Genomic DNA, 144,179 nt, shown 5'->3' on the forward strand with positions numbered 1-144,179 from the left:
GATCATCAGCGGGACTAGTTAGGAATACATCCCAGATTTAAGGTAAGGCTTTTTATGTAAAATTTGGCTTTACCCTAGTTGTAGGAAATATTATATACGAAGAAATACTGAAGTTTAGTTTTGGGAGATGTGATTTTCTAAGCGTTGAACGGGGAACCCTGCGGGTGCAGGATTGGTTATTTTAGGAGGCTTTTCAAGAATTAGGTAAGGGGAAATATTTTATAATAGATTTTATTAATTATTAAAATGACTAATTTTGGGTAAAAATCCTACATATACAGGTTTAATTTTTCTGAACCAAACTGATATTGAAAATACTGTTTTAATAATATGAGTATTAAATTGGGAAAATTTGTGTGGTTGAAACCATTTTGATCATTAAATGATTGTTGACCTTAGTGGAATAAGAAAATTTTTGAGATTGTGAATGACATTTGACTGAAATTCTTGTCTGGTTGAATACACTGATTGGATTGTGAACATTGTTTGGTTGATAATACTGGATGGTTGAGTATACTATCGTATTTGCATGGACATGGTTGATTAGTCAGGTTTGTGATTGATCTGTGGTGTGATTCATGTAAATGATGATATAATGTTGGCAGTGGTATGAGGAGGTTGTTATATCATACCTAGTATAACCGTCATATAACATTGGCAGTGGTATGAGGAGGTCGTTATATGGACGTTTATACTGGGAGGTAAACATTGGCAGTGGTATGAGGAGGTTGTTTACCTATTTATCATGAACGGGGTGTTTTTTTTTGTAATCTGTGTGGTTTGAGCAGTCCTGTGTGGACATTTATACTGTGCTTGATTAGACTTGTGTGGACCAGTTTTGTGTGGACGTTGATGTTGTAGTTGGGCAGTTCTGTGAGGGACTTTGATACTGTGTGATTTGATTAATCCTATGTGGACCACTCTTGTGTGGACATTGATGCTACGTGATTTGATCCTGTGTGGATTGATTATGATATGGGCATATGCGTGAAATTTTGTGAAGCGATTGTGTTAACTGTGTACGAATGTTAATTAATTAAGTTTTTAGGGTAAAGTAGATTACTCCACCTGAGGGCTTGCTAAGAAAGGTGAGTACGCTGGTAATTAATTGTGGGTACCATAGTAGAGGGAAGCCACTTGTATGGGCGGGTGATCTTCCCTATTCTTGGTGACTTTACCTGAATACACAACCCGAGGGCTTACTGAGAAAGGTGAGTGCCCTAGTATTAGTACTGGAGCAGAAGGAACCCACTTGAATGGGTGGGTGGATTTCCTTATTCTCGAAAACTAACATTAAAATACTGATTGGTTATGGGTAAGTGATTGGATGATAAGGATGTTGATCCTGTGCGATTATGGGCATGTTATATGGTTTCTTGTGAACTGTGTGTACACTTTAGATGGATATTTTAATTGTATTATAAACACTTCAGCCACACACTATTATAAACTATTTTCTTCCTTACTGAGAGATTTCTCACCCCAACATATGTTAAATCTTTTCAAGTTATCTAGGTGATCGAGCTTAGATAGCTCCAGGGTGGGGTAGTTTTGTGAGTGGAATTGGAACGGACCTATTTAGTTTTATGTTTCTTTATATTTTATCCATGTTTGTAACCTAAAGTACATGACCATATGTTATGATTCTGTTGATGTTTAAATTTAGAACTCTGGTATATTTTGTTCGAGGTTATTTTATTATTATTTTTCGCTGCGTTATTGGTATCAAGGACGTGTGTTGATCCCTTAACACTTCAGGCCCCACATGGCAGGTCTAGGGCATTACAGATCAGCAATTTCATGCACAGCGGAAAACATAAGCATCCATATGGGAATCTAAAAGACATACCAGAGTTTTCTAATTGTAACCTCAAGTACATACATCTATACTTAAAACATAACAATTCTTACAATCCTGAAAAATGTTTTGAACTAAGTCTGTTACATATACAAAGACTTACATAAGCTAAAATAAAATCAACCCTCCAAGTCCCTCTAGAACCTAGGACCAACGTCTTGTAGGACCTGAAACAACAGTTGTATAATTGGGGTGAGACACATCTCAGTAAGGTGGAAGATATTACATCAATATGTAATCACATGCATTTATTTCAATTGAAAACAGATACATATAAGGCATATTCTCAATACTGTGATATAGGAGACATATATACATAATTCCTATGATAGATAGTTTAGCATCGTAACAAGCGAGAGTCCCAAAGGTTAGAGTAGGGTACAGGCCCATACACAGTACGATCTCTCCGCCCGATATTCAAACCTATGACTTTGCCCATTTTAGTTTTCAAATCATAAATATGCATATTTAGAACACCGTCTAGCTTAGATACAATACTAACAACTGCCAACACATTACCCCTTGACCTATGGGTTATGCAATTTACTATAGTCCGACTAGTACCACCTGGTCCATTAATCCACCAATGGCCACTCCACTATCCAGCCAACTATCTCGATACCCACACTGAAAATCATATGTGTGGTTGCTTTGTATCCAATATATATAAAGCAACGGAACCATGCTTAACGTTGAGCTTTTTAAGGCTCTCTTATAAGGATAAGCTTTTTATGGCTCTCATATAACGGTTAGCTTTTTAAGGCTCTGATATAATGGTGAGCTTTTTGGGGCTCTAACAGTAACAAGTTGTGGTTTCCAAATATCATATATACAATTTACTATAAAATGAATTAACTTGTTTCACATTCACAAATCACCTGTACTGTTCTAGTATTTTCACAAACTCATGCAATCGTTCTGTGGCATAAACTAGCACGCAACCTCTCGGTTTAACCCTTTTTACGTTTATAGCTCAGTATATAACCGAAACCTGTTTTCCACATTTTTCACATAGCAAAATGGAACTCCAGTTCCCATAGTTCATATACGTATTTAAACAGATTCACATATTCCATTTCATATCATATGTCAGACTCGTTTACTCAAAAATCTGTTACATAGTACATAACTCAATAAATATCAATTATGTTAGCTTTACCGTGATCCCAAGAGGGGGGGTGAATTGGTATTTTTAAAATTTATCTCCTAGGTATTCCTCCTAACAGTAGTATGTTCACAAGCCTATGGTCAATCTAGTGCAAATAATGTAAATATACCAGAAATTAAATAAAGCAGTTTAAACAATCACACAAGCACCAGAAAGCAGTAAAGAAAGGATGACACGTAGATATGTTATCGAGGTTCGGCCAACTACCTATGTCCCCGCCTTGGCTAACCAGCACAAGGATTATCACAATAACTTGCTCACTTAAACAGGTGGAGTGGCACCTATACAAACCAGGTCAAATTACCACAGGGCTGACCTCAACCTTTACACCAATCCTTACCGGGCTGGATTACTGCCCCCTCAGACCACGCCTGGAATCTCTCAAATATACAATCAAACTGTACAATATATGGGTGCTTTCACGTAAAGTAGATTTGTACCACAAATACGCACAAACACAAACACCACAGATGATTTAAAATGTAAGCTCTATGTGGTCTAAATATTTCAACTCTTAACTATGTTTTCTATTAGTGTAGTAAGTACATGAGAGTGTCAAACAAGCAATCTATGTATCTCAAGGTATTTCAATCAAATGTGTTTGAACAGAATATCAGATAAGCCTCAAGAATATCAATCAATAGAATATCTCAATCATGGAAGTATGTATATGCTTGGATTGCAAAATAGATAGGATCTTTGTTTTCAGCAAAAATATTTGAGTGAATAAATATTGCAACAAAGATGTTTCACCTCAAACACAAATATCTCCTCAAATGGTTTTCAAAATAAAGAGCAGTAGATATTTGTAAATGGTTTTGAAAATATTTTGCAACCAAAAGCAAAAATGAGCTTCTTAAGATATTGCAACAAATATGCAATCTCAGAAGATCTAGTAAAGTCTTCTTAGGATGAACTTATCGGCTAAGTCCCCTAAGAATCCTTTTGGTTCAGTTCTCAATAAACATAGATCAATCTTACAACCAAGAAAGAGCAAACCTTCCTATCTAAACACTCAAGAATACTTACAAATGATTTTACGAGTATTGAATGTAAGTTAGAGTGTATTTGGAAGATTATAAGCAAATGGGAATCAAAAGAGAGTATTTTTGCTTGAGAGAGATTTTCTTAATCTTCTTTCTAATCGATACTTAATCCACCAAATGAAAGATTATATATAGACATACTGAAAATTTTGACCGTTGGGGACCTATTAGGGATTGTTAGAAAAGATTAATGACATTTAAATCAATTTAACCTTGTTTAAAAACATTTAACTCGCGGCAAAATTGGTGACAACCCGAGACGTCCGATCGATCAAAAATGTTTCAGTCAACCAAGTTTCAAATGGTCCGGTCGACCAGGGGGATATTGAATTGAGGTCTTGGTCAACCAGGAGAGGGCGATTTCCCAATTTTTCGAGTTTCAGTCGACCAGGGCATTTTGAACTGCCTAATTCGGTCGACCAGACCACTGGGAATTCTCCCGAGAACCCTCCGGTCGACCAGGTAGTTGTACTACAAATGTTCTAGGTCGACCAGATGGTCAACTATTGACCCAGGAGGGTTTCGGTCGACTAGGGCCTTTTGAACTACCTCTGCTGGTCGACCGAGTGGTCAAACTTTGACCCAAGGGAGTTTCAGTCGACCAGGGCCTTTTGAACTACCTCTGTTGGTCAACCGAGTGGTCAAACTTTAACCCAAGGGAGTTTCGGTCGACCAGGCCAAAATGAACTGGTTTGGCTAGTTAACCGAAAGTGCATCGTGTGTGCATTTCGGTCCCGTATTGAAGCAAACAAACCCTATTTAAGTGCCTAAAAAATATACGTGAAAGTGTGAATGTCCTAGGGGCACTTGGGGTCCAATTTGAAGACACTGAAAAAGTCCGGTTTCGGTCGACCGAGAGGAAAACCCTAAGGTCTTTCTATGGTTATATTTGGTTTGTATCTGGTTTGAGCTTACAAAATAAATCATGCATGTGATGTGTGTGCTTATTACAAACCGAATACCCTAATTACTATTACAGACAAATTTCACTAAAATTATTACAATTAAGAGCATAAGTTTGTCTTCAAGCTTTGAGCTTTCACATTCCATTGATGATATACTAATATGAACCTGCACATGAACTAGATATTTATTAAATACAAAAGTATTTGTCATTATCAAAACTAGGGCGTGACCTATAAGGTCAACAAATTAAATGGAAAATAAAGGGTTCAAACATCTCCTACGTTAAGATTAAGGCAATTAAAGAAGTTTTGAAAAGTTTGGAGATCATACACCACAACCCTTATTTTTACCAAAACCATAAAATCGTAAAACCAGTATTTTTACCTGGTAAAATTTTGCAAATAAGTAGTCATTACGTACATATAAAACTAAGCTAACTTTTTAGCGGTTTAGTTTTCTAAAAATATTGATGTAAACAAATCCCCTTACCAAATTTCGAATTTCAAAACACGAACGGATCGGTCCAAAACAAAGACCCAGGATCCCCGAAACCTAAAAACCGATGAACGATACTTTACTATAATCTCGACTACTACATAACTATCGAAATAGAAATGAAATCAGATCCTTACCTCGATTTTAGGGGAAATCCCTAAAATCTTCAAAACGACGATCTGATCCACTATAATTGTAAAGTTTCCTCCCCTAATCCATGCAGAAAATTTCGATCGTAGAAATAGACGACAAATGGCGAAGGATCATAGAGAGAGAGAGAGAGAGAGAGATTTTGGGTTTTCTTAACCCTTAAACAACTAGAAATGATATTTATAGAGCCTTTCACCAAGTCAAATTCGTCGATGAGGCGGCGCCTTCATTAATGAACCTGCCACTCAGTTCGTGGATGAAGCTCTACCTTCATCAACGAACCATATCCGGATATTTTATTTGGATCGTTCGGTATTTCTTCATCGATGACGCTCTGAATTTTGGCGACAAAGAACTAAAGGGACTTCATCGACGAATATACTGCCTTTGTCAATGAACCCTGCTATAATTCCCTTTTTACCCTTTTCTTATTTATTTTACAGGTTTGGGTCTCTACAATCTCCCCTTCTTATAATAATTTCGTGCTCCAAATTTAATAACCGTTTCAAAGCATAACCCATCTTTTAACTCCGTTCTACTGAAGAGTCGGTAGCCACCCACATAGTGGCTTTGGCTCAAGTTTATTACATACCCTCACATATGGCGGAGGAATATCGTGGTTATAATATGATGTTTCGAAAGATTACATACACATACAAAACTCCCTCAAAAACCATACTTGTGACAACCCAAATAATAATGGGATTTAAATAATAAAGAGGAAGGGAAATGGAAATAGTAACAGAAGGAGGAGGTCGACTTCGTCGACGAGGAGATACCAAGAGAGGTTTTAAGCAGTCTGAATTTCGTCGACGAGGAGTGGGTTTCGTCGAAGAAATTATTAAAGGACTCATCGATGAAGTGAAGTGTCTCGTTGATGAATCCAGTCCTATAAATATCAAAAACCCGAATTAAACTTCAAAAATTTGGAAAAATTTCACTCTCTCTCTCTCTCTCTCTCCCTACGATTTCTCTCTCTTCTCTCTTCGATTTTGGGCTGGATTTCTGCCAGTTCGACGATCTGAAGCCACCACAACGCTTCTGGGGAAGTTCTCTCCAAATTTGACGGAGCAGATTGTCGATAAAAACAAGTTGGAAATCATCCCTGAGTTGAGGTAAGGCTTTTTAAGTTAAATTTGGTCTTACGGTAGTTATAGGAAATGATATACACGTGGAAATACTAAAGTTTAGTACTGGGAGTTTTCATTTTCAGGGTATTGAGTAGGAAATCCTACGGGTGTGAGACTAGAATTTATAGGGCTTTTCTCAATAACCAGGTAAGGGAATAAACTAAGCAGTTATTTTCCACGCAAATTACTATTATTTATGAGAAAATTGATTGTCTGAAAAATATGTACGATATTTGAATATTATAGAGTAAATGCATGTTTGGGAAAATACTGCTGTTGTACGAGAATTATGGTTTTTGAATGAAATGTATGATTTACCCAACTTTGTGTGGCTTGAATGTTATTTTTCATGATATGATATGGAAGATTTTACGAGCAAAGCATGTTTTCAGGTAATATGAAAAGATACGTCATGTTATGATGATTTTGAAAAATACATGATAATTGATTTATTTTCATAATGCATATACCTGAAATGATTCCGGCGCGAGGCCGTATATATATGAAATGATTCCGGCGTGAGGCCGTGTATATGTGTATGAAATGATTTCGGCGCGAGGCCGTATTTATGAATTATGAAATATGCTATATTATCATGTATTATATGTTATCAGAATCCGGATGTTAGTTTAGTTCAATTTCAGGAGCTCGGTACCGTAGCTTATAGATCATATATCTATTATCAGATTGGTGCTAACCACCCCACGAGGGGGTGGGAGATGGATAGTCGATGTGGCTTTCAGTAGAGTGTGGACGTCCACCTAGTAGTCCAGACCAGGGTGTGGCGGGCCCATCATACTTACAGACATTTTTTACTCGGCAGTGGTCAGCCAGCCATTGTCGGGTCCTGCCTTCGGGCTGCACAACCCGTCATGGGGGGTAATACATGACATCAGCTAACTATTCATCCTGGGTATGTTTTCAGTATTATTGGTTATAACAAATGTTTTATGTATGATAAGATTTATTAGCAAGTATGAAAGTATATGATTATTCAGTACGACATGATGAATGTTTACAGAGATATGAAATGTACTATATATATATATATATATATATATAATTGCATTAAATGTTCATATTGCCACACAATTGTATTTAGTTTGTTTGCCCTTATTGAGAAGTGTCTTACCCCCGAATGTAATTAATTTTTTTCAAGAGACCTTGAGAGACCAGTGGGTCGCGGCCACCGTTGAATTTATTAAGTTACCCCACTAGGAGGGTAAGATTTTGATCTAGGTTTAGGAGATTTTTGTTGTATGATCCTAGGGTTATTTTGATGTTTTGGAGGTTGTATATAAATACAATATTTTGATGATGTAGTAAACTCTGGTATTATGTTTTATGGTTGGATGATTGAAATTTTATACTTACTGCTGCTTAGGTTTCCGTAGTGATTGACAGGTGTCCCCGTTACCCACGGGTTCGGGTTGAGATTATTATTATTTATGTTTCATTTATGTTAAATTAAGTAGGACGTTACAATACTATTTAATCAAAACCACCTATACCACCATACCTACTTACGTATCATAAAATAACTGCGGATACTTTTGGCGTATTTCTGACTCTAGTTCCCATGAAGCTTCCTCCACTGCATGGTTACGCCATAATACCTTCACTAGCTGTATTTCCTTAGTCCGTAACTACTGAACTTTCCAATCTAATACCTGTACCGGAACCTCTTCATATGCTAATGCATCACTGATTTCTAGAGGCTCGTAACTAAGCACGTGCGAAGGATCTGGCATGTACTTCCTCAGCACTGACACATAGAACACATCATGGACTTTGGATAGTGCTGGGGGTAAAGTCACTTGATAAGCAACTGAACCTTTCCTTTCTAGGATCTTGAAAGGCTCGATATGCCAAGGACTTAGCTTCCCCTTATTTCTGAACCTCATCACCCCTTTCATCGGAGCGATCCTCAAAAACACCATATCTCCTACCACAAATTCCAGCTCTCGTTGATGAGTATTAGCATAACTCTTCTGCCGACTCTAAGCTTCCTTGATTCTCTCCCTGATCAATTCGACCTTTACAGAGGCCTGTTGAATCAGTTTCGAGCCTAGTATCTACCACTCGCCTACCTGATCCTAGTACAACGGAGATCAACACCGACGACCATACAATGCCTCGTAAGGTGCCATCTCTATGTTGGCCTGGTAACTGTTGTTATACAAGAACTCGACAAGCAGTAGATACCATATCCAGCTGTCACCAAAATCCAATACACAAGCCCACAATTACAATACCAGAATTCAGTATTTTCTTAAAACATAAATATACACATCTCTCCAATATTCTCTACTAGATCATCTGAGATATACACAAAAATACATCTCCCAGCATTCACTTATCCTACGGACAGGGCAGTACAAAATCTCTTCTATCTCCGAGCCTGATCTGCTTGTCTAACTAAATCACCTGAAATATTTAAATTACTAGGATGAGACAACTCTCCGTAAGACGAAATATCCTATTACCAATGTATGCCAACTGAGTTCACATGAACAATATACTTTTAATCAACTGAAGCTGAGATAGCATGCAAAATAAAATATAGTATAACTCACACCTATGTGGCTTAAAATACAATTATTTCTAAACTTTCTATTTAATCATACTTTTAGCATCTATAGGTATATCTGCTATTTTCTATAAATCTATATATATACATAATTTTGAAAACTTCCCTAGATGGTTGTATGTCATGATTTAACCTCTCATTACAGGGTTATGTGGCTTGCAGGCAGGACTTAACACTGGTTGGCCTACCAGGATAAGTCAACTGAAACCTCTATAGTCAGATCAACCGCCTCAACCTGGACTACTGGGAAGTGTGCAAGCTCTCCCAAGGCACGATCTACTACTCATAAAATTCACACACTATCTGAGATATGTGGTTGCACTCAGTACTGAATTAGCTACGGTATCGTACTCTGTAATCTGATATGTCCCATCAGGGTCTGATAATTTATAATACTATTTAATATATCTTACTATTTTACCATGATTTTGTTTCAAAAGTAATAACCATAACATTATAAAAGCTTAGCTGAATAAACTGTACTATGTTATGGTTTTGTAATTTGTATATCATGGTATTCTGTAAATGCTGTAAAATATCATTTAGTGTGTATATTGTAAATCATAATTCTGTAATTTCTGTATATATACTGTAAATCATGATACTTTAAATGTAACGCCCCGAACCCTTAAACCCAGGTCGGGTGCATTATACCTAATAAAATCCTGATAATCCATAATATACATACGCAATGGAAAACATAAACATAATCTCCATACAACATATACCATAATATCGTAATATACCAGAGTTTTCTATTTTTTATCTATGAATCCATAAAAACTATCCATCACCTACATTTCCATATATACATATCCCCTAAAACATTTCAGTATTTTCACAATCATTCATCCCTTAACATCTATAAAACATAAAGACATAAATATTTACATCCAAACTATCATTAACATATACCCTGTTTCTTAATATTCCTCAAAAATGCTAAAATACCCTCGAGCTACTAAGCCTGACCTCGAGGATGTCCTGAAAAAGAAACATTCATATTCAGGTGAGACACATCTTAGTAAAGGAAGAAACATACATATTAAAACAGCGTGTGGCCAACATGAGGTAAATAAACATCATTTTAATTACATTTTCAAATCATCACATAACATTGGAATCATTTTCTAAACCTACACAATCACACGCAAATATTTAACCCACGAGATTACCCAAGGATATGGGTGATTACCCACCCATACAAGTAGCACCCCTCTGCTCTGATACTTAGGTAACCCTAAGGTCACAACTAAAGCATACCACTGCACTCACCTTACTCAGTAAGCCCTCAAGTGTTAACTTGATCTCGTACTCACGCATTCAACAATAGTTTACCGGCAAAGGCCTTAAGGATAGGGAATTCTACCTGCCCATACAAGTAGGTTCCCTCTGCCTTAGTACGTTATGCAGCTACTGCCACATCTGAAACTACTAGTGCACTCGTCTTTCTCAGCAAGCCCTCAAGCGAAGAGTTCGCCTCACCCAATCGTAACATGTTCTACATACATTAATACTTCTAATATTATAATACATCATTCCTTTCTGTCATTATACATTCATACAAATTCATTCATGTTCATAGGTTAACTTTGCATTTCGTTTCACTTTAAGTGACTTTTTCCCATTTACATAATTCACATTTATCATTTCATTTCACTGCCATTTCATTGTCATTTCCTTGCATAACATTTTCATTTCATTCCTTCATACTACGGCTGGTTTTTAGCCATCATTTGTTAGTTTCCACATAGAGATGCGCTGAAATCTGCTACAGTTAGTCCACATAGAAATGCCCTAGAATCTGCTAACATGGCTGTCTTTCAGCTGTCTTACATTTACATGGTTGCATTTAACATACACAAGCAACATTGTCCATATCATATTTTATTCATAAAGCTTTACTTACATAACCTGCATCTCATATATTTAACATATATTCGTACAAAATTTCATGCCACACAGTTTTAGCCATAAAATTCATATACATTCCTTACAAAATAAGCCAACCCATAATTAATATTTATATGCTAAAAATACGTTTCATTTCTTACTTAATTCCTCAGAAAATACTTTTCACTTTCATTCGTTTACTTTCACATATACATAACTATATAAACAATCATAGGCTCAGAAAACATAAATTTCATGGTTGGCATTTTAAACCCACATATAAACATATATACAAAAAAAAACACATAATTTATTTTAATTCATGAAAAATCTGATTTAATATATAAATTCCCCCCTTACCTGACTTTCAAACTACGCATGTAGGATTCCTGAACTGATACCCACAGCATCACCTAGACCCTAAATCCAAAAATCCTAACTTATTTAAAATAAATTTCAATTAACTTAAATCTTAAGAAAAATACTTATTTACTATTTCCTAAGCTCCAAATAACAATATTCCTCAAGAAAATCCCAAAATAAATCACTTGCCCTAATTTTGGGATGTTTCCCAAACCTCACAACCCAACGATTAGCTCCTACAGCCTTGAAGAGAATGATCCCACAAACCTCGTGGCGGTTCCGGATCATCAAACCGGATCAAATCCGGCCCGAAATCGAAGAGAGAAGGCTGGGAGTTCATTTTCTAGAGAGAGAAGGAGAATTTTTCCAAGTTTCACGCTGAAAAATGAAAGAATTTCAATTTACAGGCAGGGCTTCGTCAACGAGACACGTGGGTTCGTAGACGAGGCGCTATAGAGACTTCGTCGACGAGAAGATACTTTCATCGACAAAATTCAAAGTTCCAAAATTCTCTCTTGGGATTCCTTCGTCGACAAGGAACAAACTTCATCGACGAGATTAGAAGGACACTCGTCGAACGAATACAGGACATTCGTCAACGAGGCCTACTTTCCTTCTTAAATTCTTCCTTTATCCACTTATTATCCTTTAATCCATTTTATTCATTATATTTTCTAATTATTTTAAATTCTGGTTCATTACATTGAAAGTTATGTAAATTCTATATTGAATTGATACTTACTCATGCCACACAATTAAATAAATAAAACCTATGTACTGAAATCTGTAAAACTGTGAAATCTTTATGCTCTGATTTGTTCAAAAATCACACTATGAAACTCATAATCAAATACTATATTTTACTGGTAAAATTTCTAATTTAACTTGCATAGCATATCTCCCTTACCTGATTCCTATGAAAACTCTAAATCCTACTAAAACTCTAAATCTACGCCTCTGCATCGTTCGAAGCACAAATCCTTGAAATTACATTTTTCGCAAATCAATTCACTCAATCACCAGAATATTATCAATTAATATTCCTTAGGCCCCAAGTACTCCAATCTAACCATTAAAACTAATATTTAACACCCTTACCTCAATTTTGGGATGGTACCCCAAAATCCCAAACTGAAATTTTGCTCTGCCTAGGTTGCAGAGAATTTTCCCAATAACCTCATAGTGGTTCCTGATCGTCAATCAGTACTTTAACAAAGTGGGAATCGAAGGAAATTGGTGGGAGGGCTGTAGGATTTTTAGGGAGAGAGTAAGAGAGTGTTTTGTTTTAATTTTTCAAATGAACTCTCAGGTTTCCCTTTCTAAAAACATTCTACCGAGAAAACCGTAGCTAGTTTTCTATTTAACCGGTCCAAAATTACCAATCACTATTTACCTGTTATTGTCCCACGGTGAATACCCAAAATCGTCTCCAATTTTCTTCCTCTCCAGAAAACCGTCACCGATTTTCTCCTTCCCCAGCCAAAAGTCCTTTTTTTTCCAATTTCTTTTATTATGATATTTTCTGGGTCTCTACATTCTCCCCTCCTTATAAAATTTTATCCTCAAAATTTGCTATTTGTGCTCTACACCATCCTTTGAAGAAAAATTATTACTTATTTTATTATTTACCCTCACTTATGGTAGAGGAATACCGTGGTTACATGTACGATTCTGGGAGATTTCAAGTATACACATACAAAGAAAATTCTCCAAAAACCAAAAATATTACTTATTCTATAATCTAAAGTATAACTTATATATACATTATCCTACTCTGCACATATTTCAAACCTCACCTATATTAGTTCTGAGGCAGGTTTATGTAATAAAAACCCTTCATTTCGAGGTCTTATTAGACATTCCTAAATTGTGTTGGGGTTATTCCACATCGGTTATGGAAGGGGATGGTTGTCAGTTATTAAGTATGGGGGAATGCCTCACCCCATAAGCTAGCTTTTGGGGTTGAGAAGGCCCAAGACCACCCATCACTGGTATCAGAGCCCATGGTTGAACATTCTCCCCGGGATGCCGGATATGTGGGGCTGTTGATTTGGTACCCGTGAGGGGGAGATTGTTTGTGTTATCCCACATCGATTGTGGAAGGGGCTAGTGTTCATTTATTAAGTGTGAGGGAAAGTCTCACCCCATAAGCTAGCTTTTGGAGTTGAGAAGGCCCAAGATCACCCATCAAATTGTACTATAGTTTTCATTTTCCTTCTAAATTTTTATTTTATTTATTTATTTATTTTAAAGGATTTAATTAAAGATCATTAGATTCAATTTAGGGATAATTCATGATTAATTAGGTACCATTCGTAGAACAGGTCCGTAGGGGGTGCATTACCTTTCCCTCGCATAACTAAACTCTCGATCCCAATTCTGATTAATGAAGATTGAGATTACTGGTTCATTGGCCTAAGATTAGTCTAGAAGACCAATGAACAAGTATGAATTAGGTGATATAATTGTACCTAGGAAAATAAGAGGTTAGTGGCAACTCCGTCAAATTATCAATATTATTATTTCTCGCCATTTCGGACTCTTCTTAGGGATATTGTGACAATGACATTAAAAAAAGTTCCATCTAAGATGTCAAATGAAAACATTTCTTGATAAGGCTTAATAATAGGTGGACAAAAATTCTCACATCATCAAGATCAAATTGAAGATTCAATGTAAAAGAAAGATGAAGTTTCATCCATTCTTTTTTTGTAGAAGATCACATCATTTATCCACTTCCAAATTGTCCAACAAAAAATGGGCAAGGCGATCATAATATTGTTTTTCTCCCAAAGATTCTATTGAAGTGAATCAAGATTTTAAATAAATATCATTATGAATTGTGTGGTTGCTTTTCGATCTTTACTTCTTGTTCCTAAAATACCTAATCAATACAACAATGGGGCTTAGGATGGACACTTGTGTCCTCTCAAGTTTTATTGGGATGATGTTGACTCTGAGTCTGATCCTGTTTTGATCATGACAAAACCAATGTTTCTCACCTCTGCACTAAGCTTTTTGAACAGGTTCATCCTTAGCATGCACTGATGGTAGGAACTCAAGGAGGCCATTCGAACTGCAAAGATCACGCTTCATATATGAAGAAGCGAAAAAATGAAGATCTATTTTCTATTGTATTTGCATTCATTTTTTGGTCTGTAATAATTTGTATGGTTTGTAATAACTGCATCACATGCATAATAGGATTATGCTCAAGACCGTAGAATGACCTTAGGGTCGATCAACACCAGATTTTTGGGACTAAGTAGCACAAACACTTAGAATAACCCCTCTAAGCTCACATATCATTAGGGGTAAATTTAAATTAAAGTATGGACCTTAGGCTTAAAATCATAAGGGCTTTGGGCGACCAAACCAGACAAGTCAAATTGCCTCAGTCGACCGAATCGTTGAATGGTCAAAAAGTTGACTTGACTTCGGGCTATCGAACTCAAAATAACTTAAGTGTCCACAGCTGACCGAACACATGCCCCTACTTTTTTCAACAACTCGGGCGCCCGAACCTTATGTTCAAAATACCCCCGAGCGACCGAATGTCCAAGTTTGGCAGACCGAACTTGAGACCAGACAACCAAACCTCAGACATAATGGAAAATCGCCTTGGTCAACAAACCAAACTCACATCCAGGCATCCGAAGTTCAAACTTTACTTTTTCCTGTTATGTCTGTTCGAGCGACCAAACCTATAACTCGATCGACTAAAACTCTTAAATTGGCCAAATTTTTACCACAATTAATTAGGGTAAATCAGGGTTAATTTCTTAAACACTTTTAAAATAATTTTAATAATTCCTTGAGTGTCCCCAACGGTTATAATTTTGGCCTTCTATATATATATATGGGTTCATTTGCACAATTAACAGGTGATTAGCAAAATCATTAAGAGAAAATTTCTCTGAAATTTTGAAAGCTTATTTTTCCTATGCAAAGCCAAATACTCACCCTTTTGATATTCCTTTGCTAAACCAAGTTTCGAGAGAGTGCATTTGATTTAATCTATATTGTTTGCACTTGCTTAAACTCTCGTTATTCTTGTTGATTTATCATTTTTTGTTTGAGAGTTTTAGCTAAGGTTTTTCCCCCGATTTAACTAATAAATCTTTGTGTGGGAAAACCTTAGTAGCTAGTGAGTCTTTGCATCATTGTTGCAAGACTCATCAAGCTTGTGGTTCTTGATTTGCAAAATCTTGTTCACAAGATTATTTATTTTTCAAATATCTCTTGAGCTATTATTTTGAGAAAATCATTTCTGAGATATATTGAATACACTTATTTGAAATCTTTGAAACTTGCTTTGATTGATTTACATTAATACTTTGTTTCGAAGATTGCTTGGAAATACACTTTAGGCCTTGATTGCACATTAACATCAGATAAGTGTTTAGCACACGTTATTGGCACTAAGCATATTTACTATCATCTGTGCATGCATAATTATTTGGACTTAATTGTGGTACATCTCTGCTTGTGTAGAAGCACTTTATTTGTACATAAAAACCATATTGATTATTGTATTCCAGGGGTGGACCTGAAGAGGGAGACTTTCCCTAATAAAAGTCTCGGATTGGATTTGACCCGATTAGGAAAGTTAGGTGCACCATTCTGGTAAGGTGTTGTAAACGGTGCCGCTCCACCCGTGAAGTAAGCCTTAGTGGAATCCTTGTGCTTGTGAGCCAAGGCGAGGACGTAGGCAGTATTGGCTAAACCCCGATATCATATTCAGTATCACTTTTACATTTCCTGCATTATATTTTGCTTTGTGCTTGATTTAATTTCCCTGCTGAATATATTGCATATCTGATTGACCCGGTATTGTATCTGATTGAGAAATACTGAAATTGTGGTACATGTACTGAAAATTGTTTAATATATCATATATGTAATTTCATACATACTTAGACTACCCCTAGGTTTTGTAATACTGGTGCTAGACTAGTTGACCTAGGAGGAAATTTTTTAATCTCCAATTCACCCCCTCCCCCCTCTTGGGATTGCACCAAAGTCAACAGATGAGATGAATTTTGTGCTCTTGAAAAGACCTTCAAATGGATACAGAGGGATCAAATACCAAAAAAGCTAGTAAACAACACAAAATGAGAAATTGAAAGTCATCTAATTCAAATTGAGATCATCTTTACATAGTTAGGAATCATTCATCAAACAAGTGTGTAAAGGGTGCTACTACCAATCTGTCATATAATCGCATTTCCAAACTAAACTCTGATGACGTAAATTGTGACCTTGGTTCCTTGTAGCTATTTAGCCCAAAAACCAATCAAATTGTAGTAATTAGGTAATCCAAATACACTAAAGACAATAACAAGTTAGAGCAACTCTTTTGAACCAATAAAAGAAAAATAAGTCTCATCATAGCCAAGTTGAGGCGGTTGGGTGGCTCACACATTGAAAGAGCTATCTTTGTGGTACTAATGACTAGGGGGCAGGGGGCCCATTATAAATAAAAAAACAAGGCTGATAGTAGTACACTATGTAGGACAGAATAAGGGCCCTTCTCACCTTCTACAAGTTGTCTAGCAGAAAAGGCTTTCAAAATGGGGTAAAAGCACTTGGGACCATCGATCTCTCCTTAATGCACGCTCTTAAACTTTTTTCCTTTATATAGCATCCACTGTGTGAGGTAATAGTGGTCGTTAGCCTATAACAAGCTCATAAGGACTTGTTGGTTATCAAGCTCTTTTGGACATTGAAACAAAACTATTTGTTTTTTATAAACCATTACCTATATAACATATGTTGTGCACACTATTTGATTAGGTAAATTTTGTCAAGAGCATCTTTCTACATAACTTTGGACCCCCTTTTTTTTATTTTTTTTTTTAGTTTCTCTTGGAGACATCTTAGGTACTAAGTCTCATTCCTCCACTTAGTTTCTTAACCTAATTTCTAAACACAAGTTGGCCTATTCATTCCCACCTTTATCTTGAGGTGTGATATATATACTTTTTATCAATCCCTTGATATCAACTCTCATTTTTACTTGCTAATTATGTTTAGGCATTTCAATATGCGTATATACTTGTGGACCGTTTGGATCAAGAATTTTGGGGGAGAAAGGAAAGGAAAGGAATGGAAAACCAAAACGAAACTCTTTTTCCATTATATTTTTTTCTTTATATCAAATACTATTAAAAATGAAAGTTTGTTCTAACATGATTAAAAATTAAGGAAAATTAACGTGAGTGGTGTATAAAACTAAATTTGTATTCATTGATTTGATTTTTTTTTTTTCTTTTTCAATTTTCCTGATAACCAAACTTGAGAAACTGGATTCCTTTATGTTTTCCTTTCCTTTCCCTCATATTTTGCAAGTCCCAGACGAAGCCCTAATGTACATAAGAGTACTAATGCGGCTACTATATTTCCTACATCTCTCTCTTTCTCTTTCCCTTCTATTATAACAATAAGAATGACTATATTGGCGTAAGACATGTAAGATATACAATCCATAAATTACAGGATATTATATAATACGTATTTCCATTGAAATGTTACGAAACAAACATTGTTTGATCTGCTACCCCAAAACATACCTCTTTAATTTCGAATTCTTTAAATAGTGAATTCCAAATTTCACCTAAGCTCCTAATCGTTCCTTTCAATTATGTCTCAAGGTGGCCATAGGTTTAGACATATCCCTTTCGAAACCTTGAATGGGTTTGGATTCTCTTGGTTGGATTATCTCATCAAATTCCAAATTATGCAACGGGACGTGAGGCAGCTGCTTTCCTTGACCCAATCTCACAAAACTATTCCCCTCTCCCTCTGCGTCGTCTACATTATGTTTATTATTCAACTCAGGTATGTTTCTTCAACACAGAGATGGGCTCTCCCTTTGGATTTTCTATATATAAATTAAGCATATGATGTCAAATGGAAATGGCATGAGGAAGGACAAAATGCAGCTGTAAGCTAGGAGGGATTTTAGCCCTAGCTAGTAGGGACCATTTGAAAGCTAACCTTCAATAATATTATTTCTCAAGTATTCCATTTTTTGGATTGTATTCTTGATTTGCCTAACAAACATCCATATATCTTCTTAAGGGTTGCTGTCATATACAAGATGCAGGGCAAGGTGAGGACTAATATAATTGGAGGTTTGGCTTCAAAGTAATGATCCAAGCAAACAAAATCAAAATATAAAATCAACCGACTAAATTGACTCAGAGGAATAGTCAATGCAATTGTTGTGTTCTAAAAAAAATATTGCCATATCACAAATCATAATCATTCTATAAGTTATTGCTTAATAAGCAACTTTGATTTGTCATTACATAAGTGTTTTTATGCGTGAAGTGATGACGATAATGATAAGTATGGGAAGTTTGCCAACTTGTCATGGTTAGAAATTTTAAAAATTTAGAAATTTGAAAATCAAACTCAACCTACAACCTCTAAAGTTTACACTCTGTTATTTTACAACTCAAAAAAAAATGTGAAGAAAATTGACAAAGTTGGAAAAAAGAATTAGGATTTTTTTTTTATTTTTTCCCTTTTTGAATATGAGATAGATAATACCTATGAATCCAACTCAAGACTATAGGGGGTAAATGCATTTCTAAACAAGAGTGGCCTACCACTGCATGCCAATCCCTCAAATTGAAAAATCTAAAAACACGTATCAGGGTTTAGACAAGTATCAACTTAAAATATAATTAGACATCTCGGATTGTAATTTTGGAAAGCAGTGCTTGACCTAAGAAAAAGAAAACGACAAATATAGCAACTTAACCATTTGTTTGGGTGGTGACTCGTGAATAGGGATTAACCAAGTTAAGCATTTCTTATTGAGTAAATTATAACCAATGATGAAGCTAAATTAATTAACTGCACTCCATGAGCTTTAGAATAACAAATGAGTTTTAGGGTAGCGGCCAGAACCGCGCCTGTGGTCCTATGGTACTTGACAAGGAAACATGACTGCCCTTATGAAATAAAAAATAACTAAAAAATGGAGAGAGAGAGAGAGAGAGAGAGAGAGAGAGAGAGAGAGAGAGAGCATATGAAATCTCTCAAGTAGAATAGTCCAAACCATATATCAGCAGCTAGCCCATGGCATCAGAGTGGCATCAATTCAATGCTCCAATACCACAACACAATCATGGAGGAACCATGATTCTTGTGTGCACAGACACATGGAAAGACTTTTTCAAATGGGAATATAACCAAACACGGCAGAAGATGCTTCCCTTCCCAATCTGAGGCTTTCATGGGTCTCACAGAATAAAACTATTTATGCATATTTTTTTCCTTTGGGATTCAATGGGCTTGGAAATGAACACTGCCATGTGATATACGTTTCCAAGCACTTTTGTTCAATCAATCAACATGACCAGCATAATTAATACTACTCTGTCTTCGTGTGGCTTTTAATTAAACTAATGACCACGATGATTTGAATCAAAGCATGTGAGAGTGGAAATCCCACAAGTGATCTGTCCATGTAATTAACTTTGCTTCTTCTTCTTTTTTCTTTTTTTTGGTTTTGGATCAATGTGTCAGCTTAGAGTGATTTGTGGATGTGGGTGGGTAATATTGTCAAGGAGGATACCAATAATTCAAGGAGAAAGACCTGTTAAACGGCCCTTCTTGTCTCACAAATGGACACTTGAGAATTAGGTCACTTGATTATCCGAGGAAAAAGCTCCACCTTGCAGGGGCAATTTTATCTTAGGCAAACACCTTTTTTACTTCAAAAATTTGGAATTTTCTTTTTTGTTTACCCCCTCGAATTGTCAATACCAACGTCCATCGCAATATTTTCAACTAGTGTTGTTCTTTTCATATGTAAGTCTAGTGTTTCTTTTTTTTTAGGTGGGTGGGTTAATAACTCATTGAATAATGAATCAAAAATCACATCAAAACACTAATGATTAAGATCAAGAGGTTAGGAGCAGTGGGTATGATAATGGGTTTGATAAAAATACAAAGGACCCTTGAAAAGGTGAAGTTGAGATGAGTGCAGCCATAGAAATTGAAAGTATTGACAGCCTTGTTTCAAGGGGAAAATGGCCTAGAATAATAGATATCCCACTATGAAGGTGCCCTGGGTTGAGAAGTGTATAGGAGAATAAAGCAAGAAAAGCACTACCCATTAAGAAACCCACAAAGCTTTTAATGGTTTAAAAGAAACTTTGAAGGAAAAAAAAATCGAAAAGATGGAATTTCTTTGTCATAATGGTATGTGCCTTTATAACCCATTTAGGATTCTTTTGGTGGAGGAGCCAACAATCCATCTGAACTAATATTACTTTGATTCAAAGATAAATAATGAATAAGATGTACATGAAAAAATAATAAATAAAACCATTAACAGAAAATAATGAATGAAATGGTCCATTTGGTTCTCCATTTCAAAGAAAGCTTTTCTTATGTTGTTTCTGCTAGCTACTGGAATAAAGCATATTTTCACTGCATGTGGAGGAACATGCCAAGGATTCAATGAAATGATATCATTTTGGCATCTATCAGTTACATGTGCTTTTAAATCTGCAGAACCCAAAGCAAATGATTCCATTTCCATGGATTATCCAATTTATGACGCCAAGGAAGACCAATATGTTCGAAGGAGAAAGGCAAAGCTTTTGAGAAAGACCCAAGACATGATCTCATTTGACATCCACATATTCCCAATTGGGATTTCTGGAATGGTTCAGAAGATCAAATCAACAATAAACAAAACAATATATATACTATGGAGTGATTAAAAAATTTTTTAAATTATTTTTATTGACTCAATATCATAGCAATAGGGAGGCCATTATTCTGTTTTGCTTTTATTTAGAATCCCCTGTGAGCTACCTTAAAGTCAAGCTTAGAAAAGTCAAGAAGAAAGGCTTCTTGGGTATAGGCCATTTTCATTGACCAAGTGAAACCAGTGTAGATCTTCTGATAATCATAATGTAAACTCTAAACAAGCACTCAGAAAATTTGTAAGCATCAATAATGGAGAAACTTTGAACAAACTCCTCATATCAATGCTGCCGTTTCCAAGCCGCAATATATGGCCTGCTCCATGGTTTGGTTTGATGTGCAATGGGTGAAATAGCTTTGTGTGTAAAATTGTAAATGCTAAGGACCCACAACTGGTTAGGTTAACAGCTCTCTCCACAAAACCTCCGCCTATTCAGGAAGGAGACCTAAAATATCTTGAGTTCCACAACAAACCAAAATATATAATAATAATAATAATAATAATAATAATAATAATAATAACTGAGGAACTACAGATTTTGTTCCCTGCTAAATCACACAATTCCCTCTCATGATGAACGCATTACAGCAGATGGGATGGGATCATAAACCATAAGACAGTCTACTTAATAAATTAGGAATCAAATTAGAAGCAATGACTATACACAGATCAGTCATAATTTAAAAAATGAAGTTAAATTGAAGCTACTGCATCTGTACGTGCTGCTACAGCTGGACCTTAAACTATCTGATCCTGTAAACAAACTAATCTAGCGTCTCAAAGCTACACACACTTGAGTTCTCAACTCAAATTACAGATCTTCTACCTGCTCAAGGGAATTGAAATGCTTATCAATGCTGTTGAGAGTTTCTTGATCAATTTCGGTAGTTTTAAACAATTTAGATGGAGAATAATGTAATTCTTGCTTGGGTACCATATTGTTTTTTTCAGTCTGCTCCTCGGATATCCCAGTATCGTCAGTTTCCATTTGATCTCCTTTTGTATTCTGATTAAAGAGCTCAAATTTTATCTTTAAGCAAGATTTTAGATCCTCCTCACTTCGAGCCTTGTTCAACTTATCAATAAGGTCATTTAAAACTGAAGTGGTGTCGGCCTTCCAAGTTTTTGCCTTTTTTGGCGTTGCACTATCTTCGTTTTGGTCATTCACATCATTCTTACCAATATTCAACTCACACTTCTGAAGCTTCATTAATCCCTTGTCAACAATATCTTGTACCTTTCTTCTGAAGGAATCAGTTCTAACTAGGCTGGATCTTAGTTTCAACTTCATTCCATTGTCTTCCACAGAAGTGGATTTAGGGTTCAAGATAGAGCACCCATTCCCAGCAGGGCCTTCATATTTCACAGAGAATACTTCCTCCAGTAAACTAATATTCTGCATGTATCGGTCAAAAGCTTCATTTTCTGCTTCAATGTTTCTATCCTTGTATTCCTTCAACTTGGAAAACCTCCACTCATTTATAGCTGCAGCATCCTGAAATTAGCTTCCTGGATCAGACCAATGTATTCGTGCATCACAAGATGATAATTAGGGGCAAAAATGTATCAGCTCAAGGAACACACCTTTCTGGTAAGTGGTTTTCTCGAACGAAATGGGATTAGAACATTATTGAACTGGGAAAAATTGTTGGAAAGCTGCCGTAGCGAAGCAACTCGATTTGAAGTCCTGAAACAGAGCCCAATAAATAAAAACAACCAATGCTCAAAACAAGATGCTCAAAAGTTAAAAGCTTGTTCTGAAGCCTTGAAAATACTTGGTCAAGTGCTACAGACACAACCAAGTCAAGCAGGACATGATACCTAGAAATTGTCAAGAAATGAGAAACAGCAGCATTAAACAGATCATAACATCACATACAGGGATGCAATGAAAGAAGAAATTAAAATTGTGAAAAGTGATTTTGGGTAGAAAAATAAGAATGTGCAACAGGAAGTTTACCTAACAAGAAATAAATTCAATAGATTCTCAAAACTAGCTTCCATCCTAAAAAGCTGAGTAATCAAATTAGAAAAAATTTTAAACACACTTATTTCTGGTCATAATTGAAGAAAGACCCCAATTGGCCAAAACTAAGATGTTTTCTTATCAGAAAAGAAGAAATCCTTAAACAAATGAAAATAAAAATATAAAGGAAACAGTACAAAAAAAAGTAAAAAACAATCTCAATAGAGATTTGAAAAACAAGCCCCTGTGATAAAAGCTAAAAGAAAAGGGGAAAAAAATAAATCATTCCCAAAGCAATGGAATACTCGAAGAATGTACATTAAAAATGAGAGCATCCTTTCCAATGAAATGCCCAAAAGAAAACAGCAAAATATAGGTCCATGCAATTTTTTGGAATTCATTCCCCTTCCAAAAATTCTTTAGGAAGAATGCAAAAAGCCTCAAACGAGTCCAGACAAACTCAACCCTCTCCAAAAAGGGCTGATCATCTGTTTCACAATTTCCAAACATCCAAACAGTGCAAGAAAAAGTGATAATGAATCTCTATACTATCAAAACAGATAATACACATCTGGAGATAAAAACTAGTAGGCTTTCAGCCTCCTACAGCAGATTATTGGTGTAAAATTGGGTTAATTGCAAGAATGGTCACTGAACTTACAACTTAAAATCAATTTGGTCACCAAACTTCTATTTTTAGCGATTAAATCATCTAAGTTTTGGAATTGATCTAATTCCATCCAAAACTCAATGGTCATTAAGGAAATAGGATGGAAAGCTGCGTTGGCATCCCAGTCAACAGCCAAATTAAGTCCAGTCAGCACCCAGTCACAGCCCTGTCAAAAATTCAAATTAAATAAAATTGAATTAAAATGCACCTTCTCCAAACAATTGATCTTAATCAGATGGCCCACATCAAACTCATTATAAAAATTATCCCTTCGAAAAAGAAAACCTTAGAGATAACAAACAACAAACCAAACCTTAAGTCCCACTAGGCGGGTCAGCCACATGAATCATGTTCCCACCAATTTAAATGACCATGGGCAATTTCCTCCAATAAATTCAGGGTAATTAAATCCTTACTCAGTATCTCATTCCAAGTTAGTTTAGGTCTACCCTAACCCCTTCTACTGCCCCTCACAATAACTAGCTCACTCCTATGCCTAATTTACCGTGAATATTTTCATTTCTTAGTCTATCTTTTGATGTTATACTACTCATCCACCTTAGCATTCTCATCTCGACAACTTATACTTTTCTAATATGTTGTTTTTTGTTGGCCCACAATCTAACAGCTTAAGCTTTTAGGTAAAGAGGTAACTTAACATGGTATCAGAGCCAAGTTACCATGAGGTCCTAGGTTCTAGTCACGTTGCCTACGTCTATTATGCAAGTTTAACTCTATGCATTACATCTTTAATTTCTCTTTAGCTTGCATAATAGATCCAAGGTATCAAAATTTATTAGTGTTATTGATTTCTTGACCATCAAGTTTAACCTATTCTCCACTAATCCACCTATTATGACTGAAATTACATTTCATATATTCTATCTTATCTTTACTTATCCTAAAACCTTTAAATTCTAAAGTTTACCTCCGTAATTCGAACTTAAAAGTTTTACTCCACCCCTAGTTTTTTCAATCAAGACAATATCATCTACAAACGCATACACCATGAAACCTCATTTTAGATACTCCTAGCAAGTTCATCCATCACTAGAGCAAAAAGATGAGGACTCAAAGTAGATCATTGAGATAATTAAGAAGAAATTAAACCAAACCAAACCAAACAAAGCACATTTAAATCAAAATGAAAGAACAAATGAAACATGTGTGCATACCATGAAGAAGTTGTAGCCTCATTAGACAGGAACAAAGTCCTCCACATCTTGATGAAATCCTCCAACATGTACAACCTCTCCCAAAATAAAAATCCACCCCGACTATTGCCATCTAGTAATTGTGAACTTGCACTAGTTGTACGCCATTTGGTCCATTACCACCACCAATAGGTGTTCGTCGAGAGAACCCCCAAAAAGCAAAACTCTCTCTCTCTCTCTCAAAATAAAAATCCACCCCCACTGTTGCCAACTAGTAACTGTGAACTTGCACTAGTTGTACGCCATTTGGTCCATCGCCACCACCAATAGGTGTTGGTCGAGAGAACCCCCCCAAAGCAAAACATAGAGAGCTTTCATTAGGTTTTTGGCAAAATGAGGAGGGGTACTCGTATGTTCTTCTCAAACCCTAGTAATGTTGTGGAAAAGCTCAAGGATTTCCCTATGGATTAGAATCCCATGAAATCTTTAAAGTTTTTGGATTCAAATAATAGGGCTTCATCTTCATTGCAACAAAATCCTTGCAAAGTTTGTGGAAAAGGATTTCCCTCTTCAAGATCTCTCTTTGGGCACGTAAGAAGTCATTCAGTGATGAGAGAAAGAGAAGAAAAAGAGAACATGTGCAAACTATGTGCTAAATACTGTCAATGAATGAGAGCCCTATTTGGTCAGATGAGATGTCACAAAGACAGATCTAGAGCCTCCAATGGATCATGGATTGGTTCATAACAAAAGCTTGATCTTGATTGTTCATCTCCCTAGTTCCACCCCCACCTAGAAACTCTCTTGGAACAGATCTAGCACTGCCGCCTTGCCGGTGCCGGTGCCGTCACCATTTGCATATTCACAACAACAATTATTACGATCTTGTCCACCATCACAGCACTTCTAAAGGCCTCCTTCTTCAAGAAAATTTCCATGAAGGTTTAGGATTGACAATCAAACAATAACAATTGACAAGAAAAAAATATATATATATATATAATGACAAGAATTATTAAGAGGAAACCTAGATGGGGTAAATCAAAAATAGATTTTGATTAAGCTCTTACAGAGATGGGTTCAGGAGTGAGCATTGGGGGTTTCGAAAAAGAGAAGAAGATGGGTTTGGAGAAGAGAGAGGCATATGCAGATGGAGAGGAGGTTGGCACCAATGAATAAAGAGACAACTGTTGGGCTACCAATGGGGTTCTTGGTGTAATCCATGTGGGCATTGTTGTTTTAGTTTGTTTAATTAGGAAAATTGGAAGCAATAGGTGTTGTGCACAAAACAGGGGATTGGTGTTCCAAGGGACGATAAATCTTGGGGCTACTAACTGGATGCTAACCGAATTTAGTGAGTTGCTGATTGGGATACTAAGGCAGCTTTTTGCTCAATTTTCTTAATGATCATTGGGTTTTGGGTGGAATCAGATCAAATTCATAACTTGAATGACTTAATTGCAAAAAATTAAAGTTCGGTGACCAAATTGATTTTTAGTTATAAGTTCAGTGATCATTCTTGCAATTAACCCATGTTAACTTATCAAGGATTGTTAACCAAATAATTTTCTTTACTTTTGGTAGTACTTCAACATTCCAAATAGGCAAGACACCTCCCCTAAAGTTTGGCACAAATACAATGACCACCCCTAAAGTTTCAAAAATTCTAAGGTCCTCTCCTAAGGTTTAAAGAATTCCAATGACCTCCTTTGAGGCTTGCCAAAAAGACACAAACCTTCCCTTGTATTTTGCAAAAAAGACAATTTTTTTTAAGGGGAGGTCTATGTCATTTTGCCAAACCTCAAGGGAGATCTATGCAATTTTTGAAACCTCAAGGGAAGAATAGGCATTTTTAAAACCTCAGGGCAGGTCTCTGTCTTTTTGCTAAACCTCAATGTAGGTGAGTATCTTTTGCCCTTCCAAATATGATAAGCTTAATTGCAAGAATGTTCATCCCCAACCCATCTCCAATAAGAACTCAATCAAAAACCATTTCCGGTTTCCCCCCACCTCTTTTCTCTAAATTCTTCTTATCAATATAATTTTTTTATTTTTCTTATCATTATGTATTTTTTATTTTTCTTGCCAATTATTCTTGTTTGATTGTCAATCCCAAACCATTGTGGAAATTATTCCGAGGGACAAGCTCATGATAGTGTACAAGACCGTAACAATCGCCATCATGAACAGCGCATAAGCAAATGCGTCAGTGGCGACGGCGGTGGTAAGGCAGCAATGTTGGATATGTTCCTAAAGAGTTTGTGGGTAGGGCTCGGGGGGGCAGACTAGGGAAAACAATCAAAATTAGAGAAAGGAGTTGCAGCCATCATGCACCTCACCCTCCTTGATCATTTCCTTTTGAAGACAACCTGCAATCTAGCCATTAAAATGGGTATCAACATCAAGCTTCTGGTCTATACTAGCCCAGGATCCATTAAAGGCCCTAGATCTTTCTTTCTAACATCTCATATGACCAAATAGGGTTCTTATTGACTGAAACTCTTTACCACATTCTTTGCACATGTTTTCATTTTCTCCCATTTTTCACATCACTAAATGAATTTTCATGCACCCACGCATAGATCTCACAAAGGGAATCCCTTCTTCACAATCTTTACAAGGACTTTGTTGCAATGAAGATGAAACCCAATTATTTGAATCAAAAAACTTGAAAGATTTCCTGCGATTCTAATCCAAGGTGAAATCCTTAAGCTTTTCCGCAACATCAATAAAGCTTGAGAAGGACATACGAGTACCCCTGCTCATTTTGCACACCTGACTCCATTCTTGATTGTCTTCCATCTTGACTGAATATTGATCAATTAATTAAGCCAATGAAACAGTAATCAAGCAGAAACCCAAATCAAATAAAGGGCCAAACACAATCTCAATTCTCTAAGAATGCCAAAAGTACCTAAAAACCAAGGAATCAATGAAAACCCATAATAGAAAAGGAAGGGTTTGTGGCTTAAATCCAATACACAAGATTTCTTTGAAGCAAAATGGTGAGCACTACTGCTATATTAACTTGATGATCAAGGAAAAACCTAAATGAAATGGGTCTTCTTCACAGTTTTGAGTTGTAATAAGAGGAAAAGAAACAAGATCTCTCTGGTTCTCGCCAAAACGCGACTGAAAGATCTCCCTATTTTGGCTTTTGAGGGTTCTCTTGTACAGCACCTATTTGTGGTAGTGATGGACCAAATGGCATACAACTGGTACAAGTTCCAACAATTGCACTATTACTAGCTATAGAAAAAGAGTATGGATTTCGAGTGGAGAAGTTGTCGATGTCGAAGGATTTCATCGAGATGTGACGGAGGACTCTGTTCCTATCCAATGCTCTACTAGGAGGCTACAGCTTCTTTGAAATACACATGCATGTTTCATTTGTTTATTCCATTTCATTTAATTGTGTTTTGGTTTGTTTTAATTTCTTCTTGAATATCTCTATGGTTTTCTTTTTCAATGGGGTAATTTGTATGATGGGTATGATGTGGACCATCTAATTAAGATCAATGGTTTGGACGAGGTGGATTTTAATTCAATTTTACTTTTCTGGATTTTTGACAATGTTGTTGACTGCTAACTGGACTTAGTAGGCTATTGACTGGGACACCAACATAGCCTTCAATTCAATCTCCTAGCAGCCTTTGAGTTTTGGATGGAATTGGATCAATTCTAGAACCTAGATGACTTAATTGCAAAAAATTAAAGTCTGGTGACAACATTGATTTAAAGTTATAAGTTCATTTAATATTCTTGTAATTAATCCCAAATATTATCTATGAAAAAGTCATGGAGGAAATCAAATGATCAAAGTAAAAAATGGGTTAAATGCATCCATGGTCAATAAACAATTAACTAAAATCAACGAGGTCATTGAACTTTTTTTTACTATCAAAACGTCACAATTTCCCTCTCTATGTCCAAGACTAACAAGCCTCTGTTAGAAATGCTTACATAGATGCCCTTTTTATGTATGTTGCAGTTGGGTTCACACAATTATTTATGTCACTTAGGTTCCCTCCCAAAACAAAATTCAATTGCAAACATGTGACTCCTACATGGACATTTTAAAAATACATGATCAACTAGCCACTATGTCACAGGCCAAATATTTCACACCTTGTAAAAGGTTGTGTGTCACTAGCAAAAGCACTCTTGTTTAACTAATTAGCCAAAGAATACCGCGGGTTTACCACAGAAACACATCCACAGCAATTGAATGTAAACTAAGCAAAAGCAATAAGGAATTCATAAAAACAAATGGCAAGTGAGTGGTAAACATTGAAAAAACAAGGAAAATCATTAACAATACACCCGTAAGCAACGTGTGTTTAGCAAGGGTGCAAGCAGGCTAGACACAGTTAACAAATGCTAGTTAGTTTTACAAGACTGATAAACACTCACCCTTCCTTAGAGAGTTTTATATGCTATTTTACCTTTGGCACTAGGAAACATTAAATTGTCCAAGGAATCATACTCTCCTTTTACACTAAGTCTTACACCTATCCAAAGCATAAAACTTATACTAGTATTTACATGATGCACACAAGATTAGCAATCACAAGCAAGCATAATGCACTAAAGAAGCTTGGCTCGTGACATTCTCCCCTGCTTATGTGTCAACGTTCTAGGTACTCTTCAACTTGGTTGACAAATTGTTGCATGTCTTCCACTGAAATTCAACTGATTTCTTTCTCCAATGCCTTTCCACTTGGCTAAAAACTTGAGTGGCTTCTTCCCTGATGATGTGAACTCTCTGTCTATAAGGATGACTTTAACTTCTCTTCTGTCAAGTTGCGTTGTCTTCAATGGTGCTATAATTAACTAAAATCTGCTTGGATCTTCAACATCCGTGTTGAATGGCTTAAGAAAGCTGACGTGAAACGCAGGATGCACTTTCATCCAAGCCGAAGGATCAGCCTTGTAAGAGTCCTTACCGAATTTAGGCTTGATGGGGACTAGTCCTTCATATTTGCAAAGTAGTCTCCTATCTTGATCGCGTCGTGACTTGATTTGTTCAAGATGAAGCTTAACAAGTACCAAGTCACCCACGTTGGAGTGCAATGGTCTTCTCCCCTAATCTGCCCACATCTTCATCTGCTTAGAAGCTTTCTCTAAGAAGGCTCAAGCAATCTCTGCATTCTGTCTCAATTCTTTGGTAAAGATGAATGATTTTGGACTCCTTCCTTTGTACAACTCATCTTCTAAGTGAAGTAACAACAATTGTTGGCTTGTAACAAGCTCAAAAGGACTCTTATTGGTTGTTGAGCTCTTTTGGGCATTGAAACATAACTGAGCCACATCGAGTAACTGCAACCAATTCTTTTGATTGGAGGTGACGAAATGGCATAAGTACTCCACTAGTATTCATCTATCCGACTATCTGCAGGTGGTAACTTGAAGAGATGTCAAGTAGTGAACCAAGGTTTCTGAAAATTTCTATCCAGTAGTTGCCCGTGAATCTTGTGTCTTGGTCACTAACAAGGTCTTAGGGAACACCCAAATAATTCACAATGTGTTTGAAAACCAATTGTGTTGTCCTCTGCGAAACAATACCTTGGTGCGGGTATGAAAGTATCGTGCTTCTAAAACTTGTCTATAACAAGTATAGACCCCACACCTCCACTCTGGGCAAACTGGTGATGAAGTCAAATGAGACACTTTCCCACGGTCTCGTTGGTACTTTTAAGTGGCTCCAAAAGCCCTGCAGTCTTCTTTTGCTCCACCTTGTCTTGCTGGCAAGTGAGACAAGTTCAAATATACTCATATACTCAACATTATCACGCATCTTTGGCCAGTGAGTAATACCTCTACTTCAACAATCCCAAAGTGTGATACCATCCTAGATGACTAAACACATGGTGTCATAACACTCTCTTAGCAGTGTCTTCCTCAAATCTCTAGCTCGAGGCACACAGAACTAGCACGCAATCCATCTTTTAACCAAAACTAGTTTTTCCCTCTTCCATCAACCTTACAAGGTTTTAGGTGATTGCATCTTGGGCAACTTGACCTTGGGCAAGGTTCTCCTTAATGCATTCCCGCATTGTCATGGTAACCTTACTGTCACGCGAGTTACTATTTGTAAGGCCTCAAGCTTCGCCTTCTTGCCCAATGCATTTGCAACTTGGTTCATCCGCCTTACCTTATGCTCAAACACGAGATCAAACTCCGCCAAAAATTCTTGCCAATGGGCCTACTTGGATGATAACTTTGATTATAAAGAAGTGACAAACAGCCAAGCTATTTGTTTTCACCACAAATTTCGATCCAAGTATATAATGTCGCCACATGCAAAAGCAATGTATCACCGCTAGCATCTCTTTCGTTTGAGTTGTGTACCTCCATTGGTCTTCACTAAGCTTATAGTTCTCAAACATAGCAAGAAGTAAATCTTGTAACAAGACTCCCCTAAAGGCATTGTCTTATGCATCAATCTGCACATAGAAGGGCTTTCTGGTGTTCGAAAGAGCAAGTATCAGATCTTGTAACATGGCATCTTTCAAGTTGTCAAAGGCTCCCAGACACTTATCTATCCAATTTCGGTTCAACAGTTTTATCAAAGGAGTAGTTCTCCTCAAATACCCCTCCACAAACTTTCTATAATAGTTGGCAAGCCCAAGAAAGGAAAGTTGCTCATTCACTATCGTAGGGCTCTTCTAGTCTTGAATAGCTCTTACCATCTCCAAATCCACCTGAATATGACCTTGCTCGATCATATGACCAACGAATTTGATGCTCCAATGAGCGAAAGAGCACTTCTTTCTCTCCACGTACAGATTATTCTCCTTTAGCTTTTCGAACAACGTCTATAAATGATCTAAACATTCCTCCAAAATGGAACGATAGACAAGAATGTCATCCAGGTATACGACGACAAATTTAACAAGGTACTCATGAAATACCTAGTTCATCAAGGTGCAGAATGTTGCGCTCGTTAATCTGAACGGCATCACCAAGAATTCATATGCACCATACTATGTCACAAAGTTTGTCTTTGGTACACCCCCATCTGCTATCCTCACCTAATAGTAGCCTAAACTCAAGTTTAGTTTGATGAAGTACTTTGCATGACTTAGCTAATAAAACAAATTAACAATCATTGGCATAGGGTACTTGTTGTGCACAATCACATTGTTGAGCCTGCAATAGTCCACACGCATCTTCATACTCCCATCATGTTTCCTCTAAAACAATACCAATGCTTAGAATGGTTCTTTGGAAGGATGTATATATCCCACTTCTAATGACTAATCATGTTGTTTCCTCAACTCTACCAACTCTAGAGGTGTCATCTGATATAACCCTTTAGCAAGCAGCTTCACTCCTAGAGACAACTCGATTTCATGCTCCACACCCCTTCATGGAGGCAAGTAGTGAGGTAGCTTGTTTAGCATCACAACTTTATACTCATACGACACAGCTTGGATGGTAGTAGGCACTCACTCTTAGCCTACTTCTTCATCTACCACCAACGAGGCAAGATATGTATGTTCGTTCCTCCTCAATCCTTTCTTGAGTTGCACGGTAGAAAGAAACTACTCAATGTCACTTTTCTTCGCAACATCTTGCACTATGCAAGGGTGGCCTCTTATCAAACAAAGGGAACTAGAAAATGGCATCAATACCACCTTAGTCTCCCTTGAGAATTCCATCCCAAGAATCACTTGGAAATCATCCAACAGCACAGCTGTGAAATCTACATGTCCTACCCAGTGTCCAAGCTTCACAGAATCATAGTCACTTGCTTAACTACTCCAAAAGTAAGCTGGGTTGCGGAGTTAACCGCTTTCATAAGTCTTGAATCCTTCTCTAAGGATAAATTGAGTCTCTACACTTCTACCTACGAAACAAATTTATGGGTAACCTCGAGATCAATCATAACATGAGTGTTCTTCCTATTGATCCCTAGATTCACAAAAATTAACCTTTTAGTATGGATAACTTTTGGTTCTTTTGTTTACATCTCCAGCGCGTTGACTAACCACATTGCACCCATCCTCAAGGTTTCCTCCTCATCCTCATCATCTTGTAGTGCCCCCTCCTCGATAGAAGCTTGTAAGGCATTGAGAGATGACTTGTGAGGCACTCCACAACTTTGTGAAGGCCTCGACATAAGAAGCAAGTCATCTTACCCTTACCATTAGGTTGGTTGAATGATTAAGATAATGAAAATTCTTTGGAAGTTGATGCCTTGGTGTTGGCTCCTCCACTTCTAGGTTTGCCCTTCTTGAAAAACTATCTATTGTTTCCACCTACGCCATTCTCGTTGGCCATCATGGAACTCCCACTAGCATAGTCAGTCAAGCATTCCGCGGCAGCTTGTGGTGTAGGCAAGCCTTGAACTCTTTGTCAATGAAGTTTTGCCCTTATCCATGGTTTCAACCCCTCAAGAAAATAAACAACTTGTTTTTCTCTGATATGTCTTAAATATCCAACATCAAAGCAAAAAAAAAAATCATTTCACATACTCCCTGATTAAACCATCATGTCTAAGGTCTCTCAGTTTACATCAAGCATTGTACTCGAGATTCTAAGGAAAGAATTGAGCCTTGGGCTCTCTCATCAAGCCTGCCTAACAATCAACTACACCGCATCCATTCTCAGTTTCATCCTACTTAGTATGACACCACAACTTAGTATCACCAACCAAGTACATCGTTGCCTTGTTAATTTCACCTGTTCCGAGTTGGTCCTCATCGCGTGAAAGTATTGCTCCATATCAATAAAAAGTTCTCCAACTTCTTAGCATCATGGGCACACCCAAATACTCTGGGTTTTGGCCCCTTGGTTCATCTATACTCCATAGAATTGGAGGTTCTACAGCAAGAACCATCAAGTTCATTTTGGCACTCTCTCCACCATATGAGCCTATAAAGTTTCTACCATATAGTGGAGGTCCTCTAACATCTCCATCATACAACTCTATTGATTTTTTTCTGATCCCTTAAAAGCATCAACACATTCGGCAACTTTGCCCACCTCCATAGCCACATTGTTGGTTGTATCAACTTGCACAGTTCAATTCTATCAGTGTTGGCTGGCATGGTCTCTTACGAATGCTTAAGAGACGACAATGAAAGCAAATGAATTCACAAAGCAAGTAACCAAGCTCAGATACCAACTGTCACAAGCCAAAATTTTCACGCCTTTGAAGGACCATGCTGCACAAGCTAAAACACTCTTGCTTAACTAGATCAAATATTTCCACGGCTTACCACAAAAACACATCGACAACAATAGAATGTAAAGTAAGTGGAAGTAGTAAGCAATTCATGAAAACAAATGCCAATCAAGCAGTAAACATTTGAAGCAATGCAATTCATTAACACCGCCTCCATAAGCTATGTGCGGTTAGCGAAGGAGGCAAGTAGGCTAAACACAACTAACAAATGCTAGTGAATTTTACAATATTGATGAACAACCACCCTCCCCCAAAGAGCTTTATATGCTATTTTAGCTCTAACACTAGGAAACATCAAAATTTCCAAGGAGTCATATTCCCCTTTTACACTAATTTTACACCTACGCAAAACATAAAACCTATACTAGCATTTACATGATGGTAACTCATTTCATGCATACAAGACAAGTGGACACAAGCAAGCGTAATGCCCTAAACAAGTTTGGCTCACGACACATTGTCACATTGTCCATTTTCATACCCATGTTGTTCTCGGACCGACAGATACACCGCCGAAGAAGAGGAATCTTAAGGCTTTTCATCACATCCTAGAGATCTTTCCATGTTTCTTAATTTATAGGGTATATCCCTCTCTCTCTCTCTCTCTCTCTCTCTCTCTCTCACTCTCTCTCTTACACACACACATATAGAACATCCTCCTTATACAATTTGATCAAAGCATAGGCCAAGAGACCATTATTCCAAAGAAAAAAAATCAAAGCAAGTCATAAAACAGGAATGATGGCGCAGAATCCATGTAGAATCAGAGGGCTTACCAGTAAAAAAGAACAAATGAAATGCAAACAAAAGAATTTTCCTCGATGACACATAGTAGATATGTGACAATTGCTTGTTGTGTCTAGAATATTTTCCAGCATCAAGGTGCTTGCTCATGCTCCCACAACTGTGTTGCACCGCCACCATCCCCATTTTCACTCACCCAAAGAAACTAAGAATGTGCTTACAAGTACAGGGAGATGCATAGGAACTGCGAGCACCCTTGAGCCCCCATTTGGAACATCTTTAAAAAAATAAGTAAATATTATGAAAAGTTACTTAATCTAAAAGTACCTAAATTAAGCACATATGACAATCAAAGTAGCTTCTTATATTTGTCTCAAGAACACAGATTCTTTTTCTCCCCCACTCACCCTTTCTCTCTCTTTATAGAGGAATATGTTATCTCAAAAAGTTTGTCCTTATAAAATGAGATGAGAAGGCAAAGTGATGACGTTGATTGAGGCAAAAGAGATTCTATGTCTGATTTCCTCTTTACAGGGTTCAAAGTTAATGTTGAATCTTGTACAAGAAGGTATAGCCAAATTGCATCAAGGAACAAAGTTACACAACATACAAACGAAAATGCTACTCAATGAAGCGACCAAAGCAGTAGATTCTCGGTCGGTCCCGATATGTCCATTTCATTTGATGAAGAATAGCTAGCTAGCTTCCCACAAGACCTCTCTCTAACGACGAAGTTGCTTCTTCCTCTTCTTATTCTACGGTAGAATATCTATCAATCCAAGAACAATATGGGTATGAAAATGCCCAACGTGATGGTGGCTAGCTGATCATATATTTTCAGAGTATGTCAATGGAGGAGTCACATGTTCGCACATGACTTTTTAGGGGAAACTAAGTGACATCAGTCAATGTGGGTCAATAGCTACAACACACAAAAAATACTTCAAGTCAATATTTCTAAAAAGGCATGTTAGTCCTAGATGAAAAGAGGGAAATGCAACGTTTTGGTAGTTGAGTGACTTTCACGCGCCCGAAAAAAAAAAAAAAAAAAAAAAAAGACCTCATTGATTCAATCAATAGTTTAGAAACCATGGGTGTATCTGAAAGATTTACAAGAAAAGATCCAAAACCACCCATAAAACCAAATCCTAAGAGTCCCCCCACCCCTGCCCCCCCGCACCCCACCTTGGAAGCAGGATGAGAAACATCTAACATGGTACTTTAAGAAAAAAGTTCATCTCCCTCCAAAAATTGAAGTTCCAATAAACAAAACCCACTTTTACCAACATGAAAGAAGAAATAGGAACATATGTACCATGGAAAACCCAAAAGTCAAGGAAAAAGAATACAAAAGGAAATATCTCCAACCCACACGTCCTCCCAAATACAAACACAAAAGCCATCTCCCTTTTAAAAGAAAAGAAAATTTTATTGAAGAAAGGAAAATATAAAAGAAAAATATTGAAAGTCCACACAAGACCTTAAAAAAAAAACAAATAATACCCAAAAAAACACCCAGCGAGTCATAAAAAGAAAAACTAGTATAACAAAAGATCAATAGTCACCTTGAATATGAGACAATAGAACTTCTACAAAAGCACTAGCCATTAATACCCAAAGAGAGGCATAGAAAACAACCCTTTCCCAAAGCAAACACCTTAAAAGCTTTTACCCTTAAATTTTCTTGAATTCCTCTCTAACCAAATCCACCACATCATGGCTATTAACACACAATCCAATAAAATTCTAGCATCTTTCCTTCTGCCAAAAACCTCAAAATTAATAGGAAACAATTATTTTGGAGTGCTCACACTAATTCAACGTTCTTCCTTAATAATGTTAAAACAAAATTCTAAAATCTCCGAGTTTTTGCAGTGGAATCTGGTTCTCATATCTATTTTTGGGAAGATAATTGGGTGGAAGATTCAGCACTTTTCTTTTTAGATAATAAAAAATTCATTGGAGAAAAAAATTAAACTTTCATGGTTAAGAATTAATAGCATTAGTAAATTTTGATACCTTGGATCTTTTGTGCAAGCTGAAGAAGAAATCGAAAAAGATATAATACATAGAGTTAAGGCAGGTTGAGTAAAATGGAGAACTACTTTGGGTGTGGTGTGTGATAGTAGAATACCCTTAAAATTAAAAGAAGAGTTTTATAGAAGGATGGTTGTAAGACTAGTTATGCTATAATGCTATATAGATCAAAATGGAAACTATGAAACAACATATCCAAAAAATAAAAGTTGTTGAAATGAGAATGTTAGGGTGGATGATTGGTATAACCTTTAAAGATAATTAAGGAATGTAACATATTTGTGGTAAGTTAGGCATAGCATCTATAAAAGATAAGGGGCGGCTCAAATGGTTTGGACATGTGCAATGTAGGCCAAATAGTGCACAAGGAGGAAGAATGAGCTAGTTAATCTCGTAGCAAAAGATGGACTAGGAGTAAATGTGAAATAACATGGAATCAAATAGTGAGCAAGAATTTAGTAGCCCTTATATTTTCAAAATAAATTTCCCATGATCATGTAAATTGGAAAAAAAAAGACTGACCCCACCTAGTGGGACTTAAGACTTGGTTTTTTGTTGCTGTTTACAACAAAAAATTCATTAAAGTGAAAAAAACAAAGACTACAAACAAAAGAGGATAAGGCATCCTTACAAAAACAAAAACAAAAACAAAGAAACAAAGACTAGTAAGAAATTCAAAGGGTTACATATCAATGCTGCCTCCCGGTCCCTAGAGATATCGACAGCAAAAGACCCTCAAAAGCCCCAAACTAAAGAACCAAAAGGAATCAAGCAAAATAACTTTCTCCCAAATCAAGTACAAAGGAGTCTCTTGGTCTTTAAAAAATTCTAGCATTCCTTTCAAGCCAAAGTTTCAATGAAATAGAAAAAACTGAGCAGATCCATAAATTTCTCCTTCTTCTATCCTTTACAAAACCTCAAAAGTTCACTGCTAAGAACACGTGAACAGTCTGCAAAGCCACCCAAAACTCACCAAAACAGGAGAACAGGCTGTTCCCCAAAAACGTCACCTCCCCAAAATGCAGAAATAAATGACAATTAGTCGCATTCTCCTTACGGCACATCAAACATACATCTGGCCTAAGACCTCATGAAGTCTCCTAGTCTGAAGCAAGCCATTTGTGTTAATTCGGTCAATTCAAATTTTAAAAGGAACTTTAGCTTTCAACACAACTTTATCCAGATGGAATGGACTTAGGATTTAGAGATTTTGTCAAGCGAATGGAAAAAAAATAAATGAATAAATAAATAAAAACTTTGAAGAAAAGGACTCCAAAGAATTCCCATCCAAAAAGGCATCCCCCCTCATTTTAGGATTAAAAGAATTCAAAACAGTCAAAAGGCAACTGAGCCCATCCACCTCTCTCTCATTGAGATTCTTGAAAAAATGGAAGTCCCATGGCACAACACCCCCCCTCCCCTGCCCCCCCAACCCAACAACTCCCAACCCCCAAATAAGAATAAAATTCTGAAATTGGCGCATTAGAGATGGAAAAAAATTTATATAAACGTGCACTAAATTCCAATGAAGTCTCACCCACCCAAATATCCTCCCAAAAACGAACTCGGTCACCTATGCCTATAGTGAAACAAGTGAAGGTAAAAAAAAAAAGTAACCAAATACCTTTGATTTCCAGGGACTTGCATGAGTGACAATGCTACTCCACTTGGTATCCCCCTATTTTTGTGAATACCGTACTTGCTCTATTACCTTGTGCCATAAGGGGACCTCCATAACCATTTTCCTACTAAGTCTCCTTAGAAACCACACTACCAAGCCCCCCCCCCCCCCTCTTGATTAGGTCTTCCAACTATACTTGCTCTAAATTATCGTCAGACATGAGTTAAAACTCTAATTGCATGTTTGGTACATAGGAATGGAATAGGATCAAATGGTATGGAATCAAATTTATAACTTGATTTCTTCATTCTCGCCATTCGAATTTTTATCCCATTCCATTTAGCAAGTCAAACATTCCCTAAAGGGATCCTCCATAACTATTTGCCTATTAGAGAGATGCTAGAAACCACATTATCAAGCCACAATACCCCCCTCGATTTAGGTCTTCTAACTACCTCCCACCTATCAAGGTACTCCCTCCTATCCTCCCTATAAACGAACCATAAAAATTGTCTCACTAATTTCTCCAGGTTCCCAACCACCTTCACTGGAATTTTAGAAGGGAATATTAGAGACGGAAGCACTAATGAGAGTAATTCCACCTCCCAAAGAGAGATAAGCCTTCTTCAACCCATCTAGTGTTTTCCAACACTCATGATCACTGAGTCCCATAAGGCAACTAACATAGGGTTACCCCCAAAGGAAGACCAAAGCACAAGATAGGCCAAGCCAAAATATTGCACCTCACTAGAGATCTGAAGTCCTTTAACTCCTATTACTCAGATCAAAATCAAACTAAGCCACTTTTAGAAAAAATTATCTTCAACCCCAAAATCTTCTCAAAAATCTAAGCAAGGTAAGAACCTTCCAAAATTTCTCAACATTGTTCTCTAAGGAAAAAATAGAATCATCAGCAAATTGCAAATGAGACACCCCTGCATCCTTCCTACAAACAACCATACCCCTAATCACACCTCGATCCTAGGCACGAAACACAAGCCTACTCAAACCATCCACCACCAACATGAACAAGAAAGGAGATAGCAAATCCCCTTGCCTTATACCCCTGGAACCCCAAACCAATCCCTAGGCCGGCCTTTTACTATCACTAACATATTAGCAAGGCAGCCTTAGTCCACTTGCCCCCACAAAGGCCCAGAGCCCTTTTTAAACAACACATTATCCAAGAAACCCCAATTGACTATATCATAGGCTTTTCAAAATCTAATTTGAAGATAATGGCCCTTTTACCCCTTTTTTCACATCCTCAACCACCTTATTTTCTACCAAAACAATCTCTAAGATTTGCCTCTCTTAACAAAAACAAACTAGGTCATAGATATAGTTTCCCCCAACATCTCCATGAGTCTCCTTGACAAGACCTTAGTGAGGATCTTATAGATACTAGTATAAGACTTATCAACCTAAAATCCTTCACTCTCCTGGACCTTTACTTTTTAGGAATGAGAGGAATAGAAGTAGAATTTATGCTCTTACACACTACACCATTCCCATGAAATTCCCCAAAGAACCCCCTCACATCATTTTTCAACACTTCTCAGTTATCCTGGAAAAAAACCTAGGTGAAACCATCTAGTCCCAAGGCTATATCCTTATCCATTATCAAACACAGGTCTTCCAACCTCCTCCATCTCAAATGGCCTTTCAAACCTATTTGCATCCACTAACTTCTATAAAGCACTTTACATTGAGTCATACAGGAAGAGGGTGATGGTCGAGGGGTTTTACTCAAAACCTATTGCGCTTCTCAATAGTTTTTGATTAAAACCCCTCCCACCATCACCCTATTCCTGCACGACTCAATGTAAAGTTCTTTATAGAAATTAGTGATCCCTTCCCTAATTTCTTGATCCCTCGCCATACAATTCTTTGATCATACTTTTTCTTCTCCTACCAATAACTACCCTATGAAATAATATGAAGTTACAGTCCCATTCCTTAGCCCAACGAACCCTAGATTTCTAAACCCAACTCCTCTCTTCCCTTAACAACAGCACTTCCAACTCATTACAAAGGTGAACCCTCCCTCGCCTTATAGACCCAGAGATTCATCAAGCTGCCCTTGATGAGGGTAAGTCTCCCACCTTTTGACAAATGTTTCCTTTTCCATTATGTGATCCCAAACTCCTTTGTCTTTGAATTTGGCTCCAAAAGAGAGACCAAGGTAGGTAATGGGAAAAATCCCCAAATTTGCAATCCAAAACCAGCAAGGACAGGCCCCTAAATGCTGCCCCCAACAGGGATAAGTTCGTTTCTACCCAAATTCACATTCAAACCTAAGACTACCTCAAACCCAAGTAGAATGCATTCATGATTAAGGATTTGTTTAGGATCCTCTTTAGAGAAAATGATGGTCTCATCAGCAAAAAGAAGGTGGGAAACTTCTGTAACGCACCCAGTCTTCCCTAAACCAAGAACTTTAGAGAAGGCCTCTTTAAATGGCTTTATTCAGCAAGAGGCTCAACGCTTCCATTACTAAGATAAACAAAAAGAAGGAGAAGGGATCACCATGCCTCAACCCTCTAAAAGAATGAAAATAGTTCGAAGGGCAGCTTTTAATGAGCCCAAGAAACTTGGGGTAGTGATTCAGTGTTTGATCCATCTGCACCACTTTTCCCCAAAAAACCATCCTCCTCTACTAAGTAGAAACTTCCCATTAGCATGATCAAAAGGCTTCTTCATGTCAAGCTTACCAACCACTCCCCTTTTTCCTATTTAAAATAGGCATCTGCAACTCCATTAGCAATAAGGGTTGTGTCCATGATTTGCCTCCAGCCTCGAAGACATGCTGGTGCTGTCTAAACTTCTGGGATGACTCTTTCAAGTCTAGTCGATAAGACGGATAGAATCTCATAGAAAGCCTTGATGTTGCAAGCCCTAGTTTCTTAGTAATCTCAGTAAAATAGGTGGAATTAATGCAACTCACAAATCTGCCTGTTCTTGAAAAAGCCCTCAGCATGTCCTGCATGAGAAGGCCCCAACTTGATTGGTAAAAACCCAAGGAGAAACCATCAGGGCTAGACACTTCATGCTCATCACAATTCTTGGTAAATTTCCTCCTCATCGAAGGGTCTTCCAAGCCACGTTGCTATAGTACGATCAAGTGACCTCAAACTGATGCCATCCACTCCTGGCCTCCAGTCCTCAGATCTTAGCATACAGGTCCTTTGTAGAAATTGCAGATGCCGTTTTTAATATCCTTTTCTTCAACCAAATTCTCCCCCTAAATTTCAGTACTGGACACTGTGTGAATCTTGGGTGAGCATTTGCTGTCCGGTGAGAGAAACCGGTGTTTCGTCCCTTTCCTTAAGCCATAATGCCCTGGATTTCTGCCTCCAGGTGGTCTCTTCCAAATTAATGACCTCAGCCAGTTCTTTCCTGAGCAAAAATCTTCTAGTCTTACTTTTGGCATTGAGTCTATGACCAAGTTCCTCCTCATCAAGCTCCTTAACACCATTAAGGATCATATTCTTTTTCAAATGAATGTTCCCAAAATATTTCTATTCAAACACCTCAATCTTTCAACCCTTCCAATTTCAAGGCAAACACAAAGCTTGTTTTTCCTTTGAACGACCACCATTTTTTTACCAAATCATCAAAACCACAATGCTTGAGCCACATGTTTCCACAATGAAAAGGAGTTGGTCCCCATTTAACTCCTCCCACATAGAGGAGGACAGGGAAGTGATTTGTAGGGGGGGGAGGCTAGAGAGGAGATTCTGTGTGACCTTTGGGAAATGATTTTCACAATCTGTGGAGAATAGCAACCAATATGTCCTTGAAAAATATGGAGGCTTCGTAGAGTTCAACCAAGTGAAAGAGCCACCCATGAGTGGAAAGATCAATAGGGCATTCATATTAATGAAATCCAAAAACACTCTCATGCAATTGCATGTGAGGTTTCTTTCATTAGGATACAAAACCATACTGAAGTCTATGCAGATGACTCAAGCATCCCACCTGCCTCTAACTTCCAAGACCTCATTTCAGAAGAGCTGTGTAAAGAGTCTTTCACCAAGACCATAGACACCAGTGAGGACCCACTAGAAGTTATCCACCAAGTTCCTGAACAAGCAGGAAGCCATGAAGGAATTTAAAAAAAAATCCAGCATTTCCACCACTTCATGCTTCACAAAACAAGAAAACCCCCTGCATTACCAACAGCTCCCAGGAAAATCCACCTGCAAGACTCGTGCCTCCATAAACTTGACCATAATCTAACATACTTCCACTTCACCTTCCTGCAAGCAAATAACATCTCCCCCTGCATTCCTTAAGAAAAGACTTGATCAATACCCTCTTTGATTTGTCATTAAGTCCCCTCACATTCCACGAAATCAGCTTTTGAACATAGGTTCTTGTAGACACCCCATTTTGTCCGGACCAAATATAACACAAGAAAATTTATTATTATTATTATTATTATTATTATTATTATTATCCAGATACTCCATGCCCAAAGCTGGCACCTGCACACACAAACGGGAGCAAAATTAATGAGCCGGTGAAATTAGTTGGCTGCAAAAATTAATAAGCCAACAAAATTAGTTGGCTGTAGAAATTAGTAATGGCATGATCACTCCTGAAGCCTATAAATAGAGGTCTTCTTATGGCATAAAAAAGGGGGGGAGAGGAAGAAGAAGAAGAAGAAGAAGGCTGCTCCACGGCCAGCACGCAGCAGCAGCTCCACACGGCCAGCATTTAGCAGCAGCTCCTCACGACCTGCGCAGTCAACTTGATGAAGACGATCGGATGGTGATTTTTTGTCCAATGAAACTGAAATTTTACCAGGTTGTTCCCCGGTTGGATTATTATTTGGAGCTTTGAAGCTTTGTTTTTGTGCCTTTACCAATAGCCTCGCCGCAGCAGCAAGAGAAGATGGAGAGAACAAAAGGAGAGAGAAAGGAAAAGACGGAGGATGAACAAAAGAAAGATAAGGACAAAAACCCTCCCACCCTCTCTTGTTTGCCAAGAGTCAGATTTGATTATTATATATATATTTTCATCACTATTGCAAAAGTTATCAGCTCTCTTCTTCTCTTTCTTTCAAGCTAACATGTCTCCATCATTACATATATATATATATATATATATATATGTGTGTGTGTGTGTGTGTGTGTGTGCGCGCGCGTGCGCATGTGGGCTTATTTGTTTATAATATATTTGGTATGTAATTATCTGTTATATAAAAAAAATATTAAAAAATAAGGAAAAAGAACAAAAAAAAATTTGAGTTATTTTAGCTCAAATAAAAAAATGAAAAAAGAAATAAAACATCAAAAAAGAGGAAAACCCCTTTAAAATCCCCGGAAGTTTTTTTTTGTAAAAATGTCTAAAATGTTCAGCAAAATTCTACAAATATTTTGAAAAATCCGGGAACATTTTAAAAAGATGCCTTTTGATGATTTTCTTGATGATTTTTGTGTGGGTGTGTCCCTATGATTACAAAAAGGGGCAATGGGCATTTCAGGCCTCACCTGTATAGGCTATATTAGCTCTGGGGGGGGTTTTTCTAACGAGATCCCCACTTTTGGGAATTTTAGTAGATATTCCTAGATCACACCCCGTTTTGATTATATTCTAGTAAAATGTGTGTATTTGTTTGTTTATTTAATTGTATATATTTGTTTATTTGTTTATTTAAAAGGAGTAAATTAATTAAAATTCAATTTGGGGATAATTCTTAATTAATGAGGTATTGTTCGTAAAACGGGTGCGTAAAGGGTGCGAATACCTTCCTCTAGCATAACTGAACTCCCAATCCCAATCCTAGTATACGCAGACCGATACTATTCTTAATTGAGTAGTAATTATTACACTGTGCATACAACAAAAAAATACAAACAAAGAGAATACATCAGAAAAAATAAAAAAATAAAAATAAAAGATGCAGGGAGGACTCCAGATACTCCATGCCCAAAGTTGGCACCTGCACACACACGGGAGCAAAATTAATGAACTGGTGAAATTAGTTGGCTGCAGCAAATTAATAAGCCAATGAAATTAGTTGGCTGCAGAAATTAATAAGCCAACAAAATTAGTTGGCTACAGAAATTAGTGATGGTATGATCACTCCTGAAGCCTATGAATAGAGGTCTTCTTATGGCATAAAAAAGGGGGGAGAGGAAAGACAAGAAGAAGAAGAAGAAGAAGAGCTGCTCCACGGCCAGCACACAGCAGCAGCTCCACACGGCCAGCATTTAGCATCAGCTCCTCACAACCTGCGCAGTCAACTTGATGAAGACGATCGGATGGTGATTTTTTGTCCGATGAAGCTGAAATTTTACCAAGTTGTTCCTCACTCACTCTTCTTAATTTTGACCATTTGGATTATCATTTGGAACTTTGAAGCTTTGTTTTTGTACCTTTACCAGTAGCCTTGCTGCAGCAGCAAGGGAAGATGGAGAGAACAAAAGGAGAGAGAAAGGAAAAGACGGAGGATGAGAAAAAAGAAAGATAAGGACAAAAACCCTCCCACTCTCTGTTGTTTGCCAAAAGTCGGATTTGATTATTATATATATATACATATTTTTCATCACTATTGCATAAGTTGTCTGTTCTCTTCTTCTCTTTCTTTCAAGCTAACATGTCTTCATCATTACATATATATATATGCGCGTGTTGGCTTATTTGTTTATACTATATTTGGTGTGTGATTATCTGTTATATAAAAAAAATATTAAAAAATCAGGAAAATGAAGGGTTGATTTTGAAGGGACCACCAAGGGTTGATTTTGAAGGGATCCACAAAGGGTTGATTTTGAAGGGACCCACGAAGGGTTGATTTTGAAGGGACCCACAAAGAGTTGATTTTGAAGGGACCCACGAAGGGTGATTTAATAGGAACCCCGAAGGGTGATTCCATAGGAGCCCCAAAGGGTGATTTAAGAGGAACCCCGAAGGGCGATTTCACAAAAACCCTGAAGGGTGATTTAACAGGAACCCCGAAGGGTGATTTCACAGGAACCCCCACTGCGATCGCCAAATTGTCGCAACGTCCTAGGTGTGGAGGTGCCCCAAGGAGGCGAGGGGGAAAATATGTGATATTTTTGGAAACATTTGGAATTGGAGTCGCCACTAACCTATTTTTCTTGGTGCGGTTAGAACACTTGATTTCTACTCAATTAAGAATAGTATCGGTCTACGTATACAATGATTGCGATCGGAAGTTTGGTTATGCTAGGGGTAGGTATTTGCACCCGTTCTACGAATGGTACCTAATTAATTAAGAATTATCCCCAAATTGAATTTTAATAAAATTTAATTTATTCCTTTTAAATAAACAAATTAACAAATATATACAATTAAATAAACAAAAAAATATACACATTTTAATAGAATATAATCAAAACGAGGTGTGATTTAGGAATGTCTAATAAGACCCCCAAAGTGGTGATCTCGTTAGAAAAACCCCCCTCAAAGCTAATACAAGTGAGGCCTGAAATGCCCATTGCCCTTTTTGTAATCATAGAGACACACCCACACAAAAATCAAAAAATATCATCAATATCTTTTTAAAATGTTCCTAGATTTTTCAAAAATCTTTGTAGAATTTTTCTAAACATTTTTACAAAAAAAAAAAATTCCAGGGATTTTAAAGGGGTTTTCCTCTTTTTTGATATTCAATTTTTTTCATTTTTTTTATTTGAGCTAAAATAACTCAATTTTTTTCTTTTTGTTCGTTTTCCTGATTTTTTTAATATTTTTTTTATATAACAGATAATCCCACACCAAATATATTATAAACAAATAAGCCGACACACACACACATATATATATATATATAGACATGTTAGCTTGAAAGAAAGAGAAGAAGAGAGCAAACAACTTATGCAATAGTGATGAAAATATATTTATATATAATAATCAAATCTGACTCTTGGCAGACAAGAGAGAGTGGGAGGGCTTTTGTCCTTATCTTTCTTTCTCTCATCCTCCGTCTTTTCCTTTCTCTCTCCTTTTGTTCTCTCCATCTTCCCTTGCTGTTGCGGCGAGGCAACTGGTGAAGGCAAAAAAACAAAGCTTAAAAGCTCCAAATAATAATCCAACCAGTCAAAATTAAGAAGAGTGAATCAGGAACAAACTGGTAAAATTTCAGCTTCATCGGACAAGAAATCACAGTCCGATCGTCTTCATCAAGTTGACGGCACAGGTCGTGAGGAGCTGCTGCTACGTGCTAGCCATGCGGAGCTGCTGCAGCGTGCTGTCCGTGGAGCAGCCTTCTTCTCCTCTTTCCTCTCCCCCCTTTTTTATGCCATAAGAAGACCTCTACTTATAGGCTCCAGGAGTGATTATGCCATCACTAAATTCTACAGCTAACTAATTTTGTTGGCTTATTAATTTCTGCAGCAAACTAATTTCACCAGCTCAATAATTTTGCTCCCGTGTGCATGTGCGGGTGCCAGCTTTGGGCATGGAGTATATGGAATCTTCCCTGCATCTTTTATTTTTATTTTTTCTGATGTATTCTCTTTTTTTGTATTTTTTTGTTGTATGCACAGTGTAATAATAATAATAATAATAATAAATTTTCTTGTGTTATATTTGGCCTGGACAAAATAGAGTGTCTACGGCTGCCCCCTCTTTATAGATTTGTTGTTTAAGATGACGAGAAAAGCATTCTCTTGTTATCTTTCAACAGCAAATCTATAAAGACATAAGGCGCGGATTTTGGACTCGGCCAAATATAACAAAAGAGACCAATTCAAGTCAACTTGAAGTGTTAGTAGTCAGTACAATTCTGAGATGTTAGCTATCTATACAATTTTGGGATGTTAGTGGTTAGTGCATTTCTCTAGGATTTTAGTGGTTAGTGCATTTCCTAGAAGATGACTACTCAATGAGGATCTCGAGAGCCAGGGCATTTTTGGATGGGACAACAAAAGGTCAATTTGAATGGGACCGCGAAAGTGTCAATATGATGGGAGCCGCGAAATGGTCAAATATGAAGGGGACCACGAAAGGATCGATTTTGATGGGAACCGCGAAAGATTCGATTTTGAAGGGACCCACAAAGAATCGATTTTGAAGGGACCCATAAAGGGTTGATTTTGAAGGGACCCACGAAGGGTTGATTTTGACAGGACCCGCAAAGGGTTGATTTTGAAGGGACCACTAAGGGTTGACTTTGAAGGGATCCACAAAGGGTTGATTTTGAAGGGACCCACAAAGGGTTGATTTTGACAGGACCCAGAAAAGGTTGATTTTGAAGGGACCCACAAAGGGTTGATTTTGAAGGGACCCACAAAGGGTTAATTTTGAAGGGACCCACGAAGGTTGATTTCACAGGAACCCCGAAGGGTGATTTAACAGGAAATCTCAAAGGGTTGACTTCGCAGGAAACCCTGAAGAGTTGACTTCGTAGGAAACCCAGAAGGGTTGACTTCGCAGGAATCCCCGAAGGGTTGACTTCATAGAAGACCTCAAAGAGTTGACTTCGCAGAAAAAACCCTAAAGGGTTGATTTTATAAGAAACCCCCAGAAGGTTGACTTCGTACGAAACCCCGAAGGGTTGACTTCATAGGAAAAACCCCGAAGGGTTGATTTTATGTGGAACCCTAAAGGGTTGACTTCGCAGGAAACCCTAAAGGGTTGATTTCGCAGGAAACCCTGAAGGGTTGACTTCACATGAGACCCGAAAGGGTTAACTTTGCAGGAAACCCCGAAAGGTTGACATCGCAGGAAAACCCCGAAGGGTTGATTTAGCAAAAAAAACCCCCGAAGGGTTGACTTAGCAGGAAACCTTGAAAGGTTGACTTAGCAGGAAACACCCAAGGATTGACTTCGCAAGAAACCCCGAAGGATTGACTTCGCAAGACACCCCGAAGGGTTGTTTTAGCAAGAAAAACCCCAACGAGTTGACTTAGTAGGAAACCTCGTAGGGTTGACTTCGCAGGAAACTCCGAAGGGTTTTAGCAAGAAAAATCCTGAAGGGTTGACTTAGCAGGAAACCCCGAAGGGTTGATTTCACAAGAACCCTAAAGAATGATTTCCCAGTTTTAAAGTTGACAGCTCAATTTTTGGAACTGAGTGCTGATGTCCTAGTTTCAAGGTGGACAACCCAATTTGGAATTGAAGGCTGGTGCCCCAGTTTCAAAGTTGACAACTCAATTTGGACCTGAGGGTCGATGCCTCAGTTTCAAGGTAGACATTATTTGGATCTAAGAGTTGATGCCCTAGTTTCAAGGTTGACAACTCAATTTAGACCCAAGGGCCGATGCCCCAATTTCAAGGTGGACAACACTATTTGGACCTGGGGCTAATGTCTCAATTTCAATTCATTGAACAAAGGTTTGACTAGGCATGGATGTGCAAAGCCTATGCAATAAGACAGGTATAAATGAACGAGTGCATGATGTGACGATATGTATGTATGCTGCTACTTATGCTACTAGAATATGGGAATATATATACATGTTGTACAATGACATGTATGCATTTTTTTATGCAATGCATGAAATGCATGACGATATATGAATTTTTTTTCTCCAACATGTCTGTAATCAACAAACCAGAATCTGATCTTGGCTATATCTTCAAATTCCAATTGGATATGAATGCCCCTGAATTTTGCTCCCCTAGAACTCAGCCTGACAAGTGTCCCAGTTAATTCACTTGTGACTGCTCATGTCCATCATGCATTTTCTCAAGAAGGTTCCTCTTTGTAGTGCATTCTTAATGTTTAAAAATCAATTTGAAATTTAAATGAATAAATATGCAATCAGATAACTCAATCTCATTAAGGATATGAATGGAATGCTCAAACTTGCTTGCTTTCACTTGCTTTTCTGTGCTTGTTCAAAAGGAAACAACTTTACCACTACTTTGATGCTAATATAACTTTGCCGCGAATTTATAGAATCACATCAATGGGCAAATATCCTTTTTTTTTTTCAAGCTTTCTATCTTGAGTTATAACTAGTGTCTCATTAAGTAGTCAGATCAATATTTCAATCTCAGGATGGACTTCAAGACACGGGACGAAACGTAGGCATAAGGATACAAGTTTCCAAAAGAAACGGGAAACTGAGGCTCAAAAATTTCGTCCCATAATAACATTTTTTGCCCCAATTTGTGGCGAAGTATTTGCAAAATATTGACCGAACTTGTCATTTGAACAAGCTGCCTACGTACCTTTTCAGGATCACGTCAACACGTAGTTCAAACTCAACATTAAGTCTAACATTTCATTTAAGACAATGATACATTCCAATCTAGTCAAGACTTTTATTTGGACTATAATGTAGGTTGGAGGTATAGGTTAGAGAAGAACATGATTCAATAAGGCTCAAAATTGTCAATCTTATTAAGGGTGACATTGGTCAAAGATTACATATGAAGTATGCCCCTTATTATTATTATTTTGTTTCATTCTTCCTTAAACCCCCTCCCTCCCCAAATTTTTTTTTTACTGCTGCATCTTTTGTTTTTCCTTTTATAAAGGAATCTTAACTCTCTTTATATCTAGTCTCCATTTGGGACTAATCTTTTCGAAACTGCCCCAGTGTGGGGTGTGATCCTTTGACGATTCATTCAAAAAGTAAATTTTTCAAGCTCAAAAGAAAGGGATTTCCTCTTTGACTTTCTTTTGGGTAGCATAAAAATCGCCTGTCGTCCCTTTGGTTAGTGATCATCGCCTCGAATGACTTGTCAAACACTAGGAGACTCAAACCCAGGTTAAATTTCTGGGGAACTGACTTTTAAGAAAATTTTGGTTTAATATTCAGGCTCAAATGGTTAACAAATGGTAAATCATTGTTTGGTTCTTTTGGGATCACTGATTGACCAAAGATGGCCACCCCTCACTTGATCGGAATACAATCATTATACCTTTAAGATACTAATCATAATAATAAAGACAAGGGACTTTGTCAATCGTCTTCATCAAGCTAATGCACGGTTAAACTTGATAAGTCATTTCTGTCTGCTTTTTCCTACAAACTCTTCATTATTTTGAAATCAATTGCCACAATGCTCCTTGACAACATCTTCCTTAAGAGGACACATTGTTGAAGTGGGGTCCTTAATAAGCTCCAATCTTGAGGCTTTTCCTTAATCACCTTTTTTTTTTAATCCCTATTGAATAGATCCCCAACACCAATCACTGACTCCAAGTCCATTGTACTGGTAAAACCATTTCCTATGTCATTACACAAAAGGCAAGCTAAAATAGACAAAATTTGGCACAAGGTGATGTAATGAGACTGAAATGCATTTTTAGTTCATTCGAATCCAAAATAATTTAAACTAAAACCACGGATATATTCCTCTTTTTATAGATTTCATCACCCTTAGGTGATCAAACACATGACCGATCTTTCCACCATCACGTTTGAGCTCACTTCTGAAGTTGAATACCAATCAATCTTCCAGTCCAATGGCATTTACTAAGTTCCCACTGTTATTAGGCAACGGGTTCCTATGTTCATTAGGCTTCTCCACGTCAAACACCAACCAACCCGTAGCTCTTAAAGCTGGTACTTTGTATTTAAATGACCAGCAGCCGTCAATGGTGTGGCCAAGGGAATTAGCATGATACGCGCATCAAGCATCTGGTTCGTACCATCTCAGGAATGGAGGATGCATTTGCACTCCCAATATAGGCACAACTAATTGCTTTTCAACTAACTATGGAAACAATTCTACATAGGTCTTTAGAATTGGTTGAATTTCACCCTTTCTCTTTCTTCTTTCTAGTATTTGTAAATTTTGTTGTTCCAAAGTTGGTGGAGGACCAAAAGAAATCAAACATGGTTGCACACCCTGTTGTGCAACGTTATTGACTACTTCGTCAACTCGCTTTCCGATGATCACCAAGTCAGCAAAACTCTGGTGAGTGCTTCTAATAAGATGGACAACACATGGATCTTTGATAGAGTTGTCAAATGAATAAACCGTTTTTCCCTCTTCGACCGGAGGATAAATCTATGCTATCATTTCTCTCCATTGATAAGAGTATTTACACGTCTTCTTCTCCATACTCCGTGAAGTCAACCTGTCTGGAACCATATCATGGCTATATTGGGTAATAAAAGCATGAGCTAAATCCTTCCATGTGTGAATCTTTGCTTGGTCTAGCTGAATATACCGTCTTATAGTTGCCCAGTCAGACTATCTAGGAAACAATGGATGAGCAGCTTATCATTGTCAAAATGAACAACCATCTTCCGGCAATACATCCTTAAATGAGCTAATGGACATTTCGGCTCACTAAACTTCTCAAAATCAAGGATTTTGAACTTTGGGGTAAAATCACATTGGGCACTAAACAAGGACTAAAAGCATCCACCAAATCAAACATGTTTCCTCCCTCCATAGCTCACAAATGTTCTTTCAATATTTCATATTTATGATTTATTTCCGAACTAGGGTTCTACTTCTTAGTCATTTCTTCAGCTATTTTCCCTCCTTGGACATCAAGATTGATGATTGGTGGTGCTTGGGCATTTCCCCTCGGTTCAAATCCCGGGTCCAAAGCCATTAGGATAAACATGTGAGAGCTTGGTCCCAGGCCAACTAACAACATCACCGGTTGTAATAATGGATGCTCACTAATAGGTATAAATTCTGGTGGAAATAGAGGCTCGCTTTCAACTGCATGTTCTAAAGATTGCATAGTTTTCCTTTTGCTCATAGAGGTGACTATCTCCATTAACTTACTCATCTGGTCCTCAATCTCCCAAACATCTTGATGGATATTCTCATGACTTTGCTCAAGAGCTCTTAATGTGGATTTCTGAATGCTTCCACATGATTCTAACCTTTCGCCTAGAATTATGAGGACGTATTGAGATTGTCTTTCTCGGCTTGATGCTGGAATCCCAGATCTTAATTCTACCACCTTCGCACACTGGTTTATAGACCATTGGAATGTGATTAATAACCCATTAGAGATGGCTATGCATGCATAGCTATGCGTGAAACTATTCATGAAATGCATAAATGCAATGCAACATAAATAAGCACTTTGCTAGAATTCTAGGAAAAACCTTATCAACTAATGAAAGTTTTCGAAATTAAACCAACCCTTGATGGACATTTATTTTCCTCCGATGACTCCGAAAATTTGACCTTATCTGCCAAGCATTCAATTCCTTCCTCAATCATTCCTTTCCCCTTAGCCACACTTCCCTTTTTAATTTAGCCACAGATCTATCTCTCTCCCTTTCTATGGTAATGGTCCATGTACGCAAGATCCTACGAAGGATCAAGTTGTGGTCTGGGTTTGGGGTTGACTCGGGAGAGTCAATCCATCGGGTTTGTTCAATGCGGGCTAGTGGGCTTTGATGTGTACTTGGCCCTCGGGTGTTTTTTAGAGAATATCGGCAAGCTATTTTTTTAAAAAAAAAAAAACATGGGCTCCAGGCTGTTTTCTATAAATAAAAAAAAATGGGCTTTGGGTTGTTTTGGAAATATTGGCTTTTTGTAAAAATGAAACCTAGGAGTATTTTTAAAAATGGGCTTGGATTTTTAGGTAATAGGGCCGAAAAGCACTTTTTGAAATCTAAATTTGGCTTTTGAAAATTAGACATGGGTCTGGTCGATTAAAAAATGGGGCTTGGACCTTAGTTGGTTTTAAAATGGGGTACAAGTATGCTTTTTAAAAGAAAGGGGTTTTAGGCTTTTAAAAATGATTAGGCTGGGTGTTTTATTTTTGAAAGAGTGGGTCTTGGCCTCATTGTTGGGCTTTTGGGCTCATGGTTTGGGCTGTTGGGCATAGTGTGGGTTCAGGTCTTCTAGGGGAAAAACCTATAAGCACACACAAGAGGAGCCCTTCTAGTTAGGTCTTAGTCAATTTAGGCAGTGTCCAATCTTACCATTTTTTATTGTTTCCTTTTAGGCAAAACCCTAAATGTGTTTTCCTTCCTACAACAATTTTTCAAAATTCTTCAATTAATTGAATGATATTCTTTCAAATTTTGTTTCCTTGCGTAGGATTAATCTACCTTCCTTGTTGGGTGCAAGGTATCTTGGGAGATAAAATTTGAATCTTCCATGAATGAATCGGGCTTTTCTAGAGCCTTGGCAAAGTAGTGTGCATGTCTAAAATGGATGTAGAATGCATGACACAACACAAAGTATTTCAAAAACATATAGACAAAAGACTGGATTAAATCATGTGGAGAAGAATGAGACTCCTGCCCCAACCCTAGGTAGATCTATTTATTTGTAGGGTTCTTGAAAAGCTCTATCCTAGGGAAGGAATCCTATGGACAAGTACGTGTGGCTTAGCTCTAATCCCTATTGACAACAAGTTCCCAACATGTCCCCTATCCTCACCCAATGGGTTTGGGCAAAGTTCATACTGAGTGGAGTGGTTCGCAAGTCCCCACAGACCCTGCCACGCGGGGACAAACGGTATTACACTCCTATCTAGCCCTTATGGGTGAAGCTCGGGTAGAAAGCTCGTTAAAATGTGTGTGAATTCATATGTTTTGCCTATTCCCACTATTTCCACACATCATACAACATTCCAAATTTAATCACATGCACACAATCACATATCAAACATATATAATCAAATCTTTACCATAATATTCACAAAATTAGCATACAAGCAACTATTCAAACATATATCACATATATATATATATATTATTCACAATTAATCTTTTATTCTCATGCTTATTCAAACAAATACTTAATCAAATATATTTGAGCCTAAAATTTAATAAAACATCTGTCAAACATGTACAAATAGGCATTCGACCAGATATTGACAAGTATACATACAATATTGACAAAATAAGGAGTAATTAAAAGACTTATTAAATTCAAATTTCGGAAAATTACTAATTAATTACTGGCTCAACTCTCTAATATCCCTCACAGCGTCACTAAGCTGTTGCGACCTCCTGGGGAGGCAAGGGAAAAAGTATGTGTTATTTTTGGACACATTTGGAATTGGAGTTGCCACTAACCTATTTTTCTTGAGGCGGTTAGAACACCTGATTACTACTCAATTAAGAATAATATCGGTCTGCGTATACTAGAATTGGGATCGAGAATTCGGTTATGCTAGGGGAAGGTATTCGCACCCCCTACGCACCTGTTCTACGAACAATACCTAATTAATTAAGAATTATCCCCAAATTGAATTTTAATAGCCTTTTAATTTACTCCTTTTAAATAAAAAAAAATTAATATATACAATTAAATAAACAAACAAATATACACACTTTAATAAAATATAATCAAAACAGGGTGTGATTTAGGAATGTCTAATAAGACCCCCAAAAGTGGGGATCTCGTTAGAAAAACCCCCCTCTAAGCTAATACAGGTGAGGCATGAAATGCCCATTGCCCTTTTTGTAATCATAGGAACACACCCACACAAAAATCAAGAAAATCATCAAAAGGCATCTTTTTAAAACGTTCTTGGATTTTTCAAAGTCTTTGTAAAAATTTTCTGAACATTTTAACATTTTTACAAAAAAAAAACTTTCAGGGATTTTAAAGGGGTTTTCCTCTTTTTTTATTTTTTATTTTTTTATTTGAGCTAAAATAACTCAAATCATTTTTTTTTTTTGTTCATTTTCCTGATTTTTTAAATTTTTTTTTTATATAACAGATAATCACACACCAAATTTTTCCCTTGCTGCTGCAGCAAGGCTACTGGTAAAGGCACAAAAACAAAGCTTCAAAGCTCCAAATAATAATCCAACCGGTCAAAATTAAGAAGAGTGAGTCAAGAACAACCTGGTAAAATTTCAGCTTCATCGGACAAGAAATCACCGTCTGATCGTCTTCATCAAGTTGACTGCGCAGGTCGTGAGGAGCTGCTGCTAAATGCTGGCCGTGTGGAGCTGCTGCTGCATGCTGGCCGTGGAGCAGCTCTTCTTCTTCTTCTCTTTCCTCTCCCCCCTTTTTTTATGCCATAAGAAGACCTCTATTTACAAGCTTCAGGAGTGATCATGCCATCACTAATTTCTGCAGCCAACTAATTTCACTGGCTTATTAATTTGCTGCAGCCAACTAATTTCACCGGCTCATTAATTTTGCTCCCGTGTGTGTGTGCAGGTGCTAGATTTGGGCATGGAGTATCTGGAGTCCTCCCTGCATTTTTTTTTTATTTTTTTCTGATGTATTCTCGTTTTTTGTATTTTTTTGTTGTATGCAGTGTAATAATAATAATAATGAATTTTCTTGTGTTATATTTTGCCCGAACAAAATGGGGTGTCTACAGGTTCACCATCAAACCCCAGCTGCAGCTAGCCTGAACCACATCAGAGATCCTGCCCACCTTGTCATAATTCACTAGAAACTTCAAACATTTGAGTTCCTTATCAATAGTGTACATCTTCTTGCTACAGCCCAGGGGTTTTTCATGGTAACTAGGTAAGCTTCCCTTCCTCTACTCTTTTTTTAATTCATTCAAACATTATCAAGGCCCTATCCTCAAAGCCTTCAAAGAACATTCTGGTGGTTTTACTCATCAACTTCTTTTTCCAGAGGACCCAATCAGAAAACTGCACCTTAAAACAAGCAGTACGAGTGCCTTTTCAGCACCTCAAAATTAGGAGACAGTCCTGCAAAACTTCAAAAGATGTGTTGGGGGCCAAAACTAATGCCAAGTAATCATTATCTTCCTAAGATTTAATAGACTCCAGATCCAAATTATCTTCTTCCTCCTGAGCTTTGGCATTCTGCAAGAGGGGTTCCTGCAGTGGAGGGAGGGCCCCAAAGCTGACCTGTGTCTTCATCGCACAAACTTGGCCTTCAAAAATTTGAAAGAAAAGTAGGAAATGGGCTGATGAAAGGGCCAATGGGAAGAGGCTTGAAGGGCAAGAGGCCAAACAGTAATGCCCTAGAATTGATGCTGGTCGGGCCCACAATGACACCCACCCCAAGGTCCACAAAGGAAGAAAAGGGTTAGGTCTGAGGGAGTTTAGCCCAAAAGATTCAAATAAACAGTCAAAAGAGCCCAGCTAGCCTTCGCTCCCCCGCCCAACAACACTGGAAAAGGGAAGCATGGCACCATCATCTTCCCGGAACTCTTGTATCTGTGCAGCGAATAGAGAGAACCCTAGTGAGTTGCTGCCATGAGGTCATAAACATCCTATCTCTTGCGGGCGGGTGTCAGTAGTGTTCCAAGATTCCAAGAGTGGTGGACTCCTTCCATTTCTTCAGGTCCAAGTAGCTCGACGTCACCTTTTTCAGTGCAGAGACCTCGGTCTTCCCTTTTGGAGGAGGAATCACTGGCCTACCTAAATCAGCTGCAAAAGATGAGATCTTGAAACAACCCATTAAGTTGAAACCCTTTGGAAAGGCTATCTTCCTCTAGCCACCACTGATGATCCCCATTTGGGCTATGGAATTACCAAAGTTGTTCACTTCAAGTTGAGGCAACAAGGTATCATCCTTGACCTCATGCAACGGAACCAAGAGGATGACATGGGTCTTTCGTTTCTAAACACCCAAAAATCTTCCTAATGGCAAGGAACTGCTCAAACCTCTTAACCTTTTGATACTCCATGATTCTGAGGAGATCAACATTTTCACCATCAAGTACTAAGTCGAAGATCTTCCTTTCAACAACCATTAATTGCCTCACTTCGCCTGACACGTGTGTGTGTGTCAAAAAGAGAGAGAGAGAGAGAGAGAGAGACCTTCAGTTCTGGAAAATTCACCATCTTTGTTTCTTTTTTTATATATAATGACAATGAAAGAAGATAAATACATTGGAATAGAAACAATATACAAAGAGGACAATATATATATATATTTTTTTTATAAACAAAGAAATTTTATTAGATAGGACAAAATGAAAAAGAAGAAAAAAAAATGAAAAGAAAATAGGGAGAATAAAATCCTCCCTTTACATCAAGAGTAAATAATTACAAATTTCCCATTCAAGCCCCAAAAACCAAAATAAATGCAAGAGAGCCAACCAGTCGTGTTGCATGTCTTCCAAAGAAAAATAGCAGAAAAAACCACTTGCTAACACCCACGGAAATGATATATGAGTCACTCTACTCCAAAGCAAATTAGTAGCCACTCCTTTGAAAATTCTAGCATTCCTTCCGATCCAAACACACCAAATTATAGCCATAATGGAGCATCGCCATAAAGCATTCTTAATCTTTCCTTTACCAAAGCCTCTAAACTTGATGGAGCAAAATGTCTTCAATGTGGATGGACACCCAGCTCTCACTAAATATACCAAATAATTTATTCCAAACGATAACATGTAAGGACAATGGAGAAACAAATGTGCACAGCTCTCTCCACTCCTCAAGCAGAGGACACGAATATCCAGAGACGGGGCTGTATGGGGTCTTTTCTTCTTAAGCAAATCACTAGTACTAATTTTTCCAAGTACCACAGTCCAAATGAAAGCTTTTATTTCAAGGGAGCTTTGGCTTTCCAAATCAATGGACACAAAGCAAATTTATCTGCAGTGGGGTCATGATTCACGAGCCGAGTAAGAGAAAAGGTATTTACAAGACAATTCCCCAAAAGTATCTAAGCTCTAGACAAGATGAAATCTCCTAAACAAAAAGGGAAAAAAATAAAAATAAAAAGATAAAAAAGAAGCTATCAGACTAATAAGCTAGCCAAAAATGTTGAATATCAGAAAACTTCACTCCTTTGAAACAACCAGCACCAGCACAACAGAGCAAGGCTAAATAATGAATCTTATCCCATAACAAAGAGGAATTCAGCCTTTTCCCCCATAAAAATTCGAGCATTTGCCCCATAGAACTGTGACAACCACACATCTCCACAAAGCATCTGCTTCCTTCTACCAAAACAAGAAAAAGAGACGATCAACAACTCATCCACCTTACTCCGGGAAAATCCAACTTTCTCCCAAGAGACCAAAAAGATTATTCCAAATATTCCTAGCAAAAGTACAAGCAAAAACAGATGAGGGAAAGCGCCTTTAAAGGTGTCCTACTCAACACATTGTTGGTGTTAACTCTGTTAAGAACAACCAACCAAATAAAAGTCTTAATTTGAAGGAAATTTGGACTTCATAATAGTTTTATGGAGTGGAAGGGAGGTAATAACATTAATCAAAATATCAAAGAACGATTTCCAAGTATAAACTCTCGAAGAAACTAAAAACCAAGAATAGTTATCTCTTGAAGGAAATATGACAATTCTCCAACAAAATCAACAGAGAAGAAAGCTTCCCCACCTCCCTATCGTTTAGAGATCTACAAAAATGATAACCTAAGGAAGACAAATCACCTTTAGAAATCAAAAAAGAAGAAATAACATCAATAATCCCAAAATACAAGCAATAAAGACGGGTAAAAGACAAGGACAAAGTGGTATTGCTGGCCCAATATCTTCCCAAAAATGAATTTGAGAACCATTACCCAAAAAAAAATCAGTATAAGGAATGAAGAGGGGGTAAATCTGAGAAATACACCTCCATGAGCTTTGAGAAGAACGTCTAATTCCCAAATTAGCATCCTGCCCATTCACATGCAAGGCAAATTTACTAATAAATTTTTTTTATAATTAAAAAAAAAAGGTATATAAGATAGTGAAAATTAGCAATTGAACAAGGAAACCACTCTTCAATCCTATTCCTTCATAGTTCAGCTTACTCTTCAAGTTAGCCAACTCCCTTTGACCCTTTTTAGCTCTATTTTTACACCCATCAACACACGCTTCATTTTCTCCAATATCACAAAACTTTAAATCTGATTCATCCATGAGTTCTTGAATTTCAAAATCCTTTCCTTGAAATCTCCTCTGCTGGTGTTGGTAAAAACTGTCCTTGTGCTGCACCTCATTACGCAAATCATCATTTTCAAATATAAAGACCCCTTCCAATCCTTCCAAAGGGGATGGGTGTACATATGATAAGTCCACTAAAACATCATTGGAGTCAGAAACAAATCCATATTGTTCCCTAATTTCATCCAATAGTAAGCCCCCACCACGATCAAACTTACTAAGACCATTGCTTTCATTATTTGATAAAACCACCCATTTCATTACTTCTTTTCCTTTGCTAACTCAATCACAAGAACTGTTCGTCTTTTTCTTAGCATTTATGTCTTCCACAACAACTAACTCTCCTTCTAAATTCCCCTTTAAAATCTTTGGCACTACCTCACCAGAGTGCTTTATTTTTTCTTTAGACAATTTTTTCAGGTCCGCACCCATCTGCACAATCTTCCAATGAGTATAAATCTTGGGACCCTTACATCCCTTTGCCTTAAGGTCTGAGGCATTAGATATCCTACGCAAAACACCATCACTTTTGCCTCCGCTGCTGCATCCTCTTGCTCCAAAACACAATCATCAACTAGAACTTCCAAATAGTTTGAAACAATACTTTCCTTCATCACCTCTCTCTCTTTAACCCTTTCAGTACTATTGCTTCTTTCTAATGAAGATGGCAGATCCTCTTGGCCATCAAGAATCTGCTTAGAAATTGAGCATTGCAAGGTAGAATTTGTAGTTGGAATCTGCTCAGAAGATTGCATGGGTGTTATGTCCCTTATCTGCCTACGCCCATTAATGGGAGAATTCTAGGTTTGAAATGCAGGACACTTCTGATCTTCCTCAATTTGTCCTCCAACTACTGGTGGCTGCTGCTCTAGCTGAGGAGATCCTTCAGTAACAGCTTCACGCAAGTGCCATTTTTTAATCCATCACTCCAAAGCAAACATCCCTAGTCTTTAGAAACTCCATTGGAAGGGACCTCTTAGAGGTTATTTGAGAACTGAACAGTTCCTTGAGCATTTTCACCACCCTCTTGGGTCCAATCTACATGTTAGTCAAAAAATGGGTTTGTTTAAAGGACCGGCCCATCTGAGAATGATCCAACTCAAAAGAAACTTCCTTTTTTTCCAAAGGATGGCCCAATTCGTTTTTACCAAGACTATGGACCTGCTCAATAAGTTGGCCCAACTTAGTTAAAAAAGAAACTGCTCCTTTTTCAATCACCTGGCCTGGGTCCAAGGCAAATACAAAACTTCCCAGCCCCATATTCTTTCTCTCATCTTCCCCAAGAACAACCCTAGCCGCCTCTGCTAGCTTCCAAGCTCCTTCTAAAACCCTAGAAACCTGGACTATATGGACATTCTTCTCCAGTTGAACAGCTTTGGTTTCTGCAGCCTTCGAAGGTTGCTGAATGGTTTGGTGACTGGCTTGCTATGGTATATTCTGGCTAATTAACGGCAACTGCAAGCTCAGAGCTCATCTTAACCCAGCCACTGCACCTACAAAACCTATCTTCCTGATTGGCCATCATAACTCGAGCTCCAGAGAACTTTACAGTCGCAACCTTCACCTCCATCAATATTACCTTCCAGCACAACCTGCCTCCACGATCTGAAACGTGGTTGGCCATCTGCAACTATTTCACCCAAATCTTTTCTTAACTCCTTCACCAGGTCACACAAGACACTCACAAAACTTCCCATCCCTCACCTTTTGCACTGCTGGGAACAACACAGAAAACCTCCTTCGATTCCAGCCCAACCCCAACTCTAGGAACTTTCCCACCTTCGTCCACCTAATTGACAGCCAATAGTTTGTAATACCATTGTGAAAACTCTAAAAACCCCTCCCCAACTGACCAAAAACTGAAAACACTTCGACAAACCAAAAAACAGCCTCTTCTGACAACCCAACCCATCTGTTACGAACAGCATTCTTCTCAACCACGAGCAAAGATGAGCTCCCCTCACCCTTGTCTAGACGCAGATTGAAAGATTTTCTTTCAATCTGAATCGCTTGGCTCGTCATAACCTAAAACAATCTTCATCACAGGAAAAACATGAGAGGGGGAGAGGAAAAGTATCGCAAGGTGAAGAGAGAGTGAAAGAGAGAGATGAAAAAGGCCATCCCTATAATTTTTTTGTAAAAAATAGTTGTAAACATGTAATGACTATGCCAAAGAGAAGACTCCTCAAAGGGAAATCATCATAACCATTTAGCCATAAGAGCAGTGTTTTTATACACCAAATTACCAAGACCCAAACCTCCATCCACCTTAGGCCTACACACAATCTCTCTACTAACTAAGTGATCCCTCTTCTCCCCAATCCTAACCAAAGGAAATCTCTCACAATCATCTCAAGCTTGCTTGCTGTCCACATCGAAATAAAAAAAATTGACAAATAATAAAGAGGTATACTAGCAAGACAAGCCTGAATAAGAGCAATGCAACCCCCTAAGGAAAATAACACACCTTTCCACCCATCCAAACATTTAGACACCCTCTCCACCACTAGATCCCAAAAACCCACAGAACTAGAATTACCACCCAACAAACTCTTAAATATGACAAGGGCCAGTCCAAAAGACCACAACCTGCTAGTGAAGCCAACTATGTAGATATACAAAAACTCAATAATTGTCGCAACACCACTCTTCCCCAAATTAATTTTAAGCCCAAAAACCCTATCAAGAATTTGAAGAAGAGTCAAAACATTCAAGAACCATTATGGTCATCTAAGAAAAATATATATCATCAACAAACTAAAGGTGGGACACAAGACCCCCCCCCCCCCCACTCACTACCCACTTCCAAACCTTTCACTAGACCCCGATCAACCGCCCTTTCAACAATCCTACTCAAAACATCAAACACAAACGCAAACAAGGAGATAACATATCCCCTTTTCTAACACCTCTCATCGCTCTCTAAACCCTGATTTAGGTTCTTCATTCACAATAACAAATAAGAAAGCATTAAACAAGCAACCTCTTGTCAAGGACCGCGACCTCTCCTCAAATCCCTTCCTAGCAAAAATCTTTATTGTCAATCCCACTTTCTATACACGTGATATCGCCTAGGCCTCTTGTTGTCCTTTCTCTAGCCCTAACAAGTTTATATATGCATCTCTCCCCATCTTTAGCATTTAGTTGGGTGTGACAGTTATCATAAGCTCTCCATTTAGCTTCACTAATAGCTACATCTGCATCTCTTGCCTCCTCCTACTTTTCAAAGTTTTCTCTATCTCTACACCATTGCTATGTGTTATATCACTATCTTTTTATTTTAACAAATTCTTGGACATTCTCATCCCACCACCAACTCCCTTTACAAAATATACCTCTTCCTTCAATTCATAAACACCTCTCTGGCTGTGTTTCAAATAGAATGAGCAATATTATCTCATAAAGTGTTTGTGCTTATGTTATCTTCTATTAGCTTGCTTTCAACATTTATCCCTAAATGTTATTAAATTTTCTCCCCCCAAGTTTCATCTCCTAGTTATCTTGTATTAATATATTTTACCCTTTATATTCAATTTCTGATGCATATAACACTAACATGTACATCATGTGTTGTTCAATAAACCTTTCACATGGGATAACTTTGCAGTCATAGCATGATTATTGCAGATCAATCAACAATAAGAAAACAATCTATTTGAATTTCATTCTGTCCACTTTTGAAGGTTATAGTTATACATAGACATCCCTCTTAAAACACGTGTTTATAGTCACAAGATCTTAAGATATAGAAAACTCTAAGATCATATCATCAAGCTCATTTTTCTCTCCATATCCCTGTCCACCATGTATCCTATCATATCAATTATTATCTTGCACTAGGAGAAGGGGCAGGGCCAGAATCCGATTAAGTAAGAGAGGTAATTCCTCCATCAGCGGCAGCTACGTTAACAATTGAGGAGAAAGAGAACTGGACTTAATCACCCTTAGCTCATATAACTGGTAAAGAAGCTTGCTTGAAATGCTTCCAATATGACAATTTAAATATGCTCCAACGAAAATTTACTCTCCTCCCACTATCCCTTGAATGACATCATCCATGTCTTCCCAAAAATGTCATTTAGTGTTTTGCTTTCAGGTAAGCCTACCTGATGAGCATATGCACTATTAATATTTATTACCTAATGCTCTAAAGCCATCTACATCTGCCATTTAGTGTTTTGCTTTCAGGTAAGTCTATGCACTATTAATATTTATTACCTAATGCCCTAAATACATCTACATCTTTATAATTCTATTCCTAACTCTTTTAACATCTATAATACTATTTTTTAAGTCTCTCTCTATGATGATGATTAATCCATTCTTTGGTTTTCTTTCCTAGAAAAGCTTATAATCTATCTTTTCAATTTCTATATATTTTTCCCTAACCATTTAGCTTCACATAGGCCCATTATGTTAATTTTTCTTCTAATCATCCTTCAAAAACAAAGAACAAAAATTAAAAAAGAACCCCCTCCCCCCAATCCCACCACAAATCAACCAAAAAAAGATACATCTGAAAACATAAAATAAAAACTCAGACAAAACCTAAAAAAGAAATCTACACCAAAGCAAATCCAAAGGAGTAAATCGAATTATGAAAGATCCTATCATTCTTCTCCGCACATAATACCTAAAGAGCAAACGCACATTGCTGAAGAATCTTTTCCTTCTTATTCCCACCAAATCCCCTAAATCTAACCATCAAAAATTCTCCCACCATACCCATACAACCCCATGAGTCACCAAAAAACATCAAACAGTCTGGTCGCTCACAATCTAATAATCAATCAATGCAGAAAAAGCTGTGGAATAGTTTTCTTCAAAAAGTTACAACACACCACATGCAAACAAAATGCCATACAAGGCCTCTTCATTAGTAACAAATGATCAATATTTAAATTTGTTAAAAACAAAAGTCTAAGTGAAAGCCTTGAATATTGAGAAACTTCTGCTTTCCAAATGACCTTGTCCAAAGAAAAGGAAGACAAAGAACATTCAACTAATATGCTAAAAAATATCTGCCAGAGAAACAATCAGAATTATCCCTCATCTGGATCTCAAAGCAGACCTAGAAAGAGAACAAAAGATGCAAGAGCCTCCACCAAATGTGTAAGCTTGTCATTTCCCACTTATTGTGATTTCTAAAAAAATTGAAATCCCAAGAAATAGATCCTCTCTCAAGCAACTAGGAAGAAGATATTGGAGAATTATGAAGATAAGAAAGTCCATAGATCTAAGGAAAAAAGGCAAACAAGCAAGCATTTCCAATCCAAACAATTCTAAAAACCAACAAAAGACCCATCGACACCTTAAATAAGCTGAGAGAGGATCAAATGAATGGGAGGCCAGAGAAAGGAACTTCAAGGAGAAGATTCTGTAAATGCAGTCAATAAGAATAATGTTAGCAGAATTGACAGCTACATATGTGCTGTATGTTAGCAGAATTTGCTAACAGAGATAATTTAGGATAATTAGGGTGTAAATCGTCCTCGCCATCAGTTCCTGCTTGACAAATTGATGCTTCTCGATCGCTCAGCATCAATTTGAGGGGGGATGTTAGCAGAATTGACAGCTACATATGTGCTGTATGTTAGCAGAATTTGTCAACAGAGATAATTTAGAATAATTATGGTATAAATAATTTAGTTGAAATATTTTTATACTGTAGATAGCAGAAAATTAGGCAGTAAATAATGCTGAAAATCTGGCAGCATTTAGGCACTGAACATGTGCCTGAAAATCTGGCACCATGTGCCTGAAAATCTGGCAGCAACTATGTAAATCTCTTCTATATAATGAAATCAAACCCTATGGACATGGTATTCAGACCAAAATTGACAAAAAACACCTACGGAGAAGAAGCAAAAGCGCCCGGCTTCTATAGTTCTACAAATTTCTTAGCAGCTCTTACATTCATTTCAGAAATTATGATAAGTTCAGTACCCAAGGAGGGGGAACATTTCTTGGTTTTGTAACCTAAACAGTACGCACAAAAAATTTGACAGCATAGGAACTCTAGATATACATACAGAGATGCTTAAGTTTACCCTGATGAAGAAACTTCACTTGACTTCTGATCAAATAAAGGAGAGCTTGAAGATGGCGTCTTGTCTGGAAAGTTTGCATTAGCTTTCAAAACTGCATACAGGGTCCATAAGCATAGAAAATATGAAAAACAAGGTCATATTCAAAACAATATGAAAGGCATAAACAAATAACAATAAATCCATCATATCAGCCTAAAACTGGGCGCTTAGGTTTATAGTAATCCCCCTTTGTTTGTGTGCTTTACCAAAAAAATAGCCATAGCAGATTTAAGGAATAACAGCAAGCCATTCATTGTAAGACTGCAAGTCCAAAATCTGCCATGATGACAGGAGGGGAAATGCTGGCTTTGCTTCCTGTTAGAGGTTATTTATGCCTTTTAGTATTATTACTAAGTTTGTTAGCATGTAAATTAGTGAGAGTTAGTAGGGACATTATTGTCAATAGAATGTATCTGATTTGTATTATAAATAGAGGGAAAGATCTCTCTTCAAGTTAGGTCATTCATTTAATCAAAATCTCAACACGGTATCAGAGGATGATCCAACCTAAACCCTATCAAAGCCGTCACTGGAAAACACCTTCCTGTCACTACCCTTCTCAAATCCACCTCCACCCTTCATTATTTCACAAAACCAACCATATAGCCAAAAACAGAACACTCTGAAGCCTACCCCCACAAAACCCCATTGCAGGAAAGCGCCCACGCACCGCCATGCACCAGCCGACTGCCGGCAGTCCCAACCCCGCGCACCAGCGCATGAGAGAGTTTTCGGCCACCTTTTCCTTTTATTTCCTCTGTCATGTTCTGCTTCCTTCTCTAGACCATATTATCAATCTGTTGGTCATGTTTTTGGCTCAAATATCCAACCTTTTTTGACCATGCACTCAGGGTAATCCGTTAGCTGTTGCCAGTGTTCATAAAGGCTTCTTTATGAGTTCCTTGGAGCAGTGGCAGTGTTCATAAGTTTATTTGTGAAGCTGTGGCAGTGCTATATCAGGTGGTAAGTTGTTCACCTCGTCCGTGGCTGTGTTAGTGCTTCACATCTTTGTGATTGTCCCAATTAGTTTTGATTGTTCTTCTTGTTTGACATTGGTGTGGTTGCTAGTTTGTGAGTGTTGGGATGGAATCTATAAATCCCAAAAAAATGTTTCCTTCATCTCTGCCTCAGATAATAACTTAAAAGTTGGATGGAAGGAATTATGTTCAATGGTCTAAGGCTGTTCGAATTTATTTAGTATGATTAGAAAAATATAACCACTTGCTCCAATCTGATCCTTCTTATGAGAAGGGAAAAGAAGTGTAGATTTAAGAAGATGCCCTGATTGTTTCCCTCTTATGGAATTCAATGGAGTCACAGATTGCACTAATGTGAATCCATCTAGATACCTGCAAGGAGATTTGGGATTATGCCAAGTGTTAGGGAGTGACAATGTAATGGGGTAAATGAGGAGTGAGATACTGCTATAATTGTATTCTCCAGGGATTTGGAATGAATATATGATTATCTATGTTATCGTTTGTATGATTATTCTCTTGTAGTTGAATAATACAAGTAGTCCTTTTCATTGTGGTGTTTTGTTGCCTTGGATTGTGATGTCTCTGATTGTTATAGTCTTATTCGATGTATAAGAATATATTGCTCGTGTGATATCCTATTGTTCCTTGGTTTTCTTGAGTATTGAGACTCACCAGGTGCTCGTGATTGCAGGCTTGAACATGTGAGACTTGGCTGACTTGTCGAGGGAGAGCTCTCAACGAGTGCCACACGGCCCTTACTTGGGTCCCATTTTGGGGGTCCGTGACAGTTGGTATCAGAGCACAGTGTGTGCGAGCACCATGAGTGGTAATATGAGAAACAAGTCAGGAAAAGTAGAGCGCATTGAGGCGCTTGAGACGAAACTTGTAACCCTGGAGAGAACATGCGGTGAACTCCAACGGTAGGTGGCAACATTGATAAAAGAGAAAAGCGTGCCAACAGAGCTTGAGGCCGCTGAAGAAAACCCTAGAGAAAATCTCTATGGAGTATCAAAAGTTGTAGAGAGACTTGAGGAACTTGAAAAATTCATTCCACGTGTGAAATCCTTGGAGAAACGGCCAAGAGAGCTTGAGGCCTTCCAGAAGAGTATCGAGCAGTTGGAAGCCTTTGAGAGTAGGCTAGAACATATTGAGGGCATCTTGCCATCTCTTTTGTCCCAACGAGGAGAGTCAATAGAGCTTGAGGGCTCCTTACGGGAGCTAACGGATAATTTTGATTTCCTTGCAGAAAATGTTAAGAAGTCCATTACTGCTTTGAAGGAAGATTCGAAGGAGATGGACAATATCCAAAGTGCGGTGGTCCAAGTCCAGAGGGATTTACAAGAGATCACTGTGAAAGTGAATGCAGTGGCACAGATAGCCCGGAGGCCAGTCGCAGATCCAATTGAAAGTTTTCGATTGAAGGTACCGGAACCTAAAAGTTTTGGGGGTATGCGAGACGCCAAGGAGCTGGATAATTTCTTCTTTGATATGGAGCACTACTTCACGTGCTCACGAGTGGATCTAGAAGTGGACCGGGTAAATCTAGCAACGATATACCTGGTAGGGGATGCAAAAGTGTGGTGAAGAACTAAATGGAATGATATTCAGCACAATAGATGTGTTATCAACACATGGGAGGGGTTGAAACAAGCGTTGAAGACTCAATTCTATCCCGAAAATGTGGAGTACATAGCAAAGTGCAAAGTAATGGAATTGCAACAAACCGGCTCAATAAGGAGCTACGTACAAGAATACCAAGCCTTGATGTTGGACATTATAGACATGACCGAATCAGACAAACTAATTCATTTTCTTTGGGGTTTGAAGACATGGCCAAGGAATGAATTGCGCCGGCAGGGTGCTGGTGATCTCTCTTCTGCCCTCGCTGCTGCCGAATGGTTAGATGATTTTTTAGATAATTCTGAGAAGCGAAATTTTCCTACGTCCGCCAATAATGATTCCATGCCCACTAAAGTGTATAAGCCCACAAATGGGGTACCATGGGGGTGGTCAGAAGAGTGCCAATCAGCATTCGTTGAATTAAAGGAAAAGATTGTTGGAGATCCTGTGCTAATCCTTCCTGATGTGACAAAGTCGTTTGAAGTGCAAGTAGATGCCTCAGACTTTGCATTAGGGAGAGTTCTCTTACAGGAAGGGCATCCAGTTGCTTTTGAAAGTAGAAAATTATCGGATTCCGAACGGAACTATACAGCACAGGAAAAGGAGCTTCTCGTAGTGGTACAGTGTCTTCGAGTGTGGAGGCACTATCTTTTGGGGTCCAAATTTGTGGTAAAAATCGATAATGTGGCAATTACTCGCTTTTTGTCACAACCTGGACTAACGTCAAAACAAGCCCGTTGGCAGGAGAAGCTAACTGAATTTAATTTTGATTTTGAATATAAAGTTGGGAAGACGAATGAAGTGGCCGATCTTTTAAGTAGAAAAACCGAATTGGCAGCATTGAAACTCATCAGTCATCTATCAACTAGTAGGGTGGCGTTACCTTTGAAGAATCTTATCAGGGAACATTTAAGTACAGACCAACAGGCGCAGTCACTGAGCAAACTAATAGAAGAAGGGAAGACACGACAATTCTGGGTAGAAGATGGACTGATAATGACTAAAGGTAGGAGAGTCTATGTGCCCAAAGCTGAAAACTTGAGGAAAACCTTACTAAAAGAGTGCCATGATACGTTGTGGGCTGGTCATCCGGGATGGTGAAGAACTCAGGCATTGATTACACAGGGGTACTATTGGCCGAATATGCAAGATAATGTGATGAGTTAAATCAAAACTTGCTTGATCTGTCAACAAGACAAGGTAGAAAGAAAGAAGACCTCAGGTTTATTGGAGCCATTGCCAGTGCCTGCCAGACCATGGGAGAGTGTCTCTTTAGACTTCATTTCCTCGTTATAGGAGTATGACACAATTTTGGTGGTGATTGACCAGTTCTCTAAGTACGCAACTTTTGTACCAGTCTCGAAGCCATGTTCAGCAGAGAAGACAGCTCAGCTATTCTTCAAGCATGTGGTGAAATATGGGGGTGTTCCAAAAAGCCTAATCAGTGATAGGGATGTTAGATTCACGGGGGGATTTTGGGGTGAACTCTTTCGCTTGATGGGTTCAAACCTTAATCTGTCCACCAACTATCACCCACAGACAGATGGTCAGACCGAACGTTTTAATGGGATGCTAGAAGAATACTTGCGACATTTTGTTCACTCCAATCAAAAGAATTGGGTTACTTTACTGGACACGGCACAATTATGTTTCAACTCTATGAAATCTTCTGCGACTAATAAAAGCCCTTTTGAGATTGTGACAGGTCAACAACCGACTCTTCCGCACATTCTAGATGGTCCATACAAAGGAAATTGCCCGAAAGCATACCAATTCACGAAAAATTGGTTGCAAAATATCGAAGTCACTCGAGCTCAGTTAGAAAAAGCATCGAAGCGCATGAAGAAATGGGCTGACAAAGGGAGATGACCACAACAATTTGAAGCTGGAGATCTGGTTCTTGTAAAAGTACTGCCGGAGATATTTCAATTTCTTCGCGGCAAGGATAAAAGGCTGTAACGCCATTACAAAGGTCCAATTAGAGTGATCGAGAAGGTGGGACATGCATCTTATCGGGTTGAGCAACCCGAGTGGATGAAAAGCCACAGACGTCCAGTCCATCCCGTGTTTCATGTAAGTAATTTAAAGCCATTCCACACAGATGAAGCAGATCCACACCGACAAAGGTTAAGGAGATCAACAATTTCCAGAAAGTAGCCTATCAACAAGGAAGTCCAAGAGATCATTGCAAACAGAGTCGTCAATGCAGAAGGTCGTCAACAACAACAATATCTGGTTCAGTGGCTGGGGCTGGGGGAAGAAGAGAATAGTTGGGAAAAGGAAGAAAACCTTCAGCATGCCATACAAAAGATTAAAGATTTCAAAAATTCGTAGTCAACGACATCTACTTCGACATCAGCACAGTGAGAAGCCCTTCTACAACACATCGACGAGGACATCAATAAAATGAGTGGGGGAGGATGTTAGGGAGTGACAATGTAATGGGGAAAATGGGGAGTGAGATACTGCTATAATTGTATTCTCCAGGGATTTGGAATGAATATATGATTATCTATGTTATCGTTTGTATGATTATTCTCTTGTAGTTTAATAATACAAGTAGTCGTTTTCATTGTGGTGTTTTGTTGCCTTGGATTGTGATGTCTCTGATTGTTATAGTCTTATTCGGTGTATAAGAATATATTGCTCGTGTGATATCCTATTGTTCCTTGGTTTTCTTGAGTATTGAGACTCACCAGGTGCTCGTGATTGCAGGCTTGAACGTGTGAGACTTGGCTGACTTGTCGAGGGAGAACTCTCAACGAGTGCCACACAGCACTTACTTGAGTCCCATTTTGGGGGTCCGTGACACCAAGCTTCTATACTCTAGTAACACTACACATGTATAAGATTTATCTTAGGAGCACTTTCAGTTACAACGAGGAGATAGGAGCATTGCTGATTGTTTTGGAGAGATGAAACATATCCATGAGGAGCTTAACGTCATGCAACCTAAAACAGTTAATGTTCGTGAGATGCAAAAGCAAAGAAAGCAGATGACAGTTCTTCAGGTTCTTAGGGGATTGCGACCCTAGTTAGAGGCAGTCCAGTCCCAAATACTTAGTAGTGCAGAGTTTCTAGCATTTGTCAATGTTAATTCTCATGTCCTTCATGTTTCCTTTAGCACACATTCTCCTGTTCTTGCATCTGGCATTGAGAGGACAGCCTCTACCACACAGGGTGATTCTAGTTCTCTATTAAACAACAACAGAAGTTATCAAGGTGGTTCAAGTGGTCGCGGTGGTAGAGATGGATGAGGTAAACACACTCCTCGCAAGTGCACTAATCAAACTATTGAGCAGTATTGGGATCTCCACAGTAGACCTTCACATGTTTCCAATGCAGCCACCACCAACTTCTCACCTTTGGGGCCAGCTAGTGCAGCCACCACCGACTCCACACCTTTGGGGCCGAGTGGGGGTGTCACGGTCCGCCTTTTCACACCGTTGTGAAGGGCCGTGCTGATGCCTTCGGCTGGTTCCCTGTGTCTGATGGGAGATCACTCGTGCATGGTGCAAGTCGTTGCAACGAAAGGAGACGAAGGGAAGTCCCTTTCAGCCATTCAACTCAATGAAGGATTGGGTAAGGGTGAGCAGACACGTCTAGCCACGGTGGTGGTAGACAAAGAAGTAGGCCAAGAGCTGGAGCCTACGACCATCCAAGCGGTGTTGGATGAGTATAAGGAGGTGTTGCCGGATAAGCTGCCTCAAAATTTGCCTTCACGACGGACTGTGGAGCAAGAGATCAAGTTGTTATCAGGAGTGAAACCACCTGCTAAAAGGCCATGTTGGATTGCGCCTAGAGAGATAGTAGAGTTGGGGAAACAGCTTGATGAAGTGGAAGCGGGATGTGTTCGCCCTTCCAAAACACCGTTGGGAGTATCGGTGTTGTTTCAGAGGAAACATGAAGAGCATCTACGGAAGGTGTTCGACAGGCTGAAGGGAAACAGTCTGAATTTTAAGAAGGAGAATTTCTCTTTCGCTCGGCGGAGCAACAAATTCCTTGGTCAAGTCGTTGAACAAGGTTGTATCCGGAGGGGTATGGAGAAGGTAAGGATGATTCAAGAATGGAAGATCCCCACGACAGTGAAGGAGTTGCGTTCCTTTCTTGACCTTACTAGTTTCTACAGGAAGTTCGTTAAGGGGTATTCGCGGAGAATGACTCCAATGACAGGACTACTGGGGAAGTATTATTGGCCGCACACGCGGGATGATGTGGTTGATTATACCAAAACTTGTCTCACTTGCCAACAAGACAAGGGGGAGCGGAAGAAGTATGGTACTTTCATGGCCGCACCAAAGTACTGTTCGGCAGAGGGGACGACACAATTGTTCCTTGTGACTGTTGTGAAACATTGGGGTTTTCCCCAAGTTATTATTTGTGACCAAGATTTAATGTTCACTGACAACTTCTTAACAGAGTTTTTCAGGATATTCAGGTCACATCTTGACATCTCTTCGAGTTCTCACCGACAGACAGACGGACAGATGAAGAGATTCAGAGAGCTACTAGATGAGTACTTGCACCATTGTGTCAATGACAACCAGAAGAATGGCGTGCAACTACTTGATGTGGCTCCATTCTGTGGCAACGCCCAAAGGCGCTCAACAACCAACAAGAGCCCTTTTGTGCTTGTTACAGGCTAGCTGCCACTGTTACCTCACACAGTGGGTGAGCCGTACAGACGAAAGAGTCCTAAGGCGTACATCTTCACCAGTGAAGGGAGACAGAATGCAGACTTTGCCCTTGCCTATCTGGAGAAAGCTTCTAAGCAGATGAAGAAGTGGGCAGATAAGGGGAGAAGACCGCAGTTTCATGTCAATTGCCTCAAGCCATTCAACGCCAACACCAACGACCTGAGCAGAAGTCAGTCAAGCAGCGCAGAGTTGAAGACAGTGCAACCTGACAAACATGATGTTGAAGAGATCCTTGCAGATAGAAAGTTCCTATCCTCAAGGAAGAAGCGGCAGAAGTTCCTAGTGAAGTGGAAGTGCCTTGATGATAAAGAAATCAGCTGGATTTCTGCGGAAGATTTGAAGCCATTCGTGGACAAAGTTGAAGTGTACCTATCGCCAAAAGTCTACGAGGACGTCGACCGCATAAGTGGGGGAGAATGTCACGGGCTAAGCTTGTTCAGGGCATTATGCTTGCCTATGACCGCTTATCTCGTGTGTTTGGGATGGGTTTCCATCATGTAAATACTAGTGTAGGGTTATTTTCTAGTATTTATTTCATTGTAAGCCAAATAAGGCAGTATGACTCCTCGGTCACTTTGATGTTTCCTAGTGCTAGAGTGAGAATGGCCTAGAAAGCTTTTTAGGGGAGGGTGAGTGTTCATCAATCATTGTAAAACTCACTAGCAATTGTCAACGTGCTTAGCCTACTTGCCTCCCTCGCTAAGTACAACATGTCAACGGAGGATTTGTTAATGAATTACGTTTGCTTCAATATTTACTGCTTGGTTGCCACGGCTTTCATGAATTGATTATTATTTCCGCTGCTATCTGATTGAATGTTAATGAAAGTGCTTCGTGGATGAATGTTGGTAAACAAAAGGCTGGCTAGTTAAGCAAGAGTGCTTTAGCTAGCGCCGCACGGCCCTTCACAACGGTGTGAAAAAGGCGGACCGTGACAGGGGGCAATGTACTGTATCCATGTTAGAGAAAGAGTATTCCAAGTTCCAATAATATCAAGCGTCACAACAAGCTTCTCTTCCCATTGCATTTCTTGACCAAACAAGTAACCTTGCAGTATGCCTATCATCTAGTACTTCATCCTAGTCCTTGAGTCAAAGAATCTGCTTCCATTGATCATTTCACCGGTATACCTAATTTCTTCTCTACTCTTCATTATTATTGGGATCTCCACGGTAGACCTTCACATGTTGCCAATGCAGCCACCACCAACTTCTTACCTTTGGGGCCCAATGCAGCCACCACCGACTCCACACCTTTGGGGCCAAGTGGGGGCAATGTATTGTATCCATGTCAGAGAAAGAGTATTCCAAGTTCCAATAATATCAAGCGTCGCAACAAGCTTCTCTTCCCATTGCATTTCTTGCCCAAATAGGTAATCCCACAGTATGCCAATCATCCATTACTTCTCATCCTAGTCCTTGAGTCAGAGAATTTGCTACCATTGATCATTTCACCGATATACCTAATTTCTTCTCTACTCTTCAGTATCCTACAAATTTACCTTGTGTTACTCTGGTTGATGGATCCACCACTACTATTAAGGGAATTAGGACGGTAAATCCCATTTCTATTTCTCTTCCTTCGATTTTGTATATTCCCAAGTTTCCTTTCAATCTTATGTCTGTTAGCAAGATTACTAAATCCATGACTTCCCAAATTATGTGGTTATTCAAGAATTGAAGACAACGAAGATGATTGGCGGAGGGCACGAAGTTGGTGGACTTTATCACCTTGAGTCGCTACCTCCTTTTACCGCCTGCACTGCTGCTGCCACACCTCTCCAAATTCATTGTTGCATTGGTCATGCTTCACTAGAAAAGTTGAAATATCTTGTTCCTAATTTGGGTTTTATGTCTAGCCTTGATTATGAGTCTTGTCAATTGGGAAAGCACCATCATGTCCCTTTTGCTTTTCGAGTCAATAAACTGGTGCAAGCCCTCTCATGTTAGTCCTTTTTGATCTTTGGGGTCCTAATAGAGTTGTGTCAAAGTTAGATTTCCGGTACTTTGTAACCTTTGTGGATGATTATTCAAGAATGACTTGGCTATATTTAATAAAATATAATTCTGAGTTATTTCATATATTTTGTATTTTGTTCTAAAATAAAGATTCAATTTAGTCTTCAAGTTCAAATACTTCAGAGTGATAATGCTAAAGAGTATTTTGGTTCACAATTCAATACTTATATGACTCAGTTTGGTATTGTTTATCAATCATCCTATGCCCACACTCCTCAACAAAATAGGGTTGCAGAGAGGAAAAATAAACATGTCAGTGAAATCACTCGCACCTTACTTCATCAAATGCATGTACCTAAGTGTTTTGGAGTCATATTGTACTTGATGCTTGTTATCTGATCAACAAGATGCCATTCTCTATTTTTAGTGCTAAATTCCTTACTCCATTCTCTTTCCTAATTCACCTTTACTTTCTCCCTCCTTGTATATCCGGGTGTATGTCCTTCGTTCATCAACTAACTCTTGGGGTGGATAAGTTGGATCCTCATGCTATAAAATGTTTCTTTCTAGGCTACTCACATACTCAAAAGGGATATCATTGTTACAGTCCTGTGCTGCATCACTACTTTATTTCTATAAATGTTACCATCTTTGAGTCTACACCTTACTATACCCAGTCCCTCAGAGCTTCTGAGCTCAATGAGTCTTTTCCTCTGCCTAATCTTCCAGATTCTAGTTTGCAGTCCTTGCCTTATCAACCATTTGAGTTTCCATGTAATTTAAGTCCTTCTCATCTTCTTGATCATCCTAATTTGCAAGTGTATTCATGACGGAGGCTCCAAGGAAGAGGGTTCCCTCTAGCTTCTACTATCAAGCCCATAGTAGTTAAAAGCGCGCCTCAGGCGCAAGGCGCAATGAGGCGAAGAGGCTTGCGCCTCAAACCAGGTGGGGCGAGGTAACCTGCAAGAGGCGACGCTAGACGAGATGAAGCGTAGTGGGGCAACAGGCGCAGTGAGTCGTGCCTTGTGAATTTTTAGTCACTTAAAGAAGAGAAATAGCCACGGACAGACCCGTAGCCCTCATTCGACTCGAACAAACATAGCCCTAGCCCCTTTCAGCCCTTCAAAGCCCTTCGTGAGTTCATCTTGCACATTCGAACCAGCAGCATGAGCTCGTCTGCGAGCCTTCGAACCAGCCGGAAGCCTTTGCGACTTCGTCTTCGAGCTTCTTCTTCTTCTTCCTGCTGCCTGCTTGTTGCGGGCTGCGTGCTGCGTGCTGCTGACTGCTGCCTGCTGCCTGCTGCTTCTCTTTTTCTTCTTCTTCTTTTTCTTTATATGTAAGCTTATAAATTAAATATTTTGTTTAATTAATGTAAAACTATAACTAATACATAATATTTATTCTTTTTTGCTGAAATTTAGCTACTGTTTTTTAATTTGTAATAAATTATAACTAATACATAATATTTATTCTTTTTATTGAAATTTAGCTACTCTTTTTTTTCTTCTTCTTCTTCTTCTTCTTCTTCTTCTGTATATGTAATTACTAATTAAATATTTAGTTTAATTAATGTAAGTTTATAAATTATAACTAATACATAATATTTATTCTTGTTACTGAAATTTAGCTACTGTTTTTTAATTTTTAATATTTAGTTTAATTATTGTAAGTTTATAAATTATAACTAATACATAAGATTTATTCTTTTTAATGAAATTTAGCTACTATTTTTTTATTTGTACTCTTTTCTTTTGATGTTGAACTATGTTGAATTGTTGATGTTTTTGGGCTTCGTACTAGCAATTTTATTAAATTTTCAATTTTGTTATCGAATGTTTTGGCTTTTTAAATTCTAATATTACTAGATATTCATATGTTCATATATCAATTACCCCAAATAGACATTTTACACCATTTTAATAATTGTGCGCCTCACCTTCATGAGGCGCGCACCTTCGCCTCGCGCCTCGGCTTCAAAAACCCTTTGTGCCTCGGCTCGCCTCGCACCTCTGACTACTATGATCACACCTTTTGTTTCCTCATCTGATGATCATACTTCCCATGATGTTGATCCTCCCATTGTTGTTTGGAAAGCCAAACACACAGGTACCCAACATCCAACATCCCATTTCCAACCATGTTTGGCACTTGAGACTTGGTATCTCTTCCTCCTCACAAGCCTATGGTCAGTCGTCTCAGTTGTCGCTAGGAATACACTATGAAAGTCAATCCTAATGGTTTTGTGGCTCATCTAAAGGCTTGTCTTGTTGTTAAAGGGTATACTCAAGTGTATGGTTTGGATTATTCTAACACTTTTTCTCCAATTGCCAAACTTAGATCAGTACACCTATTCATCTCCTTGGCTACCACTTGTCAATGACCTCTGCATCAGTTAGATGTAAAGAATGCCTTCTTGCATGGTGATATTGGGGAGGAGGCCTATATGGAGCAACCACCTAGATTTGTTGTTTAGGGGGAGTCAAGCTTAGTGTGTCAGCTCAAGAAGGCACTACATGATTTAAAACAGTCTCCCAGAGCATTGTGGTAGAGGATAGGCATTTTGTGATGCTTTCCCTGATTTATACAATCTTTCCAACATACCCAATGCTCCTATTAAACGTTGCAATAGTTGGAATGACACAGCTTTCTTGAAATCTTTGTTTTTTTTTCCCCATAATCTACATGATATGCAAGTGGATGAGTTTAGTTACTTGAGGTTCTTTATTCTTATCAGTTTCATCTTTCTTAAGATAAGTGAATTTGGTGTTTTTGATGGTTTTAGCACTTTCTCTTGTAAATCCTTTCTCTTGCCTTGTTAAGTCAATAGCAAAAAAAAGTATTCCTATTTTCCTAGAGTCAAGACTAAACCAATGATTCCATAGATTTCAATCCCCAATGGATCATCCTTTCTTCTTGAATAATTTTATTTGGAAGGCCAAGATTCCTTTCAAGGATAATACTTCAATTTGGTGCACGATTTTGATTGAGGTAAATAATAATGATTGTTTCTGCAAAGGAGGCGGCCTAATAAGACCTTATCACTTGATCTTCGTGAGTTGTCCAAGCAGAGTAGTGAGACTGCTGCCCACCTCTTTCTGCATTGTTCTTTTACTTGGAGATTATTGAAGTATCTTCTTTACATTGTTGATGAAAAATGTTGGCTTAGTCCAAGCACCATGGAAGAGTTGTTTCCTATTAGATTCAAGGTTGTGGCAGAAGGAAAATGCTAGCATTTTATGGGCTTCTGCACTAATGGCCATGGTGCAGTGCAATTTGTTAGAAAAGAATTCAAAAATTTTTCAAGGTAAAACCCTCGAAGGTGATTGCTTTGGGAGAGGGTGGTCTTCTATGCCTCTCTTTGAGCATCAGTGGCAGATGCTTTTCCAGGAGTTCCATTGTCTCATTTTCAGAATGACTGGAGATCGTTCATACACTGGTTTTGTTTTGATTTCTGATTGTTGTTGTTGTACTTTTTTGTATTTTCTTTTATGTGTCGACTCCTAGTCCTCTGTTTTGTAGATTCCCTGTGCCTTCAATAAAGTTCCCCTTTCTTATAAAAAAAAGAGAGTGAAAAACCAACAATCAGTGCAAGCCATTGACTAGGCAAACCAGAGTCATAAATTACAAGCCTTTTTTTATTTTCTATTTAAAGTACAAACTAAAACTCCATCTGTGATACACTCAATATCCTTTTTTTTTTTTTTCTATTTGAAGTATAAACTAAAACTCTATCTGTGATGCACTCAATATCCTAAACCTTTTCACACACAGCTTGTCCCAAACCCAAGTAAAGCACAATGGTTGCATTAGGTAGCTGACAGATCTCTATGATATGAATCCTTACTAGTTATGCGTTGGGACATCCCCTACAAGTGGCGTGTTGCACTTATACCACTCAAGAGTAGCAAACAAAGGGTCAGGGTGGGTTAGGTCATTGCCCTGAAGCAACACGCTGTTGGCAACCAAGGATGGTGTCAAATATCCAAGGGTTCCCACACCATTCTAGATGTGAGCGGGTAAAAGGTCAGTTTAGGAGACCAGGGTAAGATTAGCAGCGTGGAATATAGGGACATACTCACAGTAAAAGTATATAAACAATTAACACAATAATTAAAAGAAAAATCAACATAATTTGCCTTCAAGAAAATAAGTGGGTAGGGAGAAAGAGAAATTGAAAAATCAGGATTTAACCTTTGGTACATTGGAAAAGAAAAACATAAGAATGAGATAGGAATCACTATAGACAAAGACCTAAAAAGGTAGTATTGTAGATGTTAAAAGAGCAGGGGATAGAATTATAAAAATCAAAATGGACTTAGATCAAGAGATAACAAGTGTCACTAGAGCTTATGATCCTCAAATAGGGGCTTAGCAATAACTTTAAAAGACAAATTTTAGGAAGAAATGGATGGTAAAGGGACCAAGAAAATATTCGAGTGGATTGAATGGAAATGTCGGAAAGGACAATAAAGGCTATGAGATGAATGAGGATACATGACGGGCATCGACTTGGAGATAAAAATTAAGCCCAAAGATATGATCTTAGACCTTGCTATATCATATAATCTTATTACAATGGTTACATGCTTTAAGAAGAGAGAAGAACACTTAAGAACCTTCAAGAGTAGACAAAATAAAAGTCAAATAGATTTTTTTCTTAACTAGGACGGTGAATCATGTATCATGTGAGGCTTATAAACTTATCCCAGGTGAAAGTTTAACTACACAGCATAGAGTTCTAGTGTTGGATATATGTATTAAAAATGGAAGAGAAAGCGCATCATCAATCAATGAAAAAGAACAAGGTGGTAGAACCTAAAGGGAGAATATATAATAAATTTAAAGACAAAATGATAAAATAAAGTGATTAGACAATAGGAGATAGTGAAGATGCAAACACTCTTTGGAATAGGATAGCTAGCTCTATTAAAAAGGCAACAAAAGAGACTTTAGGTGAATCTAAAGGAAGATTCCTGACTAGTAAAGGAAGTTAGTGGTGGGGTCATTTCCAAAAAGCCACAAAGATAGAAAGATCTTGGTATAGAACATGGCAAAAGTATAGAAGTATGGAGAACTTTGAAAAGTATAAAAAGGCAAGAAAAGATGCAAAAAAGGTCATTAGTAAAGTTAAACATAGAGCATATAATAATTTATATGATAGATTAGATACAAAAGAAGAGGAAAGAAGCATATTTTAACATGCTAGAGCTAGAGAAAAAAAATAGAGCAAGGACTTAGGTAATGTAAAATATATATATATATATATATATATATATATATAAATGAGGATGATAGTGCGTTGGTTAAAGAGGAAGAAAAAAAGGAAAAATGACGAAGTTACTTTGATAAGCTATTTAATGAAAACCCAGTAGAAGGCTTAGACTTAAAATTGACAAATAAGAAAAAAAACTAAAAATTTAAGATCAATTGGCAAGTTAGATGTAATGAATCTATGTTTGCACTGAAAAAGATAAAAAATGGAAAAACTATAAAACCAGATAACATCCCAATAGAAGTTTGGAAATGCCTAGGCAATAACGGAACTATATGTTGGAAATATAATAGAAGGAAAAATATTTACTAATAAAAAATATTAAAAAAAAATACAAATACTTATCAAAAGATAAGGCATGGAAGGACCACTGTCCTTCAAGCCGATTTCGCACATATGGAGAATATTTCTTAGTGTATATAGTAATTGCACACACGACCTCTAGGATTACTCAGTTAACTCGATTTTGTGTGCACTCACAAACACCAAAGCTGTAGGAGATGTAGTGTCATTTGGTTACCCTACAAATATAAACCTCAAGAAAGAGTAGGAGATAAAATTATTTCGAAGAAGAAAACTATATATTAAAATGAAGTTGTATCACAATTTATATAAGTAAAATTAAGTATAACTTCCAGCATCATAAATACGAAACCGTTATAGTTAATATTTTAAAAACGTTAAAACTAATATATTAAATTTAACATATATTTAATTAAAATAAAATTGACAATTATTAAACAGATTTTTTTTTAATTTGAAATATCCAACATTAATGCGGTAATACCAACACTATATAGGTAACTAACTTATTTCATGCAATTATAACAACAACAACAACAACAAACCAAGTCTTAAGTCCCACTAGGTGGGGTCAGCTACATAAATCATTTTCTGCCAATTTATGCAATCATGGACAATTTCTTTCAACTTATTTCATGCAATTATAACTAAAAAAAAAATGCCAAGGAATGGAGGAGAAGCAATGTAATACCTATTACATATATACAAAAATAAAAGAAATATTCAAAATTGTAATAACTATCATGTATTGTGGGAACAAGTTTTGAACAAAGACTAAGGTTAGAAATGAGGGTCTAAGAAAATTAATTTGGTTTTATGCCTAAGAGATCGACTACTGAAGCTATATATCTTTTAAGAATATTAATGAAAATGTTCAAGGAAAAGATGAGGGACTTGCATATGGTTTTTATTGACTAAGAGAAAGCCTATGATGGGGTGCCTAGGGGGGGAAGGGGATATGCAACAGGTATATTATTGTCATTAAGGATATGTATGATAGGGTCATGACTAGCATTAAGAATACAAGTGGAGAGTCTAAGAATTCATATTAGGTGTACATCAAGAATTTGCTTTGAGTCCTTATATCTTTGCACAAATGATGGACGCACTTACTAGGAGTAAGATGAGGTCTCATGGTGTATGTCGTTTGCAGATAATATTGTCCTGACCGACGAAACTAGAGGTGGAATAGAATCTAAGTTAGAACTATGGCGAGAAGTCTTAGAATTTAGATGTTTCAAATAGAAATAAGATAAAATTTTTAAATTGTAAGTTCACTAGTAGGAGGAATATTGAAGAAAAGATTAAACTGATAATTAAGAAACTAATAGCACTAATAGATTTTGATACCTTGGGGCTATTATGCAAGCTAAAGGAGATATCAAAGAAGACGTTATACAAGATTTAAAGTCAGGTGGGTTAAATGGAGAAGTGCTTTGGATGTATTGTATGATCATAGAATACCCTTAAAATTAAAAGAAAAGTTTTATAGGACAGCTATAAGATCAACTATGCTATACGGGGACAACTAAGGAACAACATATCCAAAAGTGAAATTTGCCAAAACAAAAATGCTAAAGTGGAAAAGTGATACAACATTAAAAGATAAATTAAGAAACAAACATATTCATAGTAAGTTTCAAAGGTGTGGCTATGTATAATAACTTGCTTTGGAGTAGAGTGGTATATCTTTCACTTAGTGGGTGTCCGCAAATGGATTCTTTTGCCAAATTTCTTTGGAAGACATGCAGCGAGAGCTGGCTGGTAAGCTCTCTTGCATTGAGTTTGGTTTTGGGCTTAGACTGTGAGCTTTCTTATTATGTAAAGTGGGAATTTTATTATCCTTAGTCTATCTTTTTCTTTTCTTCTCGTACATTAGGCTTTTTCTTATTAAATTTCTTAGTTTAGCAAAAAATATATATATATTTGTAGTAAGTTCAGAATAGTGCCTATAGAAAATAAGATGAGGGGAAGCAGCTCACATGATTTGAGCATTGGCAACATAGGCCAAACAGTGCACCAATGAGGAGGAGTGAGCTAGTTCCTATTAGTGACAATAAAAAGGGTAGGAGTAGACATAAAATAACTTGAAATGAGATAGTAAATAAGCATTTAATTGACCTGAAATTGTCGGAGGATATTGCTCACAATTATATAAATTGGTGGAAAAGGATTCATATAGCTAACTCCACCGAGTGGGACTAACAATTTGGTTCGTTGTTTGCTGTTAGAAAGTTAGAAACACATACAATGAGCATACATCTAGGTTGTGTTGCAGCAAACACCTCTAACAAATAAGTTTAGCACTACAAAATAAAATATAGTTTGAAATTGGGGTAAGTCGATAACTGGAGAAGAACTTGAGATTTCATGCTTATATGATTATGCCACAAAGTTTCCTGTTAGTCTGTAACACATGCACCTTGGATTTTGTGGGCCCCAAGACAAAACTAAGCCTTTTATAAGAAAGTTGTAAGCAAATTACTAACTTGTCTAAAGAGGCATGAGATCAAACAAGTTATATAATTTCAAGCCAACAAGTTGTATATTTTCAACTGTGTTAAGATGAATCCATACAAACTGCAGATGTTAACAGGGTTTTAAGGTCATTATAACCTTTTAACAGTATCTTAAGGTTATGGTATCCACTTTTTAACTCAAATTTCCCACTATATAATATGACTAAATGACTTCCTACTGAAGATTATTTCAAATGTTAATACTTAATAAGCCACTACATAAGCACTTAAATTGACATACCGTGTATATGACATGGATTTTGAGCTTTTGAGCAGCAACTTTTGCATGATTGGAATGGACACCTGCATTGTTAATTCACCTCATAATATCAATAAAATAGAAAAAAGACATCATTTCCATGCATAAAAGCAATTTAACAAGTACTACTTTTTTATAGCAAAGGAAGATCAATTTATTAGAGAAGAATGTACAAGAGGGAGAACGAGAAATCCTATTAAATAAAAGAAAGAAAAAACAAAACAAAACAAAAAAATACAACAAAAACAATAAATTAAAATGCCACCATCACACTAACAAATCCAACCAATCCCTTTGGATATCAGAAAACCTACTCCTTTAAAAACCAGCAGAAGAACACCAAAGCAAGGCAAAATACTGAATCTTTTCCCCTAAGAAAGATAAGTTTAACTTTTTCCCCATAAATAGACGAGCATCTCATTCGAACCATGAACCCCACAAAACAGCAAAAACCGCACAAATCCAAAAAGCAAGTGCATCCTTCCTTTTACCAAAACCAGAAAATGAAGTGGCTAGCAAATCCTCCACAACTCCAGACGAACCCAATTTTCTCTGAAAAGACCAGAAAGCTTGTTCTGCATGACCCAAGCAAACGAACGGTGTAGGAACAAATGAGCGAACTATCAAGACAAAGAGCACAAATATCGGGAGAAATTGCCATTGACGATCTCTTATTCAGCAAAAGATTTTTAGTGTTAACTCTATTAAGAGCAACCAACCAAATAAAAGCCTTAATCTTTGATGGAACTTTGGCATTCCAAATAAATTTATAGTGTGGAAAGGGAATACTAGCACTAATAAATTTATCCCAACCCTAGATGAAAATCTTGCATGATCCTCTAAATCTTACTTGCTATCTGCACCAGAATCCTAAAATCAAACAAATAATAGAGGGATAATAGAAATACAAGCCTGAATAGAAGTAATGCAATCCCCTGGAGAAAATAATGCACCTATCCACCCATCCAAATGCTTAGAAACTTCCACCACCAGACCCCAAAAACCGCAGACTTAGGATTACCACCGAACAGGACACCTAGATGGCTAGATAAGAAAGGGGTCAATCCAAAAGACCACAATCTGCTAACAAAGCCAACTCCCCAGAATAAAATTTGAATAACAAACCTTTTCGTAAATTGGAAAAGGAATGAACCTAAAGCCCTAACTTCTCTTCCATTGACTCAACATAGACAAACCTGTTGTAAAATTAGAAATGGAGGGGAGAGAGAGAGAGAGAGAGAGAGAGAGAGAGAGAGAGAGAGAGAGAGAGAGGGAGAGGGAGAGGGAGAGAGAGAGAGAGAGAGAGAAGAAAAAGAAGCAAGCGAAAGAAAGGAGGCAGCAGTTTCCTAGAGACTTACATACAGCTACAGGTCTGCCCTTTTATATATTAATAATAATAAAAGTCTTAAGGACAAAAATACCCTGCTCATACAATCTAATTACTGAAATAACATATTCCCTTCTAACACTTCCCCTCAAGCTGGAGGTGTACAAATATCACCCAACCCCCAGCTCATATCAACCATTAGAAAAGGCAGGCTTAAATAAAAGCTTTGTGAAAACATTGACTAACTAATCCACAAATTTCACGAAAGGAGTGCTCATGACCTTCTTCAACACAACATCCCTTACAATTTTATTTTATTTTTTTGATGAACAGAGAATTTATTAGAAGAGAGAAGAATGTACAACAGAAAAAAAAAAAAAATGGGTGAGAGAGAATAAAAAAAGGAAAATAGAACAGGGAGACTAAAAAATCCTTCATTTACATCCATACCAATAAATTACAACAAAAATTCATCATAAACAGAAAGCCAACTCAATGAAGCAGAGCCAACCAGTCCCACTGCAGGTTTTCCAAAGAAACATGACCAAAAAAATCCGTTAACCGACACCCACAGCGACGCAAGATATACCACTCTACTCCAAAGCAAATTATTAGCAGTAGCATCCCCTTTGAAAATTCTCACATTTCTCTCCAACCAAACACAAAATAATAGCCATAACAGTGCATCGCCACAAGGTTTTCCTATCCTTCCTTTTACCAAAACCTCAAAAAGTGATTGTATAAAAAGCCTAAAGTGGAGCAACAAACCCAATCTTCCCTATAAATACCAAAAAGTTTATTCCAAACCACCCAAGTAAAAGGGCAATGAAGAAATAGATGTGAATAGGTCTCACCACCCTTAAACAAAGGACACAAATATCCAAAACAGGGCCTTATTAGGCCTTATCTTCTCTTCTAACAGAACCCAAACAAGTGTTTTACTATGTCGTCACCTTCTCTATGCCAAGTTACTTGATATTAGAAAAGTAGAGCTCTAGTAATCACACAACAAAAACAAGAGTACCAAATTCTCTTATAGGGAGACTATTGTAATCTAATCTCTCGTTCAAAATGCCAGGCCTTAAAATTAAATTTTCTAAGAGTGTATCAAAATTAACTTAAGTCCTTTTGCTAAGTTAGTAAGTTGTGGGTTCTAAGTTGGCCTATAATTTATAGGTGTCCCATGGTAACCCTACTGTTCATTCTTTGTGCAACCTAGTTATCAAGATAGTTGTTCAAAGGTTGGATGGGTGGATTGGAGCATTTTCCACTCTTGGGGACCATATTACTCTTATTCATGCCTTCTTTCTTCTATCCCCTTGTATTACTGGTCCATTTCTAAAATTCCTATAAGAGTGGCTCAAACATTGGAGAAATCAATGAGGGATTTTTATGGTTAAGAGTAGGTGACCTACTACAAACCATATGTTGCCTGTTGGGCGGTTGTGAGTAGGAAAAAATTTCCTTGGTGGAATATTAGTTATGGCACTTTTCTTTAGAATCTACCTCTCTTTGGCACATGATATTCACGGTAAATTTGGTCTTCTTCAAAACAGGTGGGATGCTAAAGTTGGGTTAAAATGAATTTAAATCCTAGAAAATTTGTCTCATCACCCTTTTCTTTTCCTAATGTCCGTTATAGAGTTGGTAATAGAGTATCTACTTTTGGGTGGATAATTGGATTGGGGATGCTCCTTTGGCTCTTATTTATCCTCGTTTTTCTCTCATCTTCTTTTCCTAACACCCTTATTTATGATTCCCTGCTTCTTGCAAGAGAGTGAGCAGTCTTGGAACTTCATTTTATCATGAACCTTAATGAGACAGATAGATTAATGAAGTTTGGAAATGCTTGGGTGCTAACGGAATTATATGGTTAACTAATTTATTTAATACAATTGTAAAAACTAAGAAAATGCCAGATGAATGGAGGAAAAGCACTTTAATACCTATATACAAAAATAAAGGAGATTCAAAATTGTAATAACTATCGTGGAATTAAACTTATGAGTCATACGATGAAACTATGGGAAAGAGTAGTTGAACAAAGATTAAGGTTAGAAACGAAGATCTCAGAAAATCAATTTGGTTTTATGCCTAGGAGATCTACCACAGAAGCTATTTATCTTTTAAGAAGATTAATGGAAAAGTTTAGGGAAAAGAAGAGGGACTTGCATATGATATTTATTGACCTTGAGAAAGCATATGATAGGATACCTAGGGAAGTTTTATGGTGGGTTTTAGAAAAAAAGGGTGTATGTTGTAGGTATACCGATGTCATTAAGGATATGTACGATGGAGTAATGACTAGTGTAAAGACTATAGATGGAGAAACTAGAGAATTTCCAATTACCATAGGTGTACATCAAGGATCTGCTTTGAGTCCTTATCTTTTTGCTTTAGTGATGGACCAATTGACTAAGAGTATTCAAAAGGAGGTTCCATGGTGTATGTTGTTTGCAGATGATATTGTATTAATTGATGAAACTAGGGATGGAGTAGAGACTGAGTTAGAATTATGGAGAGAAGCTTTGGAATCCAGAGGCTTTAAGATAAGTAGAAATAAAACAGAATATATGAAATATAATTTTAGTAATGATAGGAGGAATATTGGAGACAAAGTTAAACTTGATGATGAAGAAATAAATAGTACTTGTAGATTTCGATACCTTGGATCTATTATGCAAGCTGAAGGAGAAATTGAAGATGATGTAATGCATAGAATTAAAGTAGGTTGGGTAAAATGGAGAACTTCTTCAAGCGTTCTATGTGATCGTAGAATACCCTTAAAATTGAAAGGGAAGTTTTATAGGACATCTGTAAGACCAGCTATGCTATATGGATCAGAATGTTGGGCGACGAAGAAATATAATATCCAAAAAGTAAAAGTTGCCGAGATGAGGATGCTTAGATGGATGAGTGGTATAGCATTAAAGAGATAATTAAGGAATGAACCATATTGTTGGTAAGTATTTAGGTGTAGCTCCTATAGAAGATAGAGATAAGGGAAGGACGACTCAGATGGTATGGACACTTGCACGTAGGCCGTATAGTGCACCTGTTGAGAAGAAGTGACTTAGTTACTGTGGGAGGCAATAGAAGAGGTATGGGTAGACCTAAAATAACTTGGGAGGAGATAGTGAGTAAGGATTTAATGTCTTTGAATCTATCAAAAGAAATGGTCCATGATCGCATAAATTGGCGGAAAAGGATTCATATAACCGACCCCACTTAGTGGGACTAAGGTTTGGTTTTGTTGTTGTTGTTGTAGGAGATTACATCAATAAGTAGGGTGATCAATCCCTCAAAAAACTAAAATAAATAATAAATAATAAAATAATAAAAACAAAAAATTTAAAAGACTTAACTAGCAAATCACATAAGGAACCCTCTATTTAAGCCCTTGCCCTCATAGTTCACTGAGCACTTCAATTGCTAGTTCACACTGCCCCTTCTTCAATTTCTTCTTATCTCCATCCAAAGCAAACCTCATTACCTCCAAGATCGGAAAACACAGACCCATCTCATCCATTAATTGTTGAGCTTCTATGACTTTTTGATCAACTTGAACAATTGGAGTGGACAAAATCCCTTCCTTACACTGTTGCTCCTTATCCAAACGATCCTCCACAATTATAAAATTGCCCTCTAAGCCTTCGTAGAAAGAGCCACATATGATAAAAGAATCATTCCTTTTCAGCCCCATTGGGGGAATTGACAAAAGATTTGGGTTAAGACACTTCTAGGGAATTTCTTGCAAGCCTTTCTTTTCTATTCCTTTTTCCCTACACTCTTTCATTTTGAAAACTAAAGTTCCATCAAAGATTGTAGCCTTTGTGCGCACAGCGATCTAAGAAAAATTTTACACTAATGACTTATTCAAAAAACGAAGACCTAATAAGTCATGTGTGATGTGTGCATCCTTTGCTTTAAATTGGGGAGAATTGTTTGCGTTTGTTCTTACGTTTAATTTCACCTTGTCTTTTTGGAGTAATTTTTTTTGTATTTTTGAAAAAAATTGGGTTCTTCCTTCCTCTTTAGAGACATATCGTGTTATAGTGTAAAGGAAGTTCGAGAAGGAGAAGGAGAGAAAAGCTTTGTGGCAATAATTGATTAAGGCTACCCTTTTGGTGTATTTGGAAGGAGAGGAATGTCGTAATCTTTTAGAGCAAGGAAACTTCTTTAAATTTGCAAGTAGAGTGGTGTTTCTCGTGTCATTGGGGGTTTAGGCAAATTTACTGTGAGATCGGACTGTTTCAGCAAATTTACAGTGAGATTAAAATGCTTTAATCGAGTAAAGATTTTTGTAATTATTTGTTTTTTTGGGTTTTTTTATATTGTTCCTTTTCTTATATTTCGGAAGGATATCTTATTCCCAATGTTTCTTTTATATTCTTTTTATTATAAGATTCTTCTCCTTAACAAATTTCTCTGTTTATTAAAAAAAAAAAATGAATGATGAACTAAAATAGACTATGGTCATTTATCATACTTAATCAAATTTATAAAATAATCAGCCTAAAATCAGGAATTTGCCCCTCAAAGTCCATTTCAAGTGTTCAAAGGGGCTTCCATGCCAAAAGCATTCAAACAATAATCAAAGATTCAAAGCACAAAAACAGACTGTTCCAACCTGGAAATAAAAATCTACAATAAACACCAGAGTTCAATGCAATAATATCATATGGCCATCCAAAAAGGCTGAATAGCTTAACCTGCGCATTTCACCTAGGAAACAATGGATTTTACACTTAAATTGCTAGCCAATATATATGTTTGGTCATATTAGAAATATTGCATGAACTCAACCTCATCTCTACGAAAATTTTGGATACAAGTACAGGAACTCCCAACGTGGTCCAAGTTGCTAATTAATGCAAGAATTCAGAGAGTAAAGATGAAATTCCGAAAAAAATCCAACTCAACGCGAAGAAATTTGTTTTTAATTGTAAATTTAATTATAGTATTCTACAATTCTTGATCATCGGACTATGTTCTTGGAACATTGGAAAAGTGAGGAAGGGGCAAACGCACGACGTCAATGGACGGAAAAAGAGATGCCACAAAGCCCTGGGGTTTCAACTTCCAAACCACCAATTCGACGCCTTCCAAATACACTTGGTTAAAAAGGACTTCACAAACGCGAGAGTGATGACCAGGGCAGAGAATATTACCTTGAACGAGCTACGTTTCCACACTTGATACACTTGGGCTTGTTGAGGCCGCGCTGGGTCTTCGGCGTCTCGGAACGCTGTTGCAAGGCGGCGGCGACGGTGGCGGCCGCAGGACTGATTTTAGGGGCGGTGGTGGCGCCAGTTTTGGGGGCAGTTGGGGTGGCGTTGGTAGTTGCAGAAGTTGTGGTGGTGTCCGCGCTGTTGTTGCTTAGGGCTGGCGACGAGGCCGCCATATCCGTCTGCATTCTCTGAAGAGTCACCTGAGAAACTTGAAATTCTGCTACAGCAAGAAGCACAATGCCGGGCCTTCGTTCATCTTCTGTTTTCTGTCCGGCTGAAGGCAACATGCATCAGTGAGCATAGCAGCATTCGCAGTTTCAGACCGTCACTTCTTATTTTACTTTAAAAATATAAATATAAAAAATATTTTACGGTAAATTATTTGCATATTTTTATCTTATATAAAAATATTTTATGGAAGATTATTCAGTTGCAATTATGTCCAGCACAAGTAGTATATTTATGTCATGTCAAAAAATATTTTATATAATATTATTTACATGCAATTATGTACAACATGAATAACATACTTATTGATATATCAAAAAAATTTATATAAGTTCACCTGCAATTATGAATGACACAAGGGACATATTCATTGATATATCAAGTTAAATATATAGTTATTTGGTATAGATTATAAAAAATATATTTTTTAAAATAATAACGGCTCTACTAAGAAATACTGAAACACTGCATAATCTTTGTGGTAGTACCAATCACACAAAAAATGCATAAACCCCAACTAAGAATGAGGAAAATGCATGGTTTTGTATAAGTGTATAATCTTCAATTTGCAATGTATTGGCCTTTTTTTGGCTTTTGGTATATTAGGTTGAGCCTTAAATCATTATAGGGCATTCTTGACTTGAGACGAGCTTTACGAGTTTTTTAAAATATTTTTTAAAACTAATAAGATGATAGAAAACAATTTTCCAACGAAAATTTTAAGTTAACAATACATATTCGTCACGATCTTCGATGTTGTGGAACTTGATTACATGTTGCTTATTGTGTAATATGTTATCCTAGTGTTCCAAACTTCTCCTCTACTTTAAAAGTGAGTTAGAATCCTAATCTACCATAAAGGTCATTTGCAAATAGCCTTTTTGAACTGATCTCTTATTCTATTAGCATTAGGTGAACCAAATCTTATTTGGAAAGCTTGCTAATTTTCCTTTCAATTAATGCTATTGATGTTGTCAAATAGTAGATCCATTGTGAAGCCTCGTTCAACAAGAGATTATTTCCCTCTCCCTTCCCTACTCTCTCTAGTCTCCTTCTCCCTCCCTCCCTCATTTTCTTAGTTCTTCCACGGTCATCCTCTCACCATTGCTTCCCCTCCTATAATCACCTCCCACCATAAATGACCACCAATCTGGAGCCTCTCATCATGTTTGTTGTTTATGGTGTGGCTCTTATGCTTGGAGTTTCATAAACAAGGGAAGGAAGAATAACATGGAGGGGCTGCACAGCAGGCACTCATCGACGAGTGCTTTGAGCTCGTCGACAAGTAGATACCGAGAGTCAGAATTTCTCAAAATAGAAGACTCGTCCATGAGCTGATAGACTAGTAGACGAGTGGGCTTCTTGGACTCGTCGACGAATCCCCTGTTCTCGTCGACGAGTGCGATTGGGCTGCGAGAGGTTATTTGAATTTTAAATTTGAACGTTGTGACAGTTGGGGGGATTCAGAAGGAAACCTCTGAGGGCTTGTTATATATACTCTTCTAGGCATATTTTGACATGTAAGAGAATAAGAGAGGGGTAAGAGAAGGAGAGAAGATCATTAAGTGTGTATCTTTGATTTTCATAGTGAAATCTCTTACCGATTGCTCCTGTGGATGTAGGTTTTGCCAAACCAAGTAATTCCTGGTGTCGTTGCTCTTATTTTTACTCTCTTTATATTGCTATAGTTGTGGAATGTTTTTATTTATCGCCAAAATTTGTTTGTTGCAAGTATGTATGTGTGATCCTTTATACAATGTTCATTCCGCTGCGCATTGTTGGGAAAGGCCGCCCTTATTTCACAACAATGTTCCCACCACAACCCCCTCCACCTCTTCCTTACCACAACCTCCACCGCCACTTCCCCACCACTGCCGCCCATAATCACCTCCCATTACAACCTTTTCCATCACTTCCTACTATGCTCCCACTACTACCTCCTACAACAACCTTTATCATAACATGTATACCATCACTCCCCCACCACCACCTTCACCATTGACTACCATCACACTACCCCGACCTCCATCACACCTCTACTGCTGCCTTCATCACGACCTCCACCATAAGCTTAAAGCTTCATATTTGAGGATAGTGGATAGGACCCATAAGAGATGGTTGATGCACCAGATACTATGCAAAGCCCAAAGATCTTTTTTATTTTATTTTATTGATTTGATAAGTATGAAATTTGGCGAGTTAATATTTAAGTTAATTTATTGTATAGTATTTTCATATATGTATTTATTTTTTTTCATAATCCTTACTTCTTTATCTTTATATATATATATATTCTCATGTCTAGAATTTACCAAGCAAATTATATACTTTTCAATGTTAAGGGATTCAATCAAGTTCTAGATCAATTCACAAAATTCTAATTCTAATTTTGCAATTAATGCTTAATGCTTAATTCATCCAAATGTCCCCTTAGTCTTATTTTTTAACCTTGCATGCATTGAAATACTAAATTGTGCTACCTTTGTTCAAAGCATTGGTAAATTTGCTATATTTTTATTTAAGGCCATTTTACTTGTAAAATTCAACAACTAATCATGATTACCATTTAAACAACATGCTATTAATTATTTTTTCATACTTTATGCTCTAGTTTATGTACAAATTTGATGTTATATTATTCACTTTTATCCATTTGTTCTTATGATGTCACTCCATAAAAGAAGTCTCATAAGCTAAAAAACATACTCCATTCTTATCTAGTTAAAATCTTCCTAATACACATTAAATGTAGCATTATGACAAAGTCCCTTATTTGATCCCCAACACCCTTATTGGAATAACTTACACCTTTATGTAACGATCGCAAAAATAATATGCGAGTAAGTGTGATTCAAAAAAAAAATAATTAATTAATAAGAATTATTAATTAAATAATATAGTATATTAATATAATATAATATAATATAATATTATAATACAATTATATCTATATATATATATATACATGAAGGATCAGGAAACATCCTGATCCTTAAAATTGAAATTCAATTTCAAGGAATCCCCCAAGAACGAATGGAACTCTCTCTCTTTCCTTAATTCTCTCGGCGAAACCTGTGCTAATTGAAGAACGGAAAATATCCCTAGGTTTTAATTTCAGTCACCAAAGTTTTAATCAGGGAGATTTCGTGGTTTGGGCGTCATAAGCACCACTCCTGTGATAAGGCAAGGGAAATAGATTATGTCAGTTATTTTCAAAATTGAACAGATTAAATTGAGAATTTGGATACCAAAGTACTATATATGATTTTTCTGAACTATATAGGCACGTGGAAACGATGATTTTTGGTTATTATATATGTATTTGGGGAAAACCAAGTGACTAGGGTAATCATCTCCCATTTTTTTGAAAAGTGTATATGTGTATTAAATAAAAATTATGGAGATGATCAAACCGTTATTTTCTGAAAAATATATTTTCCTGGACATTTTATTATATTATGGTATAAGCATTTAAATTGTGTGGTATGAGAATAATTTGTTTTAATTGTATAATTAAATCGGTTAAGAATCCTTTTCATGATATTATACAGGGAAATTGTGATTTCATACTGGAATATGGATTTTATACTGAGTTATGAATATACATAGTGAAATTGTGATTTTATACTGAGTTGTGAATTTATATTGGGTTATGATTTCCTACTGAGTTGTTAATTTATACTAAAATCGTGAAATTTTGAAAATAAAGTAGAAATTGTGAAAATTCACGGAGATTTACAGATCGTGTGATTGTTGAGAATTATGTTTTTATTATATAATATTATGTAAATTACAATATAACGTTAGCAGGATATGAGGAGGTCGTTATATTGTCATTGTATGATATTTTATCAATTGCATTATATGATCTAAGAACTCCAATATACCATAAATAAGCACAATACCATAGCTATAGGAAGAGATATCAGTGCAGCCACACTATTCAGAAAGTGTTGGTATAGAAAGTCGATTTAGCCAGCGACAGGGATTAAGTATGTTCTTGGTATACAGATAGTTTGGTAGGCAAATCAGACTAACAAATGAGTTACTTTGACTTAGCATTGGTCGGCCGACCAGATGCTAAACCTAGCCTTCGGGTCACACAACCCATCATGGGGGTTAAACATATTGATTATCCATGCAGAGAGGTTCTTTTACTTATATTAGCAGATATAAAGGAAAGTTTGTATTTTTAATAATGGGTGTGAGTTACAATTATAAATGCATATTTATTTAAAATTAGAATAATGGTTATATTTTGTCTACACTAAAACTTATGTAAGCCACACACTGATAATAATATATTCCGTCTTACTGAGAGGTGTCTCACCCTATAATTATCCAATATTTTTCAGATGTCACGTGAAGTATAACAGTGATCAGAGTAACACAATGAAGCGTGCGTGGGATACAAGGTCGTGTTTAGAATTGTATTATTTGATTTATGTTTTTAATGAGTTTAGATCTTTATTATGAAAATGGGAATTATATTGTGATATTGGGATAATTTAGTACTCTAGTAATTATTATTAAGGTCTTCCGCTGTATGAAATATTCAGGTTATCATAGGTGATATCATAGAAATTAAACGAAATTTCCCGAGTCATTTTATTTAGGTGAGATCAAAACCCACATGGTGACTCTAAAATCATGTAGCAACCTCATCCCAACTCCTATGAAATATTGTCCATTATACTATAGTCTTATCATTTTACATTGCAAAAGAATTTTCACAAGTTGAAATTTACTTTATTATTATATGAATAAAATATCCCTAGTACACAATGCGAAGAAATTGTGATAGGCTACTTCATCTAATCTTTGACATTTTTAATGCTTTTATACGAGACTAATCCGTGTGACAATACCTTAAGACACCATACTATCAAATGCAATGACCTTAATCTTGTCATGCTCTTTATTGAGCAAAATTGCAAGGCATAATGGATCAAAGCGGATAATGCCATATTGAGTTGAGCTAAGACAATTACACGTGTCATGCCCTCACATCAAACATTTATTAGATATATTTTTGCCATGTGATATAGAAATATAATAAGTTTTAACCTTGGATCAAGATTAATAGATCAAAGCAGACAATACAACATTGGCATAAGGTCGAGATTAAAACACACTAGCATTAAAGTCTCTTTTCAAAAGTAGTTTATCACAACCAAACTCTTGCATCATTAAGTGGATAATTCCTACTCATTACCCATGTATATTCAATGCATGCATTTGACATCTAATAGCTACAACAATGCATTATATTTAACAAGTGAAAACAAAAACAAACATTTCCACCTTAAAAAATGCATTGGAGGCTTAGCCCAATATAATCAAAACAAATGCAACTAGAGTTCGATGTAACAACATTAAATAGTATTAACTATGTTGATGTCTAAATGACCAAAATATCATTTTCTACACCTATAAAACCTAAGCCATTACCCTATTTCTCATTCTTTTTATGTCTATCACTTTTTTTGTCTATTTTTTTCCATCACATTTCTCCTAAAATGACATATAAAATCCAAAAAAATGAAAATTGTGTTACTCAGTAACAACTTTTTTTTATACAAAGCCTCAATTGCTCTCTCTCTCTCTCTCTCTCTCTCTCTCTCTCTCTCTCTCTCTCTCTCACACACACACACACACACACACATTCCCCAATAGGCCAAACAAAGGATTTCTTGCCATCAATAGAGTCGTCTTCTAGATTAAATCACTCAACGGCTCCACATTCAACCTAATTTTCACATAAATTCTAATTAAACCAAATTGAAATCGTAAATCACCTCCTTAGATAAAAATCAAACCCTAATTTCCATTTTAAGCTGCATTGAAGCCGCTAAAAAAAATACCACACTGAACCCATAAAAACATTAACTTGCCTCTCTAAATTCACCAAAACCCTAAAATGACCACATTGAACCCACTAAAACCTGAAATATAGGCACATTGAACCAAGATAGAACCTTGTCAAGACCTCAAACCATCACATCAAGCCAAATTAAAACCTTAACACAAAAACAAACCAACTGCATCATAATCCCCAAAAAGACCCCTATTTGGCCTTTAATTCCATGTTCACATGCACTTTAACAAAATCCAATCCTCCCTCAAATTTACCACATGACTTAATCCATCTATCCACTCCCAATCCCTTCACATGCTCCCACATATCTGCATTGTTCCCCATCTGCTCTTTATAAATGTCCTAAGACCCCCAAATTTTGCCTTACATTGGAAGATTAAAGTTCTTTATCTCACTGACACACCTATACAAACCTATTCACTAAGCATATGAGGCTAAAAGGAGATAAGGGGAGCAAGGCTCCTTCATTCTACTCACGTCAATGTATGATACTCTCTCGAATTAGACTTAGTTAATGGGTTATAAGTATGTGTGTTAAGCTAGTTTGTTTGTTTAATCTAAAGAGATCAAAATGGATGCACGTTTTAGGTTATTGTTTGCTGAAAATCAACATGCTTTTAGTTTGATGCTACATTTGGTTTAGAAAATGCATGAATATCTTGGTACATGAGTAGTTTGGTCCTTCAATTTCATGATTATGTTGAGTATCTTATTGAAATTAAATCCCCCTTTCATTGCCAATATTTACTATTCCTTCTTTTTTTTTTGCAATTTATTGTGCTTTTGTTTGTTGATGGTTGACTACATAAGCTTGATGTCTAGTGTGTAAAGAGGCTAATGGGAAAAAAATAAAGGCAGGAGAGAAAACATACAATAAAGAGAGAGAGAGAGAGAGAGAGAGAGAGAGAGAAACCGAAACTCAAAAGTAAAAATGAGAGGTTGTAACGACCCGAGTAATAATGGTATTTAAATAATAAAGAGGGAGGGAAATGGAATCAATAACAGAAGGAGGCAGTCGACTTCGTCGACGACATTGCATTTTGGAGGTGATAATTCCAAGAAATTTCACCAGGCCTCGTCAATGAACACAGGGGTTTCGTCGACGAGGTCCCGTCTCGTCGACAAGAAGATGTATATTTTGGGAAACACTTTAGCACTCTGGTATTGTATATAACTACGTATGGTTATGTTTATTTGATTTCTGCTTCTTGCTACTTAGGTTGATGATTGGGTTTAATCCAATATGGTATTAGAGCATTTTAAATGTTATAGTATAAAAAAAACCCCAGTTAAATAGCAGGTCGTTACAGAGGTGGTCAAAGTTACCTAGCCAGGGCATAGCACCACCACTGCCACTAGGTTGCTTCCAAGTTACTCGATGGTTGGTGTTCTTTTTCCCTTTGGCAAATACCAATTTTTTTGAAATTGAATTTTGAAAGGCGTGTACCATGCTCATTTTATTGAGGTGCTTAACTCAATTTTTATAAAATCTACTATTATAACAAAAGCCACTAAGTTAGGGTGGATAGTGAGATGGTTCTAAGGTAGTCTCTTAAAAACAAAGAAAGAAAAAAGGGGTCTTACGCCATTTAGGAAGGCAAAACCAAAGGTCCATTCTACTAAATTTATGAAGAAGATAACATAAAACTAGGTTCTAGTGCCTTCACCTAAACTTGAGATTGACTGCAACTCTTAGTTCTTAGTGGCATCTTTTTTCATTTACCCCCCCCCCCAAAGGGAAGCAACAAGTGGAATGGTGGTACTATGGGAGGCTTGCTCACATTTTGCCTTGAAAAGGATAACTCCATTTGAGGATATTAAAGCATTAGAAAAGCTAGGAGGCATAAAGCACAAATTAGGCAAACCACCCATCCTTTAGTAGGATACCTAAGTTTATTTTGTAAAAATCACTTTCAAGTTTTTGCATTTTCCTTTAAAAAAAAACTAAGTTTGTTAGTAAAGGACAACAATTCAAGTATATATAGCTCTTGCATCGCCTGGATGTGATGTTGTCTTGCGTAAAAGAGCACAATCTGATAAAGTAGAAGTTGTCTTCATGTGAAGGAAGTCATGTCTTGAGCTGAAAATGCAAAACTCCCAAGCTAGGGTTAACACACTATTACAACATTAAAGAATATATCATGTCAAGATGAGGCAAGGTTGGAGGAAGGTAAAGAGGAGGGTGAGTTGGAATGAAAGAAAGCCAAGCAAATGTCTACTGAGGAACTTGCTGCTAATGGAAAAAATTTAATAATTATAAAAAAGACGTTCTTATGGTTCTTTCATCCAACTCCAACTCAAACACTCTAAACATACCTTTAATGATGTCAACAAGAAAATAAGTAAATTTTTGCTATTGGAGGAAGAAAAGAAAAGGAACGATGACTAGTCTAACCCCTAAGAACGTTGATGTGTTGACGATAGTAGGATACACTGTTGGGGGGGTGGGGACAGGAAGGTCGAGATGCTAAGGTGGCATTTGAAGTTTTCTTATATGTTGCATTGTTGCCCCTTTTATTCTCCAAACCCTTTATCCCCTTCTAAGTTAGTGTAACAATGAGAAGTCTTTAATATCCTTTTGCACGTGACCTACGACTTAGACATTTTTTGTGAGTGCTTTAAAGTTAGGGATAAGCATTTTGAACTTTACATATAGGTTAGAGTTGGCAAGAATATGCATTCACCATTCGCTTCACTATATGTTGTATGTGACTTGCACTTTTTTTTGTAAATGTATTTCTCAGTTAAGAGTAGGGGTTGAGAATAGGTATTTCCAAGGCCATTTGACCCTTATAGATCAATTATGAGGTGAGAATATATACCATCTAGTTCATTGCTTATGACTTACAATTTTTTGAGGAACATGTTTTTATGTTTTGGATAGGGCTTGAGAATAGATTTTCTCAAGGCTATTTGACCCATGACTTAATTTCTATATGACAGTGTGACGACCTGCTTAATTTTCACATTTTTTTTTAATACAATAAATACAATATCACAAAACTCGGCAGATCATAGTTCACCTGGACCCGTGGGTACCAAGGATATATCAGAACATATAGCAGAAGCCTAAGCAGCAAGAAACATATAATCATATACATCTCATTATACCATACATCACAATACCAGAGTTACTACAATTACTGTATATATATACACAACACTCAACCCAAAAAGATGTCTTAGGGCCATTTCCACAAAATACATCCAACCCTATCAAAATACTTACCCTTCTGAAAGGGCAGATCTACCGTACTAGATTAGCGGGGCTTTACCTGCTCTCCTATGAAGGGCTCCTGAAATATTTATGAAATTCGGGTGAGACACCTCTCGGTAAGGGAAATAAGCTAATAGTAGTGTGTGGCAACATGAGTATTCCATGTTATACATATACCATGCAAAACATATTCAGTAAATTGTTATGTCAAATCTAGGAAAACATATATATCATCAAAACATGGTAGAACATATTGCATTTTCATAAACATATATCATCTCATATAATAATAATACAAAAACATTCCAAGTAGGTTAGCTAGCTGTTGTCATGTATTACCCCCACATGACTGGGTTGTGTGGCCCGAAGGCGGGACTTGACAATGGTTGGCCGACCACTGTCAAATCAAAAGTGCAGTCTATAAGTCTGATGGGTCTACCAGACCTGGTCCGTACACCAGGGGCGCTCACACACTTCTTAAAAACCACATTGACCATCCAATCTCACACCACTCCGTACAGTGGCGTTAACACAAATATCATGATCATGATGACCATGGACATATAGCAATGGTACCGTACAAGCGCTAGCCTAGACCAAGCCAACCAGGTTCTAATACCATATAACATATATTGAAACTGTGATACATGGATATTTCATATCATTAATTTTCAAATCAATCATATCATTTTGCATATATACGTATATCATGAAAATCATCGGCCCGTACGCCGGTATTTCACATTTTACCATAACTTGGCCCGTACGCCGACAAATTATATCCATAGCTCAGCCCGTATGTTGGCAAATCACATCCATAGCTTGGCCCATATGTTGGCAAATTATATACATAGCTCAGCCCGTACGCTGGCAAATCATTTCCATAACTCGGCTCGTACACTGACAAATCATATACATAGCTTGACCCGTACGCCGGCAAACATATCAAAATCTCGGCCGGTATGCCGGTTTTCCATTATAAAAATCAGTATCATTAACACATTCCCAGAAACAGTATTTCATATTAATTTCTACTTATGCCACATTAAACAGGTTTTTTCGTATATTTAACATATCATCACGTTCAACAGCATTTTCCCAAATATAAATCATATATAAATATATTTATTTTCCTGAAATCAAATGCTATAACAATATACATATTTTTCATAAAATACTAGCTTAGTTTATCCCCTTACCTAATTCTTGAAAAGCCCCTCAGAAAATATGTCCTGCACCCGCAAGATTCCCTACTCAACACCCTGAAAACAACATTTCCCAGAACTAAAGTTCAGTATTTCTATGCGTATTATGCTTTCTACAACTATAAAGAATTCAAATATTGAGTAGAAAGTCTTACCCTGGATTTGGGATGGTTTCCACCTTAGTCCCACCGACGATTCGCTTTGGCAGATTTGCAGAAAACATTTCCAGGAGCGTCGTGGTGACTTAGGATCCTCGAACCGACAGAAATCTGGCCCGAAATCGAAAAGAGAAGGAGGAGGAACCGAAGGGTAAGAGAGAGAGAAGTTTTGCTTAGGAAAATGACTGAAAAATCACATTTAACCCTATTTATCCTGCGGGATTCCTCGATGAGCCACGTCACCTCATCGACGAGTCCTGTAGAAAGTTCGTCGATAAACTTCAACCCTCGTCGACGAATTTCAAGATTTCTAAAACCCTCTCTTGGTATCTTCTCGTTGACGAATCCTGTCCTCGTTGACGAGCTCTTCTTAAACCCTCATCGACGAGTCCCCTGTGTTTGTCGAAGAGGAGCTGAAAAATTCCTCTGGATAATACTTTCCAAAATGCAACGTCGTTGACGAACGCGAAGTCGACTGTCTCCTTCTGTTTCTGGTTTCCATTCCCTTTTATTTTTATTATTTAAATAACATTATTCTTTGAATCATTACATTCTCCCCTCCTTATAAAATTTTGACCTCGAAATTTACCGTTCACGTAACTCATCATCCCTTAACAGGAAAATGGTCTACTTATTTTATTTCTTACCCTCACTTATGGCAGAGGAATATCATGGTTACATTCCGAGTCTTGGGAGATTACACATAAACAAAAGAAAAATTCTCTCAAAATTAAAATGTTACACTAATTAAACCATTACATGCACCTGCAAAAGAAATACTACCTAACTACTTACATTTTACCTATGTAGACTCCTTAGAATAGATGCGGATACTTCTGCTTCATTTGTTCCTCGGATTCCCAAGAAACCTCTTCAATTGCATGATTCCTCCACAAAACTTTTACCTGAGGAATCTCCTTGTTACATAACTCCTGTACTTTCCTATCCAGAATCTGTATTGGTACCTCCTCATACATCAGTGAATCACTAAGCTCTAATTCATCATAACTGATGATATGAGAAGGATCTGGGACGTATTTCCTTAACATAGCAACATGGAATACATTGTGGATCTTGGACAACACAGGTGGTAAAGCTAGCCTGTAAGCTACTGGTCCCACTTTATCTAGAATCTCAAATGGACCGATAAACCTAGGGCTAAGTTTACCCTCCTTCCCAAATAACATAACCCCTTTCATCGGAGCTATCTTCAAAAACACATGATTACCCACATCAAATTCTAGATTCTTGCGGTGATTATCAGCATAACTTTTCTGTCGTTTCTGAGCTGCACTGATCCTATCTTTGATAAGTCAAACCTTATCACACGCTTGCTGTACAAGCTCTGGCCCCACTACTTGCCGCTCACCCACTTCATCCCAAAATAAAGGAGAACGGCATCTCCTACTGTATAAAGCCTCAAACGGTGCCATGCCAATACTGGTTTGATAACTGTTATTATATGCAAACTCTACTAGTGGCATGAATTGAGCCCAACTACCCCTAAAATGCAATACGCACGCATGGAGCATATCCTCTAATGTCTGTATTGTCCTCTCAGTCTACCCATCTAACTGAGGATAGAATGTCGTGCTAAATGACAATTAAGACCCTAGTGCTTCTTGCAAACTCTTCCAAAAACGTGAAGTAAAACGTGGGTCTCAATCTGACACAATCGATAATGGCACCCCATCAGAACGAACTATCTCATAAATGTAGATCTCTGCTAAACGGTTGAGGGTGTAGCTGATCTTGATAGGTATAAAGTGGGTGGTCTTAGTCAAATGGTCAACAATCACCCAAATGGCATTTTGGCCATGTAATGTCGTCGGCAGTCCTAACACGAAGTCCATAGATATATGATCCCACTTCCACTCTGGGATAAATAACGGTTGCAACTGCCCTACCAGCCTCTGGTGTTCAGCCTTTACCTGCTGGCACATCAAACATTGCGCTACATACTCAGCAATCTCTCTCTTCATACCACTCCACTAGTATACAAAGATCTGTGAGCCTTCTCTAAAATAGTCTTCCTGATCTCAGTATCGGCAGGAACACATAATCTGGAATGGAATCATAAAGCTCCGTCATCTGCAACATTGAATTCCTCCCCCTGACCACTCTGCACTCTGTCCATCACCTCTACTAATTCTGGGTCTTCTTTCTGAGCAACTTTAATCCTCTTATGCAGAATAGGTTGCACCACTAAATTGGCAAGGTGAGCCTGAGAACCACTTTCAACCAACTCAATGCCGAAACTCTCCAGATCCCTCATGATCATATAGCGGATCTCCATTGTCGCCAACGTTGATTCCCTAGACTTCCTGCTCAATGCATCAGTTACCACTTTTGCTTTCCCTAGGTGATAACTGATGGTACAGTCAAAATCTTTAATAAGTTCCAACCATCTTCTCTACCGCATATTCAACTCCTTCTGCGTGAAAAAGTACTTTAAACTCTTATGGTCGGAAAAGATCTCACATCGCTCGCCATACAAGTAATGCCTCCAAATCTTCAATGCGTGTACAACTGCAGCCAACTCAAGATCATGGGTTGGGTAGTTTTTTTCATATTCTTTCAATTGTCTGGAAGCGTAGGCCACTACCTTGCCATGTTGCATCAATATGCAGCCAAGTCCCTTCAGGACGCATCATTATCAATGACATACCCCTCACCCCCTGACGGGATGATCAGTACTGGTGTTGTGACTAATCTTTGCTTTAACTCTTGAAAACTTTGCTCGCAACTGTCATCTCACTCAAATCTAACATTCTTCTTAGTCAATCATGTTAAAGGTCCTAATAAAGCTAAGAATCTCTCAACGAAACTACGGTAATATCCAACTAGTCCCAAGAAACTCCTGATCTCTTGGACATTCCTCGGTCTAGCCCAATTCACTACAACCTCAACGTTACTAGGATCCACAGAAATATCATCTCCAGATACGATATGCCCCAAGAACACAACCTTTTCAAGCCAGAATTCACATTTACTGAACTTGGCGTACAACTTCTTTTCCTGAAGCGTCAGCAAAACCTGCCTTAAATGTATCTCGTGCTCCTGTGGATAACTATGTGTCATGATTTAACCCCTCATGATAGGGTTGTGCGGCGGCCCATAGGCGGGATTTACCCTGACTGGCCAACCAAGAATAAATCACTATACTCCATAGGTATGATCAGCCCTCCTCAACCCATATCCGATGGGGAGCCTGTCCACTCGTGGACTCTATACGATTGACCTTTATACCACGTATTATTTGAATAGGTGGTTGCACTTTATATGCTATATATAGCTACGGTACCGTGCTCTGTAAACTGTATGGTCCAACAGGGTCTGATACTATATAATACATCTCTATATACAACTATCTGTTTTACCATGATTCTGTAATAACTGTATAAAGCATGACGATGTGATAAACTGTATCTGTAACAAATGTAATTCAGAAATGAACTATAAAACTGTATGTTATGGTACTGTAAACTGTATCCATATCAACTGTATTTTTGTAATAAACTATAAATTTGTATAATCATGGTATTCTGAAGATGCTGTAAAATATATCCAATATCCGTATATTCTGTATAACATACTCTGAAAGTACTGTAAAACATACTTCTATACTATATTTATATTCTCAAGCCACATAATAATTTAAAACATATTAAATATACTTGATAAACTGTATTAATTCCTCCTGTGAATAATAATCTAGTATAAATATATAATTTATACTGAAACATACTAGAATTGCCTAGCATAACATATTTCCCTTACTTAACTATTAAAAGCCCTTATCGTATACCGATCCTACCCCCATAGGGCTTCCTACACGACACCCTAAAAAAAACATTTGCCAAAACAGAATATCAATATTTCTTTGCCTCCATCATTTCCTACAGCTGCCAGAAGCCCAAAAATTGACTAAAAGGTCTTACCCTGAATTTGGGATGAAATCGAACTTCATCCCACTGACAATCCGCTCCAGCAGTCTTGGAGAGAACTTTCCCAGGAGCATCGTGGTGACCTTAGATCGTCGATTTGGCAACTAATGGGGCCGAAATTGAAGAAAATTGTAAGGGAAACTATACGGGAGGAAGAGAGGGTTTCTCGACTAAAATTTTCTGCGTAAAATCCGAGTTTAGCAGTATTTATATTGTGGGCTTCGTCGACGAGCCATGTCATCTCGTTGACGAGTCCTTCAATAATTTCATCGACGGACCCTACCTCCTCGTCGACGAATTTCAGACTGCCTAAAACCCCCCCTCGGTATTTTCTCGTCGATGAAGCTCGCCCTCGTCGATGAGGTCCTGTTGTACCCTCGTCGACGAGGCCCTAATAAATTTATTGGGGCATTTTCCCCAAAGTACGATGTCGCGTTCGTCGACGAAGTTGACTGGCTCCTTTTGTTACTGTTTCCATTTCTCTCCCTCTTTATTATTTAAATACCATTATTCTTTTAATCGTTACAAAGAATACTCAATTGACCGACCTTAGGGCTGGGTTTCTAAAGTTTCAACCAATCGACCAAGTTAGAGCATAACAACCCCAGTCGACCGACACTATTCACTCGATCGACCAGCTCTTGAGGCCAGCCAACTGAACCTATGAAGGGTGGAAAATCGCTCAAGGTCAGCCGACTGGAGATTCCCTCAGTCAACTGAGCCCATAAGAAATTTGAATTTTTGGCTTAGCTCAGTCAACCGATCCTCTTGGGATGCCAATTTTTTTAGCACTAAACACGCTTAATTTTTTGTCTAAACATTTCTAAAATGACAAGCATGTCCCTAAACAGTCATATTTTTTAGAAATCTATATATACCCCTTTCATTAGCATAATTAGCAACTTTGATTAGTTAAAAAAAAAATTCGCTCTAATATTTTGGGCTTACTTTTTAAAATCAAAGTTCCCACATACTTATTCTTTTGCAAAAATCTTTTTGGGATAAATCTCTATACTCTCTCCAACTCTCTTTCCTTTTATCTATTTGAAAATTTTGTTTTTGGATGAGAGCATTTTAATTTGAGCATTTATTTGTATTCAAAAGCTTTTACTCTCACACAAGCTTTGATTTTTGAAAACTATTTTTAAGAGTAAGTTTAAGGTTTCTCCCATATATTTTCTTGATATATATTCTTTGAAAAACTTGTTATAGCTTGTGAGTGTTTGCACATTTATTGCAAGATTCAAAAGCTCATATTGTGTTTATTGCAAAAACAAATTTTGGGCATAAATCCTAACTTCTCCAAAAACTTTTATTGCATATCTCTATTGGAGAAAATATTATTACATGTTTAGATCTTTGAAGCTCTTATTGCATATTTTACTTAACATCAAAGATCATCTATATTCGATTTTGCAAAATCTTCTTAAGAGTGACAACCCTAGGTTCTCCAACCTCTTTTATTGGAAAATATTTTTGGAGACATTATTTGGGTTTAAATCTTTGGAGCATTTATCATATACATCATTGTTCAAAGATTGAAAATCTTATTTTGAGAAAATTACTCATACTCTACTGAGCTTTCATTTCATATCATTAAAGAGTGCATTGAGCTTCATTGTGTACATATCTACTTATTAAAGAAGCAATTTATTGGTATGAAAAATATTATTTTATTTGTACCAGTTTGGATTAGCCTGTAAATTGAGCTGGGAAGACTTTAACTCGTAAAGAAGTCCCGGTTTGGCTCGAACCTGGTTAGGTGAGCTAGGAGGTGCACCGTCCTATAAAGTGTGTATGACTTGGTTTGGCCCGGAAAGTAAACCAAGGTGTCTTCGCCTTGTAAGGAGAATTGGTTATGGATCAACCTTGTAATTGAGCTGGGGAGACTCCGCCCCGTAAGGAAAATCGGCTTAGCTCCGCCTGGTAAGTGAGCTAGGGAGACTCCGCCCCTTAAGGAGAAGTGCAAACGGCTTCTGCTCCGCCCATTTAAGTGAGCAGGTTAGTGGAATCCTTGGGGGTTTGCCCAAGGCCGGGACGTAGGTAGGATTGGCCGAACCTCGATAACTATTCTTGTGTGTGTCTCTCTCTCTATCTCATTTACTTTTCATACTTTAAATTCCGCATGTGTATGCTTATTATTTTATTGTTATAATTATTTTGCATACACACATTTAATTTAAATGGGATATGTTCTACACATTTTTATTTATATTCATTGTTTAATTATTTTACATACACACTTGTACTTTGAATGAGATATGATTTGTGGTGAATCGACATAAATTTAATTTATCCAAAAAAATTTTAAAACCCAATTCACCCCCCCCCCCACTTGGGAATACACCACAACTGTAACAATTCCAAAAATAATATGTGTGTAAGTGTAATCCTAAAAATAATAATAATATTATTATTATTATTAATTAATTAATTAATTATTAATTTAATAATATAATATACTGATATACTAATAAAATATAACATAATATTATAATATTATTATTATATTATATATATACTTATATGTACTCATGATGAGACTTCCTCAGATTTCATTTGGGTTGAAATCAATTGGAGACCCCCCCTACCGTTTCAATCTCTCTCTCTCTCTCTCTCTCTCTCTCCTCGAACTCTCACTCTCTCTCTCTCTCTCTCTCTCTCTCTCTCTCTCTCTCTCTCTTCAATTTCTCTTCGTCTGTAAGCCAAATCAAAAAACGAACACCATATCCGAGTGTCAGCTTTGCTCATCAACACGTTAACCGGAGTGGATTCGTCGTTGGGACGTCATAGACACCACTCCAGGGTTAAGGTAAGAGGAATAGATTATGTCAGTTATTTTCAGAAATTTAATCGAATAAAGAAATATTATATATGTTTTTATGAATATGCAAACATATGGAAATGGTGGGTTGGAATTATTATATGTGTATTTTGGAATTTAATTAAAGGGATTTGATTAAATTATACTTTTGGAAGTATTTTGGAATTTAATTAAACTGCAGGGATTTTAGTAAATTATATTTTTGGGAATATTTTGGAATTTAATTAAACTGCAGGGACTTGATTAAATTATATTTTTAGGAAGATTTTGGAATTATATCAAACTGCAGGGATTTGATTAAATCGGGTTCTCCTGGAATATGATGGAATTAAATTAAATAGGTGATATTAACCATACCCTTGTTTTCAGCAAAAACATATTTTTTTCCTAACAGTTATTATACTATGGATTATCACTCAAACTATGTGGCATAAGTATAACTATTTTTATTGCATAAAAAAGTTTGTTAGAATATTTTATGTTTATTCAGAACAAGTAAGATATGATAATGATTCTCAAAATATGTATAAATGTGAGGGAATTATGGTAAGATAGTTCAGCCCGCTTAATGCTATGATCAGTATATTATGATAGTTTAGTAGGCATAATGTCCTAATAAGTTATGAAATGATGATTTCTATAGAAATATGATATAATAGTTTAATTTCGTTTTATGGTAAGTTGGACTTTGCATTAAATTAAGAAATATGAAGTGACTGAATAAAATAGCTTGTGTGGCATATAAATAGAAGCAAATAACTTGTGTGGCATATAAATATAAGCAAACAGCATATGTAACATATAAATAGTTGTGGCATATAAATCTAAGCGGATGACTTGTGTGGCGTTGTGTGTATATATAAGTACTATAGAAGTGTGATTAAATTATATGTGATATGACGAAAATGTACGTTAGTAGATTTATTGGAATTGCATCATATTATTTATACTCATGACATATTTATTTAAGGGCAAATAAGAAATATATATAAATGATTGTACAATAAAACTCATTTACCACACACTGATAATAATGTATTCCTTCTTACTGAGAGGTGTCTCACCCCATGATTATCCAATATTTTTCAGATGTCATATGGAGTATAACAATGATTAGAGTAGCGCAATGAATCGTGGGTGGGATAGAAGGTTTTATTTAGAATAGATATTTATTAAATTATGTTTTTGATGTCTTTAAAATTTTAGGGGTGTTAATTGTGATATTCGAAATGATATTGTTATATTGGGTTAATTAGTACTCTGGTAATTTGTATTTGAGGTCTTCCGCTGCATGAAAATATTATTATAGGTGGTATTAGAGTAGTCAAATTATTGGGTCGCTACAATTAGTATCAAAACTTATGATACAGATTTTGTAGACTCTAAGAATGATTATTACCAGAGTATAGGTATAACGTTGGATGAGGATAGGAACGGGTAGGCTGGGTGTTGTAGGAGCGATCAGATATAGGATGCATATCGAAGTGAAGTACAACAAGCAAGTTGAAATTTTGGAATTTTGTTTCGCAACCAAAAGCAAAAATTCATTGAGGGTTTTCAGCAATTTTTCTAAAATAGTAGATGGATCAGCAAAGTCATGGCAAACCATTGACGTTTTTCATTCGGAATGTTGTACTATGATCTTTTTATTGAATAAATAGTCACTGCAAGGAATGTGCTACCATTTGCAATATTGGATGTTGATTTAGGTGTAATCCCAAAACGGGAGTGAAATTGGGGATTTTAAAAATTCTTTCAAACTTATTTACCAATTAATCCCTCTTCCTATTAACAAATTTCTTATCAAGTTTGTGTGAAACTATTCAACATACATACATGTAATGTAAATAATGAAGTGCGTTGCGGAAATTAAAAGATAAGGAAAGAGAGAATGCAAACACAATTTTTACGAGGTTCAGTCAACCCAGCCTATGTCCTCGCCTTGAGCAACCCACTCAAGAATTCCATTATAATCCCTGCTCCTTAAATTGGGACGGAGCTTCCCTTACAATCTGTTGCTTATAAGAGGTACAACTTCCTCCTACTCCGCTGCTTACAAGAGATACAACTCTCTCCTCAAACCTAGTTCACAGCTCGAACCATGAATACAATGAAATCTGTAAAACACTCAAAATTGCTTTCAACAAAACTCGTGAGTGCAATTCAAATTCCTAATACATAATCATATGCTGAAACTTGAAGCTCAGAATGAATGAAACGATACAATCGTTTATGAATGATATGCTTCAACACGCAAATTCTCTTTTATCAAATCTTCCAAAATAGTTGTATGAGTAATAGCCTCGAAGACAAGATCCACAAATATCAAATATGATCTTGTTAAAAAATTTGTCTTGAATATTGTAAAGATCTAAATCAAAATTCTTTCTTTCAACTATTCAATTACACCACGATCTTTGTAATATGCATATATATATATATATATATATATATATAATTACACCACGATCTTTGTAATATGCATATATATATATACGATATGTATTCCAAAGATCAAAAAACCAATGTAATATATTTCAGAAAATATCCCTAAATAAAATATATATTTATGAACACCAAGGATATTTAATCAAGTGTTTTAATATCTAAAATATAGATACTTTAACAGAACACACACTTGAATCAAATCTATTTAACCAATGATGAAACCCTTTATCAAGTAGTGAGATTATCTAAATAATATATATATGAAGTATACTCACTATTTATCACTCAGCCTATTTCAACAATAGATTTTGAAATGAATAGTTCTTTGAAAAATATATATCAATGGCAAAATAAAACTTTCTCAAGTAACAAACTTGTCAAGAAAAACAATCTCTATATAGTTAGGAACACTCAAGATCAAACTCTCTAATGATATTCAATAATAGATGATGATATGAGAATCTCTTGAAAAATACTAAACGGATTTACCAAACCTCAATACCAAGTTGAAATCAAGATGTGTAAATAGATTCCCTTTGATTTTCTGTTTGCCCAAGCTTGATGGTTGTAAGTTGAAGTGCAGGCAATTGTATATTAAGACGTTAGTGTTTCTCAATTCTCTATTCAACAAGATGATCTCTTCTTTTCTCGTTTGTCTTAGGTTCCACACAAGGGTTTAGATATTCAATATATAGGTGTTTAACCCTTAGAATCAATCTTGATCGTTGGATTAAAAAATATCTCATTAGTTCTCTTAATAAAAATTAAATTTTTAAGATTTCCCTCAAGTTCAGGCGACTGAGTTCGATGCCCAGGAGACTAAAGTTCCTTAGTGCTTCGAAAAAAAATCAATCTGAATACAGGGTCAGGCGACTAAAGTTAAGTTCAGGCTCTTGAAGTGACGACTTTAGGCGACTGAAGTCTTAGGTTCAGGCGACCGAAGTGCCTTGGCCAGGTTCTTTGTTTCACCATTAATTCCTTAGGCGACTGAACTTAATCTTCAGGCTTATGAAGAAATTCTTCAGGCGTCTAAGGTTGAGTTCAGGCTATTGAAGTTCCCATTTTCTGAATTTTCTCTTTTTATTTTAAAAATCTGCTTTGCTCTCTTTCTTAGCCCTTTTATAAAAATATTTTCCAGGGTTTTGAAAATATTTCTAAGTCCATGAATGTCCCCTAATGGTGTTCATGAAATGCATGAGTCCTAAAGTCATTCTAGGGTATATGTTGAACCCCAAATTAAATCATATAAAAATATAAATACATGAGTTCTAAATATCTATTCCCATGACGTTCTTGAACTTGATGCTTGCATCTTTATTCTTATACTCTTTGAGTTCCATGGATATGTCAAGTTGTGTATACTTTATTCTTTATGGCTTCCATGACTTTTTATCCTTCCGTGCATGCTTAAACATAGTTCTTGTTCACAATCTCATGCACAGATCAAATATCAAGTGATTTGTCATTATCAAAATAGGATTAGACTCATAGAGTCAACAATTTCTCCCTTTTTAATGATGACAAATACACGAGCAAAAATACATAATGGGTTACGCCTAACAAGGTTCCCCTTCAAATAATGCATTAAATAATCAATAAATGAAATATGCTCATGCCAAATGAAATATGCTCATGTTCATACACATGTTATTTAGCCTGATTCCTCCTATCACCTAATACTTCTCCTCCGTTACACAACTAGTGTCGCCAACAAATTTTGCTATTTTTATCCTTTACACAATTAGTTTTGTCAACAAATTTTTGCTCATTTCAATTTTTTCTCCTTAATTTTCTCCCCATTTTGACATCAACAAAAAGATGTATTAAAAAATAGCGCGTGAGTGTACATAACCTTATGTTCTTCTTCCATTTGAAATCTTAAAATTTTAAACTTGTTTAGCTATCATATTTGACCAAAAAACAATTACTTCTCCCCTTTTTACATCAACCATCCCCCTTGCTAATGCATAAATCTGTGTTGTGGAATGTAAATTACATTGTGAATATACATCGTGTGCCAAATTTCAAAGATTATATGAGGATACCAAATGTTGATTAATGTGATACCAACTGTTTACATCTTTAACATGTGATGTTGAATGAGAGGAAATGAGTGACATGTGAACTTTTGAAGTAAATTGTGAATATTAAGTGACGTTGCTCCCCCTAAATTATGTTGTCTAATATAATTTTAGGCAACCTCTCGACTATGCATCAAGCCTAATTCTCGCCTAATTTGGATAAATCTATCCTCCGCAAGTGGTTTGGTGAATATATCTGCCCATTGTTCATCCATGCATACAAACTCAAGTGTCACATCTCCTTTTTGCACATGATCACGAAGAAAATGATTTCTTATCTCTATATGTTTAGTTCGTGAGTGTAATATAGGATTCTTTGAAATGTTTATTGCACTCGTATTATCGCATCTTATGGGGATTGTTTCATAGCTTAATCCAAAATCCTTCAGTTGTTGCTTCATGTATAGCATTTGAACACAACAACTACCTGCCACTATGTATTCAGCCTCGGCTATGGAAAGAGCTATTGAATTTTGCTTCTTGAAAAACCAAGAGACTAAGGAATATCATAAGAAATGACAAGTACCACTAGTGCTCATCCTATCCACTTTGCTACCCAAAAAATCAGCATCTGAATAGCTGATAATCTCAAAACATGTGTACTTAGGATACCATAATCCAATTTCCATGGTTCCTATTAAGTATCTAAGTATTCGTTTAATAGCTAGCAAATGTGACTGTTTTGGTGCAAACTGAGATATTGTGCACAAAGATAAGCTAAACAGTATATCAGGTCTACTGGCAGTAAGATATAATAAGCTACGTATCATTCCACGATAAAGACATCTATTGGTATACCTTGTTCATCTTTATCTAATTTCAATGAAGCGCTCATAAGTGTACCTAGTATTTTTCCATCTTCCATATTAAACTTTTTAAAGTAGATCTCTAATGTACTTCGATTCGTTTATAAATATTCTATGTTTTGCTTGTTCGATCTGAAGTCTTAGGAAGAAATTTAGTTCACCCATCATGCTCATCTCAAATTCATTTTGCATAGTATTAGCAAATTCATTACACAATAAGTTCACACAAAGATGTCAAGTCTCAAGTATTTTAATCAGCAGGATGTCTCAAGCATGTAAGTGCCAAATGAAGTATATGCTTGGTTTGTAAAAGATGTGTAATCTTTGTATTCAGCAAAGGATATGTGAGTTGATGAATATGGCAACAAAGATATTTTCACACAAACAAATATCTCTTCAAATATTTTTCAAGACAAAGGCACAATAGATATTTGAAAATGTTTAAAAAGTTTTTGCAATCCAAAACAAATACAAACTTCTCAAGATATTGCAATGAGTGCAATACTCAAAAGGTTTATAAAAGTCTTCTTAAGAGAGACTTATTAACAAAATCTCCTAAGAATACTTAGGTTTGGCTCTCAACAAAATTAGATCAATCAAACAAGGCAAGGAGAGCAAACCTATGAAAACAACCACTCAATCCACTTACAAATGATGTGGGCACTAATAGAAGATAAGCATGAGTGAATGAGCCTAAAAATTGAGTAGTATAGGCTTTTGGGATTTCAGAGAATTCTCTCATAATCAAAGTGGCTAATCCATGCTTCATTTTCACAAATGATCTCCTATATATAGACATGGGAGAAAATATGATTGTTAGGGACCTATTGGATATTATTATGAAAGTTTAATGACGTTTAAAATATTTTAACCCTGTTTAAAAAATATTTAACTGCAGTAAAAATCAGGGCAACCCGAGAGGTCCGGTCGACTAGAAATGTTTCGGTCGACCAAGTCTCATATGGTTCGGTCGACTAGGGAAATTTTGAACGAAGTGGTCGGTCGACCAGGAGAGGGCGATTTTTCAAATCTCCAAGGTTCGGTCAACCGAGCCATTTTGAACTAATTGGTTCGGTCAACCAGACCGTTGGGATTTCTCTTGAGGACCCTCAGTCGACCAGGTAGTTGGAGTTTATTTTTGTCTCGATCGACCAGATGGTCAAATATTTGACCATAGGGGGTTTCGGTCAATAAGGGCTTCTTGAACTACCTGGTTCGATTGACCAGGGTCTTGGTCAACTGTTGACCCAGGCCTGGTTGCAATCAACCAGGGCTGAATGAACTGCCTAGTTCGGTTGACCGAAAGTGCACCAAGTGTGCATTTCGGTCTCGTTTCCAAACATACAAACCCTATTCAAGTGCCTAACAAACATATGTACAAATGTGTGTGTCCTAGGGTCACTTGGGGTCCAATTCGAAGACACCAAAAAAGTTCGGTGTCGGTTGACCTAAACCCTAAGGTCTTTCTAAGGTCATTTCTCATTTACGGTTTGTTTGAACTTACGTATTATCATGCATGTGATGTGTGTGAGCTTATTACAAACTAAAACCTATTTACTATTACAGACCCTTTGCATATGAATTAAATACAATACAATTGATAAATAAGTCTTCAGCTGAGTTCCTCTTTGTGCACATCTCGATCTTAACAATTTTAGTTCCTGCACAAAACTTCAAACACCCATTAGATGCAATGAGTATTTGTCATAATCAAAACTGGGGGTGATCCATAAGGTCAACAGAAAATGTCATCTTTCTTTGTCTTTATGAACAAAGTTGTATCTATCTTTCCTCTGAAAAATCTTTTCTCTAGTAGAAATCCGCTTAGTCTTTCATACCAAGCTCTAGGAGCTTGCTTTAAACCGTACAAGACTTTTGTCAGTCTAAACACGTGATCTGGATTCTTATGGTTTTCAAAACCTAGGGGTTGTTCTACATACACTTCTTCACTTATGTAGCCATTTAAAAATGCGTTTTTGACATACATTTGATATTGCTTGAAATCCTTAAAAGCTGCATATGCTAAAAGCATTCGAATGACTTCCATTCTAGCTATAGGTGCAAAGGTTTCTTCAAAATTTATACCTTCTTCCTGGTTATATCCCTGAGCTACTAGTCTAGCCTTATTTCTCACAACTATACCATGTTCGTCCTTTTTATTCTTATATATCCATTTTATTCCGATGATTGACTTATCCTCTGGTCTAGGAACTAACGTCCATACTTTGTTTCTCTCAAATTGATTTAACTCTTCTTGCGTGGACAACACCCATCATTCATCCTCTATAGCTTCACTCACATTCTTAAGTTCTTCTTGAAATAAAAATGCAAAATGACTAATCATATTCCTAAGATAGGATCATGTGGCTACTCCACGTAATGGTTCACCTATTATTTGATCAATGGGATGATTCTTTATATACTTCCATTCTCTACGTGGTTCATTAACCTCATTTTCAATTTGATTAGTTTCAGTGGATGGTTCTTTGAGTTCATTTTTATTTTCTAAATCATTCTCAATGGATAGTTTCTCAAGTTCCTTGTTTATCTCAATTTCATCTTCATCAGTTCTTTTGGAGAAGGGATTTGACTCATCGAACACAGCATAAATGGATTCTATAATCGTTAATGTTAGTTTGTTATAAACTTCATAGGCTTTACTATCTGACGCATACCTTAGGAAGATACCTTCATCTAATTTCACATCAAACTTTCCTAGGTGTTCGTTCTCTCTTAGCACAAAAAATTTATAGCCAAGGACATGAAAATATGATATGTTTGGTATATGGCAATTCCATAACTCATATGGTGTCTTATTTAGTGATGGTCTAGCTGGGGTTTTTTTTATTTTTTTTTATACTATGATATTTAAAATGCTCTGATATCATACTGGATTAAACCCAATCATCAACCTAAGCAACAAGAAGCAGAAAATCAAATAAACATAACCATATATAATTATATACAATACCATTGTGCCAAAGTATTTCTTAAAATATAAATATATATGTCTGTTTTCCAAAATACCCTCAACTGCTGGGGCTATACAAAATACTCCCAAAAATACTCACACTACTGTCAGGGCAATACCGAGGCCCCTCTATCTGCGAGCCTGATCTGCTCGCCTACCTAGATCACCTGAAAAATGTTAAAGTAATTGGAATGAGCCAATGCTCAGTAAGACGAAATATGTTATTGCTAGTGTGTGGGAAATGAGTTACGATACTGTGAAAATTCATTACTATATAGTCATGTATAACTAAATTTGTAAAGTACAATACTAGTAATTTAATCATCTTTTACCTGTTGCTTAACATTTCTGTGCTTTGGGTTTCTACTCAACATACTACTAATATATATATATATATATATATATATATATATATTTTTTCGTTTCCATAAAACTGTATAAACATAGTAATAACTGTAAACTTCCTTGTGGATAACTGTATATCATAATTTAACCCCTCATGATAGGGTTGTGCGGCCCATATGTGGGATTTACCCTCGCTGGCCAACCAGGAATAAATCACTATACTCCATAGTCAGATCAGCCCTCCTCAACCCATATCTGATGGGGAGCCTGTCCACTCGTGGGCTCTATGCGATCGACTTTTATACCACGTATTATCTGAATAAGTGGCTGCACTCTATAAACTATATGTAGCTACGGTACCATGCTTTGTAAACTGTATGGTCCAATAGGGTCTGATACTATATAATACATCTATATATACAACTATCTGTTTTACCATGATTCTGTAATAACTGTATAAACCATGACGCTGTAGCAAACGATATCTATATCAACTGTGTTTTTGTAATTTAACTGTAAATCTGTATGTCATGGTACTGTAAAACTGTATAATCATGGTATTTCTGTAATTGCAGTAAAATATATTTACTGTCTGTATAATCTATAAAACACATATCTGAAAAATACTATAAAACATGTTTCTATACCATATCTATATTCTCAAGCCACACAGTAATTTTAAAACATATTAATCATATTTGATGAACTGTATAAATCTCTACTGTAAACAATACTCTGGTGGAACATTTATAATTTTATGCTGAAAACATATTCAAATAACCTAGCATAGCATATTTCTCTTACCTACTTCCTACTAAAAATCCTCTACTAATACGGGTCCAACACCCGCAGGATTCTCCACTCAACACGCTGAAAACCACATTTGCCATAACAAAATATCAATATTTGTTGGCCTACATCATTTCCTACAACTTTCAGAAGGCAAAAAACTGAATAAAAAACCTTACCCTAGATTTGGGATGAATTCCAACTTCGTTCCATCGACGATCCGCTCTGGTAAACTTGTAGAGAACTCCGCCAGGAGTGTCGTGGTGGCCTCAGATCATCGATCCAGCGACTGATGGGGCCAAAATCGAAGAGAGAAGAGGGAGGAGCTGAAGGGGTAGAGAGAGAGAGAGTTTATGGTGAATTTCTGCGATTAAAATCAGTTTAGGGCTATTTATACTGCGAGATTCATCGATGAGCCACGTCATCTCATCGAAGAGTCCTTAAGGAAATTCGTCGACAAACCTTACCCTTTGTTGACAAAATTCAGAGTAGCCCAAACACTTCTCTCGGTATTTTCTCATTGACGAAGCTCGCCCTCATCGACCAGGTCCTGTTGTACCCTCATTGACGAATCCCCTATATTCGTCGACAGGGCCCTAGTAAATTCCTTCAAATTATCATTATCTCCAAAGAGCGGTGTCGTCAACGAACGCTCTTCTGCTCCTGTTTCCATTTTTCTCTCTTTTTATTATTAAAATACTATTATTTTTCGGGTCATTACACACTGCCTCAGCCCATAAATACTTAGGTAATTTATGTTCATTAAGCGTAGTTCTGGCCATTTCTTGTATAGACCTATTCTTCCTCTCAACTAAGTTATTTTGTTGTGGTGTTCTAGGGGCTGAAAAATTATGGGCTATTCCTAATGAATTACAATAGTCTTCTATGCCTTGATTTTTAAATTCTCTACCCCTATCACTTCGAATTTTAGTGATAGTATATCACTTTTCATTTTGGATTTTCTTGCACAGGTTTATGAATTGTTCACATGCTTCATTTTGTGACCTAAGAATAACACCCATGTAAATCTTGAAAAATCATCCACTATGACAAATGCGTATGATTTTCCTCCCAAACTCTAAATTGGGTTTAAACCAAATAAGTCTAAGTGTAGCATTTGGAGTGGCCTAGTAGTGGAGATTTCTTTCTTCTTTTTAAAGCTTGTTCTTGCTTGTTTTCCTAGTTGACAAGCCTCACAAATTTTATCTTTGACGAATTTTGTCTTAGGCAATCCTTTAACTAAGTCTCCCTTAACTAGTTTAGATATTAAGTCCATGTTTGCGTGTCCTAGTCTCTTATGCCAAATCTAACTAATTTCATTCATAGTAGAGAAGCATGTCACACTCTATGAGGTTAAGTTATCAAAACTTGTGGTATATACGTTTTCATGATGCTCAGCTGTGAATAGTATTTTATTATCAGTTTTGTGTTCAATTATGCACTTACCATGTTCGAAAGACACTTTGTAACTTTTATCACACAGTTGACTTATACTCAACAAGTTGTGCTTGAACCCTTTAACTAGTAAAACATCATTAATAATAAGCGACGAATCATTACCAACTTTACCTACACCTGTGATCCTTCCCTTAGCATCATCTACAAAGTTGACAAATCCTTCATCCTTAGGTGTGATGGATGTGAACTTTGCTTTATCCCCAGTCATGTGACGTGAACATCAGCTATCCATATACCATCTGTCTTTTGAGGATGATGACCTTAAGCATATCTCAAGGTCATCTTGTGCCATTAGACACAGATTGGTAATCTCGTCATCGCTGGATTCAGATTCTAAACTGCTAGTGTTGTGTGTATCCCAACCGACTTTTAGCGCCTTCTTCTTTTTCTTTAAGGCTTTCACTAGTTTGGGACACTCAGGCTTGATGTGTCCAACCTTTTGGCAGTTGTAGCATATTAGAGGATCTTCCTTCTTTTTCTTCATGCTTGACTCTCCCCTTTCTGATTTTGAGTTTCGAAATTTTCTGTTGAACTTCTTATTCTTTTTCAAGGACTTCACGAACTTCTTTTTTAGCAAGGTCATGTCGTCATCTGATTTTGAATCACTTTCCTCACTGGAGTTGGTTGACGATGCCTTAAGTGCTGTGACTTTCCTTGCTTTGCTTTGCTCATTTTTTCTCTCATTTATTGTCAGCTCATAGGTGATAAGCGATCTAATGAGTTCGTCCACCGACATCTCCTTGAGATTTCTCCCTTTTGCTATTTTCATAGCTTTCGCTTCCCACACTGGAGGTAATCCCCTGAGTATTTTCCTGATCAACTCATAAGTAGGGTAAGTTTTTCCAAGTGCATTTAAAGAATTTATGATGTGTGTGAATCTAGTGTACATGGATTGTATAGATTCATTAGCTGTCATTTTAAATGCTTCATATTCACTGGTGAGCATGTCTATCCTACTATCCTTGACTTCCTCAGTGCCTTCATATGTAACTTCTAATTTTTCCAAAATTTCTTTAGCATAGTTACATGCCATTACCCTATTAAATTTATTTACATCTAATGCACAAAAAAGCAAGTTCATGGCAGTAACATTGATTTGTACTGATTTCCAGTCTTCCTCTGTATACTTATCTTCAATTTTAGGTACATTAATCTTGTCAATTACTTTCATGGGAACATAATTTCCCTTAGTCACTATTTTCCATACCTTCCAATCTACGTTTAATAGGTATATGCTCATTCTACGTTTCCAATAGGTGTAATTTAAACCATAGAAAATTGGTAGTCTAGTGGATGAGTGTTCCTCACCGAATGGAGTTACACCGATATGTGACATGTGATATTTTTACAAATAACTATTAAATCTATGTAAACCCGCTCTGAAACGAAATGTTGATTTAGGTGTAATCCTAAGAGGGGGGGGTGAATTGGGCATTTTAAAAATTCTTTCAAACTTATTTACCAATTAATCCCTCTTCCTATATTTAAAAAATTACTTATCAAATTGTGTGAGATTATTCAACATACATACATGCAATGTAAATAATGAAGTGCGTTGCGGAAATTAAAAGATAAGGGAAGAGAGAATTCAAATAGAGTTTTTATGAGGTTTAGCCAACCCGGCCTACGTCCTCGCCTTGAGCAACCCACTCAAGGATTCCACTATAATCCTTACTTCTTAAATTCAGATAAAGCTTCCCTTACAATCCGCTGCTTACAAAGGGTACAACTTCCTCCTACTCCGCTGCTTACAAGAGATACAACTGTCTCCTCAAACCTCGTTCACAACCCAAACTATTAAGTCTATGTAAACTCGATCTGATACGAAATGTTGATTTAGGTGTAATCCTAAGAGGGGGGTGAATTGGGTATTTTACAAATTCTTTCAAACTTATTTACCAATTAATCCCTTTTCCTATATTTAACAAATTACTTATCAAGTTTGTGTGAGATTATTCAACATACATATATGTAATGTAAATAATGAAGTGCGTTGTAGAAATTAAAAGACAAGGGAAGAGAGAATGCAAATAGAGTTTTTACGAGGTTTAGCCAACCCGGCCTACATCCTCGCCTTGAGCAACCCACTCAAGGATTTCACTATAATTCCTGTTCCTTAAATTGGGATAGAGCTTCCCTTACAATCCCCTGCTTACAAAGGGTACAACTTCCTCCTACTCCACTGCTTACAAGAGATACAAATCTCTCCTCAAACCCGGTTCAACACCTAAACCATGAATACAATGAAATCTATAAAACACTCAAAGTTGCTTCCAATGAGTACAATTCAAATTCCCAATACATAATCATATGATGAAACTTGAAGCTCATAATGAATGAAACGATACAATCGTTTATGAAAGATATGCTTCAACACGCAAATTCTCTTTTATCAAATCTTCCAAAATATTTGTATGAGTAAAAGCCTCGAAGACAAGATCCACAAATATCAAATATGATCTTGTTAAAAAATTTGTCTTGAATAACGTAAAAATCTAAATCAAAATTCTTTCTTTCAACTATTCAATTAAACCACGATCTTTGTAATATGCAAATATATATACGATATGTATTCCAAAGATCAAAAAACCAATGTAATATCTTTCAAAAAATATCCCTAAATAAAATATATATTTATGAACACCAAGGATATTTAATCAAGTGTTTTAATATCTAAAATATATATCTTTTAATGGAACACACACTTGAATCAAATCTATTTAACCAATGATGAAACCCTTTATCAAGTAGTGAGATTATCTAAATAATATATATATGAAGTATACTCACTATTTATCACTCAGCCTATTTCAATAATAGATTTTGAAATGAGTAGTTCTTTGAAAAATATACATCAATGGCAAAATAAAACTTTCTCAAGTAACAAACTTGTCAAGAAAAACAATCTCTATATAGTTAGGAACACTCAAGATCAAACTCTCTAACGATATTCAATAATAGATGATGATATGAGAATCTCTTGAAAAATACTAAACGGATTTACCAAACCTCAATACCAAGTTGAAATCAAGATGTGTAAATAGATTCCCTTTGATTTTATTAGTTGATTTGCCCAAGCTTGATGATTGTAAGTTGAAGTGCAGGCAATCGTATATTAAGACGTTCAAGTTTTTCAATTCTCTATTCAACAAGATGTTCTCTTCTTTTCTCGTTTGTCTTAGCTTCCATACTAGGGTTTAGATGTTCAATATATAGGTGCTTAACCCTTAGAATCAATCTTGACCATTGGATTAAAAAATATCTCGCGAGTTCTCTTAATAAAAATTAAATTTTTAAGTTTTCCTGCAAGTTTAGGTGACTGAGGTCAATGCCCAAGCGACTGAAGTTCCTTAGTGCTTCAAAAAAAAAAATCAACTTGAATACAGGGTCTGGCGACTAAAGTTGAGTTCAGGCATCTGAAGTGACAACTTCAGGCTACCGAAGTCTCAGGTTTAGGTGATTGAAGTGCCTCGGCCAAGTTCTGTGTTTCACCATTCATTCATTCTTTAGGCGTCTGAGGTTGAGTTCAGGCTATCGAAGTTCCCATTTTCTGAATTTTCTCTTTTTATTTTAAAAATCTGCTTTGCTCTCTTTCTTGGCTCTTTTATAAAAATATTTTCTAGGGTTTTGAAAATATTTCTAAGTCCATGAATGTCCCCTAATGGTCTTCATGAAATGCATGAGTCCTAAAGTCATTCTAGGGTATATGTTGAGCCTCAAATTAAATCATATAAAAATGTAAATACATGAGTTCTAAATACTCATTCACATGACGTTCTTGAACTTGATGCTTGCATCTCCATTCTTGTACTCTTTGAGTTCCATGGATCTATCAAGTTGTGTATACTTTATTCTTTATGGCTTCCATGACTTTTTATCCTTCCGTGCATGCTTAAATATAGTTCCTGTTCACAATCTCAATGCACAGATCAAATACCAAGTGATTTGTCATTATCAAAATAGGATTGGACTCATAGAGTCAACATTGGAATATATGAAATAGAATTTTGTGCATTTTTGGGAAGAATGTTAGTGGCTATCCTCCGATTTAGATGCTTGGAAATCCAGGGGTTCTTTAATGGTGAAGTCCATGTGGAGATTGATTATCCCAAGGTTTCATGAAAAGTTATGGTTCTTTGGTGTATGTTATTCTCTTTTGTCTTTCTTGTGCTTAAAAAAAATATTCAATCTTTCCATGAGTCAGCCTTGGGTCCTTATGTATGGACCCGAATCCGAAAAAGAAGAAGAAGGAGGAGATACGGTTTGGTAGGACCAAACTGTTGATGCTTTTCCTCTAGGCAGGCTTACTTAAGTGGTAAGCAATGTATTTTTATTTCATAACTTATATTCCTCTCTCTCTCTCTCTCTCTCTCTCTCTCTCTCTCTCTCTCTACTCTCCCTCTCTCACGTAGCTCTCTTTCCCCTAAGCTCACCAGGAGTCCGTATTCGCTCCCCAATCATCTCTCCCTCCACTCTCGGCTTGCTGGCTCACTTTCGGTGGCGGGTTCGAAAGCTAGGGTTTTCGTTTTTCAGAACGTAAACGGTTTATTTTTAGGAATAGGCAAGGGAATTAGGTTATGTCAGGTTCTTATAAAACTTGAATCGATTAAATTGTTGGTATGTATGTATTTTCATGGTATTAATGGTTAGTTCAAAATCCAAATGTTCAAAATCGAGTCTATAATTATGGGAATATCCTATGATGATTTTTTTGAATAATTTGAATGGTTGAAAGCTTGGCTTTATTGTTACACACATGTATTGAGAAAAACCTAAAGGTATGGGGTGATCATCTTAGTTTTCCTATAAAATCTATATGTGTGTGTTTGTGTGTGTTGAGAGTAGTTTAAAAAGGTGAGATGATCATACCTGGTTTTTGTCAAAATCCACTTATTATTTTATGAAATGTGTCCGATTGGTTTATTTGATTTTGATTTAATATTCAAAACGTGTGGTATGAGAATAGTTCATTTTTGTTTCATTAAATATTGGAATCTGAGCATTGTGGTAAGAATATATGGTGAAATTGTGAACTATATTGGTTTATAGATGAAAATGGATATGTTGATGTGACAATTGTGTGCCGGGTTTTAATATTACAGTTGTGTGTCGGGTTTTGATATGACGGCTGAGTGTTGGGTTTTGATATGACGATTGTGTGCTAGGTTTTGATATAACAGTTGTGTGCCGAGTTTTGATATGACTACTGAGTGTCGGGTTTTGATATGACGGCTATGTGCCGAGTTTTGATTTGACAGGTTTTGCACTAAATTACGAAATAGGTTATATAGTAGTTTTTATTACTTAAATTTCATTATATGGTTTAAGAACCCCGAGGACCATATATGATGAGGGCACGGTACCATAGCCAGTACGTGAGATAATGCAACCACACTATTTTTGGATAGAAGTATTGGTAATGAAAAGTCGATTTGGCCATGGAAGGGTTGTGCATCCCCCTGGAGTCTAGACCAGAATGGGTAGGCAAATCGGACTTGCAGACCTGAGGTTTGACTTAACCTGGTGATAGGCCAGCCAGGGCTTGGTCCAATCTTTGGACTGCACAACCCTATCATGAGGGTCTATACATGATGGTGTGTTTGTCCAAAAGGGGGTTTCTTCTATGCATATGTGTGATTTTATGTAACCTATTTTAAATATGTATTGGACTGATTTATATTATGGAAATAAATGTATATTTTCAACAATTGTATAGGTGTGAGTACGGTTGCCAAATGTTATTATGTTTAAAGAAAGTGATGGAAGTTTTCTGCATATACTAAAACTCAAGTTGGCCACACCCTGATATTAACATTTTCCTTCTTATTGAGAGCTGTCTCACCCCAATGATCATTTGACTTTTCAGGAGATACCAGGGACCGTGTTTAGCCAGCTAGGAAGCCAGGTTTAGATTGTTTTATTATAGTAAGTGGGTTGTATGGATTGACATCAGTCTTCTTTCGTCTCTGTTGGATTGTAATATTAATAGCTAAAGACACTTATGTATGGTGGTAATTAGAACTCTGGTAATACATTTGAGGATGTTCAGATTATTTCTACTGCTTTTATATAATGATTGTGATATCAGGGATTATAGGAATTTTCAAATAACACCCTAGATCCCACTTTCGAGTTCGGGGGTGTTACACCTTATATCACTTTCTAAGGAGACTAGAGGGTCAAAGTCAATCCTAGTCTGTAATAAAAATGTTACGGAAGTGAATGTAGATTTTGTTCCAGCAAAATAGGAATAGAAGATATTTTTACAGCCCATGAGTCAAGGATTCAATAAATTTATAATTTCAAAGAGTGAGGATCTTTTTAAAGTTGTTAAAGAAAACGAGGCAACAATAATGAAATAAATTTAAATTAAATGGGGCCACACACAAAAGGATATGGAAATAATTAATTTAGGTGAGTGTGAGAAGATCTTGTAATAAGAAATCATATTACAAGCCCATAAAAATGAATAGCAAGGGTTCTTGCAAGAGTTGCTGGCAATTGTGGGTTTGGAGAAGACGAGTGTAGTTGTGGTTCATTTTGCAAGCGGTCATCTTGAGGATGGAAGGAGGTCATATCCGGTTGTTCAGATTTGGTAAACAATGGGGGGTAATGTAGAAATATCGGTGGTTCTAAATGAGTATTGTTCTATAGGCTAAAATATTGTTAGTTAGAAGAGAAGTCTTCCTTCTACGTTCATTCAAAAAGAGGTCAAATAGTGAGAAAAGGTAGTTGAGGAAGTTCCTACGGAAATTGTTGAACCACTGCATTTGGGGTTAAATCCACAACATGTTGAGTTAGTTGAAGAAGAGAAATATTTGTGGTCTTTGTTCTTCATCTTTTGTATTTTAAAATTTGAGGTTGAATTCTTTTTGATAATGGAAGAAATAATGTAGTTTGTTACCAAGAGATTATTATTAACTTCCTAATGTCAATGGTATATTTGATTATTTATTTATGGTAATTTCATTGGGGGGGCAAATCTGCGAAATTCTAGGATACTATTGCTTGGGAAGCAGGATTTTAGGTTATTTAGGAAATTGATATTTTTGTTTAAATGGGTTTCTTAATTTAGTTTCCTTATCTTCTATGTATAAGCTTATGAAGGTCCGCATACAATAGTTTTGAGGGATTGTAATGAAAAATTAAAGTTTTTGGATATTGATCCTAAATCACTACATGTAGGAATATTTCTTTGTTTTAAAGTTATGTTTTCGTATCGGGGATTTTCAAAAATCTTCAGTGAGGTGATGCAAGATAACGAGGGCTTCGGATTCGTTAATCGGAAAGGATTTGTTGTTGAGACGTCATAGGCACTACTCCAAAACTAGGGTAAGGGAAATAGATTATGTCAATTATTTTCAAAAATTTAACCGAATAAATTAAAGCATGTGTTTACGGAAATATTATATATGTTTTCTTGAATATTCAGACATATGGAAATGGTGGGTTGGAATTATTATATGTGTATTTTGGAATTTAATTAAACTGTAGGTGTAACGCCCTGAACCCTTTATCCCGGGTCCGGCGCGTTATACTTGATAAAATCCCTGATAATCCATAATCCATAATACACGCAGCGAAATACATAACCATAGTCCCACATAATATAATACCAGAGTTTACTAATTCTAACTACCAATCATAATAAATTAATCATCCATCAGTATTCAAATATATGCATGTCTCCAAAACATTATCCACTAATATCAGTATATTTTACAACTATCCTTTCATAACTGAGTTAAAGCATAAAGATATAAAACATAAAATATACATATCAGAATTAACATAAAAATATACCCTTTTTCTTAAATCTTCCAAAAATGTTATAAAATCTCGAGCTCTTAAAGCTCGATCCTGAAAAAAATGAATTCATATTCGGGTGAGACACATCTCAGTAAGGGAAGAAACAATATATTAAAACAGTGTGTGGCCACATGAGTTTATATATGACATATTATTTAACATTTGAAAATCGTTAACATAATTTCTGAAATGATTCCCTGAACCTAATCAAACACATGCAAATGTTTAACCCACGAGATTACCTGAGGATAGGGGTGATTACCCGCCCATACAAGTAGCACCCCTCTACTCTGATACCTAGGCAACCCAAAGGGCGCAGCAAAAGCATACCAGGGCACTCACCTTACTCAATAAGCCCTCAAGTGTTAAATTAATCCCGTACTCACGCATTCAACAATAGTTTATCGGCAAAGGCCCCAAGGATAAGGAATTCTACCCGCCCATACAAGTAGATTCCCTCTGCCCTAGGGCGTTATGCAGCTACTGCCACATCTGAAGCTACTAGTGCACTCGCCTTACTCAACAAACCCTCAGGCGAAAGGTATGCCTCGCCCAATCGTAACATGTTCTACGTACATACATACTTCTATTATCAAAATATATCATTCTTTTCTGTCATTGTACATTCATGCACATTCATTCCTGTTCATAACTTAACTTTGCATTTTGTTTCACTTTAAGTGGCTCTTTCCCATTTACATCATTTACATTTGTCATTTCATTTCATTGCCATTTCATCGTCATTTCATTATTTCGTACTACAGCTGGTCTTTAGCCATCATCAATTAGTCTACATAGAAACGTGCTAAATCTGCTAACACAGCTCCTTTTAGCTATCATCAGTTAGTCCACACAGAAGTGTGCTAGATCTACTAACATGACTCTCTTTCAGCTATTTTACATTTACATGGTTGCATTTAACATACACAGGCAACATTGTCCATATCATATTTTATTCTCATTATTTTACTTACTTAACCTGCATCTTATACATTTAACATATAATTTGCACAGATTCTCATGCCACACAATTTAACAATAAAATTTATACACTACCTGTAAAATAAGCCAACCAACATTTAGTGTTTATATACTGAAAATACCTTTCATTTCTTACTTAATTATCTTGAAAATATTTTTCCACTTTCATCAGTTCATTTTCGCATATACATATCTAATAAACAACCCTAAATTCGAAAGAAATATAATTTAAACAGTTGGCATTTTACCCATACCGAAACATATACACGTACATATAACACAATTTATTTTTTCATTAAGTTCATAAAAATTCTGATTTAATATATATTTTTCCCCTTACCTGGTTTCTTGAACTATGCCAACAGGGACTCCGAAAAATACCTACGGCCCTCACCCGGACCCTGAAATTAAATTCCTAGTTCCAATAAATTATTCATGAATAAAATATTTATTTAATGCTTCCTAGGGCCATAATTCCTAAATAAATAAATATACCCTTAAATTTAGCCAAATTGTCAAATTTCCCAAATCCCACTCTCGCTTTGGAGTATGGCCTAGAAAACCTCAATTGAAAAATTACCTACGTCGAAATGACGACAACGACGATTAGGATCCCGTGGTGGTGCCTAATCGTCGATTCAACAGCAGATTTAACCAGAAATTGAGAAATTGGGAAAAAATTACCTTTCCCCAAGAGCAGTACCTAAGTCATTCCCACGACAAATCCGCTCCAGTAGAAATGTCGGTGGTGAAGCTAGGAACCCAACGGCACCTTCCGTTTTTCGATTGGTTGAGTATTCGTCGAGAAATGAGGAGAGAAAGAGAGAGAGAGAGAGGCGGAGATGGAGGAGTGGATGGAGACTACTGAGTTGCAGAGAGAGATTGAGAGAGAGAGACGTCTGAAATCCTGAGGCTGAACAGGTTTGTAATTGAATTGGATTTCAAAATGAAATCCAATTCATTTAATTCTATATTAATATTATTTTATATTATATATATATATATATATGTGTGTGTGTGTGTGTGTGTGTGTGTACATATATAATTTAATATACATATCTTTATTTGAATTTTTTTCCACACTATTCATTTTATTTGTTTATTTAATTAATTATTTTAATAATAATTAATTAATTAATAATTAGTCTTAATTAATATTTTTTTTTCATTGTTTTTTTAATACTATTTCTTTTTACTTGTTTATTTAATACATTAATTTAAAATGTTTAACTAATTAATTGATTAATAATTTTAATTTATTAATTTTTTTTTTCAGGTTATTACAGCAGGGATTTGATTAAATTATATTTTTCAGAATATTTTGGAATTTTATTCAAGTGTAGGGATTTGATTAAATTAGATGGATTTGATTAAATTATATTTTTGGGAATATTTTGGAGTTAAATTAAACTGCAAGGATTTGATTAAATTGGGTTTTCATTGAATATCATGGAATTAAATTAAATAGGTGAAATTAATCATACCCTTGTTTTAAGCAAAAACATATTTTTTCCTAGACAGTTATTATACTATGGATTATCACTCAAACTGTGTGACATGAGTATAACTATTTTTACCACATAAATGAGTTTGTTATAATATTTTATGTTTATTCAGAGCATGTACGATATGATAATGATTTTCAAAAAATGTTATAAATGTCAAAGAATTATGATATGCCACTTCAATCGGGTTAATGTTGTGATCAATATATTATGATAGTTTAGTTGGCTTAATGTCGTGATCAGTTATGGAATGATGATTTATATAGGAATATGATATGGCAGTTTAATTTCATTTTATGGTAAGTTGGACCTTGCATCGAATTGAGAGATATGAAGTGACTGAATATAAATAGCCTGTGTGGAATATAAATAGAAGCAAATAGCCTGCGTGACACATAAATAGAAGCAAATAGCATATATGACATATAAATAGCTGTGACATATAAATCGAAGCGGATGACCTCTGTGGCGTACTGCATCATATTATTTATACTGATGACATATATATTTAGGGGCAATATAAGAAATATATATAAATGATTGTATAATAAAACTCATTTGTCATACACTGATAATAATGTGTTCTTTCTTACTGAAAGGTGTCTCACCCCATGATTATCCAATATTTTTTAGATGCTATATGGAGTATAATAATGATCAGAGTAGCGCAGTGAAGTATGGGTGGGATAGAAGGTTTTATTTAAAATAGATTTTTATTAAATTATATTTTGATGTATTTAGAATTTTATGGGTGTTAATTGTGATATTGAAAATGATATTGTTATATTGGATTAATTAGTACTCTGGTAATTTGTATTTAAGGTCTTCCACTGTATGAAAATATTATTATAGATGGTATCAGAGTAGTGAAATTTTCGGGTCGCTACAATAACTGTTGCAATTTCTATATCTATGTTAGATAATGTTCCTCAACTATTAGTATACACTAACTTATTATGTGGTCAAGCCACTCTAGAATTGTTGGAAATTAGTTGATGAATACTTCAATTTTTTTGTTAGTTTTAGTTTGAAAGGATTTAAGAATTTTGTCAAATATATTATATGTCAATTCTTGTTACTAAGATTAGGCATGAAGGATTCAATATCCTTTCAAGCTTGGCATTTCCAAAACCTGCATCTTTTTTGTTCTACAATCATTCAATTAATGGAAGATTATAGACTACCATTTGTAATCTTGAGCTCCTATATCACCTCAACTACCACATACATTGTGGGCATGCTTTTAGGTTGAAACTAGTTTTTCCTTGTTAAAGGAAACCCCTAACATCTTGTCGTTAGTTTCTTCCAAGTATTCATTAACCAACCCATACCTTCAATATAGTCACCAAAATTTTGTCAATAATGGTTCAAAATCCCTGTTCAATGAACCTAATGTGAAGTTGAATGATTAAAAACTTGCGTTACATGAGTATGTGTCCCTATTAGCATGGATGGTTGTAAATTTAACAGCGTTTCATTAACAGATATTGCAATGCTAAACTAGGAATATTAAATTTGAGAATCAATGTCAATGAATTCACACTAAGAACAACGTTTGAAGAATAATTAATCTATCCAAACAAGCTCTCCATAGTTATTTTCAAAGTCATACCCATTATGCATATGAAATCTTATCACAACATAAATGATTTAGACTGGGTATATATCAAAAGCATACCTTGAGATTCATGAACGTGACACCATCCCTTAATTTTGAATTTCTAACAACTAATAAAGAACCTCCCAAGCTATTAACAACTAACAAACCCCTTATTTGAAATTTTAAGTCCTTATAATAATCAGAGATATAATTTAAGCATCCAAAAAATCTTTGTAATTGTTTTTTATCTTTTATTTCATTAGGAAATTTATTAGCAAATTCTAGTTTTCAAAGGTTAGGTATTCTTTAAGATTGTTTAATTGTTTTTCTCTTTCACAAATTATGGATTGGTCCTTTAGTACGTGTAGATGTTTTTCAATGGTGTCAAAATAAAATCTAAATATTATTTCCTTTTCCCCAAATTTTGTCACAACTTGTTGCCATCCAAAATCATCAAAACGGGACTTACTGCCTAACCTTAGAATCTCTAGGTCTAAATGTAATAACCCAAGAAATTCATCCAAGCCTCGTCGATGAACATAAGGGTCCATCGACCAAGGCTCCTCAGATCTCATCGACGAGAACATACCGAGGGAGGGTTTAAGGCATATTGAAACTCGTCGACGAGGGTGCAGGTTCGTCGATGAACTTTCTACAAGACTCATTGACGAGGTGACGTGTCTCGTCATCGAATCCGACTCTATAAATAGTTGAAACTCATATTTTTCATATAATTTTCAGCGCAAATCACTCCCTCTCTTTCTCAAACGCATCCCTCCCCTTCTCTCTTTGATCCCGACTCCATTTCTCGCCGGATTGAAGATGTGGGGTCACCACGACGCTCCTAGTGAAGTTCTCTGCAAATCTACTAGAGCTGATTGTTGGAGAATTTGGTTTGAAATTCATCCCAATTTCAGGCTTTCCCTATAGTTATAAGAAATGTTGTATGCAAAGAAATATTGATATTTTGTTCTACGAGATGTTGTTTTCAGGATGTTGAGCAGGGAACCCTGCGGGTATAGGGCCAGAGTACAGTAGAGTTTTTACAGAATTTAGGTAAGGGAAATATGTTATGCTAGGCAATTTTAGTATGATTTCAGTATAAATTATATGTTTTTACCAGGTTATTATTCATAGTAGGAATTTATACAGTTTATCAGTTATGTTTAAGATATTTTAAAATTACCGTGTGGCATGAGAATTTGGATATAGTACAGAATCATGTTTTATAGTATTTATATAGAAACATGTTTTACAGTATTTTCAGGATTATGTTTTATAGAATATACAAACAGGAAAAATGCTTCATAGTATACCATGATTATTTAGTTTTACAATACCATGACATATATATTTACAGTTAATCTCAGAAATATAATTGATATAGATACATTTTATTTCAGCGTCATGGTTTATACAGTTATTAATGAATCATGGTAAAACAGATATATATATATATATATATATATATACAGAAACGTATTATATAGTATCAGACCCTGATGGACCATTACAGATATAATTTACAGAGTATGGTATCGTAGCTATATATAGTTCAAAGTGTAACCACATATTCAGATAATACGTGGTAGATAAGTCGATCGTGTCTATGTTGTGGACAGGCTCCCTATCAAATATAGGTTGAGGAGGGTCAATCTGACTGACGAAGTATAATGGTTTATCCTAGTAGGTCAGGCAGTGATAAATCCCGCCTAGGGGCCGCACAACCCTGTCATGAGGGGTTAAATCATGACATACAACTATTTATCCAGGGAAGTTTTTCAGTTATTATTATGTATATACAGTTTACAGAAATAGAGAATATACCTATGTATATTAGAAGTATTATAAGTAGAAACCTAAAATACGGATATGTTAAGCAACATGGATATAGGTGGTTTATATTATTTGTACTGTATTTACAAATTCAGTTGTACATGATTACATAGAATCAGACTTTTATAGAATTGTAACTCATTTGCCACACACTAGTAATAGCATATTTTGACTTACTGAACGTCGTCTCATCCCATTACTTTAACATTTTTCAGGTAATCCAGCTAGGCAAGCAGATCAAGCTCGCAGGTATAGGGGCTTTAGTCTTGTCCTATCAGTAGAGTGAGTATTTTTGGGAGATTGATTTTTGTATAGCTCTAGTACTGATGAAGGTGTTTATGAGGAACAGTTGTATATATATATATATATTTCGGGAAACATCTTAGCACTCTGGTATTGTGTATTTACGTGCTTATGGTTATATGGATGCAACTTCCTGTTGCATAGGTTGATAATTGTGTGTATATATATATATATATATATATATATATATCAGAAGGTATCTGAGATATGGAATTTCATAGTATTTATTATTGGAAAGTCATAAAATATTCATAAAATTTAGCAGGATGTTACAGTTTGGTATCAGAGCCTAGGTTGCTAGGTTTGTAGACTTTAGAGTGCAACAGAAGCAATACCAGAGTATAGGAACAGATTTGAGGTTTATTCTGTAGTTTGGGTACAAGACTTTCCGTGGTGGTTTCTATGTTTTGCTTGGGGTGACGATTTCAAGAAAATCATAGTAAACTATCGTTGGGTCGTGTGTCTAGGTTGCAGAATTGGATTCTAAATTAAGATCAAAGAAGGTAGTTAGTTATAAATACGGGATTTGAGTGGAATAAAATAGATTAGTCCTATGCAGAAGATAAGATTCTTAAAGTGTGTTCTTTGTCTTCATGATGGACTCAGGAAGCAGTGGCACGAATGCTAGGGGAGACAGGCTAGGACCTTCCAGCATGGTGGTGGTGATACGGATGCAGTACTATGCAGTGTCACCTAGCAGGTGATGGCTGAGATGGCCAGGAGCTCAGGGGAGCGTAGCTGCACGATTGAGCAGTTTACGCGGATGAAGCCCCCATCCTTTGCTAGAGGAGATGACCCGATTGTAGCTGAGAATTGGGTCTAGGACATCAAAGAGACATTGGTTGTGCTTCCTTGTATGGATGAGAAGAAGGTGGTATTTGCAGCATTTAAACTGACAGGAGAGGTGAAGCACTGGTGGAGATCAACGCGACTAATAGAGGAGCAGAGGCCAGTTCCAGTGCTTTTGACCTGGGATCAATTCAAGGAGCTGTTCTTCGAGCGATATTTCCCCTCGATTGTTCGAAGCGCGTAGGTGGCAAAGTTTATGCACCTGGTACAGGGGCAGATGACCGTATCCTAGTACGCGGCTTGGTTTATCGAGTTGTCGCGTTTTGCTCCACATCTAGCACCTGATGAAGAGAAAAATGTAAGGAAGTTTGAAGAGGGACTGAGACAGAACTTGTTTAAGCATGTGATTGGTTTCAGGGCTCAGACATTTACGGAAGTTATAGATAGAGCTGCGATCATTGAGAGTGATATATAGAGGGGTATAGCAGCTCAGAGTCAGAGGAAGAGGCCTACACCTCAGGGTTTTCAGGCTGCCTCTAGTAGGAGTTCATGGAGAGGAGATCATGATAGGGGAGATCAATGGCAGACGATAGGTCCTCACGAGAATCAGGGTACGCCGACTTTCCCGGTATGTCAGACGTGTGGGAGACGACATTTGGGGGAGTGCCAGATTAGGAGAGATGTTTTCTATCATTGTGGGAGACCCGACCACATGGCATGTGCATGCCCAGGACCGCCAGATCAGGTTCCAGCTCCTAGACCTTATCAGGGAGGATATCAGGCACCTCGTAGAGGCCAATAGAGGAATGTAGCCCCGGCGAGGGTTTACGCATTGACGTCGAGTGATGCTGAGGCAGCTACGGATGTGGTGACAAGTATATTTACTGTTGTATCACATCCCATTATTGTTTGATTTGATTCAGGTGCTACGCATTCCTTTGTCTCTTTATCCTATGTTAAATTATCTGGAAATGAGACTCAGTTATTAGATAGAGAACTGTCAGTAGCTACACCATCTAAGTCAGTGATGAGGTGTAAAAGGGTACTCATAGGCTATCCTATAGAAATTCAAGGGAGAGTGCTACTAGCTGACCTGATCGTGTTAGAGATGTGCGGGTTTGATGTAATACTGGGTATGAATTGGCTAGCAGTTAATTATGCCAGTATTGATTGTCATCAGAGAGAAGTAATTTTCAGACCCCCTGGTGAGAAAGAATTTAGGTTTACTAGATCACCCGTACGTGTGCCATCGCAGTTGATATCCACTGTGCAGGCAAGCAGATTACTCCTGGATGGAAGTCAAGGGTTTGTAGCTTTTGTAAAAGAAGTGACAGAAAAATGAATTGAAGTTTGGCAGTACACCAATCGTGTGAGAATTTCTCGATGTATTTCGAAAGGAAATACTAGGGTGGCCTCCCGAGCGCAAGGTGGATTTTTTTATAAATTTGCCTGCAGGGACAGCACTAATCTCTAAGGTTCCCTACCATATGGCTCCAGTTGAATTGGGAGAATTAAAGGATCAGTTGCAAGATTTGCTAGGTAAGGGATTTATACGACCCTGTGTATCGCCGTGGGGAGCTCTAGTGTTGTTCGTAAAGAAGAAGGACGAGACTATGAGGATGTGTATTGATTACAGGGAGATAAACAAGGTTACTATTAAGAATAAGTATCCTCTACCCTGCATAGACGATTTGTTTAATCAGCTCCAGGGTACACAGGTGTATTCCAAGATCGACCTCAAATCAAGTTATCATCAAGTGAGGGTAAAAGCAAAGGATGTTGCGAAAATGGCCTTCAAGACCAGGTATGGGCACTATAAATACTTTGTTATGCCATTTGGTTTGACAAACACCCCAGCTGTGTTCATGGACTTGATAAATAAAGTTTTTCACCAGTATCTAGATCAGTTTGTAGTGGTTTTTATTGATGATATACTGGCGTACTCAAGGAGTTTTGAGGATCATGAGGCACATTGAGACAGGTACTTCAGACTCTCAGGGAGGAGAAACTCTATGCCAAGTTTAGCATGTGTGAGTTCTGGCTTGAGAAGGTTGTGTTTTTGGGCCATGTGATCTCAGGAGATGGTATTTCAATAGATCCTAGCAAGATTGATGCGGTGGTGAATTAGGCCAGCCAAATAATGTTTAGGAGTTCAGAAGTTTCTTGGGATTAGTAGGCTATTACCATCGATTTGTTGAGAGGTTTTCAGCCTTAACAGGACCTCTCACGCTTTTGACCAAGAAAAATGTCAGATTTGTGTGGGATGAAGAATGCGAGTAGAGTTTTTAGGAATTAAAGCAGCGGCTCGTCATTGCACCAGTACAGATGATTCCATTAGGAGGTGATGGTTATGTAATTTATAGTGACACGTCTTTGAAAGGGCTCGGTTGTGTACTGATGCAGCATGGTAGGGTAGTAGCGTGTGCTTTCAGGTAGTTTAAAAAATATGAAAAGAACTACCCTGCTCACAATCTGGAATTGGCTACAATGGTACACGTGCTAAGGAGACATTACTTATATGGTGAGAGATGTTAAATATTTTCAGATCACAAGAGTCAAAAGTACTTCTTTACATAGAAAGAATTGAATATGCACCAAAGGAGATGGTTAGAACTCATCAAGGATTACGACTGTACCATCAGTTACCACCTAGGTTGTAACTACCTAAAGAATAATGGTATTTAAATAATAAAGAGTGAGAGAAATGGAAATAGTAACCGAAGGAGACAGTCGACGACATCATATTTTAAGGAAATACCCCAATAAATTTATCAAGGCCTCGTCGACAAATACAAGGGATTCGTCGACGAGGGTACAACAGGACCTCGTCAACGAGGGCGAGCGAGATGATGTGGCTCGTCAACGAAGGCCGCAGTATAAATAGTGTTTAACTCAGATTTTTACACAGAAATTTCAGCCGAAATTCTCTCTCTCTCTCTCCTCTACGGCTCCTCCTCCTTCTTTCTTTGATTTTGGCCCTGTCAGTCACCGAATTGACATTCTGAGGCCACCACAACGCTCCTAGTAGAGTTCTCTGCAAGTCTGCCGGAGTGGATCGTCGGTGGAACGTAGTTGGAATTCATCCCAAATCCAGAGTAAGGTATTTTGTTTAGATTATACCTTCCTTGTAGTTATGAGAAATGTTGTAGATAAGAAAATACTGATGTTTTGTTTTGAGAGATATTGTTTTCAAGATGTTGAGTTAGGAACCCTGCGGGTATAAAGTCAGAATTTTGTAGGGGCTTTTCAGAAATAAGGTAAGGGAAATATTGTAGTGATCCAAAAAAAAATTAAAAAAATAAAATAAAATTTAAAATTAATTAATTAATTAAAAATAAAAATAATTAATTAAATAATAATTATTAATTAAATTATATAATATATTATTATAATATATATATGAATATATAAGTTAAGGATCCTCAATTGGATTTCATCTTCAGAGAGCATTCACGCCCCACCCTGAATATTTCTTTCCTGCGCCAGCCACCTCCATCTCCGTCTCTCTGCTTCTCTCAATTTCTCAAGGAGGTTGCGGCGGATCGGGAAACAGAAGGTGCCATTAGATTCTTGGTTCCGCTGCCGACATTTCTACAAGAGCAGATTTTTTGTGGGAATGGCTTACGCATTGCTCTAGGGAAAGGTAATTTTTTCCCATTTTCCCAATTTCGCTGTTAATATGCGGTTAAATCAACGATTGGGTACCATCACGTGGTTCTAGTCACGATTGTTGTTATTTTAGCGTAGGTAAACTTCCAATTGGGGTTTTCTAGGCCCTACTCCAAAGCGAGACTAGGATTGGGAAAACTTTGCAATTTGAGTATATTTGCGAATATTACTATCTATTTGGGAATTATGGCCCTAGGAAATATTTAAATAGTATTTTATTCAAGAATAATTTATTAGAATTAGGAATTTAATTTCAGGGTCCGGGTGAGCACCGCGGGCATCTTTTCGAGGTCCCTGTTGGCGTAATGTAAGAAATTAGGTAAGGGGAAAAATATATATTAAATTAGAATTTTTATGAATTAAATGAAAAATAAATTGTGTTATATGTACGTGTAAATTTTTCAGTATGAGTTTAAAATGCCAACCATTTAAATTATGTTTTTCTGAATTTAGGACTGTTTATTAGATACGTATATGTAAAATTGAACTGATAAAAGTGAAATATTTTTTTCAAAATAATTATGCAAGAAATTAAAAGTATTTTTCTAGTGTATGAATGTTAATTGTGGGTTGGCTTATTTTCAGGCAATGTGTGAATTTTACTGCTAAATTGTGTGGCATGAGTAAATAGGAATGCTGTGTGAAAATATGTTATATGTATGAGATGAATGATATATAGGGAATGAATTGAGTACGAAAATGTTAAATGAAATATGTTGCTAGTGTGTGTTAATGCAATCATGTAAACAGCTGAAATATGTTGGGTAAATAGCTGAAATATGTTGGGTAAAACAGTTGAATTATGCTGGGTAAAACAGCTGAAAGATGTTGGGTAAATGTATGACAGTTGAAAAATGCTCGATAAAATTGCTAAAAGATGCTGGGTACGAAATGAAATGAAATGAAAAAGGATTGAATGAAATGGAAATGAAATATGAAATGTGAACTATGTAAAATGGGAAAGAGTCACTGAAAGTGAAATGCAATGCAATGTTAAGTCATGAATATGAACATATGTGTATGATTGAATAATGATAGAAAGAATGATGTATTATGATATTAGAAGTATGTATGTACGTAGAACATGTTACGATTGGGCGAGGCGTACCTTTCGCCTGAGGGCTTGCTGAGTAAGGCGAGTGCACTAGTAGTTACAGATGTGGCAATAGCCGCATAACGTATTAGGGCAGAGGGAACCTACTTGTATGAGCGAGTAGATTTCTCTATCCTTAGGGCCTTTGCCGATAAACTTTTGTATGAACTATGTGAAAACGAGACCAATTTATCACTCAAGGGCTTACTGAGTAAGGTGAGTTCCCTTGTATGCTTTAGCTGTGACCTTTGGGTTGCCAAATGTATCAGAGTAAAGAGGTGCTACTTGAATGGGCGGGCAATCACCCCTATCCTTGGGTAATCTCGTGGGTAAAATATCTTACATGTGTTTGAATAGGATCATAAAAAGATTTCAAAAATTATGTTAAATATTTGCAAATGTTAAATATTATGTTGATTATAAACTCATGTTGGCCACGCACTGTCTTAATATGTTATTTCTTCCCTTACTAAGATGTGTCTCATCCGAATATGAACTAATTTTTTTTCAGGACCTCCGCGAGATCGAGCTTAGGGAGCTCGAGCTGTTATAGCTCCTTTGAGGAAAATGGTATAACTTTGATGTTTTTGGGAATGTAAATATTTTATGTATTATGTTTAAGTCTTCTGAGTGATGGATGGTTGTGAAACATACTGATATTCGGGGATTATATTTTGGAGATATGTATTTATGTGAATACAGGTGGATATATGATGTATGTTAGAACGTAGATGGATGTAGAAAACTCTGGTGTTGTATTTCTTAAAAAATTTTAGTTATGTTTTCTGCTACATAAATGATATTAGAATGTGTATTATTAGGTAAATGAATTGATTAGTAGCACTCCAGGCCCACTTAGGAGGTCGAGGCGTTACAAATATGCTATGCTAGGATTTTAAGAATATTAACAGAGTTTACACAGATACATATATACCACTTATTAAGTAGTTTTTACATAATGAATGTTTTAATGTTATGTGGCCTGAGTAGATATATACCAGATGTAAAATTTATACAGTACTTCAGCATATCATGTTATATAGCATGTACATATAGTTATTCACAGATGATTAACAGACATATTTATATAAATTTTATTCAGTTAAGTATATCATAGCTTTTATAGAATGTTATGTTTTCCTAAATACCATAACACACGGTTTATAAAGACAGATTATACAGTTATAGCATCGAGATGCTACAGTCATTCATATTTTACAGTATTTACAGTACATAATTATAGCATTATGGTTATTTTGGAAACATCATGTAAACAGAAAAGGTATGTATATATATATATATATATATATATATATATATATATATATAGATGTACTTATATAGTATCAGATCCCTGTGGAGACATTATTGACAGATACAGTTTATAGGGCACCGTACCGTTGCTATATACAGATAGAGTGCAACCACATATCTCAGATAGTGTGTGGGTACCGTCTAACCGTACTCGGAAAGTATGCAGCTCCCTAGTACACTGGATAGAGGGGGCCGGTTAGATGAGGTAGCAGTCAATCCCGCGCTTAGGAGTGGATGCAGCTTGGTCAGTCTGAGGTAGAGTATAGTATGATGACTTACCTAGAGGGTCGACCAGGTTAACTCCCACCTACGGGCCGTACAACACTATCATGAGGGGTCAAACATGACATACAGAGTCCTAGGGGAAGAACATGGTTATGTATATGTATACAGTTTTATAGCTTTTGTTGTATATACTATGATGTAGCACTATAAATGTTAGAAAGTTCAGATGATACAAATGTTTTAAGATATTATACATGTGTTGTACAATTTTACCAAATTACGCAATTTTTAAATATTATTATTATAATTTTATGATTCGGTCGCCACACACTAGTAATAGTATATTTCCACTTACTGAGCGTCGACTCACCCCATTACTTTACCATTTTTCAGGTGAGTGATTACGCATCAAAACTGCGTAATTGGGCATCTTAACCCGAGTTTTACGGCTTATATTTTTAATTAAATGTCCAAATTTATCCAATATTTTAATAAAGTATCATATCTATCATTCTTGAATTTTATTGCGCCATTTATGAATTTTCGATAATTTTTTGTCGTAGGAAAAGTTTCGGGAACCAAAACTGACACTTGTTTGTATTTCATGCATAAATTTTCCATCCAAGCTCCGATTGATACGATTTAAATTTTTAGAGAAAGAGTAAAGGATTATCTACAACTTTCATGTTTCGAGTTTTGTGAGAAATAGGCTTCAAAAGGGTCAAATTTGGAAATGAACAGAGAACGAAAAAAATGAAAATATATATATAAGGACATGTGATGTGACTCGACCATGCAAGCCGGGTCAGACCCAATTGGGTCGGATCTCACCTATCCGGGTCTAGGGCAACCTAGCTCCCCCTTAAATCCCCTTCTCTTCCTCTCCCTGTGCAGACAACCCGCGGGGCTCCCCTGTTGTCTCTTCTCTTCTTCTTCTTCTCTTCTCCTATCCCTTCTCTTTCCCTTAGCTCTTCTTCTTTCTCACTTTCCCCTTCTCTGCTTTTTGTTTTTCTCTTATCACTCTCTCTTCCTCTCTATCCCAGTTACCTTCCCCTCTCTCCCTTGAACTCTCCTCTATTCTCTTGCAGTACCACCCATCCATGAGCCACAGCACAGCAGAGCAGCAGAGCCTCTTCCCCTTGGCCACTCTCCAGTAGCAATACTAGCAGCCCCCTGTCCTGAGCTCTTCAGCCACCAATAAACCAGCACCGCTCTGCTCCAGCCCAGCACCACATCTCCTCCAAGCAGCTTCCATGAGCACCAGCCAAGGATTTCTCTCTCTCTCTCTCTCTCTCTCTCTCTCTCTCTCTCTCTCTCTCTCTCTCTTAATTTCTTTTCCTTCTTCTCTCTCTCCCTATCTTTCTCTTTAATTTTTTTTTCTCTTTTCCTTCTCTTAGTTTTCTTTTTGACTTATTATTATTATTATTGTTATTTGTTTGAACACAATTTTAAATTGTTAAAGGTTATTTTAGACTTGAATACTTTTGAGACTTTTATTAAAGTAAGAGTTTTTATGGTAATGTTTAATTAGGTTCTTTATTTTTACTATAGTGTTCATTTATTTATCTACTTGTCTTTATCTTAGAAATTAAAGTAGTTACCTTTTAATTCTTGATTGAAGCTCGATTAGTCTACGTTTAGTCTTACCAAAGTTTTCATTTTTGTTGTGTTCCGTTACCATTTGCGTATCTTAAATTGTGATGTTGGTTCGTAATTTTTGGTTCATCTTAAAGATTTGGTTTTTATTATGTGCGTTTGTATTTGGTTGAGTTTCCGTTACGTAATTTTAATTCTGGGTTCAAAGTTATTACTTTTAATTAGCGCGTGTTTTGATGTTTTCTTAGGTAGCTTAGAGTTTCCATTTTTACTCTTTAAATCGAAGCATGTTAGTTTTAGGACTTTAAATTAAGTTTTTTTTTAAGTTGCCACAATTTTGAGATCTCGAATTGAACCAAGTTCAGTGCATTTTTATTTTCAATTGGACGAACGTAAAATCTGAGATTAAAACGCATTCCATGAGGAGACGATCTAGCCCTTGGGCTTAATATTACACGACAGAACTCCTATACTTGGGATAGCTTCTAAGCTGCTCATTTTTCAAGTGAGTCAGTGAGCCAGCTAGGCGAGCAGATCAAGCTCGCGGATAGAGATCACTTGGTCACCCTAGTTATAGGGTAAGTTTTGTGTAGGGTTTTGTATTTTTAAGTAGTTGACACTGGAGAGAGAGAGAGATGTATTATGTAGCTATGGTTGAAAATACTGAATTTGGGTATTGTATATATATGTATATGTGGTTATGTGATTTATGTTTTTCCGTTGCATAGGGGTGCCCATTACATGCAGGTATTGGAGTAATTTATTATTATTAAAAAAAATGGTGAAAATTGTGAGGATGTTACATTTTGGTATCAAAGCCTAGGTTGCTAGGTTCTGTAAACTCTAGAGTGTAGCGAAAAAAAATACTAGAATATAAAAAAAATATTTGAGGTTTTATTCTGTGATCTAGATACGGGATTTCGTGATAGTTTCTGCATTTTTCCTAGGGTGACGATTTTAGGAAAACCGTAGTAAACTGTTGACGAGTCATGTGTTTGGGTTGCAAGAGTGGTTTTTGGGGTTAGGATCATGAGGGATGGTTAATAAAGAATTTGGAGTTTTAGTTTAATAAGTTGGGTCTGTCGGGAAATGGAATTCTGAAACGGTATTCCATGTGTTTACAGGATGGACCGAGGAGGCAATAGCGCTCACGCTAGTGGGAATGATGGTGCTGGTCCTTCTAGCACAGCAGGTGGGGATTCAAATGTTATGCTACGTAGTATGGCTCAGCAATTTATGGCTAAGATAGCGCGGAGTTCTAGAAAGCAGGGAGGTCCATCTCTATTTCAAGGATACACTATAGAGAAATTCATGAAGATGAACCCGTCAGCTTTTTCTGGAGCAACTGGCCCTGCAGTTGCTGAGAATTGAGCGTAGGAGGTAAAGAAAATCCTGCCGGTACTTCACTGCACTGACGAGCAGAGAGTTATGTACGCTACGTACAGACTGGCAGGGGATGTTGAGAGATGGTGGATGGTCACTAGACTATTGGAGGAGCAGAGGACGACTCCAGTGCCAATGACCTGGGCCCATTTTAGGGATATATTCTTGGATAGGTACTATCCTGCTTCGGTCATAGAGGCCTAAATTAAGGAGTTTCTGAGCCTGTCTCAGGGGTCGATGACAATCCAACAGTACGGCAAGATTTATCGAGCTCTCGCATTTCTGCCCATATATCGTTCCTGATGAAGTAAAGAAGGCCAGAATGTTCGAGAGGAATTTGAGGCGAGATATCTACAGGCAGGTGGCGGTACTGAGGATCTAGGATTTTACAGAGTTGGTTGACAGGGCCATGATAGCAAAGGAGAGTCTACCGAAAGAGATTGAGATATAGAATCAAAAGAAAAGGACCGCACCCTCGAGCTTTCAAGCGAGTCCTAGCCGAGGCCCTTGGAGGGGAGGTAGATCCAGCGGAGGTCAGAGACAGATAGTAGAGTGGGGTGGATTTCAGGGTAGTCAACCTCCCGCCATTTGTACTAGATGTGGACAAAGACACGCGGGTGAATGTCTATTAGGGGAGAATGTTTGCTACCACTGTGGGAGACCCGGTCATATGGCTCAATCCTGTTAGATGACACTAGGTTATGTACCGGATCCTAGGCCATTTCAGGGAGGATACCAGACACCCCGCGGAGGTCAGCAAAGAAATACCGCGCCGGCAAGGGTTTATGCATTGACACCGGGAGACGCTGAGACGACTGGAAACGTGATCACAGGTACCCTTCCTGCTTTACCATATACAATTGTTGTTTTGTTTGATAGAGGTGCCACTCATTCCTTTGTATCGGTGGGATATGTCAGAATAACTAGGGTAGAGACTCAACTACTAGATGTGGAACTGTCTGTGGGTACGCCAATGGGATCTGTGGTTAGATGCAAGAGTGTACTCTGGAATTTTCCAATAAGTATTCAGGAGAGAGTGCTGTTAGCTGATCTTGTAGTCCTAGATATGCAGGGATTTGATGTAATACTGGGCATGAATTGTCTAGCAACTTATCACGCAAGTATTGATTGTCATTTGAAGGAAGTAATTTTTAGACCCCCGGGCAAGTTAGAATTTAGATTCGCGAATTCACATGTACGTGTCTCACCACCGCTAGTGTCGGCTATTCAAGTAAGGAGATTGTTACAGGGTGGTTGCCAGGGGTATGTCGCATACATAAAAGAATTTCCAAAATAAGAATTGGGGCTAGCTAACATACCAGTAGTGAGGGAATTCCCAGATGTATTCCTAGAAGAATTGCCTGGTTTGCCACCAGATCATGAGATTGAGTTCACTGTAGACTTGTTGCCGGGATCTACACCAATATCAAAAGCACAATACCGTATGGCCCTGGTAAAGTTAAAAGAATTGAAAGAACAGTTACAGGAATTGCTCGATAAAGGTTTTATCAAGCCCAGTGTGTCGCCTTGGGGTGCGCCAGTTCTGTTCGTGAAAAAGAAAGATGAAACCATGAGATTATGCATCGATTATAGGGAGATAAACAAATTGACAGTCAAGAATAAATATCCTCTCCCTAGGATCGATGATTTATTTGATCAGCTCCAAGGGACCCAGGTTTACTCTAAAATTAATCTGCGGTCAGGCTACCATCAGGTGAAAGTTAAAGCAGAAGATATTTTGAAGACCACTTTTCGTACCAGGTATGGGCATTACGAGTTCTTAGTGATGCCATTCGGGTTGACTAATGCATCAGCAGTATTTATGGATCTAATGAATTGGGTGTTTCATCAGTATTTGGACCAATTTGTGGTTGTGTTTATTGATGATATACTGGTCTACTCGAGAAGTTTTGAGGAGCACGAGCATCATTTGAGGTTGGTGTTGCAACAGATATTGAGAAAAAGGAAATTATATGCAAAATTTAAGAAGTGTGAGTTTTGGTTAAAACAGGTCACATTTCTTGGCCATGTGAT

At 36.9% G+C, this 144,179-nt stretch overlaps 1 protein-coding gene across 2 annotated transcripts; it reads right to left on the bottom strand.

Annotated features, from left to right (window-relative positions):
- Positions 1–21,957: 21,957 nt before the first annotated feature.
- On the bottom strand, positions 21,958–90,039 carry LOC131164727 (uncharacterized). 2 transcript variants are annotated; one of them, XM_058122150.1, is made up of 5 exons: positions 89,628–90,039; positions 83,112–83,173; positions 65,483–65,573; positions 22,917–23,019; positions 21,958–22,827 (listed from the first exon to the last, which is right to left on the bottom strand). In XM_058122150.1, the coding sequence occupies exons 1-5, from the start codon at positions 89,972–89,974 to the stop codon at positions 22,144–22,146; spliced, it is 1,287 nt and encodes a 428-aa protein (XP_057978133.1). In that variant the 5' UTR covers positions 89,975–90,039; the 3' UTR covers positions 21,958–22,143. The 2 variants fall into 2 exon arrangements, with proteins under 2 accessions (XP_057978133.1, XP_057978134.1); XM_058122151.1 differs by having other exon boundaries at positions 65,483–65,546; positions 89,628–90,002.
- Between the last annotated feature and the right edge of the window lie 54,140 nt (positions 90,040–144,179).

The sequence above is a fragment of the Malania oleifera genome, chromosome 9 (assembly GCF_029873635.1).
Source record: "Malania oleifera isolate guangnan ecotype guangnan chromosome 9, ASM2987363v1, whole genome shotgun sequence".
In the NCBI taxonomy this organism is placed as follows: domain Eukaryota; kingdom Viridiplantae; phylum Streptophyta; class Magnoliopsida; order Santalales; family Ximeniaceae; genus Malania; species Malania oleifera.

Excerpts from the sequence above, each read along its gene's own strand:
- LOC131164727 (XM_058122150.1), bottom strand. The coding sequence starts at position 89,974 with ATGTTGCCTTCAGCCGGACAGAAAACAGAAGATGAACGAAGGCCCGGC. Across the intron at positions 65,574-83,111 it reads AAATCCATGTCATATACACG|TTTTGAAAGCTAATGCAAAC; the intron begins GTATGTCAATTT and ends CCCTGTATGCAG. Across the intron at positions 22,828-22,916 it reads GAAAACCACTTACCAGAAAG|GATGCTGCAGCTATAAATGA; the intron begins GTGTGTTCCTTG and ends AGCTAATTTCAG.